Source organism: Pieris brassicae, chromosome 4 (genome assembly GCF_905147105.1).
Source record: "Pieris brassicae chromosome 4, ilPieBrab1.1, whole genome shotgun sequence".
Classification (NCBI taxonomy): domain Eukaryota; kingdom Metazoa; phylum Arthropoda; class Insecta; order Lepidoptera; family Pieridae; genus Pieris; species Pieris brassicae.
In genome coordinates, this window is record NC_059668.1 from 6773229 (window position 1) to 6888384 (window position 115156).

General features: G+C 33.8%; 6 protein-coding genes and 1 non-coding gene across 13 annotated transcripts; 3 read left to right on the forward strand and 4 right to left on the reverse strand.

The window, feature by feature from the left end:
* Positions 1-1562: 1562 nt before the first annotated feature.
* LOC123708833 (probable isoaspartyl peptidase/L-asparaginase GA20639) lies at positions 1563-7032 on the reverse strand. Of its 5 annotated transcripts, none has more exons than XM_045659752.1 (7): positions 6919-7032; positions 5389-5579; positions 4176-4372; positions 3865-3978; positions 3300-3468; positions 2577-2678; positions 1563-2085 (listed from the first exon to the last, which is right to left on the reverse strand). In XM_045659752.1, the coding sequence occupies exons 2-7, from the start codon at positions 5573-5575 to the stop codon at positions 1928-1930; spliced, it is 927 nt and encodes a 308-aa protein (XP_045515708.1). In that variant the 5' UTR covers positions 5576-5579; positions 6919-7032; the 3' UTR covers positions 1563-1927. The 5 variants fall into 5 exon arrangements, with proteins under 5 accessions (XP_045515708.1, XP_045515707.1, XP_045515711.1 ...); XM_045659751.1 differs by lacking the exon at positions 6919-7032 and adding an exon at positions 6107-6434; XM_045659755.1 differs by lacking the exon at positions 6919-7032 and adding an exon at positions 5816-6056.
* Positions 7033-7414: 382 nt separating this feature from the next.
* LOC123708892 (CDP-diacylglycerol--glycerol-3-phosphate 3-phosphatidyltransferase, mitochondrial) lies at positions 7415-14200 on the forward strand. Its single transcript, XM_045659888.1, has 7 exons — positions 7415-8135; positions 8230-8382; positions 8847-9064; positions 9455-9525; positions 9842-9937; positions 11265-11391; positions 13833-14200. The coding sequence occupies exons 1-7, from the start codon at positions 7559-7561 to the stop codon at positions 13956-13958; spliced, it is 1368 nt and encodes a 455-aa protein (XP_045515844.1). The 5' UTR covers positions 7415-7558; the 3' UTR covers positions 13959-14200.
* Positions 14201-14246: 46 nt separating this feature from the next.
* On the reverse strand, positions 14247-22420 carry LOC123708761 (protein rhomboid-like). 2 transcript variants are annotated; one of them, XM_045659629.1, is made up of 6 exons: positions 22210-22420; positions 18745-18857; positions 17994-18111; positions 16656-16841; positions 15876-16148; positions 14247-15647 (listed from the first exon to the last, which is right to left on the reverse strand). In XM_045659629.1, exons 2-6 carry the CDS (start codon positions 18855-18857, stop codon positions 15408-15410), a joined length of 930 nt encoding a protein of 309 aa, XP_045515585.1. In that variant the 5' UTR covers positions 22210-22420; the 3' UTR covers positions 14247-15407. The 2 variants fall into 2 exon arrangements, with proteins under 2 accessions (XP_045515585.1, XP_045515586.1); XM_045659630.1 differs by lacking the exons at positions 18745-18857; positions 22210-22420 and adding an exon at positions 18227-18580.
* Positions 22421-39435: 17015 nt separating this feature from the next.
* Positions 39436-93467, reverse strand: LOC123708339. Its single transcript, XM_045659016.1, has 5 exons — positions 93198-93467; positions 93002-93025; positions 91950-92048; positions 91463-91528; positions 39436-39489 (listed from the first exon to the last, which is right to left on the reverse strand). The coding sequence occupies exons 1-5, from the start codon at positions 93453-93455 to the stop codon at positions 39436-39438; spliced, it is 501 nt and encodes a 166-aa protein (XP_045514972.1). The 5' UTR covers positions 93456-93467.
* A 2298-nt stretch (positions 93468-95765) lies between these two features.
* LOC123708260 (spermatogenesis-associated protein 20) lies at positions 95766-104869 on the forward strand. Of its 2 annotated transcripts, none has more exons than XM_045658887.1 (6): positions 95766-96021; positions 96312-97931; positions 100363-100571; positions 101908-102128; positions 102413-102527; positions 103634-104869. In XM_045658887.1, the coding sequence occupies exons 1-6, from the start codon at positions 95876-95878 to the stop codon at positions 103762-103764; spliced, it is 2442 nt and encodes an 813-aa protein (XP_045514843.1). In that variant the 5' UTR covers positions 95766-95875; the 3' UTR covers positions 103765-104869. The 2 variants fall into 2 exon arrangements, with proteins under 2 accessions (XP_045514843.1, XP_045514844.1); XM_045658888.1 differs by having other exon boundaries at positions 103637-104869.
* Positions 104870-106313: 1444 nt separating this feature from the next.
* Positions 106314-106517, forward strand: LOC123709147. Its single transcript, XR_006753692.1, has one exon. It is a non-coding gene; the product is annotated as a small nucleolar RNA U3 (small nucleolar RNA).
* A 3705-nt stretch (positions 106518-110222) lies between these two features.
* Positions 110223-111605, reverse strand: LOC123708302 (autophagy protein 12-like). The gene is made up of 3 exons (XM_045658969.1): positions 111410-111605; positions 111076-111212; positions 110223-110426 (listed from the first exon to the last, which is right to left on the reverse strand). The coding sequence occupies exons 1-3, from the start codon at positions 111504-111506 to the stop codon at positions 110304-110306; spliced, it is 357 nt and encodes a 118-aa protein (XP_045514925.1). The 5' UTR covers positions 111507-111605; the 3' UTR covers positions 110223-110303.
* Positions 111606-115156: the final 3551 nt, after the last annotated feature.

Sequence of the window (115156 nt, forward strand, 5' to 3'; positions counted from 1 at the left end):
ATGTCTAAGACATCCTCCGTACTCCCCGGACCTTGCTCCAACAGATTACCATTTTTTTCGAAATTTGGACAACTTCTTGCAAGGGAAAAAATTTAACTCTGATGGGGCAGTCCAAATCGCCTTCACAGATTTTATTGATTCCCGTCCGACTGGTTTTTTTAGTAAAGGGATCAATGAACTACCTATGAGGTGGCAAAAGTGCATAGAAAACAATGGTTCATACTTTGATTAATTAAATATATTATATTTAAAAATATTCGACTTTTTATTCCTCCCATACAAAACGTCAATTTCATATGTAAGGACCTACATATTTATTAAAGTCTCTGCAAAAAATAAAAGTATTATATTCGAAATGGCTACCTTTGGCATTTATACAGGCCTAATCCAAGACTGTATCTTGATACACTTCGGCTGTAGTTTTCACTCCTTTTTCACAAAAATGTAGTTTTGTGACTCCTTAATCAGACACGCCCCACAAAACCTTCACTGACGCAGGATAATGACCACGTTGTTACTTTTTCGACCATTTGAGCAGCTTCTTTAGAACTGTGAGCGTACACTTTATAATTTTGCTTATTGTAGTGCTCTTTAATAGTGAATGTTTTTTCATCGTTAAAGAGGATATTTCTGTTTTTTTCACCTGCGTATGAAAGAAGACGTTTGGATCTATCCACTCTGTTTAATTGTAAAGATTGATTTAGGGCATGTCCTGTATATATATCTTCCTTCATTTCTGGCTTTAACAGCATCATTATTTTTTATAGTTCTAACAGCACACGACCGCCCCGATATTTTCTGGTCTTTGACAGACGAAGTGTTGTTGTATCTGTTGATAGTACGATATAGGAACATACGGCTGATACCAAGCCTTTAAAGTGTCTGGAATATGACCGGCATGGTGATATAGCTTCACTTCACTTCACTGCATTCCTGTTAAAGAAAATTCTTTAACACCCCATTCCATATTGTAATTTGATAATAAAGACAAAAAAATATGTGCAGTGGCGCAAAATGGAAAGACGTTTTTAAAATATACGTGTTCCAAATTCAAAATAATTAAAAAGTTGAAGTCATTAGATTTTTCGAAGGGGATTGAATATCATGCTTCAACAAATGCTAAATATAATTCGTTTTGACTGGTGTTACGTTTGTTAGACTTTCTTTTATATACCACGAATTTTCTATCGGGTTAAATCCGGACTATTTGCTGGCTAGTCTAAAACGGATATACGCTGTTCGGTACGGTACGACATCAAATGTTTCCTTAGCGACAATACGACGATTTAGGGTCATTGTCATGCTGAAAGATGCAAGTTACAGGCAAATTATTGTCCGAGTACGAAATCATTATGTGCTCTGAGATATTTTTGTATTGACATTGATCCATTGTACGTTTAATCTTCCGAACAGGTCCAATTCCACATCAGGAAAAACACCCTCAAACTTTAATTTTACGTGCTTGACTATATTCCTTGTGTATTTATAATAAAAAGCATTATTTACAGGACGTCTAACAGCGCTTTCAGCACTGCGCTTCTTAAAAAAAAAAACAAATTATATATGATATTTTAGGCATTTAATGAGTTTTTACTTGTGTGGCTACATCATCGCATGTTTATTGTTAATGGAATGTGTATATTTTACGAACAATTGTACGTTGCAGCTATAGTTTCTTTATTCATAAGAAGTGTTTCTAATTATATGACCACAGCTGTATATTACTAAAAATTTATAAGGACGAGAGAGCATGTAACACTTTCATTTGTATAGTTTTGGTGAAATGTAAAAACACATTTATATAATAATAAAATATTATAATACTGTATATATCACATATAAAACATTATTTTATTATATTGTATTACATCCATCTTATTAACATTTTTTAGGTCATACAAAACCCTATTAATAATCAATCTTTATACTAGTCCTCAAGTCGTTGATTACGTTCAATTCCATAGACAAGTTTATTATTTTTAATGTATGCCCACGCCATCCTCATGGAACTGAAATGTATTCCTACATCTCCATCCCTTGAAAGAGTTATCGCCCCTGCTGTTTTGTTTAAACGATTCGTCATACCTTAAAGAAAATATTTTTTTAATAACATTAGTTGTCACTGATAAATTTTATTGGATTGTCATTAATAAATTGATTTGGTATCAAGCACCATACACAAATAAAGTTATTATATAAGTGTATAATAACGGCCTTTGTAGACAAAGTCGGAACAATCTCTCTTGATTTAGTTTAGAAGGTCCAACTTAAATTCCGCAAGGAAATATAGATCTATTTGTGTAGATCACATTTGCCTAGAAAATTTATCAATAAAATCGACGCAGGAGTGCATAAGCAGTTCGTCGGTGAACTATGAACTTAAAAAAATCTACAATTTATCCATTATTATAAGATTTGATTTACAAAGCTGAACTTATGGCAATGAAATAAAAGTAATAATTGTCAAGGTATTTAACAGGACGGATGGTTATTTTTGACGATTGCACCTGTGTTATCTGTAAAGCTCATGCAATGTGGAAGTCAGATAAACTTGAACTGTCATAAAATTCACTTGCCATCAACAGCAGTCTTAGTAGCAGTGTTTGCATCAATACCAGTCCCCATGAGTTTAATAATACTGTGAGCCAAACAGTACTTCAATATCGATTCACCGTGACCTGCAACGCGGAGATACAGAAATATCAGAAAAACTTAAATAATAATAAAAAAGTGCGCCTGTACCTGTGCCTGTGTTTACACATGTATGAAGTGAAACTTCTTTATGACCTTATTTTTTCGAAAAATGATCTACTATATGCAACTTTACAGAAATTGGTTAAATAAAGTTAAATTAGATAAATATTATCAAAAGGCTTTTATTATTATAGACATGAATACAATAATACAATTATTTCATTTTACTTTATTACTACTAAGATTATTACAGAATTTCATTAATTGTAATAGGATTATAACCGTTATTATTCTATATTATTCATTGTTATCGTTATTATATGTTTTAGTTATTAATGGTTTCGAGTCTCTTCGAATTAACCGTGGTAGGGACAAGAAAAAGATGGTGCGTAACCGAAGAATGTGATTTCTTTAAAAAAAAACGATCACAGATACAGAAAGCTCTTTCCAGGATGCAGGATTTAAAACACTAATATAGTATTGAAATCCTTATGAACGCTAAGGTACACAAATCGTATTTCTATTTTAGTTTTCTAGTACATATATTGGTAATTGTTAATGTCTACGTCGAAAAGCGCTAATCTAAATTAAATACATAGTCGTACCAGTGGTAGAAACACCTCCAACATGATTATCAGCATATGTGCCGCTACCTATCTGTGGCGTGTCTCCAATTCGGCCGACGGCTTTCCCACACATTCCTCCAGTGCTAGTAGCAACCGCTATATCCCCATTACGATCAATTGCAACTGCACCCACTGTTCCCACTCCTCCCTAGAACAGTTTCAAGTATTTTTGTAAAACTTATTATTACCACTTAGAGGTATTAATTATTTTTAATGCGTGCGAATGCTTATATTTCAAACTTACCTAGAACATCAATAGTCTACACTGCTATTGTTCTTAGTATACAAACTAGCTCCAATTTAAGCAAGACCTAGTAGAAATCCCATCAATCATGAATAAGTATGTATAGTCCAAATTAAAAAAGAGGTCGATACATTTCAAAGTCGTCATTGTTACTTCCATTTGTGCCTATTATGTTTTCGATTTTTAAGCCTTAGAAATGCCGGTTTTTACAATAAATTTCCTGTAGGTTCTTGCGCACGTAAAATAGCTATTGGTAGGCGTAGTTCGAACGCTTTGATCAAGGTAAACTTTGATACTTACGTCATTCTTTAAACCTATTTCGGTTTTACCAAATTCACCGTGTTTCAAGAACTCATCGAGAGCGTGTTTTGCATTTTCACTGATAAGTGATTCTGGCGGCACCGTTTGAAATCCCTAAAAATATAGATAAACATTTTTAATATTATTGATATTAAATTATTTGAACTGAAATGATAAATGTTACGATCGCAAAAACTCTATGATCTATTCTCCATGCTGATGTTATATTTGAATTGTTTAAAATTAAAATATCATTGTTGATTGAAATTCTTAAAATTCTATTAATAATGATGACATTAAATAAATATTACCTTCTCCAGAGCAAATATTTTAGCACCCTCTGCACCAAGCAATGAGTGGGGTGAATCTGATAAAACTTTGTGGGCAATACTGATTGGGTGTTCAAAGTCTTTAATTAGTGTGACAGCACCCACATCAAGGTTTTTTCCACTCATAATACTGGCCTCCATTTCTACTTCACCACGTAGGTTTAATACCGAGCCGAAGCCTGTAAAAGCATTGTGTTAACTGTTATTGCTATTGAAATATTTCCAATTCTTAAATTGTAGGCTACACTATGACTACGCGACTACACGGAAGGATGTCAACTTCAATAATGGTAACAGACTAAAGCCTGTTCAAATCTAGCCACATTAGTGAATACATTACCGTCTACGGTAGAGGCGGCCGAGAGAGTATGCGATATTATAGTACAGACCAAAATTCTGGACGAGTTTCATCCTCAGGGATGTATAAAGATTTGGACGGGTATATCAGGCGTAACTGTTGTTATGTCAACGCGGTGTGCACCTCTACCTACAGTGGCAGCGAATATGGCTCGGTTTAAAGATCTTTAAAAGAAAAGTATGATACATCCACTACATAATTGAAGTTAACATAATTAAAAAAAACATTAGGTACATTACTAATAAGTACAATATATACAGTGAGACAAAATAGTATAACAAATTTACTTAAGGATAAACTAGAACCTTCTTTTATTAGTGTTACATACTCTGAACTTATTCTGAAAATAATAATATATTTTGTCAAATTTAATTATATACCCTTTTTAATTTATTTCTGGTCGAGTACTTTTTTCGAGTTGACATAAAAAATGCATGACGCACAGAATTTGCCGTAACGCAAGTTCCGCTCTGTACATCGAGAGCAAACAACGTAAATATGGCGAGAGAATGTTGAGGTATTTCCCACCGCGGTAAATAAATGGTCTACCCAGTCAGATATTAGATAGCTTAATACTAACCAACATAAACAGTGAATTAAAAAACTACTTTTATATTTCTTTGTCATGCTCCTAAACTAGACTGCTATGTTTACATTACTACACACAACAGCGGTTTTCTAATGTAATATATTGTGATTATATTATATTATTTTGTAAAATAAAGAAATTTAAAAAAAATACTATTTGAGGAATAACTGGTATATACCAACTTCATTACAGATCACTCAAATATTAGAGAATACATTTGTCTTAAGATTACCGGAGGAGATATTCACCTGCATTAAAATACTCATCCTTCTCCATGGAAACCACAGCAGCCTCAACAGCATCCAAGGCAGTGCCACCGTCTTTCAATATTTTACTTCCAGCTTTTACAGCAACTCTAACACCATCTAGTTTGCCTTGTACTCGACTGTCTGGTATATCACCAGCACCACCGTGAACTATGATGATTGGCTCCATTGTTCTACAAATTAGAAGATCTAATTAAAAAGTCAATATATACATTTTGTATAAAATTTATTAGTGATCCAATTTACAAAATAATACATTAATAAAAGCAAACCTGTCTAAACAGTTAATTCAGATTTTAGTAACTTGTATATTATTATTGGGGTACATACAGCTGAGTTTATCATTCTGCCTTATCAACCAACTAACAAATATTTATTGACTTCTATCTTATCACAAATACAGCCATACCTATAGACAGTGTAGTTTTCTTAAGTGATCATTTTATATTATTAAGTATTTTTCTTGGTATGAACTAACAAGTCTTACAGAAGTATGAATAGTTTTAGGTTTAGCTGAAATGTTGGCACCTCAATGTTAAGATATATAGATCTTCAATTAGATTGAGTGGTAGAACAGGTCATAGGTATATTATATAAAACACTGCATTTGTAACAAAATTATATAGCTAACTTTGTTGCTAAATTCTGATTACTAACTTTAAATACTAATAACAGTTTTTACTGTGATTATTAAACTTACACAGATGCAAATACATATGTAATGTTCCTAAAAAATATTATGTACTCATGTATTCAAACAAAATATTATTGTTACAATTCTAGCTTTTATCAGTATCTTTTACAGTCCAATAACTAAACAATCATTGCCATTTGCCATGGATAAATTTAAGAATTGGCTAGTTATTATTGTCGAAGGTGTACACACTAAATAGATTAAGCATTAACGAGTTAGTTATGATCCAAACAATTTCCAAAGTAATTAGTTATATAGACGTATCAACAAATCCATTGGCAATTCATAAACAACAATGCATTTTTATATTTTTAAATGCTTTTTTTTTTAATAATTTTGTGGCCTGGTAACGAGACCTTTAAGCCAAGTCTTATTAGTGGTCACTAATTCACATGTTATTCTATCGTTCCACTTGTTTTCTTAAATCTTTCCCACGGTATTTTTAATGTATTTATATACACTATAACACTTTTTGTTTTTGAACAAATCACACAACTGGCGGCGGGAGGATCACTAATTTCTATTATTTCACTTGCCAATATTAGTCTATTAAACATGAATAATTGGTTTTGGCATTTAAAAAAGATATGGTTGATATCTGCGATCTCGTTATTATTACAGAAAGAGCAAATATTGTTAGCTATAATATTAAGTTTAGCGAGGTGCGCGGGTGCAGTGTTATGCCCAAAACGCAATCTGTTGATTGTGGTAACGAACTCACGACTCACGATACAGCTAGTATTCAACTCATCATACCAGGGTCTTATCAGTAAATATTCCTGTATACTACCATACCATTTTCCTGTATACTACCATACCATTTTCCTTTCAATTTTTGATCTTCTTTCCATAATGTTGTCCATAAATTTTTTATCGAGTTATTGATATAATAATAATAATCAGTCATAGGAACCTGTACCACATTTCTGACATTAAGAGTTTTTTAAATGCTACCCGCATAGCATAGATATATCTACAGATGACAGAACCTACTGGGAGTGGGCGATCGATAGCCTATTATTTTAGTCAAAGTATTTATTCTATGATCCGCTCGGAAGTTCGATTAAAGTCGATCAATAGAGTTCGATCTGAAAAATGGAATTTGAGATTGTTAATAATACAGATGAGTGATTTTTTCATGCTTTCCAAATACTTTACACTTAATTTATTTAGTTTTCGGGTGTACGCACTTCAAAATTTAAAATCTATATCCAACTACCAACTCCTATACCACAGATATAGTAGAATATATAGAGGAGATCTATGATGATAACAGTCGTTTTAACTTTTATCAGTCATATGTCAGCTTCACGTCAGAAAATTTATAACTTAAATTTATAATTCAAATTTGATTTTCACAAATTTACTATCAATATTATTATTACATACAAAGTGAACCATGTTTTGAATTTTAATAATTCTATAATATCTAGCTACACTAAAAGTACTTTCATTAAAATGAGTCTACGCTTCCGACCTCCAGAGTTACAGTCTTTTAACTGGATATTTAAAGATTCTCCGTGTTTTCCTGTAAGCGCGGCTAAAATTAATATAATAACAAACCCAAAACAGTTCTATGAAACGCTATCGGAAAGATTTAGATTCGCAAAACGTAGAATATCAATAGCTAGTTTGTACATCGGTACAGGTGAATTGGAAAGAAAATTATTGGGATTTACAATTGAGAATATTAAAAATAATGATAATGTTAAATTAAATGTTTTACTGGACTACCAAAGAGGAACACGAGGTGAAGTTAATTCTCTAAGTTTATTTACTGATTTTACTAATGGGGTAAGTGAAAGGTGCAAGTTGGCTTTATACCAAACTCCTCGGTTACAAGGCTCTTGGTCGAAAATACTGCCCTCACGGTACAATGAAATTGTGGGTCTACAGCATATGAAGTTATACATATCAGATAATTCTGTCATTTTAAGTGGTGCAAATTGTTCTAATGACTATTTTGAGAAGAGACAGGATCGATATATTGAAATAGAAGATGAAGATTTAGCTAACTTTTATTGTGAACTTATAGGTATGAAAATTGTAAGTTTTAATTGTTAAATATTATATTACTAAAATAAACCTTAACTTTATATTGAAAAAATCATGCTTGTTATAATTTTTAGATGAGGTAACAAACTTTAGTAAACTGACTGGAAAGGTCTCTTCAGAAATCGATAAATCTTCAAAGGAGGTTGCGGTAAAAAATCTTAATCAAAATGTCAATAAATTGATCAATAAGTGGAAAGAACAACAGAATTCTAAATTTATGTCTCTGGGTAATGGCAAATATTTTATGACCAAATATGTTTTACTTTTTATGAGTATGATAACACATACAATGTAAACTCCCAGTAACATCCCTCGATTTAACGACAAACTCCCAGTAATGTCCCTCGATTTAATGACAAACTTCCAGTAACGTCCCTCTATTTAATGACAAACTCCCTAAAGTATAGTCATCAATTGGCTTTGCTTGGTTAAGCTGTTGGCATTATGCATACAAACTTTATAAGAAATTAATTTTTTGTTTACTAATTGGGATTGCTTGCATGTGTAGACTGTTGTTGACCATGACTAATAAGTAGGAGTCATGGATTATTCTCTATAGTTTTTTATATAGTTTTTCTTTTCTCCATTGAATGACAATATCTTTAACATCAGTAAAGTGCAGAGTCCTTTCAGTGTTGTTATATAGAGTTTACACTGTATGTTTGCTAGAAAAAATACATTTTCTTTATAGATCTAAAAGCAAATGATACATGGATTTTTCCATTAATACAAATGGGTGAATTTAACATTAATCTAGATGAGCAAGCAACTTGTACTATACTTGAAACACTTCCAAAGGGTGGTTTTGTAAAGCTAGCGACAGGATACTTCAACTTGACAGAAAAATATTCGAAGACTTTGTTACGAAACTGCAAATCAAACATTAGTTTACTGATGGCACATCCAAATGTAAGTTTATTTTAATTTTTTTTTTTTAAAACTAGCTTCTTTATAATAGTAAGGTTTAGCACTCGCTAGTATGGTAAAGAAAACATTGTAACAATCGGCATAGTTGATGGAGTGTGTTAGGCACAGAAGGCTATTAGAAAACAAAGGATTATGAAATAGATGCAGAAATCTGAGCCCAATACCAAAAAAGTTGTAGCTGGTTTTAATTAATATAGAACATTAATTTATGTATTATTTTTAAAAATTTATTAACTAATTAGTGCAAATTGCTAAATTAATTTCTTTTGAGAGCTTTTATGAGTGTTTGGTTGAATGCACTGTCTGTTAACTGTGAACTGCAGGGCATAAGTACTAAATAGTTAGTTTCAATAATAAAACTTTTATTCTTAGGCAAATGGATTTATGGGTGCAGCTGGACCTGCGGGAGGCATCCCTCATGCTTATTCATTAATAGCTACAGAGTAAGTTGAATTTTTTTTTCATTATGTAACTTTTAAATGTAAACTTTTCAGTTTCTTAGTCTAGTTAAGATGGTAACTCTTCTAGTAATAGGGAAGGTGAAATCTTGGAACAATTACTCTTACTGTTTATAATAAAAATGTGTTTAAACTATTTATATGATATTATATTATAGGATGTTTTGATTTTTAATATGTACTTTAATTGAAAACCCATTCTGGATTCTCACTAGAACCATCATAACCAATTTCATATTTAATAAATAGAAATTTGTAATTGAATGGAGTTGTTTTTATATTTGTAATATATTAATTTCAGATTTTGGCAACAAGTTATAGAATATAATCAAATAAGCAGAGTACAGATGTTGGAATATGAAAGGCAAGGATGGACATTCCATGCAAAGGGACTTTGGTGAGTGATATTTAGGTTGAGGCATGTTAATTTATTTATTAGTTCTAAAATATTCAGTCACCAGTTTGTTCCGGTACTGATCGACAACTGTGCGAGAAATATTTGCATGGCAAGTGTAGAGAGTCTGGAGATAGAGGTATCATCTGCATAGAAATGTATGTTGCTAAGTTGCAAGATATCATTGATATGCAAGTGTTGAGATGAAAGTGTTGGTCATAGGACACAGGTTTTAAGTCGGAACATGCTCCGTATATGACGAACTTAGTGTTCCGATCGACCAGCAAGCTGCCCGAGAAATTATGCAACTAGGATCCAATAGGCTGAACGCTTCGAGAGAAGCGCTTTATGCCACATTCGATCAAAGGCTAAAGCATTCGCTATATCCAAACAAAACGAAGAGGAAACAAGCTAAAGGGGGAGTCCCCTTGGAATCAATTGCCTAAAATGATTTCATTATTTTAAGAACAAGGAGGTTATAGCTATTGGGCGATAGTTAAACAGGATCAGAGCGATCGCTTTTTTTTGAAATTGGATGTATTGAAGCGGTCTTCCAGCACTTCCGGACAGTGCTGAGCGAGTACAGGTACCGAGCAACGCGCGTTAGGACCGGAGCCAACTGACGAGCACAAGCACGCAGCACAATTGGGGGATGCTATCAGACCCGCTCGATTTATGAATGACCAAGGAAGATAGAGTTTGTGACCGTCCCATCTGGTATAATTACGGGGGCTATTTGTGTCAGGCAATGTAATGAAAAGACCTACCCGCGTGATCGCTGTATCAGAGCCGAGCCATTATGGTGGGCGTTTAAGTCGCCAAGTTAGTATTACGATTTCGTCGGACGGGACCTTTTGAAGCCAGAACTAATAGGATTGGATTGGTTAAGTCCACGTGAGCGTGGAAGGTGTTGCCTTCGGTAAATTCTTTCGTTTGCCCCGAGATCGATATCAGCAATTTGCTATGTTTTTGAGCGCAGATTTGCCTTAAAAATAGAAAGAGCTCCCTGTGCGTCTACCACCGAATGCTGAATGTTGCGATGGTGGACGCCCAGAGGAAGTAGTTATTTGAAAAAGATTACAATTATTATTTGAAAAAACAAAGATTAGAATGTGAGAACATAATGTGACTGAACATTCTATAACTTTAGGAATTATTCTACGGTCGTGATATGATAATCAAATTTATCTACTCGTAATTTTTAAATATGACTTCAATATTTTTAACGTGCTTAATTTCGTCGTAGAATACATAGAAAAATTTTGTGAACTTGAAATTAGTTGAACTAAAACCAACACTGAATTGTGTCTATAATTTTGTGATATTTTAGGTATTACCCTCCTGGTAAACAATTTCCCTGGATAACGATTGTGGGCTCAGCGAATCTCGGCGAACGCAGTGTTAAACGAGACTTAGAAGCCCAAGCGGCCATATTTACCTCATCTACAGATTTGCAGGTATTTCTAAAGATTTTGGTAGTCTGTGCGGAAATGCCGTCGCGGTTGTATAAGAGCGGTTACAGACTACTGATTTTTACGCGCGTGTAAGCTAGTCTTTGGATGCGCGTGTAGGCACGTATAGGTGCGCCTTTTGGCACACGCGCTATGTGTTAACGCGCTTCTAAGCTCGTATTAAAGTTAACGGCTCTCTGTCTTGATGCAACCATCGACACCCAGCATCTTTTTCATCTTCTCAGTCGACGGCGACTAAGTAACGCAAATTGCAATGTTTCTTCGTCAGAATCCATTTTGGATACTGACACGACGCCACTACCGGTGAGCGAACACGTCGAAATATGCCAGTTGAAACGACCGTATACGCGCAGAAAAATATGCTAGTCAGAACCGCCCTAAGGGCGCAGCTGCGCAAAATTTTCTTATGTTGTTAAATTATTCGACTGTAATCTTGATACTAAATACGAAAAAATTTAATCGTAGTAAATTATATTAGAGTCTGGCTAATGAAAGACGATAACGAAAAAGCGCGGCAAATTAAAAAAAAAATTGTATGGTATCCTTAAAAGTTTGATATATTTTGTGGATTAAACTTACTTGATACTTGATTTTATTTTTTACATTCATAGTAACAGTTACTACTTTTCATTTCCATGAAATTAAATACTTTACGTATTTAGGCTTTTACTATTGATACTTAAAATGACTAGCATTGCATGGAAAACTAAAACTATATTTATTATAAAACACAACTTTATTCGGAATAATCAAAATCAGAATCCATAAAATCATTATACATAGATTCATCAGAGTCATTCCTGTTATCACTGTCTCTCACATTGATTATGAAACTTTTTAAATGTTCCTCTGTAGTTCCTTTACATTCCTTTCTCCCTTGTCCCTTTCTTTATATTTATTTTCCACATGTACAACATGATCAGTAACTGCTCTGTAGTAAATTTAATATTTTTATTTGCTACTCTGCGTTTTGCCAGACTCAATACCAGCTCAATGGCATTTAGACCACAATGGTATGGAGGTAGTCTCAATACCTCATGACCATTGTGCTTTAAAATTTCAAAAGCTTCATATATTGGCTCTGGTTTATACCGTATTACTAGACATTACGTATTATGTACCTTTTTCCAAATAAAATATTTTTAATAGCACCACTCGTAGCGGGACCTTGCCACGATTTTTTTGGCTTGTAGTTTTATGGACATAAGTTTCATCTAAATAAATTACTGGCCTTCTTTCTGCGCTCTTCAACGATATAGATCTTAAATAGTAATGTCTCCAGGCACATATGTTATTGCGCTCTATTAACAAGGAACGTTCATTTTTGTTGTCCAAATGAGACACTCTTGAAAGGAGAAAAGTATTGAACATTTTCCAATGATGGAAGCGATTGCTTTAAAGTACTGGTTCTGGGATTTTATTCTATCTTTCTGCTCCAAATCAGTGAGCTTACCAATAGTTTTCACTATTGCATTGACTACTTTTAACATCCTCCAGATTTCCTGCGAAAGAAACGAAATATTCTATCAAATAAAACAAAGTTTAGGCTATTCTACCTGTTAACTATTCGGAAAAAAATTCTAATAGAAATAAAAATGAGTAATTGCCTGAAGTGTCAAGACAATAAATCATACTAATCTAAGAAAGTCAACACCACACGTAAACAATCTTGTTTTTGATAGAATTCAGCTTCTTTTTCTTGGAATTTGGATATCATACAGAACAATATCTCTCGAACTCCACTTTTAATAGTTTTACTCATATTTAAACACGTAAATGAATAAATAAGAACAAAATTAATCAAAACTAATGTTTGACAACAGCCATATTGAGAAATTGACAAAGATATCCTGTGTTGCCATCCGAAAGTTTTTAAATAATTCAATTATCTTCTTTCATTAGCCAGACTCTAGTTCGTAAGCGGCATGCCGGTTCTTTTTCCGCACAGAGCACGTTATTTTGTAAAGTCCAGTACATCTTATAGCCAATCCTATTTGTAATTCGAGAGCATTTTTTCTAGTGAAATCAGTATGTTAAAAACGTATTGGATTTTGACATACGAGTGTCGTGGTTCGCACCAATACTCGACCCTTAAAGTTAAACTTTTTCATAGCAACCTATAAAGGCAATCCTACTCTAGGATAAGTGATGAACATAGAAAAATTGGTTTAAAATAAATTAGATTATTGTTTACAATTATTTCTGTATGACGTTTGACGAATATGACAGTAGTCAAGACGAGATAGTGATAGGAATTGGAATATGGACCATAGTTTTTCCCTCAAAAACATTTATCTTAGAATTTTAGATCCTGGTCCCGATGAAACATTAATTATATAAGTGGACAGAAATGTCTGCTGCATAAATTTGCACATACAAGGTCAGAATATGTTTTAAGTGTATATTTTTATGTATTTTTTTTTTAGAGACGGCTTCATGATGAATGTTCGAAGCTACATAGTTACGCAACAGAATGCAGTAATAGCCTACAAGAGAGACAGGTGCCTCTTTGGGTACGAGCCACTGTTGGGCTTTTTCGAACATACTTCTAGTTACCATCAACTCGGAAATCTTGGTTTGGAAACTGGTATAACTGGCCTGGTTAAACGTTTAGATAATGTAATATTTAGGCATAACATTGTCTTGGACATATTTCTATCATTATAATTCCAGTTATGTTGAATGCTGGTTTTTAGCTTAATAGTATTATTTGTGAGCTGTTTATTGTCTCTGAGTACAAACTGATGACGCTTTATGAATGAGTTTATTTTATTTGTTTTTATAAAGTTATTATTTAGAACTTGTGTTTCATTGTGGGTTAAGACAAAATAAAAATCGTATTCATTCATCATTCACTTATAATGCGTATTCTTATTTTATAATCACATAATTATAATTATTTCAATTCGCACTTAAAATAATTTTAAAATAAATTAAACAAAAACATTCTGCAATAATTTATACAAAATCAGTCGGTTTCTGACATTATTTGATTACAATACAATTAAAATTATACAATTTTATAGTAATAGGAATCAGGCACATTTATATAAATCTATGTACTTGTGAAGCGAGTTATTAAAAGCATACCACGCCGGTACACGGAAATTGCTAGACGGGAGGACGACTTCTTTATCAACAGTTATTATTGGGTCTTGACACTTTAAACTGCCTTATTTCAAAACAATGAAAATATTTATTTAGTAAATACATTTAGTAGGTGAAAATAAAAAAAAATCTGATTTACACATGTAAGTATCTGCTCAGTCGCCGCCCTAAACTTATAAAGTAATTATTGATCCCACAAAACAAAAAAACTCACTATTGAGCGTAATCATCGAAAACATTGCGATTGAGCAATCAAATGTTAATATCACTTGATAATTTCTGAGCAATTAAATTGGACCATAGCAAACATACGTAGAACGTAACTTCACCAGCGGAGTACGGACGCCATTTTATTCTAATCTTTGGTGTGATGGGTTGACAAAATGGCGCCGGCTAGATTATCCTCGTATTGTATTGAATCTAGCTCGGTCGCCATGCCATGTGGGAACATATGCGGTAACGCCTTCGACCTAATACTACGGACGCTGATAGGTACAAAAATAGTTCACCTATATATAATTAGGACTACTTAACACTTAAGTATCGCGAGGGGGCTTTGGAGAAACAAAACTGCAATTACCTACTATAAAAATAGCTTAACAAGTGTTAACTTGTATCAGCGAAAACAATGACGGTGCGTGAGAGCTGGACAGCAGCACCCCTCATATCATATCACACTAAGGTAAATTGACTAGGCGTTTGTGACCGGTCACTGGTACCGCGACGAAACTGGCGCAAACGAAGCCATCCCATCCTAAACACTCTTCACTAATACTCAATCAAAAATTACACATCTTCGTTACGATTAGACGCATCTCTAATAAGATGCCCTTAAATTAATTTATTCTTAATATGGACGGGAAATCGTTTGCGCCATTCTGAGTATTGTGTGATCAAAAGCCAGCGACGTCGGGTGGTGGGTCTGGAGGCATGTAGTGCAGTTCGTCTACGGGCCCGCTAAATATATTGTATAGGACGGCGAAAAGTGTACAAGCCGCGTAAGCTCCGAGTGCCGCCCACCACAGCAAGCGTTCCCATAGACGCTGTTGGGCGTGCTTCAGGACGAGGAGACCAATGGTCAGCCCTGCTAGAGCACCTGCTACGTGTGCCGCGTAAGATACGGGTGGCGCTTCCTAAAACAAAAAATATCTCGTTAAATATAATAAAAAAACGAAATGTTATTTATTTAAGCTTTCTAAAAATATGGGGTCTTTTAGACAGCTAGTTTTACTGTTCAATAAACATTACGATTGAAAAAAATTACTTTCTATTCTTGTTCTCATTCGCTTGTTCGTTTAAAAATATAAACGAAAATTTATTCAGAGCTTAGGTTCAAAGTTGTATGTCATTAAAGTACTCACTTTAGTATATCTAGCGTGAACGGCAAAGCCGACGTCACACGAGGCAACTGCCAGCGCGGCTACCAATCGCACGGCGCCATAGCGCATAGCGTGGAAATTTAGCAAGGCGTTCGCCAAGTGAGCAGCCAATAATGCGTAAACTCCACCAGAAGCTCCCGCGAGACACACGTCGGGGTCTAGTACTGAGGCGGCCAAAGAGCCACCCAGGACACCCGCTAAGTAAACAGCACCACAACGCGCTGCGCCATGAACCATTTCTAACGGCAAACCCACCTGGAATAAAAATTATAGACTACTGTGAGACTTCTATAAATTTTACTAAATATAATTCAAAATAAATTTCCAAATATTTTATGTTTCAAAGAAATAAATGAAATTAAAACTATAAGATTGTACATAAAATGTATAGATGTGTAGGTTTCCTGCGTTTCGATAACCAATTACGCCCTTTATATTTGCATCATATCTATTACATTTAAGGTACAAAGTAATAAATTACAGATTCGTATTAATTATCTCTATACAATGCTGCATGATACTTTAAACATTGCGTGCTTTCTCACTAATTACGTATTGATATAAAGGAAGCCCTAGTAGGTGTTAAATAATAATCTATCATAAATCTGTATCTATTGGAAAAAGGCTTCATTTCTATACATTGAATCGGCCTTGTACCAGGTACGTCGTCAACATTAAATTACATTTTTGGAACTAAACATAAAAGCGTATTTATTTTTTTCATTTTCCAATAAATGTAGCGAAATCGCCAAATATACATACCGCAAGTTGCACAAGGAGGTTAAACGCGAGATGAAGCCAGCCCGCGTGTACGACACTATAGGTGAAGAACCTCCAAAGTTCGCGGCGTCTGTCCGGACGGTACACCAGGGGAGAGTCGACGGGCACGGGACCAGCCGCTGCAGCCACGCCCCCTGAACCCCATGAGTACCACGCGAATACGCCCAGCTGAAAAATAAAAATATTTATACCTTTTATGCAACGTGAAGACTTCGAAGCTAGGCATTTTAGGATTCACAAAATAATAGAGCTTCGGAAGAGAATTTAAAAAAACTTATGAAAAGTATCCTCGTAAAGAAAAGATGGGACGTTTCCTTATAAAAAGTATCTTTCCCTAAAATACCGTTGCTTCAGAGTTTAATTCAAATTAAATGGATAAAGTTAGGTAAGCAATGTGCCTATAAACCGATATAAACATTATAAACCCAAAACTATGGGAAATCACGAAAACTTGTCTTCTATTTGTACGCACGTAAATTTGTTAAAAGTTTCTCCAATACCGGATACATTAGAATAGAAGAGGTAACAAAAATGCATTCTTAACGGGAATAACTGTTATTGTAACAACAAGTTTGCAATTTCTACATTACATGCAAAAACAGAAATGTTCTCTTTAATGACTTTCTTGAAATGAATACTCGCATATTGTGGCATTCAAAACAATTACATAGCGTAACTCCCCACGAATACATTTGTGTATAACTACGATGTGTATACGATTTCGTTTACGATGACGTTTACGTAGTTTTTTTCTTTGCACATATTTTAGACTTTACATACATAGATTTATGGCATTTTTAAAAGGATCATAATCTTAGAAGTACAAAATTAAATACTTTAATTACTAATAACATTTCAATAATCAGACTGCTGTTAAGAGTTTTCAAATAGGAAAACGGTAGAGTACCTCTTTATCTATACCGTAGAGAATATGAGGAATCGCTTGTGTAGCGGTGAATCAATGTGTGACGGCTTGCGCACGCGCATCAATGTAATTGTTATGATTCACGTAAAGCTCTTGTTTGTGCGGATGTGAAATCCGCAATTACACTTTTTAATTAGCCAACGTAACTGGAGCGGGGATAGAACGGTGTTGAGAAAGTGATGAGTTTCGTCCTAACGGAGAATACAATATTTGCGTCTATAAATACGATAGAAACGTCACAGAACGAAAGTGATTTTCTTTTAAACTCCGCCAAATCCAATCGAATAAAGTTTACTATTGTAACTTTCGTAGAATTTAATATGAATAATATATATGACAATTAGGAACATGGCCAAAGTGCAGAAATTAAAACTACGAGAATTACAGATACTAACCTCTAATAGAGTAACGCAGATGATAAACAGTGGTGGGGGGCAGCACGTATACCTCTCTTGGTAATACTTGCGATCCCGCTCTTCGGGGAGCACTTCCATTGCTACTAAATGCACCATCCTGGAAAGATTAATATTTATTTGATGATATTCTGGAGATTTTAATTTTGATTAGGCAAATGAGGCCATTCGAATTAGGCTTGAAAATATGAATATCATAATAGTTTATACGTTACCTGGCAAAGTTATTTCCTTGTTTTACAATAAAAGTATTTTGTTGTATACAGTAACTATGCGTGCAAAGAAATGCCGTAATTCTATACTTTCACGTTATTCTTAACGCATATCGGCGTATTGGAGCAATTTATCAACAGTTTTTATTGCGGTATAACACAGCACATGTCACACTGACACGAGAAACGAACATAAAAAATTTTGCGATCTCTTTCAACTCACATGGAATACACTGAAAATTTTGTAACTATTGGGTGATATTAGAATATTAGCTAAAACATTTTACGAGAATTTTGCGGTCCCGACATTGTAATGGAACGGTGACGTTAGTAAATAAAGGTTACATAGAAATGACAACCACGTCACGAGTAATGACACATCTTAAAACAATTGCCAATTATATTGTGTAAGCTGTAATAAGTTTTAAAGTTATTTCAAATTTGGAACCCTTAGCACGCGCCATAATCAGCCTTTTAATTGCTTAGATCTCGTTTATAAACAAATTAAATTTCGAAATTACCTGGCGAATAGAGTTGGATCCTCAAGAAGAAGATGGAAGTCGTTCTCGGAGCTGACCTCTCGGTCTCTTTGATGTACTGCGCATCTATAACTACGAGTTCTTTTGCCACTCATCTGTAACAAACAATCATATAATAATATTGATAAACGTATAATTAAGCAAAATAACCGTTCATCCAAAATTTCCCTTAAATACGAAGCACCGCTTAACCCAATTTTTTATTGTTATAATGCAAGATCTTTCCCATGAAAAAAATAATTACTTAAAATTAACATGTAAACGTTAATTGTGAGAAATTTTCTAATAGAACATTGAAAGTCATTGTAATATCGTTTGGTGGATTTGGCAAGAACATGGTGATAGGCAATATAGCGTCGCGAGGTGGATTGATGTGTCGCGGCACAAATCGAGGCTGGCTCGGTTCCAGTTTCGATACGGATACTAGAAAATTTCATCTATCAAGATTTAATCAATTAAATAAAATTGTTCGATAGCTGCTTTAAATTGAACCCATTTAGTGATTTTGAGTAGGAAGGAAAATCTCCAAATGACATAATGTAAATATTTATAACTCTGTATAGTTTTAGTGTAAAGTACCCGGTAAAAATGATTTATTAAATTGAACACTTGGCCTATTAATTAATTAAAAAAAATACTTTAAATTTAAGTACTGAAGTGTTCTTTACATCGTTATTCAAAATGAAACATGCCCTTGAGTTTTTAATATAACACTAACGTAATATGTACAATATTAATTTACTCTCAATTTGTTTGAATATCTCACTCAGGTCGATTAAGATCTTGAGATGAGTCAAAAAAGCTGAATCAGTTCAGTGTACTGAAATCAGTGTTGTACATCCGTGTACTATAAACCCATGACTATCGACCGAGGGCCGCCACCCCCGGCGACGGCCGGCGGCTGAATCGATGAAAAACTTAGGTCAACTACAGTACACAAATAACAAGCCCTAGAGTACTGTATATGTGAACATTATGTTACATTTATATGTATATATTTTAAACTATTGCGTTCGTTTTTCGATCTAAAATATATTAGCTTATTTCGTATAATTTATTATATATATATAAATATAATCGAAATGTTCTAAAACTGTTATGTTACAAAAAACAATCCATTAGTCTGTGGTGAGTTTTAAAAACCTACAATTTTTGTCATGTCTTATGGGGCAACGTTAAGGTATTTTAATGGCTAGTAGTTTGAGGTCGAAGGTGGGTGGTGGTTGTAGGCAGTAAGCACCCAGCAACTTGGCTACGACTATCCATTAGACTATCGCATTGTCCCCGCAGTCGTTCAACTCTTGTTTCCCACGAGATGGCTATTGCCAATGCCAAAACTCAAATAGCGTAGACGCGGCGCAGACGCCAGCTATATCTGTCCTAGCGACTCTACATCACAAAGCGAAGAGACATGTTTATAGATGTACAAATGCAGTTTAAAATACTTATAATTTGTCATAATTGCATATAATGAAGTAGTAATATACTACGGACAGGATTATTAGGGAAAGATTATGCAACGCCGTCGTTTTGATACTTTAAGTGAATTGATTCGGAAAAAAGTAGTTTGACAATATATTAAACATTTTAATTTATAGCTTAGCTGGCTAGTGCCGTATATAAAAGACTTGTTTAACGATAAGTCCATAAACTTTTCGCTGATTCTGCGCGGGCCGGGCGCCAGTGGGCGCGGTGCGACCGACGTGGGCGCCATGGGTCGTGTGAGTCAGCCCGACATCCGACACGTCCGATATATATCCGGAACCACTAACTAGGCTCTATTCCTATTGCCCATCAAAAATGCGCGCGAGCCTACGCGATGCGATAATCATTATAATAAGCGATTATTTATGGCTTATACAGCAATTGGTAAATTAATTGACAAACTAGTAAACTAGTTTTATGTCCGCCTTATTTCTCTGTTTCGCCTTATTTCGCCTTTACTTCGCTCGATGTATTACTTACTAATACATACAATATCGATTTTTTGACGAGTCGATAGCAAATAGCAATATTACATATTTTACCTTTATTTATTAGTATACATAGTAGATATGAATACAACAGAATGTTGAAAGACAGTGGGTTTAGTTATTGGAGAATTATGAGCGTAGGTGCTGGCATAGATTCATACTTGTAGTATGAATGGAAACATAATTGATCTTTTTGTAAAGTTCATTCACCGGAGATTTGACTTAATGCTTTATTTCATTAGTTTTAGTAATCCAAAAATGGTTCTAAATATCATTTTAAAATCCTTTATGTGTATTATAAATCATAGTAGAGGTAAACTTATATCTAGATCTTGAATTTGTTTGGCATGAATGGCATTATACCATAGTAAACTCTGGGAGAGTTCTCACGTAGAAACTTCTATCTCTATATATAATCATAATGTCGCATCTTTTCAATTCTCTCTGCACTATTTTTTATACTTGAAAGTTGCTACATCTATCTTAATGCTATTCTTAAAATCCATTATATATTATATTAAGATATTAACCTTTATTACACTTTACTTGACTTACTTTACTGACTCAAAATTACTGAAAAATACAGACATAATCCTATAATCATGAATATGTATATCTATCAATGTGGAAGACAAAACTAGTAAATAATATTTACACATAATTAATTTTGTAATGTACATTTTGTTACAGACTGCTCCAATTTAACCTGAAATTTTAAGGTTTTATTACATTTATGAATACGTAAAATATGTGTTCAGATTACACCTATGTATTATTGTATACTAGGTCAGTTTGAATATTTAGCGGGTCTTAGAGGAAACATGTTTCGACTAGTTCGGAAACAATATGATATCGATATTTTTTCCGTCTATATCCTTAAAAATATAATTAATCTAGTCAACAGAATCTTGAAGATTTTTCATTTCAAACCACCTTGCATGTAAGGGCATTCCCTTAAATTTAAATAGTTATCAGAATATACATAGAAAACTCATTACTTTTATTGAACTTGAAAAATATTATTAATAACATAGGACACCTACGCTTTATCCTAAAATGGTATGTATTTGGCAAAAGGATTAAAACTATTATTGGCACCTACAAAAATCTTACTCGTATGTACAGTGAATGACAATTGACATGTGATTTGATACCTACAGTAACAAGGATTTTTTAAATTGTTTTCAGATTTTGCGCGTATTGTTTATGACCATTATAAGTCATACAAATAAATGTGTATTTGTGATGATTTTTACAGATTTAATGTCAGTCAGTCAGTTTAATTTTTTTGATTAATATTTAATAACCTAAATATTAGGTTAAGTTCCCTGCAAAGTGTTACAGCAGTTCAAAGACATATGAATTAAGAATATTATTATTGCGATCAAAAATATATCGTATTTTAGCTAGTAAGTTAAGAATTTATTTAAAGTTAAGAGATTGATTGATTTTAGATATTTTAACAGGTACTTACCCATGTTTCAATTAAACTGAACAACACTTAGTAGTCAATAAAATTTATTTGCAGACGTCTAATATACTTGTATAACTTCACTTTAATACTATTTGAGGTAGATTTTTATTAATAATCTTCGATTTGTTTATATCTTTCACTCGACATTGAACACGCGATTGTGTTCTAAGCGTTCAATAACTTTGAAGGAACACAACCTCCCCGCACGAACGTTCGCCGCAGACTGAGTTGAAAATTATTCGAATTTCAAGTCGTCAAGTTTTGTTCCGACTTCGCGCCCCGACACCGGACTTGGTTTTTTCTTATTTTTTTTTCTTTCAGGGGTTCTAAATCGAACGTCCCTTTTTTAGACGACTGCTTCAACTAAGCTAACAGGGTGAAATACGTAAACAGTTACAAATGTATCAAAAGCAATTAAAGAATTGCGAATTTAATAATTTATATTAATATTTATAGGGTTTTTGAAAAAATGTTGTAAGTTTCTTTCTAGAAATATTCATTTATTCTTCAATATAAAATGTAATTCTAACAGTTCTTTTATAATCGTTTCGTTTTATATAGCCATTATTTTTTATTTATTTATTAAAAAGGGTTTATTATACTCGATCGTTAAACGGTGATGTAGGAAAATTATTTTACGTGTAATATATTGAGTTCATATTTTTAGAAGCGAAGACTAAGAAGCGAAACCGTTGTCATATTTTAGTTTGGACTTTTAGAAAATACTTTAAGGTGGCGATATTACCAGGTAAAACAAAAATTGCAGGCAACTTTGCCAGATGGTAATGCAAGACAAAAGGTTTACATAGAATTACTTTTACCTATGATTTAACATCTGTTTTAGCTTACGGTAATGGCTTTAATCATTTCCATATGTTTTGTCTAAGATAACTGAATCATAAATTATATTAGTATATAATAATATAAGAATGAATGCAACCGCAAAGTTTTCGTTCATATAAAATATTACCTTAGCTATATATAACATAATTTGCTACAGGAAACCAATTTGATTGAAATTCTCATAACATTATATTTCTGATAGCTTTCCTAATATTGACAATGACATTGCAAATATATATTTTAGTGGTAAATTTTACGGATCACACCCTAATCAAAGGTAGGTATTGACATAGGCATATATGGTAGAATTAATCGTGTTGCAGAATTATCTAATGCAGGCTATTAAACTACTTATGGACAGATGCTGACGCATTTTGGACCATTCTTTAATGACATTTCACGGTTAGTTGCAAATTGTATCAGGGGATTGCAAGGGGCAGGTGGTCGACAGGAGGTCTGTTAATTTGTACAATATTTATAGCAATATGGTGTCAGCACAAATAGTCGGTCATTTGTTGAAGCGCTGCTACTAATGACTTCAGAATCGGTTGATGCTATTTTTTGTGAACGCGAGTTCGTTTGTTACCCTGTTTATTTGCAGTAGTGCGAGCATTTACCTATGTATGTGTGTCGTAACACACATAGGCGTAACGTAACCCGTGTATCACAATATAACGCGCTAACTAACATCTATTTCAAATACTTTCGGTTATTTTTAACTGAAGGTAAGAATACAATTATAGAACAAAAACTAAATTAATAGCAGTTCCATAAAATTGTAAAAAAAAATCTTAATCTAAACAAGGCCGACAACGAACTCGCGAGCCCTCTGATATTGAGAGTGTCCATGGAAACACTAAATATCAGGTGAGCTTCCTGTCCGTTTGCCCTCTGTTTATAAAAAAATGGCAATTTCTTTTGTTGGTTGGCAATTTGAACATAAGATTGGCTGAAATATAAAATCATACAAAATATTTGTCCTGTTTCTTCATAAATATTCTGAATCTTTTGATTACATATGGTGATATTACATTTACATAATAATATTATTCAGCCTCCATAAAAAAAAATCATCTTGAAAAGTTCCGCAAAACCTCACGTATGTAATGTAACTGATAACATTTCTGTCTTTCATTAAAAAATGACTGACTTTTTAGTTATGAAAACTCTTTGTTTTGAACTTCGGATAATAAAACTATTAAGATGACAACAAATGTCCACAGTTTCACTCAATCCCTTTACTATAAGAGTAAACAATTCATTCTTCATGATCTTCTATAATATGGAAATCGGAGACATTCCGGAAAGGAGCATTTATATCTATAACGTACCAGATATATTCATTGAAATATTTTCAGCAGTTTAACCCTGAAAGTATAACAGATAAAGTTACCTTCCAAAACGGTATGTTCGTTTTATATAGAAAGTGATTGAAAAAAGTAATAATTATCTCGTGATAAAGGTCGTTAAACAACTGAACCGGTAAACGTCCTAACATATGGCGTGGGGGTGCCAGTAACAAAAAATCCACTTAAAACAGCTAGTCACTACAGGCATTTTTTAACTTTGTTCTGGGGCGAGTTATACCGCAATAGATTTTGTTTAGAAGGTCGATCTGTTACCCGATTTCCGAAGAAAGCTATATATATTAATATATATTTCATAAAGACATGAATAGACAATATTGTCAAAGGCTTTGTGTATGCATAAAATATTTAATATTAAAAAATGCTATTGATAGATTTTAAAGTCTTATTGGTATGTTGTTAGTCTACTTGCAAATCTTAAGACCAACTGGACCACCACGACAGTTTCAATGTCTTAATTAAATATAGTAAGTCACGCATTATAATAAAAATGGTAAACTTTATAGATAAAATTAATGACTACTTACGTCGCAATTCTAGATATACGCTTTCGTAAATATTGCTATAATAAATAAAATGATGTAGGAAAGGGATTATATCTTTATTATCCAAGTTTTAAATTGGATGAGCCATGGGTCATGGAAAATTAAATTTAGAAATATACTGCTAGGGTAATGAGTAAGGTTTCTTATTATTATAATCTTATACCAGATAATCTATTTATGTGATAACATGTCATAAAATTACAAAGATTAATTTATAAGAGCACAAATCATTGAAAGAAATCATTCTGTTATCTCTATATATATATATAATTCTCGTGTCACAACTTATGATATTTTATGGATATTCAGTAAGTCTGAGAATCGGCTATCATCTATCTTTCAAACGCCTAAGTGATAAGATGTGTCCACCGCAAAATTTTATCTATATTTTTTAGACAATATTTTTTGTTTTTTTTTTTAACGATACAGCATACAACAATACAACCCTTATTGTCACCCCTCTACGATCAACCCCTATTTTTTATTATAGTAGATTGTTTATTTTTATTGAACTAAAAAAATGTTTCCTGGAAATAATATACATGGCAAATCTACGTTTGCCGGGACAGCTAGTATTACATAAAATTTGCTAGTAACACACCTCTATTGAATTAATTGAAATTATATTATATATTGTCGATGCTGTAATGAATATTATTATTATATTATCATAAGTGTTTAAGTCAGACATCGTGTCGGTACGAACCAATTTATTTTAGAAGTCCTAAGTTACTTTATGTATCAATTAAGAAAATTCATTTTATTCAGGTGGCCGATGGTGTTTTAGTAATTAGATCGATTAAATATGTATTAAGAAAGCGTGAGATTGAGTTTATATGAACATTGAAGTATTCTAATGATTCTTAAGTTTTTATAACCTTTAGCTCTCCAAGCATGCCTTCATGACGCCAGTTGCGGTTTTTTAAGCGTATCAAAACAGGCTGCCGTAAATTTAGACAAATCGATTGCGATCGGTCGGCGCTTTTACCAAGTGATTTATTAGCACCAACAAATTGGGGCTTCCTTAAAGAAATCGATATTTTTACAAGTGCTTTTGATTGAAACTATGTCTGGGTTGTTTTTTTACCGTTCAGATGTATTGTTTAAAGTTTTTTGTTCACATTGTAATCGGTTGGTATAATATTCTAATTCGACTTGCCGACTTATGAATTACGTTACAAATACTTGTATGATTTTTCATGATCATGATCAAAATATGATATAATTAACTGTTTATTTTAGTATTATATCTACTTATATAGTATATAATATAATATATACTTATTAGTATATCTCTATCTTCCTCTAGATTTTTTCTGCACAAACATTACCTGTCCACATCGTATCCCTAGCTTTCTTACTAACTACTTACTGACTTGAGACTTATCTTAAATTATCGTGATTTGTGTCTTTTTCCTTTTTATTTTTAATGTATCATCTTTTTATTTTAGATTGTTTTTTTGTTCCCTGTATAATATGTATTTTTGCACTTCTTGCCTATCTTATGTAATTTAATATTATTCTTTTCCTTTACTTACAGTGGTTGCCTGGAAGAGATCGCTCGAAAGCGATAAGACCGCCAGTTGAACTCCTTTTGATTTAATTATGTTCAATTTTTTTTATATTGTAATGTAACGAAGTGTTAATAAATAAATAAAATAAATAATGACACATCTTCTAGACTATTACAATTATGTATTTTAACAATCGATATTAATAACACTTGCAGAGGTGTTTGCTATGCCAATGGTGACGTGAATTCTGAAATAAAAATACCGGAATAATAGTTCGGATGATTCGAACCGAAATCGAAGTTAGTAGGTCACTGAAGGTTGTGAGATGTGAAAGTGATTCACATTTGCTAGTGAGTCATACGTTACACAATGTTACGCGATAGATCGCCAGTGTGACTGACCGGCCTTGCTCGGCCGAACTTGAGATACTGTTACCAGACAGTGATCCCGGTCAATACGCTAAATACTGTTGCGTGCGATATTTATGTCAACCAATATTAAACTGATAAAAATATACATAGGTTTATAAAACTATGAAACACTATTCTAACTATTTTCCCCTTATCTATACTAATTAAACCAATAGATTAGAGGCAGTCTGAGCCATGCCCCATCAGGGGTTACAACTACACTTGGGCTCTCTTTCTACAAATTTAGATTTTTTAACACCACGGTATGAATATACTTTACCTAGTAAGCGTAAACTTGCTACGCATCTGATTTTATGACGTGTTACTCTATCGTCACGTTTCAGTAGACATACATCCATAATGATTTCAACGAATGGTACATTGAAATCGCAATTACAAAATTCAGTTTTTTACTGCAGCTATTGATATTGGAAACTTATACGTGTGAATTTTAATTAACCAAGTTACGATAATTAAGTAGATAGTATCTCTCGTAATATATTTTTTGAGTCTAGCTATTGAGGTAGAATTATGGGCCTAAAGTGTAACTGTAAAAAATATTCTATAAATATATAGTTTAAGTTAGTAAAAATTTATTGTTTTTTTTGCAACACACAAATATACAGCACTAACAATATTCTTAACCGACATAGTAATAAAAATGAATAAATGGAAAATTTTATAACTTTGGTCCCTGTGGTCTTTAATGCTGTTAGCATTTCATTTTTCATGTATAAGTACCGCGATACAGCGAACTACTAGTTAGTAGTATACAATTAATTTATAAGTTAAATCTACATATTAATAGTTAGTATATTATCTCATGTGTAATTCAATGTTTGGTATGCTTATCAGCAGAACTTAATATAGGCTTTTTAAATATGTATTATATAAATTTATTTTGTGTTTCACATTATTTAGAATTTATAATATATGAACACATTAATGAAGAACGGAAGCTTCCGGTGTTTATAGACATTGTTTTGATATAGTTTATATCAAGGTTAAAAAAGCTTTTCATCCTAAGGGAGTTTTAAGTCGGCACGCGATCGGTCAAAATCCCCAATTAAGTAGGTTGTTAAGTAAGCTTAATTTTTAGAACTGATTTGCATTCAAAATTGGAACGCGAATGGCACGAGCGCCTACGGCGAAGCTACCGATTGTAATGCGTGCGCTTACGCAGTTACGGCTTCTCTTTTTCTTTAAAAAATAGATTATCTATCGTGAACTTGATTGTTTTAAAATTTGTATATTATTTTTTTCTTTTTGAATTACTTCATAGTCGTAGTTATTCGTGAATATAAAATTATGTCAATTAATTAATTAATTTTTATCTTTAATTACCTTTTTATCTTTAACTTATTACAAAAAGAACCAAAAACTTTACTGTTAATAATGTTAATCTACGTATATATATATATAAATATATTCGACTGCAAAAATGCTTGCTTTGCTATTTCTTGATGTTTAAGTCAGTTTATCGTTACTATAACATATTGTTATAGTAACGTCTCTTAAGAGTACTACAAAGGAATACTACTATTGAAAGTACGGATCTATATATTTTTAACCCCGGAACGAGCACCAGCCATGATGAATGGCTTATAAGTGTCATTCAATAAAAATAAAAATAAATATCACTCTGAGCTTTCGATTTCTTTAATGTTCAGGATTTAAACTGTTCTGATTAGAATAGAATAGAACTTATATGAAAAAAATCTATATTGTAACATGCCAATTATAATAAAATCATATATATTAATTTAAATTAAGTTGTTCGTTCAAAATACTCGGTAGTATGCTAAGATATAGGTGTAATAAAAAAACTAATATCTAGGACAATTATTAGTATATGAAAAAAATAAATATGGATATTATTATACCTAATATACATCTGATCTATGAAATCAGCGTTGGAAAATTCATAACAGAATTGTCTGCGAAGACAATAGATGCACGCTGATATTTACACAGACGTTTTCTTGATTAGCTTTCTATTACACAAAAGATGTGTCATCTATTGTATGTTTTGTACAAATCACTGCATTCATTTATAATATAAATGTCCCGTACGGCCGGTATTTAGAGTGTGAAACAATTTCACCGGGAACCCATGAATAAGGTGTTCTACCTCCATAAAGTCGAGACGAGTCATACAAGACTAGCAGAATTTAGGTTATTTCTTAAACAGGGTACATAATAGGGTATTCTTGTTTATCTTTGTCAACTATTAAGTTATACCATAGACTCTTCTTAATAATTTGATGGTTATTTCGAAGCCTGTATCTGTAGACTAAAAGATGTAAAGTCAAAGTTTTTTAAACAGAAATAGAAATTGGTAGATGTTATCTTCGGCATTGTGTTTTTATAAGTTTCTATGCAAATGTGTATCTCGTGCCCACGACAGGTGACGCGCGGCTGCCTTAATTGTTTTTTGTATCAATATTCAAATATTATGACGTTTTTTCTTTAAGTTTTTGTCCGGGACTGGCGCGGGTTGCGTACCAGGTGGTCTCAAAAAAGATACTTTGTGCCCCAACAGCTTGCATTGCATGTAGTTTCATATGAACTAGTAATTAGAAGCATACGAAAATGTAGTGCATAAAAAAGAATTGTCTGAAAGAAATATAAAATATAAGAAAAAAATACATCTATAAGATTACCTACTCTTCTTTTGAAAGAGTGTCTTAAGCTTCTAGGTATACCGCTAGGTATTTGTTTTGGGACGAAAACACAACCATTTGTTTTGTTTTTTTTTTCAATCAAACCATTCAATATAATACAAATAAGTAATATATAATTAAAATCTGCATATGAAAGTAAATTTTTTCTGCGGTAAAATATTCTGAAAACTGTAGAATGCTCATAAGACAGCTGTCACGAATTCACCCCATTGGAAAGTTGATGGTGTGCAACTGTTCTCATCCAGATACCGCTATGACATCTTCATTGTACCTTTATTTGCATTATAATTTAGATTTGCGTTTAAAGCCACAATACGAATACATTACATGTAAACCTATTATTTGCTTTGGAAATGCAGTTCGATTGAAGGTTTTCGATGATCGATCGGTCGGATGGCGTGCGCGTTTAGCGTGCAGCCCTCACGCGCACCTGCCGCCCAATTATCTGGTCATTAGTCGGCGCAGAACCCGCAGAAACCTTAAATTACGGACGTGCGCTACCCTAATCGTATATCCGAACATTTCTCTGTTCCGGTAAGTGCGTTAAGAGGCTTATTTTGACGTGGTTTCTGACCACACATGTCTCGATTTTATCTCATAATTGCAGGTCTTGGTATTGAATCGTTCATTAGGGGAGGCCGGTCGGGGGTGGGAGGGGTGTTGTGTGAAGTGTGGGACACAATGGGTGCCCCCCGCGGTATTGTGCGCTAATGTATGCGCGCGCGCCGGCGGCGGCCACGGGGCTACAACACAAACATTTCAACGCATCTAATTTATTGTCGTGTCGCTGTCGCATCGAGATGTGCCGCGCAAAAAATATTATCTTAAGGCGACGTGTTACCATACCATATATATTTTCAAGTTATGAGACATGGATTTATTAAAATTATTAACAAATACGGATTAATAAGACACGGTGGAATATCATATCTTCTAAAACTCGAATTATATATGGCGTGGAACAGTAAAGTATATATGTATTAACTACGCCATTAATCAAGTTTTAAAGGCCTTTACATAAGAATAACCTGAAATTCAAGCTCTATGGATATTGACTAACAAATTTACCTGAAATCTTAATACTCTCAGCGCTTGGACGATCTTCAAATATGGAATAATTGTCCGCGCACAATACATATCACATAAAAATATATAAGTTGGCTGTTAATATTTACATGCAAATGATATAGATAACTAAAGTATATTACTTGGAATGATGAATCTGTGCCTTAAGAAAACACAATTCTCTTAGAGGATGACTCGGTCGTTGAGAGCAATTTTGAATATTATAATATGTAAACTAGTTGTTGTTCTGGAACTCTATAGTGTCCTTTATGTATACAATTAGTGACGATTATTGTACAATAATTTTGTGAGTAATTATCAACTTACATTATAAGTTGCCGAAAAAGTGGTAAACAGTTTTTGAAATAAATATTGTCACTTCAATAATAAAAGGCAAAGAAATGTATCAAGTTTTAAAAGCCAAATAATAGCTTGTATGACTTTAACCAGGATTATATTATGCCAGCAATTATTGGGAAGTGGTTCAGTACAGGGAGGTCTGGCAAATTCTCGTTTTGGAGTCCGATACACATTTTGGGTTACACAGACAACAGAGTGAGTGAGGATACTTGAGGTTACTAATCGAAAAATATAATCAAAATTGACTACTGTACCCAGGCATATAAGTTCGGAGCATTCGATATAAGAAGTAAATTTTCGTTTCTATAGCTAATTCTAAAAACCTTTTAAATATTAAATATTGCAAGCAATAAGTAAATAGATTCGACGATAACGTGATCTGTTTAATGTGATCAAAGATTTAGTTATAGAATAAAAGATTCTAGAATTCGTGTAATATTATGTCACATATAATATGCATATTATGGCCACCCAGAGCACATGCAAGTTCGCTTTGCTCTTCAATTGGAACGCAAAAACTACATTTGCATAGAACCCGATGGCCGCCAAGATAACGGCCACCGCGGTACTCGCTATGTGGAAGTTACTAAACTTTGGAGGTGACAACTATCCCTCTGGCAAATAGGTATATAAAAAATGGATAATAAATCAGTATCCCTACAACCTTTTTTATATAAGGGCTTCTGGTTTCATGATCATTTGTCAATCTAAAAAGTAAGTAGGTGAACAGCCTCCTGTGCCTGACACACGCCGTCGATTTCTTTGGGTCTAAAGCAAGCCGGTTTCCTCACGATGTTTTCCTGCACCGTCCGAGCAATTGTTAAATGCGCAAATAGAAAGTCTATTGTACACAGCCGGGGATTTAATCTACAACCTCAGGGATGAGAGTGACACGCTGAAGCCACTAGGCCTACACTATGCTCTTAGCGATACTTTTTTATATAGCATCGAATAGCATTCGACTAATGCAAGCTATACATTTCTTTACCTATATATTACAAATTTTTCGTTTCGAAACAGTTGCTTAGGATCAGTCGTGGACCAGTTTCCGTTACAAAGGTTATTGGTCCCTTATAATTAAGTTAGAATTTCTATCTATAGTATAAAATCGAATCAATTGTTTAAGGCTTAGATATAATCTGTAACTATACTTTCACCTTCAACAGTAGTGCCTTTAGTTACTCCACCGTTACTGTTATATCATAGTATAATATAATCGTATATTCCTACTTAATACTATTTTTTATTTATTCACACATCGTTACCTTATACAAAAAATACATATAAAGAACATGTTACAAACCAATTAGGCAACGGGTGGCCTTATCGCTAACAAGCGATTACTTCCAGGCAATCCTAAATTGAACAATAACAAAGAGAAACACCTACAGAGTGTACGTACAGAAATAACTATAACAAAAAAGAACACAAAATCACGCTTTACGATGTCTGTATGTAGGTTATTCGATGTTTTGTTTTAAAGAAAATTTTAATATCAATTTCAGTTTATTCTTCAATAAATGTATATTCAAACATAGCTTCTGGTAAACGGTGACAAATGTAGAACCCACCCACACTACAACTCCGCGGCCGCGACTCAACAAATACGACATTTATTTATAACCACTCTTATTTGTTTGATCAAATTCATCAATCTCATGTCTTTTCTAATTAACTTGCGCATGATTAATGCATATCTGTATTTATTTCAAAACAATAGTTTGCCGACAAGCATTGCCATATAACCTTACATCTAGGAACACACATAAGTAACACAAGAAACTAATTGTACACCCTTACCAAGAAAACAGAATAGCTTCATCACTAATTCTTTCAAACGATAAATATGTGATCTAAAATTCGAGTGACATAAATGTTAGTTTTTGCAAAACTGGAAAGATTTGTAAAACTGAGTAAGAGAGGAATCTTTATACGAAATGTATAAACAATAGAAATAAGATTAAGTATTGCTGTATGAGAGATATAATGCATGAGTATTTCTGTGTATTATACTTTTAAGTACCTACGGAAAATATAAAATAAATTGACTCTACAATGCATTGACCGACTAAAAAAGAATTACGTCTACATTTATTTACTATGTATTAAAGATCCTATTAAATTAGACGTCGTTACAATTCGAGTTTTTTGAATTCGCCTACAATATTTATGATAACTCCGCCACTTATATGATTAATAGCTATTTAAATTTCAGATTTAATCGATAGCATGTTCAGCATAAGCTATATTATCTGTAGTTTATAAGATACTGAAAAAAAATGCACAGACTACAATGAAGTTACCAGGTTATAACTTAAGCTTTACTGTAAATGTTGCTATTGGTTGTTACTCAGTTTCAATACGCTTTCGCCAATTTTACTGATTATTTTAACAATTTCTAACATTAGGGTACACATAATGTGAAATCTTATAAGGCGCCTGCTAGATGCTAAGTAACAATCGATGATCTCACTTATCAGTGCTTCCCAAAACACTTATAACCAATTAACATTCCTCACTGCGAAAACTAAAAGCAAATTCCATCGCCTTTTTATTCCAATACTTGATTGGTCGGCGGGTGTAAATTAGAGACAATGTAAAAGTATTCCAACATTCAGTTAAGATCATTTTAATTAACCCGATGTATATCACTTAGGAACGTATAAGCAACCCTTTGCAACACCACAAAAACTATTATATTTCGACTTGATATTTAACAAACTCAATACTATAACGTTGTTTTAATAGGTTACCCACGGGATGCCCAAAAAGGGCAGTCATCGTAGCCCATGGACATCGTTTTTAGTGGGTGCGTTGCCAGCGTTTGAGGGAGGAGTATGCCCTTTTTGGAGGTAGTATCTCCCAGGGAAGACCCCCCACCGGCAGTCGATTGGACAGTTCACTAGTTCGCAAAAGAAAATGTCTTGTGCAGCGAACCGAGATGGACTTTTGTGAATGAGTTAATCCAATCAACCCAAACAACTCCTATTACACTCTCCATACGAGAATACATTTTCTCTTGTCTGTGCGTAGAGAAAGAGAGAGATAGAGAGATGAATAGTAAGTTTTAAAGAAATTAAAAGTAAAGTAGCCCAATAGTATTATACGTTGAATGTGTGTCAAACATTTTCTGTACCTTAAAACTCAAGAAATGATACTCTACCAGTAAATATTATAGGTTTGTTATTTATAAAAAGTACTAGAACGTGTTTTAAAAATTCTTTCGCAACCTAAATTGTTGTGTTTTTGATAAGTATATTTTATAGTATAATTGCGTTATTTGTATTCATGTCTATGATAATAAAAGCCTTTTGTTAAACTTTACTTCTTATTTAACTTTAACCAATTTCTGTAAAGTTGCATATAGTAGAGAATTTTTCGAAAAATAAGGTCATAAAAAAGTTTCACTTCTTACCTGTGTATAGTACTAGTACATGCACACATTACTTGATAATCTCTCGTGGCGGCTTTTAACACCATAAGTACAGCTTCAAAAAACCAATAATTTCTATGCTTCGACACATTGTTTAATATATTTAACTGGCGCACACTTTGCGATATACTCAAAGATACACCTGTAAATATGCGGTGGAATTGAGGTTAATTATAGGGGCACATTCCTCAGCTAAATTATTTATTTTGGGCAGGCGTGAGTTACTGTCAAGACACGCCCCTTCGTTACTATGTTAATAGCCCTCAAACAATCCTTTCTTACGCCCTGCTGTCCGCACAAGTCTAAACAACTTTTGGCTAAGCGTGTAGCTGAATAGAACTACAATAGGACAACAACAAACAGATAACTGATACTATATCTCTGTTTCTTATTATATATCTAGAAACATAAACACGATTGTTGTATTATTCGAACATTTATGTAAAGTTTCGTCATCTAATACCGGGAACCCAATACAAAATGTGTTGTGTTGGTGTTTAGGTGATAAACCGCGAAACTTTGCTTTGACGGTAAGAATCACATCAGAATGAAAACAAAATATTATTGTTGAATGAAAAGGTTTAAGTGGACAATGAAATTGGTTATTAAAAAATGCATATATCACATCGGGACCGCGTGGGAGACACAGGACGTGATTTGTATGGAATCACGCCAGCCACACCCCTTCATTAACATGCTAATGTTGATTCTGATGATGCGGTCGAGCCCTATTGAAATTATATAAAATTAACACCATTTTACGTAACTCCTTTATTAGGAATATAATTATAACAAATGGAGCTTAAACAGTAAGCAGCTTTCTTGCTTGCGTTTGTTGTGAGCATAAACATTTACGAAATGGTCAAAAGACAGTGAAAACAAGCATCGCCCTAGTAAAATATTAAAAGCAACTCTTGAAATAAAGGTTGTTGTGGTTGAGACGAGAACGTCTTTCTAAAAATTAACTAGGCCAATTCAAAATTCGATACAGCTTCGATAAAAGATATTAAATAATTTACTGCATTAGAAGCGGCGCCAAAGAAAGGTACTGTGTAAACATTAAGATGAAACAATAACTATATTTTTATTGGCAATAATAAATAATCGATTAGGTAACTTTTACGCCTTTTGTAATTAAAACCAAATTCAGTTAGGCAGTGTGTAGTGAAAAGGGTTACCATATGTAAAATTCAAAAGTCCCTCAACTGTGCCTTAAGTTTACTAAAAAAAACCGTGAAAACTAAAATTCTGACGTTAATACATGTACACTTACAGATTTTGTTCCACATTTTGCCATAATTATAACTGACATAATACATTTGGAGTTGTTCGTATGTTTTCTCACTATAGTCGCTGAATGAATGTATAGAGGAAAAGCAACAGACGCAATCTTGACGTGGACCAAAGGAGCCTTCATCCTTATGTATCGGCAATTTGTACAGAAATAGGAATAAACCTTATTTTGGTAACCCTGAAGTGTAAGAGGCTTGCGGGTGGGCAGAGGCGGCGCCGCGGTCTACGACAATGCGTGTTGTAATGTATGCGCACCGGGGAGGTCCTCGTGGGAAGACCCTTTCTCTTTACACAATAATGGTGAATTAGGCAACAGGTGCTATATATCAGCCGATTTTCAAATAAACGCCTATAAAGTACTGTCATAATATCTATATATATAAAAATTAATCCCTATTTGCCTTCGTCACGGCATCAAGCGTGAACGACTGGACTGATTTCGCTAATTATTTTTGTTGTTGTATTTGTTATTGCCAGGAGAAGGTTCTTATGAAAGAAAAAGATAAGAAAATTGCGCGGAAAATTATAAAATTTAAGAATATTTTTTAAAGTTACGATAGCAAATATTTTTTTTTTCATTTCATTCAAACTTTTTTGATGTAACCTTATGGCGTTTGACATAACATTGACAGAGTGCGTACTGCAAACACCGTCAAAGAGGATGTAAGAAAAATGAATATCGTTTAAAGTAAATGCTTTGATCGGAGTTATTATATTGATAAAATACACATAAAATAATTACAGTCGCTAATTGTTTGTGGCATTAATCTTTTAAATCCATGTTTTTCACATAACTGGCTATATGTGTGAATACCAACAAAACTATTTATATACGCGCCAGAAAAACAAACAAAGAATGTTGTATATCATAAAGCATTTTTAGTTAATTATACCAATTCGAAATCAATATTTCATACTTAAGACAGGACTACGTCTATAGGGTCTGCTAGTCACTTATATATATATATATATTTCAATTTAAACTGATTTAAATTTTCGCGAAAGAAAAGGTGTTTTTACATTTTAATTTAATATTTAAAAAAGACATTGATATAGTTTTTTACAAAATAATAAAAATCTATATCAATCTGTTTGATACGTATCGTACATATCGAATAATCTTACGTATTATTAAAATAGTTTTGGTCCTTCAATTGTTTCTAATTTTTTTCTTTAAATTCAGGCCAGTAATTTTATCCTTTTCATACGTACATTCATCGTGATACTTTTAGTTATTGTGTAAGTTTTGTTTTTGGTTGGACAGATAAAATTAATAGCGATAAAAATTGAAATTCAAATTAAAAAGAACAAGGTCATGTGAACAAATATTTAAATTTTCATGGACAGATTTAACGTTTGAAGTCTACGAATGCTACGTATCGTACGTAGCACGTAGCACGGCACTAGTATACTGGGATTAAATGAATGTGTATTCCAGTTGGATGCGGTCAAAAATTCACAATTACACCTCAAACTTCTTGTAATTTTGCCATACCCTCAGGGTGAATATTAAAATTGCGTTCTTAACAAAACACTTTCTGTCTAGTGTGTATGTAAGCTATAAGTGATTGTAGTGTATTTATATGTGATATAAAAGCTCTGTAAAGGTATAATATTTTTACAGATTGTTTTCCCTTTTGATACGCCTAATCCTTTTTAAAACGTGTATAAATTATATATTTAGCTTATCAGAACTATGTATTGTACATCTGTTGTTAAATGTTGTGTTTGTATAATTCAGTATTAGAAAGCTAGTTAAGTTGAAGAATTATTTTTATATGCACTTTTTGGGCTCCTAAACAACACAGTTATTATATTAATACAAGGCACAGTGGTTTTCAAATGTTACTATCATTATTTAGATAATAATATTCCGTAAAAAAACTATAGTTATTTGTTGTTTGAAAATAATAAATGAAGTATATATTATTGCGTTGTATAACAGTACGAACATGACTTGGACCAAACATTTGCCGCAGATCGCGTGCGCGTGGCGAGCCCAGGCACCACAAACCGCCTCTTACACTCTTCAATTATCAATCGTAAATTCCGATAGTAAGTAAGCTTTAGTTCTTTATTTAACGTTGCTTAAGTGATTTATCTTAAACGTATTTCCTTCTAATATTATAACTGTTACCGTGATGTTGCTTTGATGTCCCGTTGACGTTGCATCTGCTTAATTAACTTTTGTATGCCATTTCGAGGTCATGATTGTAATGAGATATGTTTATCACGCAAAAGACTTTTTCACAAATTTCAGTTCTACCCAACTGAAAATAAGATAGGGTATCTATATTTTTTTTTAACCACATGAAGCTGCATACACCAACACTATATAATAAAAGAAAAATTACGGTAGGCCATAAGTTATTTTTGAGCTGGTCCGTCCGAAACTAATTTATATTGGAATGTGATATACGCAGAGCCCCAGGGCTCGTGCCTGAGTGGTTTTAATCAGCTTATAACCCTTAACTGTTCTAAACAACTGACGAGCCGCATGGCGCCACGCCTGCTCGCTGCTGCTGAGTATTTTTCAAATTATGCTTAAAAACTTCAACTGAATATGTCATTGACTTTAAGTTACGTATACTCAAGAATGGCCTGATTGTTCGTCAGTCAGTCTGGAGTCTTTCATGGAGTTTCAGTACTACTGTGCACAACGTAAATAGTTATATTACAGATCTTAGGTTCGATTCACAGCAAAGGACATCCTCTTCCTCCTCGTCTATAATGTAATCAATGTACCAGACAAAGAAAAATATCCGTAACATGCCCCAGTAGTTTCGGAACTTCAAACGAACATTACAGCCTTCTGTATTAATTACGTAGGACATAACAAAAATAGTTGTTTTTATAATTGTGAAACGACTTATCTGAATCATTTTATAAAAAAAAAACAAATCACCAGCAAAGCGGAGCTAAATACCGTGCTCCATAATTAGCGACCTCTAGTGACAGAATTAAGGCGTAGCTAATATTTACCAAATTCCTTCCCGCTCCAGTTCCGAGTATTTGGCTATGATAAAGCAATTTTTTGCCAAGTTAGCGATTGTAATACGGTTTCGTGAATCGATTCGTTCGATATCCAGTACAGTTCGGTTAAGCTAATCGTGGTCACGGTCGACTCGCCAGAGTTATTCTCACGGGCGGCGCCGGCGCAGGTTAGCAACGACCTCTCCATTAAAATTAGCTCAGATTCATAAATATCAGATAACAGATACCTTGATCTTTCACAACCTTTGTTATAAGCGCGAGTATAAAATTACAGTTTGGTAGCTAAGTAAATTAAATGACGCTATTTAAATCGAATGCTATATTTTTGATGTGCCTTTTAATAGTTGACCTTCTCAATTATAAGACAAGCGTCAAAGTTAGAACTTTGATGACTGAAAGATGAAACTTTACCGATGCATTACACAAAGAAATAGATTTTGATTTCTCTATGCTTGTTTGAACTGGTGTCTCTAATTGTTCCATCGTAGATCTAAGCCCGTACTTATCTATGATTACTTCTAGGTAGAGCTTGTTTAATACAAAATAAGTAACGAAACCCTTCAACTTTAGTTTATATAATATATTGAAACTAATACAGATATCTAGTTTACATTAGATACTAAGCTGTATACATTAAATACTAAAAATTAGAATGATTTTATAATTTTGATAGATGTCAAACAACACAAACGTGTTCATAGATCACAAAGATGGCCCGTTAGCGCGGGGGCGATCCCAGACGAGCCTTTTTCGCTTGTTGACCCGACAATGTCTGACATGATATCGCATTAGGAAATGACAGATCCATTTGTAATAATTGTTCAATCGCTACTTATACGGTTAGTGTAGGTGTATATTTAAAAAAAAAACTTTTGTTCTTATGAACTCTCAATTAAAATTCTTGATTCAGTAAATGTTAGTTAAATGCAATTTATATCGGTAATACAAAAACAGATAATTCCAATTATTCAGCACATTTTTTGAAGTACTTGACTTGAATATAACATATATCTCATCAAGTAGATTAAACTTATTTTTGATATTTTGGCAAGAAAGGAAGTTGTAGTAATATAATATTAAACAGGATTCTTTCTTGAAGCATGTATTGTATTCATTATGATTATTAGTAAACTGTTAAATTACAACTATTTTCATACATAAATTTTTGACTGTTAAAATTGTATTTTACTTTGCTTCCTTTAGCGGTCAATCTCTACCGCATCTCATATCTACGGGATTTTTAATAAGCATATCCCAATCGTGAGCTTAAAAAATCAGATTTTGCGGAATAAAGGTACAATCGTTAACAACCTTATCGATAACCAAGTTTCGATCATTCGTATCGATACGCCGGCATTCGGCAGGTGGCTACGCACCTGTGGCCTGTCGATTGTTGCATTCCACGTGCAAGTGTCGGCCGATAACCGGCAGGATTCCTCTTCAAACATGCCTCCTTAGGTACTTAATGAGAACCCGCTCTGGCTGTGTAATCAGCAAATACAATTTTCTTATAGAACATTAATGCTATTCTAAGTAGAGTACATAAGTAGTGCAAAATTTAACAACGTTTCTGCAATACGAGTACATTTAAATATTTTATCTATCGATTGGCATGAACAAAAAACTTGGCCGGTGCTTATGACGTTTTTATGATTCTAAACGTTTTTTAACGTGTTTATTCCGATTCGCCATCGTAGCCAGAATTTATTAATAATGATAATAGTAGTATAGTTAGTGCTATAGCTTAACCCAAATTGGGGCTTGACCATATAAAAATGTAGTTTATTACAGATTAAAAATGGTAATTTTAGAATAAAGTACTATTCTTTTGTTTTATCAAGAAAGGAAACATGGGCTATGAGAAAATGAGGTGTTAATCATAGACTCGTTTGTTGAACTGCTTCGCCATGGTAACGGATGAACCAATCACTGCGTTGCATACTAATACTATGCAGTTCCGATGCTCGTCTAATTAATTCTATCAGTGCAACTACTAACTTATGATCATATCCTCTGATATTAACTCATGAAATATGAAATCGTTATAAGAACCAGTCAGCGTCAAAGTCACACATAAACACTGTTGGTAAACGTTCATTGTATGATTCTAATTCTAGTTCTATAATATTAACAAAGTCATTCTATATTAATTTAGGTAATATAAAGATAGGTTTCGAAAATGTGTGAACGTAAACTTTTAAAGTGCATTTGGTATTAAGAATTTTAAATAAAATCAGACGTCCTGTTAGCCATTGATATTTCTTTACGTGTAACATGTGTTATATCTAAATGACATCCTTAATTTATCCATTGATCCAAGGAGCGACAAGATAGATCTTAGTACTGGAATTTATCTCTACGTTATCTAAGTGGTATTTCCCGAACGTGGCGCAAGTTGTGCAGGCGCGGCGGTGGCTGCGGCACGCGGATAGGCTTGCCTGTTTGAGGTTCCCATGCGATAACCATTATCTCATACAAACACCTTGTTTCAAACACCGCCGAAGCACACTTCGCAGACAAGCGTCAGTTGAGACACAAAAATAAACCTTATCTCCTAGGTAATAAGAATGCAATTTAACGCAATCAAAACTGTCAATCTGTATTTTCTTGAACATGATACGATTTGCTGACACGCGACGAGATCCCTTATCTTCGGCTTCAAGTAAAAATGCACGTCATTGAGGTCTATACAAACAATGAATTTTACTTAAGAATTTTATATATTTATGTTGCAAAGATGTATACAAAAATATACGCGTCTGGGTATTGGGGGTTATGGGGGTTGTTAATGACAGTCAATTTCATTGTATGAAAAAAACAGCGGTAATTGTAGTGGACAATCTAGTCCAACCAGCTATATAGCAACCAGCGAAAAACTACTCATAAGAATGAAAACCATACTTTACAGTTGTAAAGATGTATACTTTTTAAAATTTAGATGTTAGCGTGCTCTGTAACTAACTGTCACGGTTGATAGAGGTGTTAAAAGTCATTGGATCAGTCATTACTGTTAGCGCCAGCTGACTTCGGGACCGTTTTATAATTGTAAAAGCGTGATAAATTCTTTCAATTGTATTTACTTGCATAAGTATGATGTAACATTAAATTTAGATTTAATTAAGAATTGTCTATTCGTGAACTTATACTACAAATAGCGTAAAACACTGTACAATGACATCAAGTATTATTTCACCTGCAGACAACATCTGCAAGGCCACGCAATAGGTCACAAGGCCGAAGAGACACGTGCCTCCAAGGACAAAGATATCACCTGCATAATTAAATGTGCAATTTACAAGCTATTTTCAGCATCGTTAAAATGCTACTTAAATACCACTTATATGCGTTGATAATGCTTCATATTTAATATAAAGGTAACATCTCGTGTTTAGTTAAAACAAAACGGTATGATTTAATATTTTATTCGACGTTATTAAAAATATATTATAAATAGCTCGAATAAATATCTAATTCCTAATAAGAATTTATTAATAGTACATTTTAAATAAATAATCCATAAAAAGGTGCTTAATAATTAGATATAAATATTACTATATAAATAAGGATGTTTAATTATTATAATACAGTTTTAACAGATTCATTTGTTACTAAAACTTTATTCGTAAACTGACGTTTTTATTGCTTTCTTTAGTTAAGAATAAACACAATTCTAACTTGCAGTTTTGCAATGACTTAAGCAATGTGGACTTTTAGAGTGTTCCGTCCATTAAGCGCTCAAAGGACAGAATTAGTTCAGACAATTCGCAACACGAGGGCTATATGCGCGGGAGTTCCTTTCTAAATCCGGTAACATCCGCGTCGCCGACTCTTTATACTTCTCTTTGCGATGGCGCTTCGTCTTGCTATTACTTTACTCTTTTAGGAAACTGTTTTACATGCTTTTAGTCTCCTGTGATCTGCATGTAGCTGAGTTCTTTGAAGATGTCATAAATATGTATAACTTTAGTCTGTTAAAAGCTTTGCTTAGCTATTCTTAAAGTAACCATATAAGGGTATTGTAATAAAAATGTTGATACAGTATACAGTAAATTTGGACATTACGGGCTGATAGTTTTAAGTGTCATTAGTATTTCGCTTTTTATGTTAATTTAAAATGTTTCGATTGCGTCAACCTTGAATTAATTAATTCAGATTCCCGAGATTTGTTAAATTAGAACATGATTTAGTCGTTCAGTCCTGTATTTGTAATTATGTCAAAATTCAGACATAGCTTGTAGGTCACGGGTGATCAAATTTAAATGTTTCGTCTGATTTAAATTTAGAAACATACATGTCTTTGACGAACGCATTCTTGGTTCAGCGTCCGCTGAACGATACTTGTTCGATATACTCGTCTAGAGTAAAATTTGCGACCATTCCAAAAATTGTATATACAGAAGTGATAGATACAAAATAATATTTAAATTCTAGAATTACTTTCTCTCTATGATCTACATATATTATTCATAGTTACTTGTTTAAACTATTCGAAATTTGTTCAAATTCGAAACGCCGTAAATGAATCCGAATTAGGGAATTCTCATGTGATACAAAATGGCGGTAAAAGATAAACCTTATCATACGTAATAATATTTTAAGAATATCATCGTTCAAATGTGCAATTAGTAAAGCAAAGCGAGTGTTTGCGTGTGACACGCCACAATTCAGCAATTGTCCAAATAAGTTCAATTCAAGTTCAAATTTTTCAGGATTTTAAGATTTGCTGTCCAGTAATGCAAGGGATACAAATATAAAACATATTGACAAGTGACAATTTTGTTTTCGTTAATTCGTCTTATCCTAATTGCGCATAGTTTCGGCCATTGCCAATGGTCATATAATTCGCTCGCTATTAGACGAATTCAGGGAATTCATGCTTAACTCTTTAAAGAAATTAGCTTAATCTCCTACTGTACAGATATTGTGAGTCGATTACTTACATATAACATTTTAGGAAATAATGACAACTGTTTGTTAATTTACTCTTTTTTTTTACATAGCATCCAGCTCATAAAATCAAATAAGTTCTCAAAACTTTTATTTAGAATATTCAATTTGAATATTTAACAATGAAAGCAAGATCCGTATCAGCTTAGTAACGACAATTTATTGAATATTTTTGTGGGCGGTGCATTAATAGTGAGGATAAAGGCAAGGATCCTCTGATGTCTAAATTATACGAAGGACAATAAATGTCCTCATTGCTTTATATTTTATTTGTAATAAAGAACGCGGAAAGTAGGGTGAAAATAAATATGTTTGTGCTATATCTGAGATTGGTGAAATCATTCTGTGGGTAATATTTCGATTAACAATTGTACTAAATAATAATGTTACCAACGCGCTCTTACTAATAAAGATGTTCGGGCATATTTTTAGCCAACATCATAAATTGATATAGGAGGTCTACATTTTACGTGTATTTTTTAGAACCCCAGACTTTATACTATTTCTATTACATCGAATTCAGATATTTACATGCGTTTCGGGTTTTAGATAACTGTAATACAATTTATGAAAACATCTTCCACCTTATCAATGAGGGTGTAAGAAGACATTGACTTTATTGAGCAGTAGTTACAATTTATTTCTGTCTATAAAATATCAAGCTGTTGTTTGTTTAAAGTTTAAGTTCAGGTTTTTTTTATCTATATTTATGTACTTAATTGACTTATGTTTTTTTGTTTCGTATATTTTGTTTAACAATGTAATCTGTTTTGTGTATTGCCTAAGTGATTTCTATTATAATACAGATATGTGTAGTGAGATTACTTAATAAAAATAAATTAACGTTATCATGATGTAACGCTGATGATTACCCCCATGTTTGGCTTCCTCTATGCGAGCTTTATAGAACAGTATAGTACCAATTAACTGTAAAATCAATGGAACATTAAAAAAATGGTTCTATCGGAACCTTGCAGACATATTTTACATTGAGAATGTGTCATAGTACTTGCGTAAATAAAACCTATAAAACACGAAGCCTAATCCTAAACAAATTTTACTATGGACAGTATACCATCGTCGCCAAAACAAAGACATACTATATAAGAGAATATGATTGAAATACATAAATAGTCGAGCTTAGTACAATACAGAGTTTTATACTAGAGAGAATTTATACTACCCGTAACAGACTATTTACGGATTTTTAATTGTTTTACATTTCATTTTATTTTACCAGAACGAGATTGGCCCGCGAACGACCCGTGATCGACCTTATAGTGTGTATCCAGCCTTTGTGTCTTGCTTTGGCTTACACCATACTTAACCGAAAGGTTCGGATATAGAAAATCTGTGATGTGTAATTGTTACTTCACGTGACACGCATCAACCTTTACTTTGTTTTCACTAGGTGTCATTTTTTTTAGTAAACTTTAGAAACTGTTTAAACATATATTGAACAGTATGCAATTGCGATTAAGATTTTGTGCTGCGCGATTCCAAGGTTGCCCTACGAATATTGAGGAAACTACATTGATATTGCATACAAAATAGTCGCTGTCAGTATTGCTATGGCTATTGGCTACAGAATATCAATGCTGGTACTTAACTTAGTTTATTGGATTATAAACTTTAATTTATTTATTATTAATTATTTACACCCTTGTTAAATATGAGTTACACATTAAAATCACAGTCTGTAAAATGAAGGCTGTTGTTGTAGAAAGTCTCATAATACTTGTTTTAAACGGAAATTGAACTATAAGGCTCCCACGTTTAAAATTATACTTTATTAAAAATATGTATAAAGAAAACTAGAGAAATAAAATACTATTTTATTATATATAAGGCTTTTTATAATGTCCAAGAACGATTGAACGAATGACGAAATTTTACTTTTCTAACAAAACAAGTTTTTTTTACAAATTAACTTGCAACATATTGTCCATTACATTTCTATATACGTGTATGTATCTGCAAAGGCAAGTCACAGTAAATAAAGACACTTACAATGAAGTAATACAAACATACATTTAAAGCAAACCGTTCCCATAAGACCGCCTACATTTGTAATCATTGTACGATTACGCCAGACTATTTAGCATTGTTCAATGTAATATGTCTTCTAAATCAGGCTTCTATCAGGCAGGGTCTATTGTGGAGGTGAGTTCACACGTATTCACTGAAGCTATCCCACGGACCGCGGCACTATAATGATTGTATTTTCTAATTTTTGATATGTTAATGTATGTTTCTAATGAAAGGCTTTTGAATTAAATCTGTAGCTGTAGAAGTTTTAAGACTTTATACATTCATTTAAAAGTTCTAAAACAACACGCATACTTAAACAAGAAAATATGACGTTACACACATACACATCAATTAAATTACAAATAAGTAAGAAAAAACATTGATATGTTCCTTGCTAAAGACGAGAATTCAAACAAGATCCAATTTGACGGTGATTTGACGGACAAGACGACATCCGGAGTACATAAAATCTGCTGATTATTTTTACATTAATAAACAATGTTATAGATTGCTAAAAAACAATGCCCCACTAGTATATATTACATTTCCCATTTCTTGAGTATTCTTATTGTTTGTTATCTCTCACAAAACAGTTTCAACATAAAATGATAATTTGACAGTTTTTGAAGTAAAGCTTCTTTATCGGTGTTGGAAAAAAATACCGTCACATTTTTCCGTTACGCGCCATCTTTATCTTGTCCCTAACACGGTGGATTCAAAAAGATTCGAAGCAATTAATAACAAAAATATATAATAACGATAACAATGATAGAAATAATTCTATTACAATTAATGAAATTCTGTAATAATCTTGGTAGTGATAAGGTAAAATGAAATAATTGTATGATTTGTATTCTTGTCAATGATAATAAAAGCCTTTTGTTAAACTTTATCTAATAAATATTTATTTAACCAATTTCTGTAAAGTTGCATATAGTAGATCGTTTTTCGAAAAATAAGTCATAAGTTCCTACGTGTACACTAGTATACGCAGACATTTTTATTTATTCTTTGTGGAGTCCAATCCTACTTGGATTCAATCCAATATTTCTCCTGTAGTCGAACTTCACGTACTATATTATATGTAATATTTAAACTTCATACTTACTTATGTCGCAGATAATTTGATCTTAACAATTAAGAAAATTAATGCGCTTATTTTGATTAACATACTAAGTTTTCATTAGAGCCATTTTAAACCTTTTGAATATGTTAAATGCTTTAGTTAAATTACAATGTGAAGAAAGCATGACGAGGTTAACTGTTCTCTTGTCCCTACATTGATCGTAGTATGATAAAATATAATTTATCGTAACTTTTGAGTTGAAAGTTACTTCAGTTTCAATAAAGTAAAAATTGAAATAATTGTAATTACATAATTTTGATTTGGTTATTCGAAGTTTTACGCTACGGTGTAAATAAAAAGATTGTAATTCTAATAATATTTAAATGTTACCGAGCCGTAATTTGCAGCCATGGATTAATTGGTAGTATAAAACCCGAAAGCTTTGAGTTTGGTTCTGGGGGAAACATTATAGTAACTTCTAGAACTAGAACTTGGCTATTGAGTAACGTACGCCACGGAAATGTATTTGCCCCATACCTATTGGAGAATACCGGACCACATTAGTTATATGAACTATAGTCGTCGAGTTTGTTATCGAACTATGTATATTTAAAAATGGAAAATAAATATAAAAACTACATCAAGAGAAAAATATGCTGTCGTTATATGTTTTTTGTATTGTGTTTAAATAGCCCTAAAATTACTGGTACCCCATTACACAATTAAACTCCGAATAATCAACATCATGAAACTAACAGAAAGCTCGCAAGTCAATTATAAAGCTCATTGACCATTTACAATATTCTACTTATACCCTTTAAAGTTCATCGAAGACACGTGATTGATAAACGGAAAACAGTAACTTAAATAGGTATTCAATATTTTTGTACAAAATTCACCGGGCTGATAATAATAATAATGTATTTATTTTCTCCCATATAACATTTGCAACAAACAATAAAACTACAGTTAAGAAGGTATTGGACTGGTCTCCACTACACAACAACTAGGTTTTCATTACACAAAAAAGTCATATTGAGTAGTAACAAAAATATATATATATATATATATATATATATATGTACAAACAAAACAAAACTGCCAACTAGTTAGAAGTTAGTAGAAGTAAAGTTGTACCGGTGTATGCGAGGGTGTGTTTGTCATAGAGAGAGAGAGAGTGTGTGTGAGTGAGTGTAAGTGATGCCAGGGGTTTGAGACAAAATCATTCGACAGACGTGACCCACTAACTCCGAATGAATTTGTATAGAAATGACATTAATTCACGTTTTGTCACGTGACCATTTTTAGACAAATTAGTTCGGCGTTAGTTGGTCAAGATGGTCTAAAACTGATTTTATCTCACACCCCAGGATTTGGTCGACAATTTTCCGTCTACAGATATTGTTTATCAATGACAATCGAGCATATACTCAATGAATAGCAACTCAACATTCCAATTATTATAAACAGTTCTATTGGGAACTCAAAAACACGAAGCAGGAAAATATTTCATCGATAGAATTTGATAGGTTACAATAATTTAAGAGAAAACTCTAGAAAATAACAAATTAACGCAAATTAATTTTTAATATTTGTTGTAAAAATATTTTAAGAATTTAGAGTTCCCTGTCTGCGGTGGACATAACATAGTGTTTCTTGTGGTGGTTGTGCGCACGCGTCGTTCATTCAGCACTTGCAGGACCGCATGCGCAGGTGGGCACAGTACATTGATATTCAATACATTTTCTCGTCATTACTAGTTTTTTAACAGTTTCCTGTCGCAGTATCGAGATGCGCAGGATTTTACTTTTTACACAGTACGCAATGCGGAATGTATAAGAAAGATTCCTGCTACAGCCCAAAATGTTATACGCAGGTGTCTACTCATATTCACTACGCATAACACTTGCGTTATATATATATATATATCATTTTGAAACTCTTGTGAACAAAAGATTTTATTTTTTAACGATAATTGAACAATTATGAAATACATTAATATAAGCGCCACTAAATGAGATATTTCTATAAAAGCTATGACTTACGTTAATGCATAAAAGTATAGTGAAAATTGGATACTTTGAAATCTTATTGATTTTATGTGGGACACAAATTTTCCGATTATTTTCCATAATAATTGATCAATTTAATTAACAGTAAGATGTTACAATAAAGACCTTTAATAGTACTTTATTATCATTAAATAAGATAAGTATTCCAAATCGTGCCGACTTAATTCTTCAGTTAAAATTTCTCTTTCTGTAAACACGATTCTTCTGTATTGTAAACGATGTCAAAAAACGGTGCTAGAAATCTGATAATTGTAAACCATCTTGGTAATAATCTATTTACTTTCTTTCGACGTCTCCCACGATTCAAAAGCTTTCACCTATAGAAATGGCAATAATCTGTTATGCATACATTGAACAAAAGATATCTATTGTACATGAATTAATATTGCCAATACACCTACACTATGACTAGTACTTTCCTTCTGTATTTGGCCAAAGATTATAAAGCTCAACGAATATTAGAGACACTCTGTAAATTAAATGTCTTGTTGTCTATGTTTTCAATGTCATGTAGCTTAATTCTATGTTATAGACGTCTGTAAGTAAAATATGTACTGTTATCAAATAATTGATAGCCCGTATGTCCTTATATCTTATCCGAAATATTTATGTAACCGCCATTGTAATTATCGTAAAACATGTTTGTATATTTAATTGCAAATTGTTAGTTTGTAGTTTAAAGCTTTAAAATTATATAAATAAATAATTTTATGAATTACATACAGCAAATAGAAAAAGAATGCTTTGTCTCGTTTTTTTTATTTGCAAAATAAGTCAAGAGTAACAAGGACAAAACATTAAGTTATAATAAAATAAAGGGAACATAATAAATTCTATTAACAAATTTGAGACGTCTTTAATTGTTAACGTTTTTGTATGGAACTTTGTATGCGATGTGGTCTTCTCAATATCCATTGCATCGCTGATGCAACCTTCAGATCGCACGGTTCAAAATCTCATTATTAAGATGGGCATCGCCATCAGTATTCCCATTGGAAGTTACAGGGTAAAGCTTCTATGACATGCGGTGTCCTAAGATAAGACGGACCTTATGATAATTGGTCCTACATAGTATTAACATAAATCCTAAAAGTAAATTGAAGGAAAGAATTTCCTTACCCCAATTAAAGCAATTGAATATGGTAATAATATGAATCACAAACCGTTCGTTTCAAAGGTAATTTATACGGCAATTTTCCATGAAAAACATGCGGCATAATATGCCTGCAAACGTTATGCAATACTTAGACTTGGGCTATATTTTGCTGCATTGCTTGACGATGCATTTATAAATAATTGTGGAAAATGTCGACTTTATTTTCGTACTTTTGAGTGATGAATCTTATGGATAAAATTACAAACATCTCTCAAATGGTAATGAGTTATAATATGTGGAGTGATCTAGTTATACCAATGGAGTCTACCGATTCAGGTCTCAGCGTCTTTAAATCTTAAGGTAATTATAAATAGTCGCCTATGAAGTTCTAATACCTATACCACAAAGTTGGGTGGCTTACCCAAGGCCTATTAAAATGAACCCAAACTACGACTGAGATTTGGTACGTTTGAAGGGGAAAGTCAATGGTCTTGTCTCCATATTTATATCTACAAATGTTATCTGCACTGTCGCCTCATCGCTCTTCGCTATTCCAAATTCTAATAAGTATTTATATGGATACAATTTAAGTGTAGGTATTAAAATGAATTACAAAATTAAATGTAAAATAAACATGCCAGGCTCTTTAGAAAAAATGTATTGTATTGTTTGTGTTAAAACGCAATGATTTTTTTAGGATATTCACATTTTTGGGTCACAATTTCGACATTAATGTTCATAACTAAATTCTAAGCTTATCGACCGCAAGGCGTTGACCGTCGAACACGCAGGTCATATTTAGACCTATAGAAATATATTCTCTAAACCACTTGCGTCTGAACATGCAAACTATTATTTCGCGTCGCGATACCCGTAATGTGAACTTTCAAGGCGTGATTAGCGTACACAAGTATACAGTTTGTTACTATATACCATAATGTAAAACAACCCATAAACTGTTAAAACACTGCATACGCTACGATAAATAATATAGTGTAACATCTTCCTTTAATAAGTTCTATGTACTACTAATTAATTAACTCTTATGAAAAAGTTGTATATTATACTTTTATGCGTTATTGTAACCTAAACACGTCACAGGAATATTTAAATTCGTACCTAATCAAATAAACTAAAGAATATTTTATTTATTTATTTCTAAATATACGGCTCTCTCTGAAAAGGGTAGGAAGAGACACGGATCTCCTGGTACGAACCTGACATATCTGTCTCTCTTTACTCACTTTCATGACATTAACCATGCGTGCTCGTATATGTGTGGTGGAAGCCTGTCCCTTTAACTAGCACGTCTTGGATTTGGTCCAGGTACATACAACAAACCTGCCCGATCCAATCTGACCATACACGGCTGCCTTGTACTCGAAAGCCGCTTCTCATTCATCCACCCTAAGTATTCTGGAACTGAGACTCCAGGATATTGGACGTCAAACATTTGTTAAATTAATGTCATCACTTGCTTTATATAATTTATAACAATTAAAAAACTTGTATTGTAACAATTAAAAATTTGGATCTTTTGTCCATGTCATATGTTACAAAGGAACGAAGAAGATATCAAATAGCCACTTCTTCCTTGCGCCTATATCCTTCTGTTTAACATTATTGTATAGCTTATAAGCTCATCCAAAACACAAACGCCATTTTGAATTAAAATAAACGCATAAGTATCACTTTTTATATCTTAGTCCTGTTTTATACTACATATTAATATAAATGTTGCTTATAATATTTACTGTAACTAGACGCAGCGATTTTTAAACAAAAATTCTGTAGACAGTGATTTAAATATTTCCACGCTAGCGATATTCAGTTCCCCTATAAGTGTGTAGTATCGGATTGCAATAAATTCGGAGGGGAGAGGGCTTGACGCGACTTCTTCCGCTTTTGTCAGGTTTCCGGTTGATCAACCACACATATTTTGTACAACAATATTTGTTGTTCAATTAGATTAAACAAGATATATTATTGACGATTTTCAAAATGTTTCTCTGAAAATACAAAGATTTGTTTTTTTACACGCCTTTATTATACCAATTATTGTTTAACTATGACAATTATTCTTAATGTTCACTAATATCGTCTCCGATTTATATCCTTTAGTTTATCTATCTACAAGTTCTTTATAACAATAAAATGAACAAAATATTCTAAAGGTCAAGCGCCATTCCATCGCGCGTCACTCTGTTGCATCCCTTACCAACTTCCACAGACAATTTATAAAGAACGAAGCGCGCCAAATTCAAATTAATGAAATGTAATGTACATTACATTACATACAATTATAGATTAGAAATTGTAGTAGTTGGCTACATTTTTGCAATGGTTATAATTTTTATCCGTCACTATTAAAAAGTATATTAAATTAACAATTAACTTATTGGACGCGCCGTAATTTATTGATGCATTAACCGCGAACATCAAAGACTGGATGTATCGGCAATGAATAAAATATATATGACAAAACATACTTATACCGTCGTTACTTAGAGCAAAATACATATAGATAAAAGGTCTTCACATGCACAACGAATTAAATTTACTGTATTTATTTTTATGTTTTGAGTAACAAACTTAAGAGATTAATCAACCCATAATTGTTGTCCTATCAATTTTGTAGGGCATTATCACAAGTAGTGGAGGCTTAAAACGTTTGCTAAGACTTTAGATGTCAGCCAAGTCGGCGCCAGGCGGCCGTCTGCGGTGTAATGTGTCGTCTAGAAAAATAGATTTATTGAACTATATAGGTTAAACACCACGCATAATGAATCGGACTTCTAGAATCATATATCAAATTTGTTTTTTTACACGAGTTGCGAACTGTGAAAATCTTAAATAATCAAGGTTAATTATCATTATATATTTTTAATGTCTTGTTCTTTTTAGGTTTTTGTTCAGCGCTTCACTTACTTTTTAATGCAGTGAGATACTTGCTATGTTCAGTCTGATTGTTGGCATTTTATGTTATACTAGCTGCCTACCTTTTTAGTACATACTAACATGGAGCATTTTGCTATGTTATCCCAGAGACTGTTCGGTTTTCCAGAATGAAAACTTTTCAGGTTTTTCTGTGATTTTTTTCTATATATATCCTTCAAGTCAAGTCATAAGTTTTAATTAACAAATAAAACATAGGCATTGATCGTCGGTAATTTTGAGGGGACAAAATTAAGGGTTGTATGTATTTTTGTATGCTGTATCATAAAAAAAATCTAAAAATCAAGTTTTTGGGTCAGACCACCATTACCATTTAGGGTGATGAGAAGTAGATGTTGTCCGATTCGCAAACCTAACCGATATGATATCGGTCAAGCAATTTTAGGAGCAGTTTAATTACAAACACCGCGACACGAGAATTGTATATATAAGATATTTATAAAAACATACTGAAGCCAACCATTGGGACAACTTTATCGATCATTGTATAATTTTAAAAATAACAGAAAAAAGTATTTGCACAAAATAACGAAATAAATAGTGCCCTAATTATTTTTAAAAGCTTTTGTAAACATTCATGCTTGGTAGCGATTAACTGTAATTGCTCGTGTCCCATTCAAATTTGACATTCCCTATTCCTTTATTCCGATCCTGAATAGTTTTTAAAGTGGTCATTACATGGATTACCCTACAATTAAATACATTTTACTTAACTAGGACTATAATGGAGTTATTTTACTGTGTAATTGGATGAGATCATTCAAGTTTAACTTTATACGAAGCTTTACATAGCTTTGCTTTCCTGACGTATATTTTTTTTAATTACAAATTTAGCCGAAAAAAAAAAGTTAAATAATATTATAACAGACGCTAGTGCTTAATTATTTATTTATGTATTTCTCAATTATCTAGCTATCCGGCCGAAATATTTTAAATTCATATTGAAACATAAATTAATTCCTTACGGAAAATTTAAAAATATATCAAGCGATTTTTCATTTATTTGAAGTCACTAAACGGTACCGTTTACTACAGTAATTGAATGTTGTATTGTAATTGCGTAAAGAATTGGTTATATTTCAAGTCATTGCAGTACTGAATACTGACACTATAACCATTATTCAGGAAGAATCTTATAAAAAAAAACCTCGCCTGTCTGTTGACTTAAAATACTGTTCCCTGGCTATCGACTACCATATAAATTAACTTAATGTTCAACATATTCAACGGCAATCACTTTCTTCCAGAATGTTTTGATATCATATGTCCTATTTCTACTATTCATTACTTCCGCTCTACTAATGCTGTATCATGGGATTTATTCAATGCCAAACACATTTATTCGCCTACAATAAATTACCTTAACCCCAATTTGCTTTATGAACCTAAAAATATTATAGTAGACTCATATACAAAGTGACGTACAAAGTAACGTAACGGAGTATAGCAAAATTGAGAGAATACTCGGAGCAATCAAATGTAGAATTTGATTACTGGCAAAATTATAGTCATTTAGGAATGAACAAAAGACTGGTAGCCTTAACACGAACTCATTAATTGCGATATCTGTAAAGCACGTCGAGTTATTAAACTAATGTAATAGATTCGCTTTTATATCCATTAAAGATTTTAATTGAAAATTATGAATGAATTTGACGCAGAAATGTTCTTGCCACATAACGAAACTTTTCAACTCTATGTTATAAGATCGGATCGGCCAAAAATCAATAAACAAGTAATACCGAGTGTGTAGTTCCGAAGTATACGAACTAAATAATAATGTCAAATCACTGTAGAGGCGCCGGCCGTCAGCAACACCTTGCAAATTGCCAGTAGTAGTAACACATGTCTTAGAAAAAATATATTAACACCCGGCTAATGCTCCAGATTGATACACCCTTACGCCTAAAAGCGTTTAACGTTCCCTAAAGGCAAAGTCCCTCGGGATCATATCACAAACTTTAACTTTGTGTCTCATAGTTTATATGGTATTTAGTAACAAATACTAGATGTGTTCTGCCGCGGTCCTAACGTGATGTATGTACGTGAGCTTTAATAAATTAACTGCAATGTCAGTTTTCAGTCTCATTGACTAACTCACTTTTCAAATTATTGATGATTAATTATGATTTTAAAAATAATTAAAAATATTATACAAACCCTGTCCCGATAAAAACGAACGTTGGTATAAAGCAAGCATATTCATAAAAAAAATACATCAGCGTGATTGTGCTAAATCACTTAAATATCTAATAATAAACAATGTACTATTTGTACTATAGTACAAATTCTATTTGGAAAACAGACAATATTATTAATACAAAGAAGTCGAGTCGAGTGCAGATTAAGTAATGAAGAATGTTTCTATTATATTATTTTCTCTTCCTCAATCTCTTTTGAAACTAGTACTGTAGTATAATTAATGAAATTTTAATAAATTTTTCTATCGAGGTTATAATATTGTAGCAACAAATATCTAAATGAAATTTTATATGTATGTTCATAAGTAAAGCCTGATCAATAGTTCAGTTTACAATTTGTTTCCATTTGTAATAAGGTCAATGCTTCAGTATTCCATTTTTTTATAGAACAGGCCGGAGCAAACGAGTAAACGGGCAGGAGGCTCACCTGTTGTAAGTTGATACTGCCGCCCATGGACACTCTAAATGCCAGAGAGCTTGCGAGTGCGTTGCCGGCTTTTTAAGCATTGGTACGCTATTTTCTTGTAGGACCCTAAGTCGAATTTGTTCGGAAAAACTTCAGTGGGCAGCTGGTTCCACATAGCGGTGGGGCGTGGCAAAATCTGCCTTGAAAAACGCTCAGTTATGGAACGGCGAACGTCGAGAAGATACAGATGGAATCTCAATTTAATTTTACAATTATTTATATAATTTTAAGTAGTTATTTAGGTGTGTTAATTAAATATTCGTTATGCCTTATTTGTTGTTTACTTTAAAACGTAACCCTATCTAAAAACCCTTTGTTGTATATATTATTACCTTAATTTATCCTAAATTAAAACTCAGATGGACTCTTCCGAAATTGTACCAAGAAATAATATCCGGGTGTTAAATTTCATTTATCAATAGTTATAGACACCTTACCGGCCTTGCCTGCAAACAGATGTTTATCAAACTGGGCCGAGCACAAAGTGAATAATTGATTTGAAATACAATGTAGTTACTCATATTTAAAAGCATGAATACACGTCCAAATTTTGATGTATATGATGGACACGACATCTTTGGAACGCACATTGGACATATATATTTGAATAATGTATGAAGAAGCGCGAACTATTATAACAAATATGGCAGAATTTCGTCGTAAGTCAAGCTCAATAGGCTTTGTTTATCTTATAAATAACGTTTTCTTTATGGGCTGGGTCTCAGATTTCTGAATCTGTTTCATTGTCAATATTATAGGCAAGTACAACTTTTTGTGTCTAAGGTCGGTTTTGCCTTAACACTTAGAAATTAAGTTCATTAGTGCACGACTGGAGATCAAACCTACGACCTCAGGGACGAGAGTCGCACGCTGAAGCCACTAGGCCAATACTCAACAACAAACTGCTCCTCTTTCTTAATAAATATTAATGGAATTTCTCCTCATCCTCATGTATTAAATGCATTTTCGTATTTTAAATATAAATCTAGATCGTTAATAATATGTACTATATTTTCAAGGGAAGTTAAAATTATTATTCAATATGGGTGCGAGGTATACAAGCACAATATCCGATAAACATCATAAATAGATCAGCAGATACCTCTATCGTATTACATAATTTGCTTTTCTCGGTTACGATAAAATAGATAAGCGAGATAAGCCAGTTTCGCTAGGAACCCCGGACAATAGGATTACAAGGCGAATACAATGGATCATTGCAGTAAGGCGCTAAGTGTTATTTTAAACCTCGAACTATCGTAATAAGATTACATACTGTTCGAGCTCTTATCGCTAATCTGTGTTATTAGAGACGTTTTGGTGTTGACAATTGAAATTGACAGATAAGCTAACGTTCTGTGGAGCGGGACATGCAGAATCTATGTATCTATGTATTAAGTACCTGTAAATATATTCAAATGTGTACTTAGTGTTGTCGCTTCACTAGTGGAAATATACTTGTGTGGACTCATTTTATTATGCAATTATATCAATAAATAAGTTCATAAATATATTAATAATAATATTGAATTATCTTATTGTACTATTGAAAAATAAAAATTGCCTTTTTATAAATATAACCTAGAGTTCATATAGTTGAAATAAACAAATGAATTCCGGTAAAAAATCTGCATTCAATTGTTAACAGTGCAATGCGGAATGAAAAACAAAAGTAGTTAAAAACGACTGTTTCTGAAAATACATGTTTCAAAGAAACAGCTGTTCTGTGACCTGTATGTTACTGAAGTGGTGTCCGAGCTTCAAAGATTCACACTTAAGAGTACACCAGATGTTACAGAATAATAAATAACACGGAATTTTTAATCACGAGATTTTAATGATTTATTCGGTATATTTAATCTTTTGTGAAACTAATAACTATGTCTTATTAATTATTATTAAGTGATTTGTAAGACTTTGCATGTATGGTTAGACAGTAAAAGATATTTATGAATATACAGAAATATCTATAATATATAGAAGTATAGTAAAACATTGCATTAGGAGTGGAAAGCTAGTGGTTGCCTGGAAAGATCGCGCGAATGCGATAAGGCCACCCTAGTTAGGTTAGGTTAGTTGCCCTCCTTTAAATTTAAATATGTCAATAGTATTATGTTTTTGCAACGAAGCATAAATAAATATATAAATGCAACTCTCCAATTTGCTATCTTCAAGTGAACAGTTTCTTACGGGGATATCCTAGCCTGTATCATACCGACATTGATTTTTGTCTTTGACTTTGATTAGCACTGCTTGACCGAAGATATAAAAATCAACAAACTGTACTGGAGTCAATCCATAAACAGCATACGTATATAATACTTTTACATAAAACGGAAGTGGGTTTGACAAAAGAAATTGGGCTCGTGCTTTTTGTCGTTTAAATTAAACACGAAGGGCTTCAATGACAGCTGTATGAAAGCTGCTGAAAATTATTTACGCGCAATTGAACTATAATTATTTTCATTTGGGTACGGGGGTGAACGTCCTACTGGCATTCCTTCAGTTCATGCTAAAGTAGAAACATAAAAAAATTCTTTGGTCCTTATGTCACACTCTAAGCTTCTTTAATTTGAGAAGAATATTTACTTATATTATGCTTTAAAATACATTTTTAATTACCAGCCACTTTGGCTAGAAGTCTTTTACTGTCCACTTCACTAGGCATTTTCTTCTGTGAAATCTTCCAGATAGATAAGATACGGCCTTCTTCTATTTAAAAAGAGAGCTCACTCATCCCAGAAAGGCGGGCAACGCACCGTGTAAAATTGATGTCCGTTGACTGCTGTAACTGGCTTATGGCTGTCCTCTCGGCTTGTTTCTCATACTATACACTATATAAAATCATTTACAACATTACATATATGTACAATAATAAATTGGACTTATGATATTTCTTCTTCCTCTGATCGCTTACTTGCTGAGAGTGGTGATGCTCCCGACCTCGTTAAGGATTACTGAATTGCTACAACCATCTCTGACGATGTCCAGCTTGGTCAATGGCGTTAGAGACCTAGGCCAGGTTTTTTAATACCTGGTGAGTCCATTGCGTTGGATCTTCCCCTCCATTTTCCCGGCTATTATAAGTTTTTTAAGGTTCTCATAAGGTATCCGGGCATTTCCTGTTTCTTAAAGAGTTAGATATTGGTCCTATGGGCTATGATACCCACAGATGCTGGCGCAGCATCTGTCGCCAGCACCACATTATGACGTCGATGTGGAGTCTATGAGCCATTTTTATTGTTTATGATACGGCATCATATCGGTAAATGGGAAAGACAAGTGTTTGAGAACCGTCATGGCCGACTTTCCCATTCCAATGCACCGTCTAATTTCCCCTTCCGTGTCTCCTGTATTGAATATATTTGACCTTAAATATAGTAGTCATATTGACTCAGGATGATTTTGATTTTGGTGGGTTCATGATAATTTCTCATTTCCCGGATCGAGACGGTTTAGCAGCTCTATCATTTCAGCTTATGTACTAGCAAACATGGTATTTTTAGGCATACAACGGTGATTTTCCACCTTTCCAACCCTCCAGTGTCCTGCACATTATATTTTCACCATATGTGTTAAATAGTATTGGCGATGTGATACATCCCTGTCTGATAATACTTTACTTGATGAAAAAGGGATCTATATTTATTTAGTTTAAAATATGTACCTATATACCTAATTAGAAAAAAGTCTATTCACAACTTGTCAAGTTTCTAGAACAGTGTTCATAAATCGTCGGCTTTATTTAATTTCCTCTTCTTAGCTATTTTAATAGGAGCCATTTGATTCTACACAGCATTTACCTACATACCCTATGCTCATATAATTTGTATATACAATAAAATAATTGCGGGTCGATTTTATAACATACAATAAATGTATGTTTATATTTATCTTCATTTGGTTTTAGTTTTCACATCGCGTTGTTTCACTTATTTTGGTACCAATAGTACGTATTTCATAATAATCTCTGCTATATTATCTTTATTGTAGTAATCGTTCGTTCAGTAATCGTTCAGGTATGTTTTCGTTTAGAAGAGTTAATATTTTTAATAATTGTATACATCTTCTTCTTCAGTCGCCCTCTTAATTTTTGAAGGTTATGTTAGTGGTACCATTCTCGCCTGTCTTCGGTAAGCCTTTGCGACTGGGTAAGGCCTGTAAGGGCCTATACTTGATCGATTCAAGGAGTAGGGAATAGGTCTCGAGCGACTGGAAGAGTTTTTCTAAACTTTCTGGATCTCAGTGTTGATGTCAAAAAACTCAGGATGCGTAACAAACCTATTTTTTACCTGTGTTAGTACGTAGACACGTTTGTTTCATTTGTATACATATTTAGGTTTAATTGAATTGTTTTTCTAGTCTGAAATGTCGGTTAGAAAACAATTAAAAACTTTGAAACGATACATTTTGAAAGAAGTGTTCGTACCCTCATCACTAAAAATAATACTTTTTTATCAAAACTATTTTAATTTTTTCCAAATATAACGTCGCACGTGCAACGCGTGCATAATTTCCGTAACCTATTTATGTTTTTTTTTTTGTCTATTAATATATGTAATATTTTACAACAATATAATTCAATACTTGATGACGTAAAATACTAAAAAAAATACCCTTATAAATAATATATATATTTATCTATTTAACAAATTACTATCACCATGACTATAATTTTGCATGAACGTGTTATAGTGATATAAAGCAAAGTTAAATAATAAAAAAACAAACATAACTTTATTACCTATATATTAAGTTTTTACAAAACCAAATGCATTATCAATCAGACCCACAAGTTTCCTTTAAATAGCGTCTAATTGTATACATCCTCATTCATTCAACCTTATTAATATAATTCAAATGTATCCGCTATACATAGGGTTTCACTTTTCCTTTAAATAAACTGAGAATTCGTTTGCTGCACGACAGAATAAATACTTATACATGTGTCGAGTGCCATTTAGCATAGGACATATTGGCGTAGGCGGAAATTACCTATTACATTAGATGACACTAACAGCTGGCGCATGAGCAGCTGCCAGCCGAATTTCTCCAAGATCGCGAAACCCGCCTTCCGTTTCCGGCTGATTGTGGCTTTTTACTTAAGGGTACATTTCAATTGGTATTTTCAACCCCGAGAATGCAGACTTTTGTTCTACGTTCCACAGCCTTTCAATCGACGTTTGTTTAGTTAAGAAAAAGTATTATTGTGTTAGTCTAGGACAATCGTAGCAAACCGCCAATAGCAAGGAGCGAAGTCACACATACCTCAGAAGTCAGTGGATGTTTCACGGACAAATTAAGACCATTAAACAATAGAAATCGAGTGCTTTACTGTGTTGTACAGGCTGTATACTGATGAATGATTATGTGTAATATTTTGTAGGACAGTGCTTATATACATACTGGCTAAAATTACATTTTGTAAAAAAAATCTAAAGATTTCAGGTTTAATTTTTTTTTACCAATAATCCTAAATAAAATCTAAATAAAACACAAACACACATTATCATTACATGTACAAATTGGGTGTGTTTTTAGTCAATTCTAGTCTAACGGCAGGTTTATTTAATTATTTAAATAATTATTTAATTATTTAAAAAGTTCTGCCAACCGGCATGACGATAAAAATCTACATCTAGAAACAAACAATGGAATTACATTAGTTCAAGAGGCAACACACACTTTTGTGTAGTAACTATTACTATAACTAACAAAATAGTTTAAATTATTAATAATAAAAATAGAGAAATATTAAATTAAAACTATAAGAGAAGTGAGTCAGTTAAGACAGCACTGCAAAACTGAATAAGAGAAGAGGAAAAATTACGGGTTCTGGGACATTTCGCGTGCTGTCACCGGAAAAGCACTGGTCATGGTATGAGACCAGTGTCATATGACTTGATATTCTGACAATTGTTTCTCTGTTACAGTAGGTGACTTTGAATTGCAGTATTATGTGTCTCACGTGTTTATAACGGTGCCTAAGGGACCGCCGTGATAAACTTTAGAATTGTTGGCTAGTTTTCATATGACACACTTTTAATATATAATTTAATATTAAAACACATTTACTTGCATTTTTTTACACGATCATAGTTTATACAATCGATTACAGTTTCAGAACAAGAATATGGAAGTGCTCGATAAGTGTAATGTGAAAAATATTGTTTAGTTTAGCGGTTCACTTAAAATCGGACATAAAGTTACAGCTGAGTTGGACTCATATTAAAAGTATTTACGTATATCTCTTTTTTGTATGTGTGCTTTGTGTATTTTATAATGGGGCCTAGTCATTTCTAGAACCCTTTTAACATCTAGGAAGTACGTACGTATAGTACATTTAGCTGACGGGTCATCTAGCCTAAATCATTCAAAAACTTAATCCACCAACACATTTCAGCAGCTCTGAATACGTCATAAAGATCAAAAGATATTTTAAGATCTAAGTTTGAAAGCTACTTAATTATATTTGCTTAATCCACAATTTGGGGTGGCAAAGCTGCGTCGCACGTGCGTCCGCGCACCTGCCGCCCCTCCAGAGTCGCTGCGATATCACGTCAGATGAATTTACCTTCAAAATGTACATTATCCGATCTGTTCTCTCCTGTTGGAAGGCACACAAGTTCATACAAATATTAAACAATTAGTGCCTATAATATTTGTATAATTTTGGTAAATGTACGTCTCGAATAGTTATTTAATATTTCTTTAAATATATATATATATATATGTATATTATGTATGTATATACATATAAATAAGGTATATTTCATAATGCTAGGTGTAAGGTTTCCATATGGTGTTTCTTTTGTTTTTTATTTGACAATAAAGCTACATTAGTTAAAAGAAATACAGTACTCAACCAAAACGGATGCTTTTAAATAATCAATAATTATCGCAAATTAAGGCGACAGAAATTGGGTGGTTATCACTTTACTTAACGACCAATGCAGTTAGTTTTAACAACCATTTAAAGAAGCGCTTAACATCAATTAGCAGTATTGATACATCCTGTCATAATGAAAAAATACGTATTTACGACTTAAGTGCTCGGTATATATTTTGCGTCAAATACGAAAGGATGCTCGCGAATACAATTTCTTAAATTACGTGTTAAATTAAGCAAAAATCCCCACAGACTTGATATATCGAATGAGATAATATGATGACCTATACTTTTAACATTAAGGAGACTAATGCATGTCTCAATGATTAACCTCGATTTTTTTATTACTTAATTTTATTAGTTCGACGTTTCTAGTAAATACTGATTACTATTCCATATTGTCATAATATCATTTCATGTCACAGCCTTTCGCCGACCACGAATTATGTAAATTATTTTTTTATTGATCAGTCTATTAATAGTTCATTTTAAAACGGGTAACTATTTTTACATTAAACATATAGCCAAATAGGATTACACCATATATACGACACACGTTATATATTATCAAAGACAATATACTAATAATTTGCTTATTGAGGTGTGTGTGGGAATGTATTATGTGTGGTGGTGTATAAGCGTGTGTGTGCGGAAGGTTTTTCTGTATGTGTAGTAAGTACTCACGTAAACTAAAGACTTATATTCTTGTTCTTACTTTTATCTCAGTCCGAGTATGGATGTATGTATTGCATTATAAGCTTTTTACGTCTATAAGCACCTCTATAATTTGTGTTTAAACACAAAAGCCATTGTTAATGGCATATTGTTGAGGTTAATGTAGTTAATGATGAAGGGGAGAGTACAATAGAAGCGCGGAAGTTCAGCCATGTCCGGCGGAAGCCGCGTGGCAAAGCTTCTGGAGTACCGATTCACAGGAACCGGGCCTCATTGATGACGAACCTTTATCTAATGATCACTTATTGTGGTCACGTAGCAAAATATTATCACACCAGCATTTGCATATAATCGTTCGGACGAGGTCAACATACATACGACCCGTAGCTTTAGGCAACAGGAAGTATCATAAAAAAGGCGAAATTTCGAAATTCTTTCCCACGCTCGGAACAATTAACTCATATAATTATTTCTTGCCTAAAAGTAACGTGATTGTTACTGAGTTTTGGGGCTTAAAACTAGCAGTGTGGCTAATAGCTGTTGTTTATTACACCTTTGCAGGCCGCCCACACAATTCAGGCAAGCTCTGTCGTGTGCCGGCTTTGTAATGGGCACGTAGGCTCACCTTCCTTCGGGATAAAGTTGGTTTAGAACAACATTCTCACGTTCCGTATCTATTGTAAACACTAAACGCCAGGGGACCCCCGTTACGTTTCGTTTACTGCCGCTATTGTTCTATTCTACACGCTTGTGAAATGTAAACAACGACATGAATGACAGATTGTCGTTGAATGAACGTTTATAATCAAAAATAGCACATTCCTTTCGTAACGTGAATGATTTATAAAATTGCGGTGTTTTTGTTTAAACTACCCACTTCTTTGAAAATATACATACAAAATAACCAAGCATAATACAAGTATTTCTACATAAGCGTTTGTGAATTGGAGCAATTAGTGCCCACGATAAAGTACACCGTACAAGATATACAGGTTCATCTTTAATTTGTTTCGGTAACTGGTTTTTATATGCTTAATCAAGCACACGATATGATATAATAATAATATCGTAATGAGCGTATCGACGTCATTCATGTCCGTTCCATTCTCCGCACGGCCTTCCGGCGACCGCTCATTACAATATCCGCACAGGTATCACGTTATTATCCGATAAGCGCATAGGATATTAGGCCCTATTTCCACTGCTTTAAAAGTTCTTAGAGCTTAAAGATATTGTAAGTAATACCTCTATATAATTCGTTTAATTATTTTGTGTTGATTCATTGAATATGAATTTCATATGAATTATTGAATTTGTTACTTTCAATGTCTTCCGTCACGGGTTTTGTTCTAATCAGCCAATTAATCATCGCATACTTGTGAACAAACCCAATTACAGGTAGTATTAATTCCTTTCTAAATCCGTCTGTTAATCAATTTTAAAGTATTTGTGAGTCAATAAGGTGCCTAAAGTGAACCTGTTCAGTGAATCTGACAGTCGTACGAAACAATTCGTCAAGGTTTATGTACGCAACGCACGCGCATCGGCTTTTTCATTTTGGTACGACGCTCTTTGTGTTTCATTCATAGTATTTTAGAGTGCATCCATTGAAGTCGAAGGATATCCGTCGGAAGCCGAGGCTGAGGATGATTCATTTCGCGGTCAATGATACCACATCACATGTTTTTGAAATTGAAAGTGTGAATTTGTTGTATTCTATTACTATCGTGGACACATGTTTAACTAAGATACGAAATACTTCTAGTAATCTTCTTTCATTAAATCTATCAAATATAATTTTTAAATTTAATATTTAGAATGCCAAATATCTTACATATATCACACATCCGCAGTCACTAATTAAAAGTGAAGGAATACAATATATAGATGTATATACGTTCTCCATAGATTCAATTGGGTAAATAAACAAACAATATAATAAATATATGTATAAAAGGCAAAATCATAACCACAAAATAATTCACAGGATTTTTTTATAGGGACATCTTATTTAAGAAGGTATAAGAATGCTTCTTTAAATCAGTCTTGAAATAATCGGGCATTTCAGTTAGTTCCAGTCCTTTGATATATAATTATTAATTAAACATTACAGATTATGAGGCATTGATATTATTGGTCAATTGAAATGAGTACACACATTCTCAATAATTACAACTACTTACGAAAATACTTGAATAAAATTAACACCCTTGCGTAAACATGAGGTATTCGGGGAGTTGCGTGCGAACAAATATTACCTTGATCGATTTCGAGCATGTTAGACAATGCACTAACACAGTTAACATTTTAACTGCATTAGGTTTGCCAATTAGGCGAAATAAATTACTGAAGTGACAGTTAACAGAAATGTAGGTCGCTGTGGCTGACTAAGAATAAACTTTTAAATAGGAATAAGTCTCGGAAGAACGGTAATGCATTTGCATAATGGTAAAATTGGCAGTCTGGGATTAATTAAATTATTTACTCTTAATAATAAAATATTGATAACAATAATATATAATGCAAAATATTGCATTTTCGAAATTCAAAAAAAGAAGCACAAAACAATTCTAATACATTATCAAATTTCAAGATACTATAACACTACAGTTTTTAATAGATATATTTAAGTGAAGTCGTAAGAGAATGTGGGTCACCAAAGAAATATTACACAGAAGAAATTATCCTTCTGAAAAAATTACGTACACATTTAATGTAAAAATGAGATATATAAAACTTATAGTAAAAATGATCTAGATGTTATAACTAAATCTTATTTAATGTCCTTCGTCCCAATCCAAGGCCCCTGCGTATTCGTGTCCTAAAATTAGGTCAACGAATTACCACAATGATTTTGATCATTTTTAACTTAAATATTGACGGTGACGTACCCCATATAAAATCTCATATTAATTTATTATTCTTAACCTTTAGAGCAGTGTTGTCGTAGGTTCGATCGCTGGGTATGCACCAATAGGCTTTCTGTCTATGTTCCCATTTAACACTAACTCGTACAGTGAAGAAAAACATCGTGAGGAAACTGGCATGCCCCGAAAAGTCGACGGCGTGTGAGAGACACAGAAGTCCATTAGATATCAAAAACTGATACAGAAATGTAAGGCCCAGACCTAAACGGTTTTAGCGCCACTAGCTTTGTTTTTTCTTAATCATTACATTATTGCAGCCATTATCAAGAATACTCCTATTCACACAACAAAAATATTAAACTGTTAATAAAGGTTGAAATCTCTAGTTTGCGTCAACAGTTTCTTTTGTTTTCTACTTCTATTGTTAATTGGTCCATTGACCGAGTTTTTGTACCGACTGAGCTTCGCCACTCGGCTCAACTCCATAACCGCGGGTGCGAGAGAGATTCGGATTTAAAATATATATTCCTATGAAAAATTATATATTATATGACACTCAAGGCCTTCAGAAGTGGCATTAAACGTATTACCAAAGTAAATTTGCTAATTACCATATTTGGTCGTCAATATACTTCTTTCATCTAACAGTCAAATTTGACCGTACCCACTTTGTGAGAGGATTCATCGATTCAGTTTATCACAACCTATAACAGTCGATGAATTAAGTACCTATCTAGTGGCATTAAAAAAATCAATTCCGTAGACCAAAATTGTGAACATCGCATTGTATTATGTGCGTAATAAATAAAATTAATTGATTTTTCGTGAAAGAGTCATATTTATCATACATAGACTTCCGCGTTTACAAATATGTAATAAGAAATAAATTTGTATGTAAATACGATTAATATAAGTGATAAATGATTTTCTAAGCTGTTAATACGTGATCCATTGTCCTGGCGTCAACTGGGTTTTGGGTGATGTCATTGTATTTTACTAGCACGTGATAAACCCTGTTATATAATATTTAAAGATAATAGAACAAAAAATCGATTGGTTATATACAGTGGAGACTGGATAGCGATTTTAAATTGCATTTGCCCTTTATAAGATGTTGTGACTTTCTACATATTTTGTTGTGATCTAGCACGTCGAAGCAAGAGTAACAAATTGATATATCTATAATATTGATTCTATTTTTAAAATGTGATACAGAAAAAATATCTTTTTAAGCTCAGCGTCAAAGCTTTTCTTTTTAATTCACATTTTGTCTATGCTCAAAGATTTGAAATTGGAACTCCATAAATTCTGTAAAAAAAATAAATTAAGACTAAATTATAAATCGGTTGTATTCGTATTAATGGAAGTTATACCAGGAAAAATTTCAACGGATCACTGTTCAAACATAACCCTAACCGGAGGGTGTGATCTATAACCAGGGCTTCTCCATTACCGATCGTGGGAAACACACTAAATTATTAACAAAAATATTTACCGACTGCCTACTTAAAAGATTTGACCACTTGTTTGCGCTGACAGTTTACCGCGTACAACCAATACGTATATTTTTCAAAGTTTATGGGAAACTGTGACGGCAAATAAATAGAAGGAGATTCGTTCTTCTTTCAAATATTCGTAGTCTATATGTATTTTAATCGATACGATTGAATATTTAGTAATTTACGAGAATTAAGAGAGCAGTTGGTGTAATGGCTTCAGTGTGCGGCTCTTATCCCTGAGGTCGTAGGTTCGATCCCCTGCTGTGCACCAATAGACCTTTAATGTGCGCATTTTACATTCCCTCGAAAGTTGAATGAAATTAAACCCAAAACGTCTATGGCGTGAGTCAGGCACAGGAGGACCATGAAACAGATACAGAAATCTGAAGCCAGACCTAAAAAGATTGTAGCGTCACTGGTTTATTTATTTTTAGGAAATTAATTTGTTTTATTAGGTCATTACATATGAAATTGGCGTTTTGTCGTACTGGCCACTTTGACCTCAAATACCTCCTCTTTGGTTTGGAATTTCAAATTCAAATTTGTACAGCTATTTACACATGTATTTGTGCTTTTTTCTTCTGTTTTTTTCTATTTGCGTCACTCATTTTACAAAATGGAAAACTTAGAGTATCGCATTATTTACGAGTACGAGTTCCGCCGTGGCACTAGTGCTGCGGAAACGACTCGAAGGGTGAATGATGTGTATGACGCTCATGTTGCAAAAGAAAACACAGTTCGTTTTTGGTTTCAACGTTTTCGTTCTGGAAATTTCGACCTGCAGAACAAGCCCCGTGGACGGCCTGAGACCCAAGTTGATAATGAAGTATTGAAGGCTATTGTGGAAGCGGATCCATCGCAAACCACGTCCGAGTTAGCTGCAGGCTGCAGTGTTAGTGATAAAACTGTTTTAATTCACTTGAAGCAAATTGGGAAGATTAAAAGCTTGAAAGGTGGGTACTTCACGAATTGACTGAAGCATACCGGCAAACGCGCGTCGACTGCTGCGTTACATTACTGAACCGGCACCATAATGAAGGCTACTTCACGACAACGCTAGACCACACACTGCACAACAGACGGCTACCAAATTAGAAGAGCTTCAATTGGAATGTCTAAGACATCCTCCGTACTCCCCGGACCTTGCTCCAACAGATTACCATTTTTTTCGAAATTTGGACAACTTCTTGCAAGGGAAAAAATTTAACTCTGATGGGGCAGTCCAAATCGCCTTCACAGATTTTATTGATTCCCGTCCTACTGGTTTTTTTAGTAAAGGGATCAATGAACTACCTATGAGATGGCAAAAGTGCATAGAAAACAATGGTTCATACTTTCCAATTTTACATTTACTGCCAGTTCTCAAATCAAGGGCGTAGAACAGAAAAGAAGAACTGGCAATTAACTCTCCGCCGCCCTATTTAATCGTCAAGTTTTTTTAAGTAGCGAACCACTCAATTACCTCACTTAATGCCTTTGATCCTACCGCTTACGAATTAGCAACTAGCTTATTCAGAAAAAGCTCAATATTATAAAACAGACTAAAAAACGGAAAACACGCAATTCCCACCGAGAAAAAATGCAAAAAATGCAAAAAAAAAATATATAATATAAACTTTTATTTTCCAGTGAGCCGTGTTGACATAGTGAGGTCGTGGGGTCGTAGGTTCGATCCTCGGCTGTGCACCAATGAACTTTCTGTCTATATTATTTTAACATTCGTTCGAACGGCGAAGGAAGACATCGTGAGGCAACCGGATTGCCTTAGACCCAAAAATGTCATGTGTCAGGCACAGCAGACATCACCTACTCGTCTATTAGATTTATAAATGATCATGAAATAGATATAGAAATCTGAGGCCCAACTTAAAAAGGTTGTAGCGTCACTGATTTATTTTTTATGCGAAAAGTTGAACTTCTACCTTGTTGCCAACAGGTTACTCATATACCTGGCGCCTGTGATAATGAGTATAATAACGAAATAAGAAGGCAAAATTATAGCAATAATGGTAATAAACAGTAAGATTAGTGCAGTACGCTTGCGTAACCACGGCACGATCGTGATTCTCAGACCTAAATTAGAATCTGATCGGTATCTAATATAATCTATAAATAATTTACACGTAAACAATCGCTGAATAATGATGGTCTCGGCGGCCAAGCCCTAAATAAAGGTCAGGATTACTAATAAGTAATAACATTGTATAGTGATAAATGTATAAGCTATGTCATCGTGTGTTGCTTAGGGTTGCACAAAAGATTTAATAGCTATTTGAAGTTGAACTCACATGAGAAAGAATACGCTTTATAATCTTAGATTTAATATAACATTTTTGATGAAAATGGCGAAATTACCTTCTTTTTAATGTAGATTAAAGACTGTCTGTTATCATGGTAACGATGCTTTTTCCATGTAAATAATAGTATGCTAACGGTATTATTTCAGTCAGGATTTTAAAAAGACCGTCCAAGATGGGCTTTTCAGTAATCTACCAAAGGAGCGCTCGAATAATTCTTGTTTGATTCTAAGTATATGTTGTATTTTGGAAAAATATCAAATTACGTATATTACTCATGACTTTAAATTGTGAGGATACGGCACGCGGCGTAGCTATGACAACGAGCAATCATACAATCAATCAATTTATTCAGCCAGGACACCGCATGATTGCCTCATTATTCAATAACCAGTGGCGCCGTCGAATACCTTGAATCCATAACATAATTCAATTGGAATTCTCCTATTCATATTTGATACTCTTAATGCCTTATTTCACATAATGTTGACAGAACATACATCTCACTCTTCATAGAAAAGTTTATCTATAAAATGAATCGCAAAAATTGCTAAGCGCTAAACTCGAAGACGGTTGGTTCTAATGAAGATTTAGAATCTTGGAACAATAAATTTGTTGAGTACTTAGGTTTTATTCTGGAAAACCTAACAGTTTCCATGGGCAAGCAAAATGTTCCATTATGTTGGTTAGTATTAAAAAGGTTGGCTAATTAAAAAATCATATTAAGGCGAAACGAAGTTCGCAGGAACAGCTATTTCTTAATAGAAACATTTTATATATATTTAACAAAAGGCAAATTGTACTCTAATCAGTATATGTTAGTCACAAAAATATATTTGTGATCTTATGTTGTTATTCACATATTCACGTTTGGTAGCAACCGCTAATATCTTACTACTGTCTCGAATTGAAACATTATCGTTGTGTTGGATAATCCAATTGAGGAAGTATTTATACATAGCGTGAATTAATAAGAAAAAGCAAAATTGCAAACATTATTAATGGGATCTTGGCCTTAGATTGCATCCACCTTTATTTCATAAACATAGGTGATCAGCGTTCTGTCCGACACATGTCGTCGATTTTTGGATTTGAGACATTCCGGTTCCCTGCACCATCCTGCTAACCTATGTCAGCAGGATGTCAGTCAGGGATGAGAAGCTGAAGCCATCAGGTCAACACTGCTTTTATTTCAGACATTCATGTATGATAAATATATCTTCATTTTAATGTTAATACCAATAATGTAGCTTTATTTTATTCCATAATACACATACGACACAAGACATTAACTGTAAGTAATTAAAAACAAATACATTTCAAAATTGAATTCTGTTATTAGTATTAAAATAATAAAAGAGAAATAAGAGTATTAGATGCAACCTGTTCAGACACGCTGGCCCCTTCCCATCTACATAGAAGTAACAACAAAGCTGGTGCGGCTTGTGAAGCGGGTAAAAGAGCTACAGCTTGCAAATACAGGGATTTAGGCTCCGAATATGATTTTGTCCCATTCGGTGTCAAGACCGTGGTGGTGTTCCGTGGGGTTTTAGCGATATAAGGCTTTTTAAGGAAATAGCTAAAAGCTTAGTCGACATCACAGGAGACCGACTTACTTTGGACAAAGATTAATCTAACTATTAAAAGGGGGAACACTGCCAGTATCTTCGGATCGTTGCGTACAGGGACTCCTATTAATAATATATTTTAGTTTTTATATAATATTTTTTAAAGTTTTTGATTTAAACAATGTTATTCTTACGTTGCTTAATTAATACAGTATCAAATCATTTTCTGTCTATTATATATTATTACAAAGATCAATAAGTACTTTATACAAAGAGAATTGACATTATTTAATATAAAAGTAGAAATATATAGTATCCTATAAAAAGTATCTAACAATATATACGACTATCACGAAAATATACACGTTGTTTAAGACAGTACGTGTATATTTTCATAGTGCTGGTATTAAAAGTGAAAGAAATATTTTATAAATTCTATAAAAGCGTCCCTCTGCCAAAGGAAGACAAGATTAATTTTAACACTGCGGTGATGGATATATCCTTGTTAAAAGTATTTCTTTAAAAATATTCTTAGCCCAAACAAAGTTATGGAAGTCTACAACGGAAACGGTGACAAAAATATATTGTTCTTAATTTTCACTTGATGAATATTTAAAGGTAGGGTAATGTTTTGTCTTAACGACCAAATTACCGAGAAAAAAGTCATGTTTATATTAATAAACGTGGATTAAAGTTTTTCTGTTATTTCCATACAAAAAAATTGTAACAAATACCTACTAACTATTATTAGTAATTATTTACCTCATCTCATACATGTAACCATCAATAGTAATAGAACAAGCTAATTAAATTCTAATAGAATTAAATTATTAAAAGTTCTTAATAATTCTACAATGCATGATCTCCTATATAGGATCAGCTGTAAGGCATGGATAATTTCCTAAACTTTGACATCTAAACGACAATTTTCATGGTACATATGAAAGCACAGTGTAATTAAATTACAATTTATGTCTTAAATTCGTTATAAATATTAATTATGTCGCTACAACCCTATGGATCTTCGCGCAAGATTGCATCTGTGATTTTTCTTCCTTAATAGATAAGTCGGTAGCATTCTCTGCTTAAGTCAGTAGGTGTTTGAGTCTAAGACATGTCGGTTACTATGTTTGCCTTCACATGAGCAAACCCAAAACAAATTCACGTCGTATTGACAACCTCTTTTGGTTTTTATGAAGTTTGCTAATAAGAAAACTTCAGAGCACAGATTCGCAATTTTGTTAAGAGTCTTAAGCCACTAGGCCGTTACGATAAATTTAGTTTATAAGTAATGATTTATAAGTTTACTTTGAAATTGTATTAGATCGTAGGACGGCTTACAGCGACGTGATTAAGATGGACGGTGCGTCATTCCGTTGAATTCACTTGCTTCATGACTTATACATGTGTTGGGGCCCAGTCATTTAGTGGACATCCGAAGCATTTCCTCATTGCAGCACGCGCCTGCGCCCGCGCCGTGTAAGGAATGCTTTCTTTTCTTACCACTTGCAATATTAATGAGTTCTCGACTTATAATAGCTTAGCTTATTATGCTTCGTTACGACTTTTATGAAACATTGTTGCTTGTTGATGCGTCAGTTATGTGTATTATTTGATTTTCTGATTCACGCCCTTATTAAAAAACGAAATCAGTTTAATTGCCCAATTTTGGCTATAGTGTGCTATTTCGTGGTTATCTTAATTGTGTTTACGCTGTGGTGAAAAGAGACAGAGTACAGACTACCTTAGTTATAACAGTGCAAAGACTTGTATATTTAGGGAGTAAAATTTTACATAATAGTAAAAAAAAATTCTAGCTTTAGATATTACTGTACATTAAGCAGATCAACATTATGATATGAAATGAGCGTTAATTTGTTCATAAATTAACGCTCATTTTATAAAAGTAAACCTTTGTTGAGACCTATCAATAGATATACTTTCACTCATTCAAAATTTCTTATACGCGCGTGATTGTAAACTTTATTTCCTGTTACAAAAGTTATTCTAAATTTTATTCGACAATATTGGACGTTAAGAAAAACACTTTTTGAACGGATTAAAGCTATGTATTATTATTAAAATTTATAGTCATTTACATAATTCTAAATTTTTATTTTTTCTGACGTTTCGCGTACTTTTCAGTGTGCGTGGTCACGGTGACTGAAGACGAAAGGTGTTAAATATCAAAAGTATCACAGCTGCAGAGAAAGTGTTTTTCTTAATGTGTAAAAGCTATTTTAACAAAAGACAATTATATTGGACGTTGTAAAGTTTAAATCATCTAGTTGCGAATCTTGTGACGCAGCAGTATATAAGTGGTTAACATTTGCGTAGGCGAGTAATGTCTCTCATTACCCTCATCCTGTCACCAATTTCCGACTCCTACGATCTAACACTGACCCATATTCCGGGAACACATAATCAGGTCGACGGTCAATTTCGCATCGAACAATGTTAACTAGATCGTCAATTGTTATGACGAACCAAGTTCAATAGAGTCTACTATTATTAAGCCAGAAAACCAATAATCCGTATTCCGGACGATGAAACATCATCGCTAAATGCAGGGCAGCTTTTTGTGACACGTCGCATTGAGTTTTTTGCGCTTTCGGAAGCAGGTAGAGATCCTAGATCCGGGTTCTCTTTTGTGTTGCCATTGTTGATTTGAAAATGTTTACAAATTGCAATTTTGGAAGCAATAACTGTCGGAATAAATCAGCTGCGTTATGCGGCCAATTGGTGCCCAACTCGCGTTCAGTATTTGTGTACACAATTCAGTAAGAGTACGTATTGAAAAGCATTTATTAGCTGTTTGATAAATATATAAACAAGAAACGCTTCGCAAATAGAATTTCAACCACTTATAAAATAACGACCTTTGAAGATGTTACCTTCTTTAATATGTCGATCACTAAGTTATATATCGTAATAAGTTACATTTTAGATGTATACGTCTTTACTTAAGATTATATCATAAATTCCAGGTTGTTTGAATTCAGAACTATTTTGTAGTAGTTAATGTATTTTCTCTGTGGTTAGCAAGCTTGTTGACAATTAATCCTTCAACCGTGACAGCAGAGCAGTGACCAGAGAATCCCGGTGGCATGTGGTGGAACTAACAAACCGATTACGGTATTTTACTCTACGGACAGCACGCACTACGCAATTTTATGCAGATTTCGTTGTAACTGTCCGGTCACAGTTACCGACTATAATGCAAACGAAACAGCATTTCATCATATAACAATTTGAATAATTTATATTGTCTTTAAACGAGTATACATAGAAATAAAACTTGTTCAACGAATGTTATCATTTTTTCGGATTAATATCTGCGAGTTCATCATCATCATCGGACGTCGAGGTAGAATACGAATTTACACCCGTATCACCTCGACGTCCATCGCTCCACAACTGAGCGTTTTTTAAGACAGTGTTTAACCGCGCACCACAACTATGTGGAACCATTGAAGTATTTTCAAACCAATTTCTTAGGGTCCTTCAAGAAAAGAGCGTATCAATTCTTAATGGCTCGAAACGCGCTCCCGAGCCCTGTGGCATTGAGAGTGTCCATGGGCCGTATCACTAAACATCAGGTAAGCCTGCAGCCCATTTGCCCCCTGTACTACAAAAACAATTGTCGACTTTAAGACGTTGATACGTAAATTACCCAATTATTTCACATAGAAAGAAAGTTGTGCACAGACGTGATTGAAACGTATGAAGATTGAGTATGTCACGCAACTTATTTAAAACTGCTTTAATATAGTAACATTACAAAATTGTTTTATACTTCCATGTGCATATAAATCCCGTGAGATAATGGAGAAGCGATTTTTCATAATGATAATTAAGTTTATTAACCTCAGTAACTGTATTGCATTTTATAACAGATTCTACATATATGCTTTAATTACTTTTGATGAAATCACAATGGCAATGATTTACCACTAAACGAATTTTTAATTAACTTTATCATAATCGTAGCGTGAGAATCGTAACCGTACATATTATGCTGAGGAAAATACTTGATATTACCCAATTGGACAAATAGAAAGCTCCAGATTGCTTATATTCTTCGTTATTTCATGCATATTTTATCTTTCCTATATAAATCTGTTACCTGTAATATGTAAAAATTAATTTAGACAAATGAAACAAACGCAAAAATGTGTCTTTAAATATTACTACAAAGTTACTCTAAATAAATTTAAATGTCATAATTTATGTAAAAAATCAACAAAAACGTAAATTAGCTAATTAAATACTACTTTTATATCGCAATTAGCTTAATTACGGCGGCTGTGTGAAAAAGAAAAAAAACAAAGTGCTAATATTGCAAAAAATATAACGAGGTGGTCATCGCTCATCGTTATGGGATTTCGACTCTTTAATATTTGCTTTGCGGCACGTTCCTACAGGTTATAAATAATCTATACATATAATACAAATGACTTAGAAGATCTTTTGGAAGACATTATGTATCTTTTTAAATCTATTACCTATATATACCCGAATTATACAGTTTTAAAGTATTGTTACCAGTGACGTGTTGCCTAATTAACGGAGAAAAATAATTTAGAAATATTTTATCAAATTAATAAGAAATTTTGTTTATACACTACGTAGCTTAATCACGCACCTTTTCAAATTTGAAGATATGTCAAAAAGACATTTCTGTTACAAAATATACTTAAGGTACATTTCACTCTAAGTTTAATACCAAATTAGTATTCGAGTGCAGTCGGGGCGGATCGCAACTCGAAGTCCAAAATAAATTATAAAATGGATGAAAAACCCCAGTTAACTTGTCGGCGATCACTAAATATAATGTTTGATCGTACCTTAATGACAAAGCGCGGAATGGAACCACCTTTTGTGTTAAGCCGACTGACATTACGACTTTAATTCACCAAATTAGCTTTTATTCATAATAACGCAAGGTTGATTTTATCAAAGAAACTCCACCTTAGACATCTACTAAGGAGGTCTCCATAATTGAGCAATCATCTACTCTAGCTCTTTGTGGTGAACAATGCATTGGAGTTAAATGAAATTTATTATTTGTTTTCCTTATGTTGGGACTTGTTAGATGCCTTGTATCATAATCACTCCGATACAATATTTTCTTGTAAAAAAGGAAAAAAAAATATTGTATCGAAGCTTAAAAAGGCTGTTAAATGCTCTTTTGTTTCGTATAACTCTAAGTGTACCCTTTATAATTATATTATGTGACTCTAAGTACAGATGGAAATAAGACTTGGAGAACGTACATTACTTGAAGTTTCAAAACCATAATACTAATATTTTCTTTTAATATATGTAAATTAATAATGAATCTCATTTAGTCAAGAAAAGAAGCTACAGGGGCGGTCATTGTAGCTTCAAAAGACGAAGATCCTACGACTGAGGAAAATATAGAAAAAACTCATTAATAAAAAACAATCTGTCTAAAAATTTATTTCACATAGTATGTTAAAATACAAAAACAAAACCCAATTAGGAAAGATTTATTACATAATTATAACGTTTAATTATTTTATTATTTTAATGTCACGTATTTGAATTAAATCATTCTAATTATCTAAGTACAACGGTTGATTTGGGGACTGGTTGTATATGTCGATATAGACATTTAATATACATACTGACGCTTATATAATATATCCATAGTTGATAATATGATGAAATAATATTGATATGATTTGACAGTTCAATATAATCGTATGTATTTTATTTCCTCAAATAACGTTTAAAATATCTCGGAGATTGTGTTGTTTTGCTGAAAATCCTAGGACTAGATTATACGCCATATAAATTAACTACTAAGCCACGGTGTGCTCTAATTACAAACATTATCGGTAAGATACAATAGCAATGCAAATAGCAGCAGCAAATATTAGATTTCGGAACCGGATCTCCTGTTCAGTGGGCTAGCGCACCTGTTTCTTAAATACTACATGAATCATATTGACCTACTCAATGGCAAATTTTAACAAGTTATCAAAGTTATGTAGGCTACAATACCAATTCGACCAATCCAACAAAAGGGCGTTCGTTGTTTAAATACTTCCAGATTAAATCGCTTTAATCTCTTCTACTCGTAGCTGCATAAAATATTACTTTCCAAAGCTCTAATGATAAATTACTTATGACATTTTTATTCACACCTCATGATTAATCATGTTAGTATATTTATATGTAATTCGAAGTAAGCTTTGCAGGATTCTAACGTGTGAAGCGTACGAATCATCTAATCCTACGAATCATCTTTTGTCTCGGCTTGTGAATACGCAACCCATATACAAATTTACTGAAGATCAAATAAAAACAAACAACGTACGTACCGAATACAAATAATTGAAATAAATTAATAACCATCACAAGCTTTGACTTTTAAAATAATTATTTTGTCTATTCGTAATAACAATTATAAGGTATGCCACCTTATAATAATTTTAATATATTATTTGCCTTACCAGCAACGCATAGATTGATTCACAAGGAATTAAATAAAAGAACATAACGAATTAGAAATGATCTTCTATTGGGAAAATTTCATATCACCGATAACACCGAAAACCTAAAACGTTATTGTCTTTATAACGCAGTAAAAAAAGTTACAATACAGAGGGCCGTTTGTAATAAATAACCATGCATTTAATTTTGGTTACAGATTATAAGCACTTCAACGCGCCTAATTCCGCGACAAATACATTCATTTAAGTCAGGTCGAAGACCGGCCTTGCAAAATGTCGCGAGAATTTATTTTCGAACATGATTCATAGTTGGCTACCAAGCCCACAAAATACCTTCAGAATTATCTATCTCGATGATATTAAAACCCCGTCAATATCATAAGACATCGCGCCAATCATTACATCAAAGTATTAAACGGATGACTAATTTATCCGAATGGTAGAAATAACGCCAGGAAATCAGACAACAGGATACGTCGTTTACAAGTAGTTTAAATTAGTGAATGAAAATTCTTCTATTATCTACTCAGTAGTTAACGCTTGTTGTCCATTGCTCTTTTACTTTACGATCGTCCGATAACGGGCCTCACAGAAAACGTATTAAATAGCATGTAATACAACAGTGTCAGTTTTATTCTAGTAAGAGAGAGTGACAAAGAGGTTTGTTTAAACAGGTCATTTATACGGTTGCCCGCGAGACTTCGGGACGTTCTGGGAACAATTATAAAATAAGACGGGAATAGCCTAGTTATTACCCTCGACAATCATCGTAGGAATTAAGCTTTGCAGGCCTTTCGAACTTAACTATATATAAATAGATTAAGGTTCATAAACATACCCGTATATACCGTACATTTTTTTGATTTAGCTAATGTTTATAATTGGATCTAGGTTTCGATGTAAAATTGTGTTGTCGATATAAAAAATAGCGAAATGACAACCCCCCCCCCCCCCCAATCGCCTTGCTATCATTGATATACAGCAAATCAAAAATTATCTTATATTCCTAAAAGAAAATTGAAAATTATCACTGATCTTTCAATACATTATAATCTCATAAATAAAGTTTATATTAAGATAAATGTCAAGTCACTTTACAACAAAAATTATACATTTTAATATTAAAATTCCTTATAATCTATATATTGTTGACGTCACGTATATACATTTTCATTAAAATAGTAAATGTTATGTCTTAATATTTATTGCCTTTGGTTTACACGTATAATTCTAACATAAAGTTATGGAAATGTAATGTCATAAATTCGCGTTTATATCCTATATTATAATAACGAGGAGCTTTTGTGCGGCTTTTTATAACAATGATGTGAACACAGTGAGTTAAAATTATATTTACGCTTTGCAAAGTCCTTGGATTCATGGTAAATTCCAAAGGGCACTGTTAAGTTTATATTACGGCGGATTTTAAACAGAACTGGGAAAGGCCTTAACATTAATTAATAATTTCCATTACTACATGCATGGATATTTTTATTGTATCCGGCATATTTCAACTTGTGTAAAAATTCTTAAATTAAAAAAAAATGTTTTCATACGTTCTTAACAATTATTTACGTGCATCAAAAGTAGGTATATCAACTAACAGAACTGGGATACCACAAACATACCTATGTATTTAGATATTAAAACATTCACACGGCTGACACGGTTCTTGTTCACGACTTGTCTAATCGATTTTTAGGTAATCAACGTGACTAAACTCATAGTATTAGATGTCTCAATGTTAAGTTTTTATCGACATAATATCGAATTTGTATCGATTGCACCGGATTGATCCCGTGCACCTGTCACGATGTTTCACTGGTAAATCACACTGATCGGGACGAATTGATTTTTAAATTTAAATGACTTTATTGGATTTTTTTCGAAATACTCGATCCGATTCATGCCAATGAAACAGAAGTATTTTATTGACTCGGCTTGAGACTACTGTGATTTCAAGCGAAACAAACACTTACAGTATTTAAAAGGCTATTCTTACCTATATATATATATATACTTTTTTATAAAGATTTAGATATTTTATCACAAGCCAGTTATAATTTCAATAAATGCTTAGATAAATAGAGGAATGTTGCTGGTTTAATATTTGTTTTGAGCATTCAAAACTCGAATGAAAAAGCAGAAAATTACTAAATAGCCGTCTTTGGCTAGCGTTGGACCCTTATTTATTGGCCTTCACAGTGATATATCACTGCAGGCCACCGGGACCGCTCGACGCGCTGCGATCGCTCTTTATTGAGATGTAGTGGACGGTACGTTTATGTATGGGTGACACATAAACCTACCTAACACATTAATTACCCTAACCACCATACTTTGGCACGTGAAAATGGACTTAACGTAAAGACGCTTAAAGTTTAAGATGTAGTGGTTGGTCATTCATGCAGGTAGGTTCTGTTTGTGTAATTTTTCACGTAAGTGGTAGACGCGAGCAGCGGGGGAGCGCCGACAAAGCCCCCAGGGTAGCCCTGGCCACTGCTTCTCGGCTCTACTACTGTGATATTAGTAATAACGTCACAATCTCTTGAATATCTGATAAGTATGGACACTTAAACGAATGAATTATGGCCCGTGATTACTGACACCTACAGTATATATTTATAATAAACGGAGCTTCGTAAATCTGTTTACTTTAATCGAATGCGTGAATTATAATCTCGATCAATTACTTATTGTAGCTTTTTGGTGATTGATTCCTTCGTTATAGGAAATTATCCTAGGTTGCTCATATTGTGGGTACCTGTAGTTCGTCTTAAAAATCTCAAAAACGGTGTTACCTTTAATTAATTTTAATATAGGTCCTATTATCGTTCTACAGTTTTTCTTATAGCTTCAATCCGTAGGTCCCTATTTCGGAAACATCATACAAAGATATCCTTTGCCAAACATACATCGTTAAGAGATAAATGGTTACTACACTGCCCAGTTTATATGTTTCCGTATTAAGGTGATGCTATAACCCGTGGAAAGTTAAGGGGTCAGTATTCACTAAAGGCAAAAACTTGGTAGCGTAGGTTCAGATTTTGGCGGCGTCCGCCCACCGTTGTCCTATTGTCTGCCCACATCCCAAACTGGAACGTGCTATGATGTCATTTATTAAATAAATTAACCAATAACGATATTTGCCTATTTTCTATATGTACCAATTTGTATTAATATGTCCATTGAACTATAAAAATGGCGAGACGTAGATAATGTTGAATCGCAATTACCATACTAAAAAGTACCGCGATACAGCACAATATTACTCGAATAAGAAATTAAATACAACACACACCCATAAAAAATAAATGAGAAAGCCTTAGAAAAACTAAATTCGGCTAAACATATGAAATAATCCCTATTAAATTGTATGACATTATTGTAATAAAAGGAAATTTTAACACATTTAACGGTGGTTATTCAAAACGTTTGCAATAAGCCTTTATTCCTTGCAGATTTCGAACAAAGACAACTTACTCAATAGCGGTTAATGTAAGGTAAACATGGCATTAGAGGATGCAACAATACTATGTCCGGTCGGCTTATATTTGTGACATTTTCTCAGTAATGGCGGATTAGTACGAGGAACAACTTGTGTGGTTGCAATGAATTGTTAGTTCCGTTTGCGCTGGTAATTACTCTGGTCCAATGATAGAACGTTGAGGAACTTTGTTTAAGATTTCTATTTATTTCATGCATATTGCAATTGAATAATTAGCTGTGCTCTGCTTTTTCGTATTAAATTTACATATTTTTATTTCACACATGAAATCGAAAGTGAAGTTCTATAATCTGTAATTCTGCAAGTACCTGCATTTCTGTTCCTAGTCATGTACAACACATGTGAAGGTACATACCTATGGTTTTATCAAAGTGAATTTGTTTGTAGTATCTTACTAAACACGCTAGAATATTCAATAAATAACAACTTGCAATTTCGTAAAGTAATGTTGGCTTAGTAGATTATGTCTACTCCTTTGAAAGTCGAGGTCGTTCGTTCTAATCACGGCACGGATTTTTCATTATTTATACATAATTACTAATGCCTAAATGAGGATACCGGCATGTCTTAGTACCAAAAATCTATACTACAGAAGACTAACTAAAGATATAATTAAAAATTATAAAAAATAATGATATATATTGTTGTAGCGTCAATGGATTAATTAATTATTAATAAATCCGTCGAAGCTTTCTCCGGCTCCAACAAAATTGTGTGCCTATAGGTAACATGCTATAGAAAAGCTATTTGAAAGTTTCACGTGCATCCCAGACGTGATTAAGATCTAGAATATTTACATTTCAGAACAATAGCGTATATAATCTCGGATGAAGAGAGGTGGGCGTGGGAAGGGCCAGGTCTAGCACGCTAACTCGATGCACAAATACATTCTTCGCACTACCTATTCGCTACCTGTTACGTCAACAACAAATACCGAATCTCGTTAATCTTTTTGTCAAATATATTTACACTGTATATATGTTGAAACGGGATATATGCTTTTTTGCAATGTCACTTGATGAAATTGACCTAGTGCATATCATGTGGTTTTTAACATGTGTGTGGTCAATGGACTTGCTACTTTGATGGGAATTGAAACAAATTCAGTTGTAATAATTTATAAAAAAAACTATATAAAATTGTATATATAATTGAATTACTTTTTAAAAAAGGATTTTAATTAATTTATAGTATTACAAACAACAATTGAACTCTTATTAATAACATAGTTTACGACACTTAAATGCAAATACTTCTATAACCTGAAATAATATTAAACTGAATATTGTTTAGTAAAGTATAATAACAAAATCATAATTTTATGATAGTAGAGATAATTTTGATGGTTGTATAATAAATGGTGCAGTGTGGGAAACTAAGAAGCAGCTGATGTGTGACCACGGACTGTGGAGTCCGAGTTGGCAACACTGAAATTATAGTACAAAAGTCATGGATTTAGCTTAATTGCGTCAAATTAAACCATAGAAACGACTTAATTTTTTATCTAAATACTTTTCATGGCATTTTTGCAAGAACGGTTTGTTTAGAAATAAATCATATATCCATGAAATAAATAGAAAGTCTGAAATAGGTTTATATTTGTTACTGAACGTTGACCTCATTTTTACATTACAACGGAAAAACTCAAATCATAAAAGTGACAGCTAATAAAATCGTAAAATTTTGCCGCTCAAATTCAAACCGAAGTGCAATTGGAAATTTAGTAACTCAACACAGTATTAATACATTTCGATACAGTATTTGTTTATGGATGTTTGTGATTGCCACCATTTTCGGAATTTAGTTTTGTATTCCCAAACCGTCTGCCTGGGGCGGTATGACGAATCCAATTAACAATACTAACGAACTCTGTCAGCTCAGACGAATACTATTTATGTTTCCTCAGAGTCATTGTAAATATTTAGCCCAGAACGCGTCTGGCATCGCCCTTGTCTTATCTCTTAATCGTAAACGTTTCACGAATCTCTGCTTTCTTCACAGGATATGGGTTTGTAAACTATTAGAATATGCGGACATTTGAAAGCGTTAAGTACGTTTGTTTACATCGAAGCTGTGATAAAAAGAAACAGGACGAATTGGTTATATTTAGAAGTTCTCGCCTCAAAATAGTCAGTGCATGGTTTGAAGTATTTTATTCCGCTCGCAGTTTGCCGCGTAGTTCATAAGGCACACAAAACGGTAAATATTTACTCTTCAGGCTCAGTTGATAAAGAAGCCTCTACACCTACTTACCGAAACATGATCATAGGTATAGAAATATGTGTGATCTAAGAACCTCTTGATTCAACTTATGCTTTTTACTATACGACAATACATATATATGATTGTACAATTTAGATCTAAACATATATTATTATTTTTTTAAATTTAATTTGATAATTTCCTAGTACAGTTTTCGCTAACTTAATTAATCGATTCAAATCGTTTATGATAATCGTTTGCGTTCGAATCCCAGGGACAATAATAAAAATGTTACTTCTATTGACGTAAAGCTCAGAATAGCGGCGGAAATCTGCCCATACCAGATATACGATGCCTATCTCTCTAAAAGGAAAATCAGGGAAGGGCAGGGACTTTCTGAAGTGGTAAAACTGAAAGCCGTGAATCCGATATCCATAGCAGCAAGTATGCATAGTAAGATAGTATTGCCGGCAGCGTGCGCGTGGGCATTGACAGGTGAAGTCGGTCGATTATCCGCTAATTTATACGCGCCGATCAACTTCTTGTTTTCACGCTCCGATATTATTGAGTGCAAACATGATAAACATAGAACAAAATAACACTACTTTAGTTGTAACCAAATTATTATTAAAAATTATAATGATTATGTTAATATTCTCGTCTATAGAACCTTATTTATAAACGTACTAAAACTATCAGAGGCTTTATTAACAAACCATTACTTTTACGCTAATATAATCTACTTTTATAAATTTTTACTTAAAGTTGAAAAGCACATAACAAAACAAGCCTAAATACAAGGCCTGATGTCACCAAGGTAACATCATTCAGCCCTTTTTAGGAATCTTTACGAGCGACAGCTCCACAATAATCGCGAGTTCATTCACCACACAAGTAATTGTATTCTTCAAGTATCTGCAATCCACTTCCTCCTGCCTCTGTCATGCGGTAGTGAAACTGGCTTTCCCATGCTAAACGATCAAATAATTATGTAATATGAAGGCTTCGTCAAAGAGGTCATTCGATAACCTTATATGCTTCAAGGTTAATGGACACAATAACTTATTTGAATACGAATACAGCTCTAATTATACAAATGGACTACCGATTGTTTATCTACGAATTGACTTTTATCGAGATATTATTTACACGCGCTCCAAACATATTGTTACGAGCTAGGGGATCGGATAGAAAATGCCGTAGATTTCTTCAAGGGTTTATTTCTTGAAAAATCAATGAGGAATTTATGGGCACAAAATTAATTGCAGAGATTCACTAATAACACACAAAAACACAGTCACTAAATACTTCACTTATGCACACTTCACACAGTACTTTATCACTTATATTCACTTTATTCGCACTTTATCGCTTCGGTGTTTCTCTCGTGTAATCGCATTCTAAACTAAGTCACTAGTCGCGTTTCGGCTCGCTTATATATCCCTGGGAATAATTCTAAACAATATTCGAGAACTTTCTAGGCGCGCTTGCTACTGAGTAGCGATTGCACAATTCTAGAACGTTCGCACTCTTTGTCTCTTTCGCACGTTGCTCCGTCCTTGTCGTACGGCGTTCTAGGGTGCTCGTCTAGTTTCGAGAAAGTTCTGATCTTCTCTCTCTCTCTCTCGTATCACTTCGTCCTTGTCTCACACCTAGAAAGTTCGGTCTAGAATATTCCTTCATCAAAGGGGTATAACTAGGCCTGAAAACGCCTGAAAACGGGTCTCCTGAAAACTGCACCACTCGACTACACATGTTCTGAAACTGACTGAAAAAATGTTTCAGCTTCCTGAAAACTAGGGTAACATTATGAAAACTACAATTAACTAATATGTGATTGAGCCTCTCCTGAAACGGTCAGAAATCATATTTCAGCCTGCTGAAAAGTTCTCTAACTAGTGGAAAAATCTAGAAACATTGTAGTCGACCCGTCTTCGTAACAATATTTTAATTAATAATATGAATGCAAAGTTTTATGGATCCAACGTTCGTTTAGGAAATTTCGACCTGCAAAAAACAGCTCCGTGGATCGCTGGAGATCCAAGTTTATAACGAAGAATTGAAGGGTATTGTGGAAGCGGTGGAAGGTGAAATAACTTCAAAGGTGACCTCACCAATTAAGTGAAGGAAATCGAAAAACGCGTATCGACTGCTGTGTTACATTACTCAACCGGTACAATAATGAAGTGATTTTAAATTGAATCATTACCAATGATTAAGAGTGGGCTCTTGTACGATAATCGGAAGCGCTCATCGCAAAGGCTGAACCCAGCGGAACAAGGCCAATCGCGAGCGATTAGTCCACTCAAGTTTCTAGTCCACTAGTATCGTGGTCATTGATTATAACTTTCTTAAATCTGGCTAGACGATTACGCCAACTATTGTCGGCAACTGCAAACCATGATGGAAAAGCAGCTAGCTGCTAAACAACCAAGGCTGGTCAATCACTCTAGGCCACTGCTAGTTCACGACAACGCTAGACCACAGATAGCACAACAGACTGCTACCAAATTTGAGGAGCTTCAATTGGAATGTTTAAGACATCCACCGGACTCCCCAGACCTTGCTCCAACACACTACCATTTTTATTTAAATTTGGATAACTTCTTGCAAGGTATTGATTGCCATGCGTTTTTTTAGTAAAGTGATCATTCAAACTACCTGTAAGATGGCAAAAGTGCACAGATAGCAATTGTACATACTTTGTACATATTTAAAAAAACTACTTTTTGTTCCTCCCATACAAAACGTCAATTTAAAATGTCAGGACGTAATATATTGATCAAATATTTATGCGTTCATAAATTTATTATGTGTAAAGTAAGTAAAATATACCAAGCTACTATATATAAACACCAAATCAAGCCACATTGTGATGTTGAGTATAGCAATATGGTGATAACAGTGAACTTAATAGCGTAAGATATTATACAAATATTCAAAACAGATTTAGCTTTATTATTTTGAATAAAACCTTTGAAAATTTGTCTAGAATAATTGTAAAGTTTTAACATGTCGACAAGATAGACATACTTCAAAATAATATAGTATAGTACAATGTATGACTGAGAAACTGCGATATTATATCAATTAAAAATATTTGTTTAGTTTTCTTAATATAGAGTACAATTGACTGAAAGCATTTTAGTGACCATAATAAAAATATTGAATATTTTTTTATATACGACAGTCACAGTTTACACTCTGTAAGGATGAGAACTTTTTGAGAATATCATATTTTTTTAGTAATTAACAAGCATTTTAATATTTTAAACTATTTTTATGTGCTGTAGAATTTAACATAGAAGCCCCGAGGTCACCGATTGTATTTTCTATTAATACAAAAGTCACACATAATAATGAAATAAATATTAGTTTATAATCAAGCTTTCTTTTGCACAGGCGTCAGCCAATAATAAACAAATAAATATTTTTACGTAGGAAGTACTTGCAGCAGGAAATGTTGAGACGATAAACATAAAAACAATTTGTACATATTTATCAAAAGGGACAGGTGCGTGAGAAAGCAGAATGCGTGAAATTAGTGTAAATCCACCGCGGTGTGGTCTGTTGACGAAAAAATACGATTACCAAAGCATCAACCCTCACGATTCGGCACGGTGACCTCCCTTCATTTGTCCCTCACGGCCTTCCGTGATGTACAACCTTTTTGTTTAATTCAAATCGCTCCCTGATGACTTCAAAAGAATTTCGCATGAACATCGCTTACAAAATTTTCACTTGTTTTTATACAATTTCTTATTTGCACGAGTAAAATACAAATTTCATAATTGTAGAATTCCGATAAATTTAAGTTTCACCATTTGTCATAGTCCCTAAGTGGTATTTATCAATTGTATTTTCCTTTTTCGTTAAGTGCCAATTATTATTTAAACATACAATTAAGCGCAATTAAGTTCGTAAATTAATTAAAAAGAAAACAGTTTTGAGGTAAATAACAGATTCGATAAAGCTTTTAGTCTGAAACTGTTTTCCAAAACGCTTTAATATATTAAAAAGTGCGGTAAAACGTTTTGAGTCCGAGATGAAATCACACCATCAATAACTGATCGAATTGGGCGGCTATCTACGAGCGGGCGCCAAGATCGCAACGATAGAACAGTAATTGTCAATAAAATCTCAATTTAGATGGCACCGATACCGGGTGAGTTACGGACGGACAATCAGACAGAACACGAAAACCTACTCGACGAAGGAATGTGCCCTGCGACAGGACCTGCTAACGAATTAGGTACTTCAAATTGGGCGTTACATCAATTTTATTTTATAATTTATTTACCATTTTTAAAGATAAGGCCGATGCCGCGTCCAAATCGGATCCAGGTATATGATCAGATTATTTTTACACCAGTCTTTCGTCACGCGCATAATGATGGCAAACAAGAGAAACGCCTATAGGTATACCTATTAAACCTATTGTAAGCGGACCCAAAAATAGAGTCCATACAATGGGCAATTTTAGCCATTCCTGAGACTTTATTAGTAATTTTCAAAGATGTGGAATATGATTCTTTTATTTATCTACTATTGATATAAAAAATCAATGGCGCTACAACCTTTTTAGGTCTGGACCTCAGATTCTGTTTCATGATCATTTGTTAATCTAATAGGCAAGTAGGTGATCAGCCTTCTGTGCCTGACGCACGCCGTTGACTTTTTGGGTCTAAGGCAAGCCGGTTTCCTCACGATGTTTTCATATTGTTGTGATGTGTTAATAGAAAGAAAATCCATTGGTGCACAACCGGGGATCGAACCTACGACCTCAGGGATGAGAGTCGCATGCAGCCACTAGGCCAGCACTTCTATTCATATACTATATTTATATGATTTCTTCTGTATATGAAACACTCATTTGCTTGTATAATCTAAGGGTTTAACCCTAAGTTTTATCCCTTTTGGTAACCGTAGAAGATAAGCGCAAGAGTGTTTAAAAATAAATTTGTCGAAAGTGATAAATGATGAATATAACTTTTATTATATCAAATTAAATTAACGATCCGCGCCGAACGTCTACCTTTTCTCACATTAGAGTTATCTTATCTGAAATGATTGCTTCCATTACCTTAGAGACCAGACACGTTGTTTTGTTAGCGAGGGAAGATATAGAGATTAATGCGTAAAACTATTAATTTTGATTGAGGTGTGTTTTATTAAGTAATTGTTTTTGTTCCCTATGTAGAATTGAGAGCACCGTAAAATCCATTTTAAAACGCCAATTTGAATGCTTATTTACTTATAGTTTTAATTGGAGTTTTTAAATATTTCATAGTATAGGTAAGCAACACGAAATATACCAATTTAATTACTTAAAATTTATTGTAACAATTATTGATATTATTTTGATAAATATTTACATTTAGATTTTACGCAGACATCGTTCGAAGAGATTTAAAAAAAAGTAAATTAGGAGTAACAAATAAACACGAAAGGCAACAAATGTTGCAATTAGTCAAAATTATATAAAATGTTATACATAATATTATGATTATTCATTGTGTATCGTGGAGTTCCCACAGCGAGCTTTAATACATTTTCCGTGTACCAGTTAGCGCCCCATAAATTGATTAAGGGACTGCGGCGTCTCACAAGAGTTTTTTGTGACAGGACGCTTCTTATACCTACATATTTGAAATACCCATACATACATTAAATCTTTTAAAACTTATTTGGCAATTATGTTAAACTTTAATACATTTCATAAAGAACTTTTCCATTACCAGTTACACCCAGTTTCACGGAGTTAGTAAGCATAAACTTATTTTTCAGTATTTTAACTAACAAAGTAAATTAAGAATTACTCTTAAATTAAGTTTGAGTCAGCCTAGGGAAAGCTAGTATGCATAGTGTCACGACACAATTTGGTATAAATAATACACTAAAATATGGTCACAGATAAGAGATCTTTATTAATAATGCGAGTAAAATATTTATTGTCCTTGCAAATCCGCTTCAACTCGAATTGTGTGAACTTCCTGGCAGGAAATTAATTTCCTTTCAAACAGACAATTTCCCAAAAAGTTTCACCATTCATTTATAATTATAACTCATTAATTAAATGACTGCAATAGTAAACAATTACTGGTGTTTAAAGGCAGAGGAAAACGTAATATTTAAAATATACGTATTCAAGTACTGAGGTATATCATGCGCAGATCAACACGCTATATAAAAATTGCATTTTATTTCAATTTATATTCATAAGTTGACGTACCATACAGCAATAATATGTGTATGATGTCAGTAATTTGGTAAGGAGTTAAAACGTACAAAAAAGCATGGGTGACAATATAAATAACAATTTGGCCCACCCCGATCGAATGTGGTTCGCTCGGATTAGCATAAGAATGCCGCATCACAGACGCCCACGAACCACCACTGTCCCTTGACTCGTTGAATTTAATTTTGATTTACGCGCATACACAATACGCGAAACATACGCGATAAAGTAAAGTGGAGGGGCAGACGAACTTCTTACTTGTAAAGTCGCCAACTTCTATATTGTAGCTAACCACTCTGGCTTTGAACGAAATATTTTTTCTGACCGCCTTTGAGGCTAGTTGGTAACGCAGTATAACTCTTGGGTTCGGTTTTCATAGATTCATTTTTGTTGACGCCATTGCAGACTATGTGCAAATAAAGGAGGAATCGAGCCCTCATGAGCTCATAAGCCTCATAAGCCTCATGGCCTCATAAGGTTTTATGAGGCCAATCAAATGAAATTTTACTGATTAATTATAACAACTAAGACTATCGACTGGGAGACATTAAGATATGTTTTTATAACAAATATATTTAATTTGGTATGTCTGGCTGATAACGAGAATATTAAAAAGATACTTCAATTAGAGTGAATAAATTGTCTTACATTTTATGGACAGCCGCAAAAAAATCGCGCAAAAAAATGGTCCCTTTGAAGCAATAACTTAATTTAAAAATGAGGTAATAACTCATGACATCGCTTTTGGTTGACGTAATTAACAGCTTCTTAAGATTCCTTATGCAAATTTTTGTTTATGTCTTTTTAATATTTAAATTAATTAGGAGATAACTTTGTGTTAAGACGACGAAAAAGCTTAATTTGATAGACTTACCTTTCCAGTCTTATTTATCGTAATTACATATATACCTATTTTTTGACATATCAGTCTTGTATCAAAGACTGCAATTTGTTAAATACAAATCAAGCACACATAAAAGTCCTGAACAACAAAACGCAAAAAACAGAGCGAGTGAGCTCAGCGATAATACGTATTTAAGATAATATATTTAACCATATAAAAATAAATGTCCACCTAATAAATCGAATTGGACTTTATCGGGTTTCGAGGCGACAGACAGAAACGATAAGAATGTGGGTCCTCTCGGCTTTATTTAGAACTTTTTCGTTTAGTAATCGTCCTTAGATCCTTGGATGAGTGGTAACAAAGTTGTTTTTCCTTAGTATCTGTTTCGGACTTGGGTCGATATAGGTTTGCGTCTGTTTGTAATCGGCGTTGCATCTTAATTTAGTTGTCTTGTACTTTTCAGCGCCATGGCGGTATAGGTATGTAGGTACTTCAGATTCTAGTATTATTTTAATATAAAATGTGTAGAAATGCAGTTTAGTAGTACAAGGTGAAAACGTTTGTCTAAATTTTCCGCTTTTATGTTTAATGTTATTTTATTTTAGTATAGAACTAACAATACATTTTCCATATACTCTAAATTTTAAAGGAGTTATAATAATGGTATATCAAAAGTAGTTTCTAAAAAAATCTAGATTAAATCTATTATATAATATTACTACTATTTATAAAATAAAGGTTGAGAATACCTATATTCACCGCTATTAATGACATACCTTATCACGTAAATAATTGATAACGCTGTTAAATTAATGATTGTTTATACTTTATACACTTACCACATTAACAAATTCTTGAAAAGTAATGGACGGGCTGCTCGAACTTTTTGCCTTATCCAACAGGATCTGAAAAAAAATGTAATTAGACGCGAATATTCCCTGATATCAGAATAATTATTAAACAAATTATTTTATTTTTAATGACACAAACACTCAGTATTTGCACAGAATAAGATTGTATACGATATGATACGTTATTGGACAATGTATGGTAAGTAAGCGACGATATATGACCGTGCGAACACAGTTTTGAATTTAACATCAATCTGCCTTAGTTCAAATGAAAAGTATTTTCCGTAGACACAGATACATTTTTGCGATTATTGCATATTGAATTTTTCTTAGCACGCCTGCCTATAAGTATTAGATTACGGTCAGGAACGTGTTTTTGGTTACTATAAAAATGGGGTAACATCTAAGTTAACTAGACGCAGTGATTTCTTACTATAAAGCGGACAAATTACTTTAAGTAGAATTTATTATTTACCTCACGTTTGTGATGCGGCACCTGCGCTATAAAATCGGGATGTTGAAGGGTCTGAAGGAAATCTGGCCACAGGATCTCACCAAAACCCTCCGGATCGAACTGCATAAGAAAATAATAAACAAACCATTAGTATAAAATTCACACCTACCAGATTTGACACGGTCCCGTACAAAAACCAAATTGTGATTTCAAAGGCGCACCCGTGACGCCATAATCACTCGCTGTTCCGAGAGTTTGTTATTATGTGTATTATTGTGATAATTTCAGTTCCAAAAAGGAGATGACAAAAAATATGAAGCACCCCTATCTGCGCAGTGGCACATCTCAATGTCCTCTACGTGACGACACACCGTTTGATCTTTGGCGCTACCGACACACTTTTATCTAATAAAACTGTTTTGTTTCTGCTTCTGTACATTTTAATCAAGTCAAATAGGAATTTCTGGAAATTTGTTTCTATGTCGTAAAAGTCAGTTTTTTGATGTATTCAAGGTACATGTGCAACGATTGTCAAGTAGTCGGGAGACAGGAAAAGCAAAGATTGAAGTCTCTTGGAAAAGCACGCACGAATGTGTGACAATATTTTTAAAATAATATAACAGCATTGTTAATTGTATTTTCTTATACGGAATTTATTATTAAACGTTTGTAATAGATCTGCATTATAAATAATTCTATATTACATAATATATTATTATAAATTACTCAAATTTACGACAACGTTACAATGTTATCGCAAACCCTATTATAGTTAACCTATCTATTATATGGATACCGTATTATTTGTATGTTGCAAAGTTACGCCTAAACATATGTAATTTTAAATGATTTTATGTGGCCTGTAGCTCTAATTCAAGTAAATAAATAGTCGCGAGTACTAAGTACCAAGTAAAAGAGGTAAGTCTACTTTGGATATAAACGACTTTACTAACTTTATTAAACTGCGATCGATTCCAATAGATGCGTTTCTTAATATTACTTATGAAAATATCTGCCTAAACCAAGTCCAGTTCCAATTTGATGCTCAATGTCTGTGTATATTTTAAACTTACCCGATCGAAAAGCAGGCGCCATTTCTGTAACAAGGAATAAATAAAATGTAGAACGAATAAAAATTTACAATTAGTGAATGCGTTTTGTAACTTGTTATTTGAATTATATGTGTACAAAATATAAGTTTAAACAGGACCATAATAACTACTCCACTGTGATGGAGGGTAACGAGTATCATTCGCTCAAGGTACTTACATCGTGCATCAACTCCCGTCGTATTTCAGCCTCATCGAGCTCGCTGCCAAGGTCTGTGTGATCCGTGTCATAGAGGTGTTCAGCCGCCCGTGACAATGAACCAAGCGAATCCCGGGCGGAGGCCAGGGAGCCAGTAACTGTCGGAAGTACCCCAGCCTCAATGCCAGACTCCATTGAGGTATTCGCAGACAGGACAGTGGCGGCTGGGGGGGCGCAAACCTCGCCGCCACCGCAGCCACTGCCCACCCATATAGACATCTTAGAAACATTCACACCACATAATAGTTTACAAATTACCACATCTCAAGCCTGGACAGATTAAATTGGTCGATTTAAATTTGGAATGGGGAAACTAAGGCACGTGATTGACTTCTGGCACCTGAAAAGAAAAATATTTGGTTTGATAGATTCCTAGAAGTATTATAGCTACTTGAAAAATTAAACTTTTTAAAATAATACAAGTGAAGCTGTTGGACATGGCAATTATTATATTAATCTTTAAAACCTGATGTAGTATGGAAAAAGTATTACCCCCTGTAATTTTATTAAAACTTTTATTCAGTGTCTGCTTTAGTCAGCGTTTATAGATAATACGTCCTTGTTATATCCAGTCTAATGTTAGTTTTTAAGCGTGTGTAATTTATGGGAATAATTGCGACTGTCCGTAAATGTTATTGAATATTGCCATATTATACTAATATGGTACAAACAGTTAAGAAAAAGTTTTTATTTATTTAAAATGTAGTAAAATTAGTATAATTGTATGATGACATTGCGTTACGTGTTATGGTATTTGCCTTAATTTTTTTTAATGTTATATTTATTGTATCTTCTAACGAGAAATCCTTAGAGTAATTGTAAAATTTAAAAATCAACGATTTAGTGTTTCTGTTAAGAAGGTTGTTAGCTAATTATGAGCGGTGCGGAATACAATTGTAATCTTATTAACATTATCACCATTCCTTGTAGGGTGTATTGGTACAAAAGGGCTTCAACCCTCAGCCCGTTGCCATAGCAACGTGTCGCAGTTTCATTCACATCCGCTGACATGCACTTTAACACGTGCGGTTATCGAAAATCACTATTATGTTATCAGTATAATCTAAAAGAGTATGCATTTTTTTAGTATTAGACAACGACCTCTAAATAGATTGAAACTAAAATGTAAACTGAGACGTTGATTGCAGGTTTACAAATGATTGACCATTTTAATTCAAATTAGCAAAGGTGACCTAAATAATCATTCCGTGTAGGATGCATAAAATATTACCTGGAAACTAGTGTTCGGACAAAATAGGGCAATTTAGTTTGTCGTATTTTGTTTACATTTATAAAGCATGCATACAACCTCAAAATCGTGGGTTCAAAATCACCACTCACCGTTATTATATTACATCACTATCATAAGGGACGATTTACACGATATTTCATTTCTTTTAATAGGTTACACGACATTTCGTGTCAAGAACTCATTAATTGTTGCTGAACATGCAGCATACGTCAAAACACTGTACCAGTGAAAGTACAAGGATAGCGTCCAGAATCTGGCGCATGCGTTGTCCTAGCAACGAAGGGTGCATATGAAATAGTGCAATTCCCATGAGTTTGCTAAAATTAGTATTTATAGGAATTCCACTCGTAATGAAATCGTTGTCTTAGAAAATTTAATTGACAAGTTGTAGTATAATGGTCCCTAGACAGTGTTAATTAAACTGTTAAGTACATTATTTTGAAGCTGGACCCAAATTTAACAAAATAGATATGGAGTACAGTATGAAAGCCATTTCTTTTAATTATTATTTATCTAGTAATTAACTAATCCTTAGGTTTTATTTTTTTAATAAGATAAAATTGGATTCTATTCTGTATACATATAGTTAAACGCGCCTTAAATTATTATATTAGCAAAGTTGAACGATATAATAATTTAAGGCACTTAAGTAATATTTTAAATTACCATTGCAAAATTTCACATTTCATATTCAAATGTTATGAGGTGTACAAGTACAAACACGTTTATATGTTTCTAATATAAATTGACCGATTTTGATCTTTTTCTACAGAACCTAAAAGAAAATCAGTATCCGTTTAAATTGGAGATAATACGAGATTCTCTGTTCCCCAATAGCGATAGCAATTGCGCTCCTGACTTCAATATTGAGTATTTGAATCGTGCGATCCCAAGTTTGCGACATCAGCGCTTCAGACATTAAGAGAACTACATCGAATTTTAGTATAAAAATTTCGGGATTTGTATCGCTACCGCTACTGGAAGTTAAAGGCGCATGCCCTAGGGGTTTCAAGGATAGGATACGGGTTTCCCCTAGATACGCAAAATTTCGTAGAAACGTTAATGTTTGCACATAAAGAAAGATGAATAATGATTTCAAAAATGGATATGGTGAATGACCCATAATAATGGTTCTCCCAACTAGATCTTTTACAATACCTAAAAATAATAACAAACAAGTAACAAGAAAACGCACAACGACTGTCGTCTCCGTCAAAGTCAAAAAAGTAAACAGCCGTAAGCTGCCAAGTCTGCATTTGACATACCTACTCGGATTTCAATTTAATTTGTCAAAACTCAGGTCCGAAATCCAAATAATAATTAATAATATGCACTCAGTATTTTATTTTGCAAAACTAAACTTCATTTCCTATAAAACATAAATATTATGCCTTATAATCGCGCTACCTCGTTGTTGCGACGGTTATCTTTAAATGATAGTAAGCTGAAGAATTTTGGTACTACGCAGAATAATAAAGAAATATTTTTACCAAATCACATCTGTAATCAAAGGGATTTCTGCTGGACCATAAGGTACGTAGCAAGAGTAAATATAACTTTCATTACTTAATTAATATTAGTACATTGTTAAGATTATCTCCTTTTAAACTATATTGATAAAACTCTTTACCTATTACTGTCAAATAGTAATAAGTTAGAAAAAAACCTTTATTGGTTGAATTATAAAGAGTCTTTAATGTGGTCTGTTTGAATTTGTCAGTAATGACATTTTTTTATTAATGAGTTACTGACAAAAAAATTTAAGTGATATGCTGAATACAATGTGTTTTGATTTATTTAATTCTAATACTTTTCTACTTTAGGATATCAACATTGTTCAATAATAATTTAAATCCACCAAACAATTTAAGAGGACTTTGTGATAATATAATTAAAATGTCAGCTCCAACCACAGAACAAACCCTTCCAGATAAGCCAAAATTTACAAATAAACTAGGAAATGAAAAATCTCCATACTTATTACAGCATGCTAATAACCCTGTAAATTGGTATCCTTGGTGCCAAGAAGCTCTTGATAAAGCAAAACAACAAAATAAGCTTATTTTTCTTTCTGTTGGCTATTCTACATGTCATTGGTGCCATGTAATGGAAAAAGAATCGTTTGAAAATGAAGATATTGCTAAAATAATGAATGACAATTTCATAAATATTAAGCTTGATCGTGAAGAAAGGCCAGATCTTGATCGTCTTTACATGCTTTTTGTTATGGCCACAACAGGCTCAGGGGGTTGGCCTATGAGTGTTTTTTTGACACCAGAACTTAAACCAATAAAAGGTGGCACTTATTATCCACCTGAAGATCGCTTTGGTTATCCGGGCTTTAAAACACTCTTACGTATAATGGCAGATAAATGGAGGCAAAACAGTAAAACGTTAATGGACATGGGTGACAGTGTAATAGAACACATAAAGAATGCAACAAAATTAGATATTAATACTTCCCTACCTGGTGAAGTAACATGGTTAAGGTGTGTAGAGAAGTACATGTCTATGTATGAGCCAGAATTTGGTGGATTTGGCACAGCACCAAAATTTCCCCATGTACCAGCGTTCAACTTTCTCTTTCATTACTATGCTAGAGACAAATATGACCCAAAAGCTAAAGAGTGCTTAAATATGTGCCTTCACACTTTAACTAAAATGGCTAAAGGTGGTATTCATGATCATATTTCTAGTGGATTTGCAAGATATTCTACTGATAACCACTGGCAAGTGCCTCATTTTGAGAAAATGTTGTATGATCAAGCTCAGTTAGCTGTTGCATATACTGATGCCTATCTTGCTACAAAAGATGAGTTCTTTGCAGATGTTATTCGTGATATCATAAAATATGTCAACACTGATCTAAGGCATGAGCATGGTGGTTATTACAGTGCTGAAGATGCAGACTCGTACCCATCCTTTGGTGCACAACATAAACAAGAAGGAGCTTTCTATGTCTGGGACTATGATGAACTGAAAAATCTACTCTCAGACAAATTAATTGCAGATTATTCATATTTGGACATATTTTGTCATTACTACAATGTGGAAGAGGATGGAAATGTTTCTCCAGGTGTAGGGAACAAAGGAGAGTTTGATAATAAAAATGTTCTAATTGTGTATGGAGGTGAGGAAGACACAATGGAAAAATTTGGCTTAACAAAAGTGCAATTCAGGAAGGTTATATCAACTTGTCGAGAAATTCTCTTTGAAGTCCAACAGAAAAGACCAAGGCCTCATTTGGATAGTAAATTGTTATGTTCTTGGAATGGCTTAATGATATCTGGGTTGGCAAGAGCTGGTCAGGGCTTAGAGGATAAGAATTATGTGGATGATGCTATAAAAACTGCAAATTTTATTAAACAGAACTTTTATTGCACAGACAGCAAAAGTCTATTACATTCTTGTTATAAGGAAGAAGATGGAAGCATCACTTGTGGGTGAGTTATATACGTTATTATACCAATTATTTAATTAATTAATTTAAAATTGTCTACAAGCAATCTTATAAATATGTATTCTTTGTTTTTCTTTATATTTTCATCAAAATAGCAAGATCAGTTAGAGAAGATATCTGATTAAGACTGAATCACTTGACTATTTGATCGAAATACTTTCGAAAGTATTCTTATCAGAATAAGAGGCGCATAAATAAAAACAATTATACTTTTGTTAGCGGTAGTTGATCTAGTTCTTAGGGTAGGAAATTAAACACTTCAGTGATGACTTAATTCACTATAATTTACTTCACTGATTTTACGTAAACTGTATAACTTGTACAAAGGAATAGCCCGAGCGCTTTTTTTTTCTAATAGAATCTCGCTGTTGGCCTTAAGGGCCTTTACAGCTCAGCTCGGGCTGTTTTGGCGAGCGTAGCTCGGCCAGAATGGCGTTTTATGCCGCAGCTAGCGCTAGGGCGTCTCCTGTGAGACTTGAACCTCGGCTTGGGCCGTCGCGGGGTGGTCAATCGCCTGAAGGGCAGGTCGGACGGCTCACTCGAGTGAGCGAAGTCCTCGCCTTCCCCGGTGAAGGCGGTTTTTTAGCCTAATCTGTGTTTGGCTATTTTTATTATTATTGGCCGCGCGGGCGGCTTTTAATTTATTGTTAGCTACGGTATTTGGATCGTCCGAATCCGTTAGTGTATGTCGAGGCCCCCTACGAGCCCTTTTTTGTCGGGAATGGGTAGTAATTGATTTACGCACCAGCGGATTGGGATGGCCTTGTCGAAGTGGCGTGTGGACGCCAACTTTATCCATTGGGCTATGGTAGGGAGCTCCAGGTCGTGGTGGAGATCGACGTTTCTCACGTAGAAGGGCGCACCGGTCGCGATTCTCATGAATCGCGTCTGAAGCACCTGTAGGCGGTGGATATGGGAGGGGGCACAATGCGCAAAGACGACGCTAACGTAAGTCATGCACGGTCGGATGCAGGCCTTGTACAAAGTCACCTTGTGTCCGAGGGACATGTGACTCGTTTTATTTAGGAGGAAATGGAGGCGAGAGAGGACAAAAGAGGCCTTCTTGCGAACGGCGGCTATATGCTTACGGAGAGTGGGACTCCTATATATTTGACGGACTTTTGCCAAGGGTTGGCTTACCTCTTTCTTGAGAATTTTTCGCTAGCGTGAGCACCAGGGTTGCCCCTTGCAAAGAGAACTGCTACGCTTTCCTCGGGATTTATTTGGAAGCCCCATTTCCGAAACCATTCGCCTAACCACGTGGTAGCGGTCTGGAGTGTGTCCACGATGACACCTCTATCTTTGTGAGTGGTATAGAGAGCGGTGTCATCGGCATAGAGGGCTAGCTCCACATTGGGAGCCCTAGGATGTCGCCGGTACACAGCGTGAAGAGAAGGGGCGAGAGGACCGAGCCCTGAGGGACTCCGGCCGTGATAGGTCGAGGAGACGATAACGTTCCTTCTACGCGATAGTGCATTGAGCGGTCGGACAGGAAGTCGTGTACGATACGCACGAGTCTTAATGGCACTTTAAGGTGGTAGAGCTTGTAAACCAAGCCGTTGTGCCAGACCTTGTCGAAAGCTTTCGCTATGTCGAAGAAGAGCGCACCCGTGGCTCTCGGTTTCCGGGAGCTATTCATCCCGGAAAGGATGAGCTCCGTGATTCTATGGACTTGATGAACGCACGATTAGGCCGGCCTGAAGCCAAACTGCTCATCGGGAATGAGCCCCTTTTCTAGGGCAAAGTCTAGGAGGCGTTTTTTAAGTACATTCTCGTAGAGCTTTCTAAGCGTATTGAGAAGGCTGATAAGGCGGTCCACTACTGGTGGGGTTGTTACGGGGCTTGCCTGGTTTGTGAATACCAATGACGATGGCCTCTATCCACTGCGCCAGTAAGGTGCAGTTTTCAAGGAGGCAATTGAATATGGCCTCTAGTAGGCATGTCAGATGAGGCGGGAGGCATCGGAGGACCTTGTTCGAGATGGCGTCAAGACCTGGTGATTTACGAGGCAGTGAACTTTCTATTAGAGTTTTGACTTCGGCGATCGACGTAGGAGGGAGCGGCTCGGGAGGAAGGGGCAGTGCTACGATGCGTTTGACCTCGCGGTTCACGTGTTCGACGTGTGCCGGGTAGCCCGAGCGCATGTGTCACAACCCTTTTTTATAATCACAACTCCCTCCTCCGACTCGACCATCCCACTTCGGGGAGATGGTCGAGTCAATACGTAAACAACCGAACGAGTCAAATGAATAACTATTGCATATACGCACTTGTAGCAAGATTCTTAAGAATATGTTTCATAAAAATGTTTAGAATTTAATTAAATAAATATTAGAAGCTAACACTTTTATTTAAAGTTTAAATAAATCCAACGTTTTGCATAATTTGTGTAAAGTTAAAATTTTATGTTTTAGAGAAGTGCCAATAAAAGGATTTTTGGACGATTATGCATTCCTTATCCGCGGTTTGCTTGATTTATATGAAGCATCTCTCGATATGGAATGGCTAAAGTGGGCAAGGGATTTGCAGCAGAAACAAAACGATTTATTCTGGGACTCTGATGTTGGTGGATACTACACATGCTCCGATGAAGATGATAGTGTTATAATAAGATTAAAAGAAGGTATTTTTAACAAAACTAAACACGAGAGTTATGTTGTCGTTAGTTACGATATTTTTAAAAATTAGTTTAAGTAACATTAAATTTGTTTTGTTTGGTCACATACTACTACGATTACAACGCTTCTTGCATTAACGTCAATAAATGCTGTTAGGTAGGTACATAAAGAACGGATTAACTCGGTATTTGCTTCATTTATCAATTATTGTTCCTTGTTCAAATCAATCAAGAGGCTAAGACTTTACCTTGCAGTACACCTGGATAAATACTTTATTTAGAACTGCCAATTACTACGACTTCAAAACCAGGTTATCAGTTTGACCTATGCAAGTGTTGGAATATTTTTGAGTGTGAGTATTAGGCTTCCAAGCATGGCCTAGATTTCATATCTGTATTTGTGTCCACAGTCTAATACAAATTCATTTATTCATTTAGGTATCACAATGTACACTTTTAAAAGTCAATAAATAAAATACATATTAAATGCTAAATGCTTCTAATTTTACATTTACTGCCAGTTCTTAAATCAAAGCGTAGAACGTACGAGAGGAAACTCTCCGCAACTCTTTAATTGCCAAGTTTTTTATTTTTCAAAATGTAAGGAGCTGCAAGCATTACATGATGATGATCCGCATGACATGTTAAGTAATAAATAGTTAATAAATAATAAAAAATAATCTCGCGAGATAACCAGATGTTCCTAATTAAGTATATCCAGCTTAGGTAACATCGTAAGTTTTATCAATGGATTCAGAAGGTTTTGCGATGTGGGTAGCCAAGTATTTACCCTTAGGTACATAATATATAAAAAAAAACAGCGGTATTAAAACCCTTGGTATTGGTCTCGGATTGATGTCCAATTTATGATATTTTTTTAATGGACAAGTGATTAGCCTCCTATGCTACGCAGGCGACCTTTTGGATCTAAGGCATGCCTCCGTTACGAGACTTCAAATATTACGTAAGCTGATTTACCGCAATTTATCCCAAATTGTCAGCAAAAATAAGCTAAGCTTTCAAATATAATAGTAGGTACCTAAACGTATAATTTTTTTGTAGTAATCCTTGAAAATGCATTTCGTTTTCAAGTCTAGACAAGTTTTGGGTAATTTGTGTAAAAAAGTAAATAATTACTGTTGACGTAATCACCAAATAAGAAAATCAAAGAGCCCCCTCTCCCGTATAGTGCTGACGTAATACTTGAACGGCCTCTAAGCACTAATATATTATTTTGTCTATAATTAATAACGTGGACAGACATTTGACAAGTTGATAAATTAAAAAAAAATTGTATAGATACATTTGCCAAGTTGATTAATTTTTAAAAAAAAATGTACAGATCAGGATAGTGCGGAGCCCGCAGGTAACAGTGTCGCCTGTCACAATTTGTTGCGGCTTGCGGTATACGCGGACAGGAGCCCGGCGCCTGAGGGCGGCCAAAAGGAACGCGATATGGCAAAGAAATTGCTTTTGGCTTTTTCACAACGACTGAGTGATACCCCTAACGCCCTGCCTGAGATGGTATCGGCGTTGATGCTGTATAATGATTCTCCAACTCAGGTATAATTTTTAAAGTGTTATTTTGCTTGATCATTCCAAAACTTTTAAAATTATATACGCATTTTCATAACGTTTGGTCTCTAATCGCGCCACAAAACTCACTTTTATTTGCAAATATTATACGTGAAAGTTACGTATGTTGGCAATTTCTAGGAAACTGTAATATACTAGATATACAATTACTGATTTTAAAATTATCAAAAACGCAGACAAATCTAAATACGACTTGTTTGTACGAAATGTTTTGTATACAGTCAATTTCAGTATTCATTATTTTATTCCAGGTGTTGATATCCGGTCCACGTTCAGACCCCCGTACGTTGGAGTTAGTGCGTGTCGTGCGTTCGCGTTTGTTGCCGGGCCGCGTGCTCGCTCTCACCGATCCTAATGAAGCACCAGGTATAATAATCGAGGCCTTACATTACATACAAAAGGATTTACATCAATCTTAAAAAAAGTAAACTACATGAAAAGTCTTTTCGTACTTAAGAAAAAACAACCGAGCAGTGTTTGTAGTGGGTTCAGCGTTCGACTCTCATTCTGTTCAATATACACTTTCTATGTGTGCAATGCGCACACAGACGCTAACACCCTCTCGTACAGTGAAGTAAAAGCCGACGGCGTGTGTGAGGCACGGAAGGATATCTTCCTATCACCTACTGGCCTATTAGAGGAAACGTATCAGAAATCTGATGCTCATACCTAAAACCTGTTTTTATTACCTGCGACATTTTAAGAAAATAGATTTTTTATCGACATTCTCTATTAATAGGCAGAGAGATAAGATACATTTCAATCACCTAATCACGCGACATCTCTACGTCTCTTTGTTAATTTTAAAGTAGGTAATCAGCCGTTTGAACTATTTCGAAACAATTATTGCTTCGCTGGAAATCGAACCCGTGTAGATAGAAGAGTACGGGACTCTGAAACTCTCAATTACAATTCCAATTATGTACTTAATAGTTGGCAGAAGACAATACCTTCCGTCGACCTTGGGTTTTCATTGTAAACAGAGAACGCGCTACGAATAATATTAAAAAAAATATAAATTTATAGGCAGCGTTTTTCAACCACTTATGTTAAGAAAACACTTTTTAAACGGATTGAAGCTATGTATTATTATTAAAAACTTATAATTATTCACATAATTTTATCCGACGTCACCGTGACCACGCACGCTGTAAAGCACGCGAAACGTCGGAAAAAAAAATTAAAAATTATATAAATAATTATAAGTTTTTAATAATAATACATAGCTTCAATCCGGTTAAAAATTGTTTTCTTAATGTGTAAAAGCTATGTTAACAAAAGACAATACTAACCACTTATGTACTAACTCTTAGTAATTTAAGACACACTGTTATTAATTTCTTACAGACAATGCGCCATCTTTGCGAAGCATGTACATATTGGCGTCATCTGTTTCCAATTTTTGTAATACACATTAATGTTGTAATTTATTGAAAACGTTTAATAATTTATATTTTAATATATTCTATTAGCAGTGTTGAGTCGCAGTCGCAACGTGGACGTGCCTCGTGCGTACGTATGCCGACGTTACGCGTGCTCGTTGCCTGTCACTGACGTCAAACAACTCGAGACCTTACTTGACGAACCTGCGATGCTACAATAATCCCTTTATTTTACGGCTTTCTTCATATGTAATCATTGAAAGTGACTGCTCAATATTAGTCTTTTTAAATATGAGATGCCACAGATTAAAAAAATTATGGACTGGAATTTGAAACTATTTAAGTTCAAAGAACAAAAATTTATAATGTTTATTTTTTTATAACAATGAAACTAATTATTATTACAATGAGTCAAATAAAGTAATTTTTATTTTTTTGTAATTAAAAATTGTGTGGGCCGCTACTAGCTTTATAAGAATTTTTGGGTAGTTGTATGAAGAGTTTTAATACTATTTTTAAATAATTTATATAATACTACAACGCGATAGATGTTTTGGACACTCCTCTTAAATATAAAAAAATCATTTGTTAATCTAAACCATTCTCGTATGGATACAAAAAAATGTCATCAGTATCGGCCCAGTTAAGAGTTTAATTACACAAGCCGAGAAGATTTATATATGTAAAGATATATTTTTTTAAATCTGCTGTCTAATGAAAAATCGTAAAAAGTTTGACTAGTTTTAGACATCTAAATTTTAGTGTGTTAGTAACTCTAGCTTGTTAATTCTTAACTAAATGTTTTATTAATTAGCTATATATATAAGAAAATCCTAGTCTATGCTGCTGATAATTGTACTTTACTGTCGCTTCAAGTTATTAACGAATATTACGAATAATCTCAATAGTCAATTATAGTATTAATGTTCTTTAATTTATTTGTTATTAACCATGATGATGTACTGCGAGAGATAAATATTGTATAATAAAGCGGGTATTACATAAAACCAGAACATTTTATTTTCTGATGAAAATAATTAGTGATTAGTGTCATAAAAAATGTTATCGCTACGGAAGTCTGGAATAGAGATTATAGTATAGGAAGTTTTGCAATATTCGTTCTATAATGTTTTTTAACATTTGAATGCTAATTGGTGCTTATGTTAATGTAAATTTTAATAATAAGATCTGTTTATTAATTTTCCTGTTTTACCAGTGAAATGATGGCCACCAAGTGGAAACGATAGGTCTGAATTTGTGATAGAATATAGTAAATTATTATGTATTGTTATTTTTTATTAAAATTAATAAAGTTACTACCATGAATATCGGAATTTTAATCCAGTCGGGTTGTCTCCTTTGTCGATTTCCTTTCCGTCACGTCGTTATTTATACGATGTATCTGGCCACTTACTTGACTACCATAGAATTCTAGAACAACGTCAGTGATTTTTTTATTGTAGGCTTTTTTGTAATAAAACTAAAAAGTCGAATAAAACGTATACGTTCTAATTAATCTGTGTAGCATTTAAATGATTTTCAGTATTTCCCCACCTACACTATAATAACAAAGACATATGGTACAATACAAATATTTATTTCGTAATCCTTAAAGAAATTCTATATACCTACTTACCAAAAAATAATTATCCTAAAGATCAAAAGATGAAATAGTTTTGGTTTTGTATGAAGAAGGGTGTGAAATATGCGAATTTACTATCATTTACCTTACACATTTTTGTACCATATTCTTGCAATAAATTATTATTAATAGTAAAAGTGACAATACGTATTGACAGTCCATTAAACTATTACAAGCAGCGTGTAAAAACATTCAATTGTTTACGTATTATTGAATCGTATTATTTAATACCAAAACATCTATATAGCTACTATAGTGCCGGAAATTTTTAAAACTTAGACACTTCAGTATTTTTTAATATTTATTCAATGTATTTCTTGTAGAGTGAATGGGCGGTGGGTACTTGCCTATGTCGAGAAGCTGAATATATCCTCGTTACTAGCTTATAGGTACTGATAGGTTATTTAAACTAACTAAGTTATAGGCTCTACTATTGGGACGCTACGCTATCAACACTCATTCAAAATAAAATAGTAGTATATAGGCTTAGTAACAAAATGGTTGATATATTTTTTTATATTATGTAATAGGAGGCAAACGGGCAAAACTCACTCTCACTCACACGGCTCACTTGATGTTAAGTGATACCGCCGCCCATGGACACTCACATTGCCAGAAGGCTCGCAAGTGCGTTGCCGGGCTTTCAAAGAGTTGGTACGCTCTTTTCTTGAAGGACCCTAGGTCGATTTTTTTCGGAAATACTTCAGTGGGCAGCTGGTTCCACATAGTGGTGGTGCACGGTAAAAACTGCCTTAGAAAACGCTCAGTTGTGGAACGACAGACGTCGAGGATAGGTATACGGGTGGTATTTTGTATATTGCCTTGACGTTCGATAATGAAACTCAGCTGCAGGTATTAGACCGAACACTCTTCTGAACACTCTCCATGGTAAATGCGGTAGAAGATGCAAAGAGACCCCACATCTCCACGCAACGCCAAGGGATTGAGGCGCACGGAAAGTGATTGGTCGTCGACGATCTTACGAACTAGCAGCGATTCGCATGCGTGCGCGCATGTTAGCTTTATTACGCGAATGCTAGATGTCGCTAACCCAAAGAAGCGGTTTGTAAAACACGCTATTGAAGTAGATCTCCAGTAGTACTAAACATTTGCGAAATAATATTTTTTAAGACCTTACTTCATAGGATCATTTCTATAGTAAGCTCTTCACGCAACTTCTCACAATACGTGGGATATATCCAGCCATGATGAGGATACGTGGCGCGGTACCCTGAGCGTGAGGCGGGCAGTGACGTGAGTCATTTAGCCTTCGATGATCGTTCACTTTACCGATTGCGGTAGAGCGTGGGGTACTGTCGCTGTCTGAGTGGTTTTTAAACATTTATATATTATAGTGACAAGAAAGAATAAAAAGATATATTGGTTCGTATTTTTAAAAAAAATTACACGAACATTTAGGCGTCAAGAAGCTTTGTACTAGAGGGATGGATTGTATTTGATATCGTCACAGATGATGAAACCAAAAGACAATCGGCTCAGTATTTTCTTTCGAGCATCGGCTAAGGTAAAGAAAGGAAGAAGTCAAGGAAAAAAGATGATTGCCTCATTCTTTGTGTGTAGCGACAGTTGTGCTAGAAGACGGAATTACAGTTACTGCACACTGGTATGTCAATCGCCGTTTGCCTGTTGTCTTGGAAAAAAAGTCGACAGCAGGATCCTCCTTCATCACGACAATGCTTCATCGCACTCCGCAAAACGGACTGTTGAATATTTGACTATGGCAGGTGTCGGAATAATGAGTCATCCGCTATACTGTCCTGACCTGGCGCCCTGCGACTTTCATTTTTTCTTAGGAGCGAAAGAAAATTCGATTATATTATAGATATTTCGCTTTACGAGCCCTGAGTATGCGGTGAAAGTGTAAAAATGCCATAGAATGGGTCCACTGCTTTTCTCAGTGGTTTCATCGAATGCAACGATGTGTAGAGGGGAATGGAGATTAATTCGAAAAACAATAAAAGTATTGGCAACTTTCCACATTAAGCCGTTTTTCATTTTCTAAACATTTTCAGTGTTACCTAGGTATTTAGTTATCTTAAAACAAGTTTTTTTTAAATTACTATTTGGCTTAATACACTTTCCGAATATTTATATAAAACATTAAGATGTATTAATGCTGTATGACTGGTTTAATATTAAATTTTACAAAGCTGGAACGACGGCAACATACGAGCGTTTACCACTCACTCGCAGACTAATGTACTACATACTCATAATAAAGGCACTTGACATGACCACCGATTGCAGAATCCTTATATCAGGACGCTGCAAAGGATAGGTGGTGTCTTGTATATTTGGTTTTTAAGGAAGCAGCTTGTTCCATGCAAAATGATATTTTCGTGTAGACAGTAGAATCATGTGTATTATATCAGTCATCGATCAATTGGGCATTCAATTTCGTAACTGTGTTGCACAGCTCTATTGATAAAATTAGCTTTCTATTATTTAAAAAAAATATGGAACCTGCTTAAACAGAGTGTTAAATTCGGTCATACTCAAATGTGTATATCTTGTATAGTTATAGATTGTTTTCTCAAAATACTTATCTTAGGGCAGGGTTTAACGCTTTTTGAATACATATTTCTATCAACTTTTAAAAGCTGTTTCTAATAAACTGTGCATTTGAAGGTGAGTGTATGTGATATAAATATGCGCCAGTCTTTGAAGAAAGTTCTAAAGGAACATAAAAGTCCCGTAACTGCCATTCGCCGTGTCTTCTAACAATATGGAAGCTATTAGAGTAGGGATGCATTGCATTATATGGCATCTTGTGTAATATTATTCAATTAGGTATATAAACCGCCTAGTCTACTCTTTATGCAACACATGGATAAAAATACAAAACGTTAAGAAACGTGTGATTATTTAAGAAGGCAAAGGGCGGTTTTCTATTGAGCGATACATTCCAGGATTTATTGAAAATAAAGATTCTGCTTTTCAATAAACAATACTGAGTGATTTAGAGGGGAAATTTATTAAAAAAAATCGTATTAAAATTAAAAAAAAATGTAATATATAAACCGAAGTGCACGTTTTAACTGACAAAAACTCGAACACACGATTTTACACGATTTTTTATTTACAGATATATTGTACAATAATAATCCGGTGGCACTACCTTCCCACACCAAACTTTAAGGCTTTTAGTTGATCTGTGCTCTATGCGGTATTTCCATAACCATACATACGAGCAAGTGTTACTTATATAAATATACTTTAGTGCACAGCCGTCAATTAAGTTAAAAACATAACAGAATCTATTAAATAAATGTACATATAAATTTTATTTTAGCTCACTGTCCCCTCGTCAATATACGCAATTTATATATTGTTAATGTGCGTATGAATCACTCGGGTGCCAGTTATTGATGAGTGGGACAGATCGGCGCGTGGCCTATTGGAACATTTACCTACATTTAACTACAACTTTACTAAAACTTAACCCTTAAACAAGTGTCTATTTTATGAAAACAAAAATTAGGCTGTATTCCCAGATATTACTATTACCACTATTATTTTGTTCATGAAGAAAATATTGGAGCGATGGATACCGCTCAATTACACCTAACAGAATTGCCAACACTAGAACTGTCAGTCACTGGAATAGACAACCAGCGGGAAATGTTCAGGCTTGTTTCAGCGGCCCTCCAATTTCGGGGAAACCAAGATTGTCAGGGAGTCAATATTGTCAATTAAAAAAAACACGATTCATACACGAACCCAAACTAAACCAAATATAAACTGGAATATCAAAAAGCTATAATACAAGATCGAAACATAAGCTATTTTATACTACAGTATTTTTATATGTATTTGAAATCACTTTTCAAACCAAGTGTACAACAAAATCTTTAGGGGTTTATCATATTTATGGGTACTTGAAGTAGGTACCTATTTCAAACTTGTGTTTATCAGGCCTAGGAGGTCCTAGGGGCACAATTCTGTAGATGTTGGAGTCACTGGCTTATTTTAGTTAAGCCTGTGTTTGCAAAATATTAAATTGAATTGAATTCATTCAAATTAATGAAGATCAAATGAGAAAAGCTCAACTTAATATAATATTTCATTAAAGTCTTCTTCTTCTATGAGTCCTTATATCCAAAATGCCAAGTTCAAATTTAGCCTTATTTTTATTTTTTCAGACAATTTACGAACTTAAACAACCTAACAATAACAATGTAAGTCAAAATGGGGATAAAAATAGGAAAAAAATAATTAAAAAAAGAAAGCCTATTCTACTATTTTCTTTTTATTATTTTAAATACATTTTCATTGATATAAAACTTTTCTTACCTAATGACCAGCTTATATTCTTTACAACTATGGTTTTATGTTATTTTCGCCCATTGCTTACATAATATACAAAAAAACAATATTGTGTATTTTTTCTAGATCTGTAACCAACTAAATGGTACCAACATATTTATGCCATTGATTTTTTTGGAGTGTTTCTATGGCTACCCACTTAAAACAAACATACCCAAGACTTAACTTCCTTACAAAACTATGAACATAGTATTGATACAAACAAAAAAATATTATTTAAAGGAAAATGTTTGAACATAGAATGACTATGGTTAATGCAACTAATAAACATAGGTACAGTTTTTTCCCCAATTAAATTTTGTTATTATTTAAGTACAAGCAGGTAAATGATGTGAAAGATAAGTATTTCAAGTATCTGAACAATCACAGGTACTAAATACTTTACAAGTATAATATTAAACATCTCTGTCTTTTATTTACTTGTGCCGCACGGATTTGAAATTCACCCGATTAAGATCTTAGTTACCATAAGTTGTAATATTTAAACAAAATTATATAATTGATAAAATTAAATACATTAACCAGTATTAAGTGACATTAATATTGAACAGATGACTCTAAAGCAGATAAATATGCATTGCTAACATATTTTGAGAATATGCATATTATATTAAGTAATGCATATATAACATAATAAACATTATAGTTTTATTTACAGTAGCCAATTGACTTTAAAACTTAACCATGTGATGCAGTTTTATAGAATTTAATTTTTAATTGAATAAATTACTTAGTTAATTCCTTGTTCCAAAATCAACAAATTTGATATCATCATCCCCAAGCTTGGCTTTTACAGTAGTGTAACACTAATTTCCCATCTGTCCCAAAACAATCATATAGATTTTTAATTATTTGGTCTGGGGATGGTGCAAATGTTTGGTTAACATACAGGAACTGAAAAGTAATTAATAAAGTACATAAAGTATAAAACTCATATTGTATACAGTGTAAACTCCATGTAACATGCCCCAATTTAACGACAAACTCTCTAAAGCTTCGAAATCAACTGGCTTTTGTTGGTTTAGCTTGTCTTCCAAAAACTGTGCATCGGTGTACATTCTTTTGTCACTTTATTATATTAGCGCGCAATAAACTACTTGATAATTACTGGTGCAGCAAAAGACATCAGAAAAATAACATACTATATGCAATAGCATTCAAATAAGATTCCTTATGTACATAACTACTAACACTAATCTGAAAAAAGCTTTTTCTTTTTCTAATTTTGATTTTTCTTCTCACCATTGAAAAACATCTCTCTACAACGCCATTAAATGCACAGTCTATTCAGTGAGGTTATATAAAGTTTACACTGTATTTTAAATAGTAGCGATATAGCATGGAGAATTAGGCTTTAATCATGTTTTATTGAAAACTTCTTTACTAAAAAAGGAAAATACTCAATCTCATAAAATGTTTTTGACCAATGGATTACTTTGTTTAGTATAGCATACATATTAGATTGGTCAACGAATTTATATGTGACCAGGCACTAAATGGATTGAATTGGATTTTAATTTAATAATTATTAAGGATAACTTACTAGTTTTTCATCAGCTTCTAATTTTAAATACTTTCTTACAAATTCCACAATCCAACCAATTGGTTTCTCTGCATCTACTGCCCATTTTTTCTTTTTCATAATGGGGGCATTTCCTGTGGCTTTCAGAAGTATGTCCACTGGAAAGTTATCAGGCTATTTTAGAGCATTAAAATACGAAACAGATATTAATGTATAATCAAAGGATATTTTGTAGTTTCTATTTGTACACTAAATTATAGGCCTGGAATTAAATATCGAGATGACTAGCTTAGCCTTAGCAGCTGAACTTATAGAAACAAAATATTTAAGCATTATACATAGGCGCTATCTATACCTTTAACTTTATCAGTTTTAGAACTATCACCATTCTCTTTAGTATTTTCTACTTGAGAATCACTCTGAGATACATTTTCAGCCTTTTCGTCGCTCATACTAACATATATCACTTTAAATTAATAGAAAATCCTATCCAATTTGATAAATTTAAAGGATTTGGAGATATTCTTAATTACAATATTTATTTATTGAACACATCGGAATTTAAAAATTTATAACAACCACAGAACATCAACATCACCATATCATAGAGTATAAATTCATAGACCTAATTTGTCTCCTTTAAAATACATTGTAGTTTCCAACCTTTTACTTGAAACTGGCATAAAGTCAAAACTATTGCAATTTTTATTTTTATAAATAATAAATGTACTGCCGAAAAAGCGCGTAAAACTTCGTTCATCGTATACGTATTTTTTACGCTGGTGAATATTTTACTATAACGGAATGGTAACAGACGTTGTCCATAACAATTAAAATTTTGCATTATATGTAATCTTAATATAATATTTGTGTATAGTGGCATCGTGTAGTCGGTAAGTTATTGTAAATTCTGTAAATATTGTATGAACGGGATGAAGGCCATGTTGGCCTAAATCTCCGTGTGGGATCAAATTAGTCTATTCTAATGGTGATTACTGTCAGTGCGAAGAAGTAGAAATGTACAAAAGGAGTCAATTTTAATCAAGAAGGTTACTTCTAAACCTATATCTCAATACACATCATCTCCACACTCGCAAAATAATAATAATTCACATAACAAATCCTCTCAACCATCAACATCTTACACGGAAAATTCAAACAAGACTTGAACAAAATCAAATGACAACAAAGCTACAATAACCATTACGAATTTCCGTTCGATTGGCCGTACTGAATATGTTCCTACTGATCTTTCTACTATATAATACATGTTCAACGTATACAAAGTTCACCTGACGTCGGGACTGTTCTCCATCCTATAGCATTTGGCAATTTTTTAAAGCAGAACAAATTTGATAATATCTCTTCCAGTAGAGATATAATATATTTATCCTACGCTACAATGCTGCCGTTATGGTAATACCAAAGTTCAATGTTGTTCTAAGACTCCAATTATATGTTATAAAAGTAGAGATCAACATGCAGGTGTGTCATGTGACTGGTCAGATGAAGATCCTCTGTACCGTGTAATGTGTGAAGTCGAAGGGGGACCCTTTCAGCGATAGATAAGTCATGTTCAGAGTTTGTGAGACAGACAGAAATCGAAGTTAAAATGGCATAAGACATGCAGCGTCTTATGCCGAAGCCAGGAAATATTTTCCTTCTGTAAAGCCTTCTTTCGCAGATGGATTAAGTTCAAAAATTACCAAAGTAATGTACGAAAACCCGCATATTCTTCCGCAGCGAAGTCGGTATCTCGTAATAATTCTACTAATCCTTCATATAAAAAGACAGTATTCTTAAAACCTCGCTTCTCAACCTCGACATGGTTCAGATCGTGCCAGAGCCTAAAATTGGCAGTGCTTTGGTTGACAAAAATGAAGAGGGAGAAAAATCTAATCTCTTAGAAATTATACTAGCATTATTAACTACTTTAATAAACTTGTAGGTGATTAGTACGTGTCGTAATGAAACAGTGAAGTGTCCTGACAAGGACAGTTGTAAACGTTATCGTCATGAAACAATAATTTGTTCTGAAAAGAACAGTTAATTGCGTTATCGTAAGACACGATATCGAACTGTTCTGAGAAGAACACGTTCGTACGCTTCGACGGTTGCGCGCAGAAAAGGACAACTTTTTGCCGCGCTTCGATTTTATCGTCTACGCACCCTTCGCATCTTGGTACCACATGTTACCACTAGTGGCCAATGCAGGATAATTTTTGTATATAAATCTACAGTTTTAAAAAATAAACACATTCCACATTCCATCTTCACCTCTTCTCAACGAATTATTAGGAAGTTTTATTTTAACCAAATAAGGACCAATCAACCTAAACCAAAACTACCTAAAGTGGTGACCCCGAAAAGAACACCAAAAAATTTGAAGATGTCGAACACAGAAATTTCCGGTGCAGAGCGTCAAGTTTCATCACAACCGTCGAGCCAAGAAGTCTCCGGTATTTCACTGTCGCTCCGTGTGCCACCATTCTGGCGCGACCAGCCGCTCCTCTGGTTCTGCAGTTTCGAAGCAGCAACCGCCGATCTGAAACGAAGCCAGGCCCAGCTCGCCCAGATGGTCATCGCACAGCTTGAAAAGCAAGATATCCAAAACATCGCTGATCTCATTTGCTCGCCGCCGGAAGCAGATTAAAGACCGTTTAATATCATTATACGAAGAATCTAACAGCGCACAAACGAAGAAGCTACTGTCGCAAGTTGAGCTTGGAGACCAGAAACCCAGCCAGCTGATGAGGCAAATGAAGCAGCTTAATAAGGACAAATTTCCCGAGAGCACCATCAAAATGATGTGGCTCGAGCATCTGCCGCCACACATTCGTTCCGTGCTAGCCGTCAGCGAAGCGTTTAAAATCAAAACGACGCTTGACGACCTGACCTTGCTCGCGGACAAAATGATGGAAGTCCACACGCCGTCGCAACACATCGTTGCCGTCGCAAAGCCTTACGTACCTGTAGCATCGCCACCACCTCCAGAACAACCAACCATCGACACCCTCATCGGTGAAATAAGAACGTTGTCTTTGGAAGTTGCCGAGCTACGAGCACAACCTCGCGACAACTACCGCAACAGTCGTTCTCGCCACCATTTACAATCACGCTCGCGGAACGCATCAACAAATCGAAACGAAAACCGACGAGAGTCGCAGATGGAAGATCGAAGCCGCTAAAAATCTCCAATGCCGTACTGCTATTACCATCACCGCTACGGTATGGACGCGAAGAAATGCGCACCACCATGCAGTTTCAAGCCCATAAACCAGTCGGAAAACTAAAAGTAACGCTGGCCGCGGCGGGAACCGGCGTTACCGAATCATCACACCGCCTTTTCGTTACCGACAGGGTAACGAAACATACCATTTTGGTCGACACAGGAACCAATATCTCCGTGCTACCAAAGACAAAAGGCTCACGCGAAAAACCACTGCCGTTTCAACTCTACGCCGCCAACAACACGGTCATTCCAACATACGGAGAGAAGTCACTCCAACTTGATCTTAACCTCCGAAGACCATATACATGGACCATATACTCGTCGTAGCAGATGTGTCTAAGGAAATCCTGGGAGCAGATTTCTTGCAGCACCACCACCTCATTGTCGACGTCAAAAACCGAAGATTGATCGACGGGAAAACAAAGCTGGTAACAAATGCTCAACTCAGTACTGCAGACATACCTACAGTTCGTAGTATTGACATTGAGCAAAATTACCACAGCATACTAGCAGATTTCCCAGGCACAACCAGAATCACTTCAATGAAGCTTAGTCCCAAACATTCCGTTGAACACTTCATTGAAACAAATGGACCGCCCCATTGCACCGCATCGTTACGAAATGGTCAGGAAAGAAATCCAAAACATGATCGATCAAGGGTTATGCAGACCAAGCAAAAGCCCTTGGGCATCAACTCTTCACGTCGTGCCAAAGAAGAATGGAGACCTACGCGTGTGTGGCGATTACCGAAGACTCAACGCCATAACCAAGCCCGATCGGTATCCCATACCACGTATACGTGACTTCACATACCAACTCGCAGGGAAGAAAATTTTCTCCACACTCGACCTCAATCGCGCGTACCAACAA

Excerpts from the sequence above, each read along its gene's own strand:
- LOC123708833 (XM_045659752.1), bottom strand. The coding sequence starts at position 5,575 with ATGGAGCCAATCATCATAGTTCACGGTGGTGCTGGTGATATACCAGAC. Across the intron at positions 3,469-3,864 it reads AAATAGGTTTAAAGAATGAC|GGAGGAGTGGGAACAGTGGG; the intron begins GTAAGTATCAAA and ends AAACTGTTCTAG. Across the intron at positions 2,086-2,576 it reads TACTAAGACTGCTGTTGATG|GTATGACGAATCGTTTAAAC; the intron begins GCAAGTGAATTT and ends ATTTTCTTTAAG.
- LOC123708892 (XM_045659888.1), top strand. The coding sequence starts at position 7,559 with ATGAGTCTACGCTTCCGACCTCCAGAGTTACAGTCTTTTAACTGGATA. Across the intron at positions 9,065-9,454 it reads TACTGATGGCACATCCAAAT|GCAAATGGATTTATGGGTGC; the intron begins GTAAGTTTATTT and ends TTTTATTCTTAG. Across the intron at positions 9,938-11,264 it reads TTCCATGCAAAGGGACTTTG|GTATTACCCTCCTGGTAAAC; the intron begins GTGAGTGATATT and ends GTGATATTTTAG.
- LOC123708761 (XM_045659629.1), bottom strand. The coding sequence starts at position 18,857 with ATGAGTGGCAAAAGAACTCGTAGTTATAGATGCGCAGTACATCAAAGA. Across the intron at positions 18,112-18,744 it reads GATCCAACTCTATTCGCCAG|GATGGTGCATTTAGTAGCAA; the intron begins GTAATTTCGAAA and ends TAATCTTTCCAG. Across the intron at positions 16,842-17,993 it reads TCTGCGTTACTCTATTAGAG|CTGGGCGTATTCGCGTGGTA; the intron begins GTTAGTATCTGT and ends TTTATTTTTCAG.
- LOC123708339 (XM_045659016.1), bottom strand. The coding sequence starts at position 93,455 with ATGTCTATATGGGTGGGCAGTGGCTGCGGTGGCGGCGAGGTTTGCGCC. Across the intron at positions 93,026-93,197 it reads GACGGGAGTTGATGCACGAT|AAATGGCGCCTGCTTTTCGA; the intron begins GTAAGTACCTTG and ends TCCTTGTTACAG. Across the intron at positions 39,490-91,462 it reads TTCAAGAATTTGTTAATGTG|ACATTGTCGGGTCAACAAGC; the intron begins GTAAGTGTATAA and ends ATATCATGTCAG.
- LOC123708260 (XM_045658887.1), top strand. The coding sequence starts at position 95,876 with ATGCCTTATAATCGCGCTACCTCGTTGTTGCGACGGTTATCTTTAAAT. Across the intron at positions 97,932-100,362 it reads GATGGAAGCATCACTTGTGG|AGAAGTGCCAATAAAAGGAT; the intron begins GTGAGTTATATA and ends TTTATGTTTTAG. Across the intron at positions 102,528-103,633 it reads CGATCCTAATGAAGCACCAG|CAGTGTTGAGTCGCAGTCGC; the intron begins GTATAATAATCG and ends ATATTCTATTAG.
- LOC123708302 (XM_045658969.1), bottom strand. The coding sequence starts at position 111,506 with ATGAGCGACGAAAAGGCTGAAAATGTATCTCAGAGTGATTCTCAAGTA. Across the intron at positions 111,213-111,409 it reads TAAAACTGATAAAGTTAAAG|TGGACATACTTCTGAAAGCC; the intron begins GTATAGATAGCG and ends ATAACTTTCCAG. Across the intron at positions 110,427-111,075 it reads TAGAAGCTGATGAAAAACTA|TTCCTGTATGTTAACCAAAC; the intron begins GTAAGTTATCCT and ends ATTACTTTTCAG.